Raw genomic sequence first — 105,626 nt, 5'->3', positions numbered from 1 at the left:
AAATTTTGCATCTTATTTGCTGCTTATTCTGCAAGATAACTAATTAATTAGCATTCTAAGTGGGAGTAATGAATGGTTACTATGATCTTTGGGGTTTTTTGATTATTCAAATCAGAGATTACTCCCACTTGGAATACTAATAATTGATAGACATGGTATAAGAAACAATTAATAATAATACATCTAGTGCAGCAGTAGAAAGTGGCACATGACCTGGGAGTAATTTTTTAGAAATACTATTAATTTTGTAATATATTTGTGTTTGTTACCCCCGGGAAGCATGCCATTTTCTACTGCTGCTATTTACATTTTAAATAGCAAACACACAAAAAAAACCCTACACAAGCCCAAACACCAAGACTGATGTGCACAAAAAAACCCACAACCCCTAAAGACCAATATCAACATGCATTAAAAAAACCACCACACAACCACCAAAGACCAAGACTGATGCACACAATAAAACCAAAACCCCCAAAGACCAAGACCAACACTAATGCATGCAAAAAAAAGAAACCACAACCCCTAAAGACCAATACAGATAACTCCCTCCTCTAACCACACATGAAACAAAAAAAAACCACACAAAGACAAAAAGAGAGACACAACAAAATCAAAGACAAAACTACATCAATGACAAAAACCAGAGAGACAACCAAATCATGAGACATCGGACAGACACACAAAAAAACCCTACAGACAGAAAAAAAACCAAAAACACAGACACAAAAAAACCACAGGAGACACAAAACAGATCAAAGAAAACTTTATTTAAACTTTATTGCAATCACTTTCTTTTAAGATACCTTAGAACCCTATTAAGGAGTTGTTTAACTAGTATAATTAGCTCTTGCTGCAATTAAGGTAATTAAACACAGCCATATTAGCATTCCATCTTTACTGCCTAGTTTGATATTTTCCTTATGATACTACTCAGACACAATTCATGCCTGCTAGTGTCCCATTAACATCAGTGGTTCAATTGGACATCATTTATGCCCAAGTAGTATTCTACATTTCTTCAAAACTACTCAAAGTAATTACAAAAACTATTTGTAATTGTGTAAAGGTTAAATATACTTAGGAGCCAGTAATGCACATGCTTTCTTTTAACCTGTCAAGAGCTACGTTTATCTATAGGTATTGACAACTCTCCCTCTAATGACTAATTCTCACTTAAATTATCACATACAAACATCATTGCCACAATAGTCCTCAAGCAAGAGCTGTCAATGCCTGTAGCAATTCCCCACCACAGCACCCTCCAATTGGCAATCTTTAACCATAGGTATTAACAACACCCACTTAGTTTTGTACTTTCATTTGTTATTTCAGTTTTTACTGTGATTCCAATAGGGATACATTACTGCCTGTAATTTTTTTTTACTAATTTTTATGTTTAAATTGGTCTATTGCTATTTCCAGTAAGTTTTCCCATATCATTTTTTACATTTTAATTCTACAATATACTTTTACTAGAGACAAAAATTACTCTCAAGTTGATCAAATACTTCCTACAAATTACATTTAATCACTTCTCACTCATTATTTTTGAAAATGCATTTGACCTCAAAAATTCATCATTACCTTTAGAGTCAGCGCAAGTATTTAGTACCTATGATTCTCTAGCTAGTAGTCTTTTCCACGTTTCTCCCTCCCACTACATTCTCAGTCTATTGCTTTATATTTCTAAGTTTGCCTCTTCGAGGTGACATCATCTCCACAATTTGTATTCCTAGGCAGAAAGTGACCGAGCTCCACTCGTCTCAATGGGCCCCCTACTTCCATGCCTGCACACAAAAACAAAAAAAAATCATAAAGCATCATTACATTAGAAACTACAAAGCCCCTCAAAAGAATTTACAATCGTAACACTAAACAATAAAGTTTAGCCCACCTGCTTCACAAGCTGGTCCTCTTCAACACTGATTCCCCACACCCTTCAACTGCATGATCATCAATCATCTTCCCTTGACCATTCACTACACAACATACAATGACAGGCAAATGCCACATTCCAGGACAGCGCTCCCCAGGACCGGTGTTCCCAGAGGCCTAGAAAAACCATCCTCCTTGCAAAAACTTCAGCCCAAGCCCAACCTCCACCCAAACATTGGCAATGAACTCCCTTACAGTGTTTCTGGGACCAGGGTGGGGGGAGAATACAGCACACACACCCAACACACACACCCCCAGCCGGGAGGGGGAAATCCCCTGTCTAGGTTTTATTATATTTTTTTGTAACTCTCTGAACAAAAAAAAAATCTCAACTCCACACACAACCTGCAGAGAAACATAAAAAAACACCACATAATCAAACAAGGTTTATACATTCAAAACACACCACTCATTCAGCTACCACACAAGCTACCCCTCACTCTCGCTGATCCATTCTGCGACCAGCCTGCCACAACGGGACATCACCCCATGTCTGCACCGCTCCCCGGGAACAGCATTCCCAGAGGCCTCAAAAATCACCCTGCCTGCAAAAACCCCGGCCCAAGCCTGACCTCTGCCCAAACATTGGCGATAAACATCAACTCGCAGAGCGGCTGGGACCAAGGGAAAAAAAAAAACTCAGCCAGGGGAAAAAAAAGAAATCCCCCGGCTGGGTTTTTTTTAATTATAGTTAGAAAAAAAGTTACTCTCAACATTAAATACAACCTGCAATAAAAAGCTTCACACATACAAGGTTAGGCACATTCAAAAACTAACACTCATTCAACAACCACTTGCTCCACCCCTCACTCAAAACACCATTGTTTCACCACCCACCTGCCATGATGTCATATTGCTCCCATTCTAGACCCATCCCCATAACTGTCTCGCCACACACCTCAAAGCAACATTGCCATTCCGTACAACTCCAAAGTTTCAGCCTTCTTAAGAGCAAGCCAGGGAAGATGCTTCACTACATTCACCGGGCCTGCTCCTTCTTCACTTTGATTTTTCTTCACTTCGATTTGGACACTCTGGCAAGACACGCTTGAGAATTTTCTCCAGGGATCCGAATCACCCTGGGGCACCTGCAAAAAACTACAAAAGGGACTGTACACCCTGGTTAGCAATACCTACTGGCTATACAAAAAACCAGCCCAGACAACCTCCACCCAAACAGACTGTGCTAATCAAACCATGTAAAGCAAGTCACCTGGATGCTGACCAATAGCTTGAGAGGACTAAAAGCCTGTCTTGTTTTTGCATATGCCTTCTAACTGCAGATAGAAAAAAAACACATCAGCTATTAAGCCCCACATAGACAAGTTAAGGCAAATTCAAGATTCAAGCCGCTCGACTACCTTGCAAACTGCCACTCCCAAAAGGCCAGAGCGCAGCCTCTAGCACCCACAAAACACAATGAAAGTAACTGTGGCAGCTGATCATGAAGAGCTATGGAGACCTCAAGACCTGAGAAAGCTATTGTAGAAGACACAGAAGAGAGTCTACAGAAACTACACAACACCACAGACACAGGCTGGAACTGCCGAGCCCGGCACACGCTAGCATCATGCTAAAGAATAACCCGCTCCCTTTACACCTTCCCAAAAGGGACTGTTCCTGGACAGTCCTCTCCCCTACACTAACTTCATAACCCCTTCCTGCAATTCCCAACCTTGTTCCCTCCCCAGTCCTGGTCCCTCAACTTAGTTTTCAGAAGGCCAGGGATCTGAATCCATCCTAAAAACAAAAAACCACAAAACTCAAAACACTAACTGGGATGTTGCTGCACTCACCCGGTTCCTCTTTATCTGCCAAAAAAAAAAAAAAACACTACACCCACACCAAAAAAAAACCAAACCACAAAACAGTGCTGGTATTCAGCATCACACTAGCCTCCTCCTCAAAAGCGCCATAGTGCTCTGCTCACCTGCTCCACCCTGATTCCAAAGTCAGATGCTGCAACTGTCACTCGTGGCACCCAAGATGTCAAGAGACACAAAGTTACCATTGCGCTTGGGAGAAATCACCAGCCCCATGCTCCTCTTCTCTACTACCCCAGCTCACCTCAAATGCTCATCCAATTCCAAAGGCAGCCAGCACAGCTCCCGCAAAACCAAAAGGTAAATGGTTAACCAAGATGCCATTTAATACTTAGCTATTAAATGGAGACCCAGCCAACAACCTCCTCACCTTCCCGGACCACTCCTCAATGGGCAGCTACACCCCTCTGAGGCTACCTGCAGCGTGTGGAAAAACCCAAGCTAAAAGCACAGCCTGCCTGCAGCAATTCTCATCTCCCCCTCTTTTACCTTGGCCTTGACCTGCGCACCCAGCCTCCGTCATTTGGGGCTGCTGCGTTGAAGCTTGTGTACCACTTGGGAAGCCCAAACAACAGGTAATGCTTATAACTTCACTGACAATACACCACCTGAAAAATAACTGCTACTTCAGCCCACTAGTCATTGCTCACCTTGCCCAAGTCAACTCCGGTGCCCATATCCCACTTGGCTCATTGCTTTACATCTTTGGGAAAAAAAAACCCAGAACATTATGCAGTCATATAGCCGACAAGACTCACCTTCCCTCCGACACCACAGGCTGACCCACTTTAATCACAGAATACCAAGTTGCAAGGAACCTCAAGGATTATCTGCTCCAACCTTTCTTGGCAAAAGCACGGTCTAGACAAGATGGCCCAGCACCCTGTCTGGCCAAATCTTACAAGTGTCCGATGTTGAGGAATCTGCCGCTTCCCTGGGGATATCATCCCAATGGCTGATTCTTCTTATTGTGAAAAGTTTTCCTCTTGTGTCCAATCAGAATCTCCCCAAGAGTAACTTGTACCCATTACCCCTCATCTTTTTTATGTGACTCCTTGTAAAAGGGGAGTCTCCATCATCTTTGTAACCACAATTTACCTACTGGAACATGGTGATGAGGTCTCCCCTAAGTCTTCTTTTCTCAAGGGTACACAAACACAGTTCTCTCAACCTTTCCTCATGCGTCAGGGTTCCCAGTCTTTTGATCATCTTTGTGGCCCTTCTCTGGGCCCTCTCCAGCCTGTTCACATCTTTTTTTGTATAGTGGGGAACAACACCTAACACAGTATTCTAGGTGTGACCTGGCAAGCGCCGAGTAGAGTGGGATGACAACTTCTATATCTCTGCTGGCGATACCCTTGTTGATTCAATCCAGCATGATGTTGGCTGCCTTTGCTGCAGCAGCATGCTGTTTGCTCAGATTGAACTTGTTCTCCACCAGGACCCCCCGGTCCCTTTCCACAGCTGCTCCCCAGCTGGATACATCCCAGCCTGTACTGCACTCCTGGATATGTTTTCCCAGGTGCAAGACCTAACTTTTGACTTTGTTGAACTTCATAAGGTTCTCATTAGCCCTTTCTTCCAGCCTATCCAGCAGGTCTTCCTGCAGAGTGGCTCTCTCCTCCAAAGTGTCCGCTTCCCCACTCAGTTTGGTATCACATCAAGCTTCATCAGGGTACACTCGATCCCATTATCGGAGCAGCTGAGGGAACTGGGGTTGTTTAGCCTGGAGAAGAGGAGGCTGAGGGGAGACCTCATCGCGCTCTACCGCTACCTGAAAGGAGGTTGTAGCGAGGTGGGTGTTGGTCTCTTCTGCCAAGTAACTAGCGATAGGACAAGAGGAAATGGCCTCAAGTTGTGCCAAGGGAGATTTAGATTGGACATTAGGAGAAATTTCTTTACTGAAAGAGTGATCAGGCCTTGGAACAGGCTGCCCAGGGAAGTGGTGGAGTCACCATCCCTGGAAGTATTTAAAAGACGTGTAGATGAGGCACTTAGGGACATGGTTTAGTGGACATGGTGTGTTGGGTTGATGGTTGGACACGATGATCTTAGAGATCTTTTCCAACCTGTATGATTCTATGATTACTTATGAAGATATTTAACAGTGCTGGGCCCAATATCAATCCCTGGGGGGACCCCACTTGCAACAGGTTGCCTGTTTGAAAAGGAGCTATTAACTACCACCCTCTGGGGGTAGCTTGTCAGCAAGTTCTCCACCCACCAAACAGACTGCTTCTCTACACTAACGCATCAGTTTCTCTAGGAGGGGGCTGTGGGAAATCATATCAAAAGCCTTGGAGAAATCCAGGTAGACCATGTCCACCGCTCGCCCCACATCAACCAAGCAGGTTACTTTGTCATAGAAGGCGATCAGGTTTGTCAAGCATGATTTACCCTTGGTGAGTCCATGCTGGCTCTTCCCAATCGTGTGCTTCATGTGACTTGTGATATCACACAGGAATATTCATTGCACAGCTTTCCCAGGGACTTAAGTATGACTGATGGGCCTACAATTTCCTGGATGCTCCTTTATGCCCTTCTTGTAGATGGGGTGACATTAGCCTTCTTCTAGTCTTCTGGGACATCACCCAATCTCCACAACTTCTCAAACATTATGGAAAGCAACCTTACCACAACCTTCTTACGGTGCTACACTTGCATCCTCGGTCATTCTTTGGTGCACAGCTCATTCCTATGCATCTGCAAAAACAATAATATCAAACAAGTCACTCAGTTGCAGAGCAATAGCTTAACAATTCCAGAAGTCTTCTTTCCATTTAAGAATCAATCTGCTTCAATAGACCTGACCAGTCCCTCCCACACGGCTCTGCTCCTCCCCATAAAACACCATTGAAAGAGCTGTCCACGCAACCTGCTGATGGCTACTCAATCTGAGATGACTGTACAACCGTTGCCTCAACGGTCTAGGCATATCAACGTATTAACCATAGACTCTTATGGCTATTCCACCTCCCCCTGACTCTACACCTCCAGGCAGGGCAGCTCCAAGCCAAACACACACATGCACAGACCAACGCTATACAGAACCCTACAAACAACGCGCCTCAAAGAGGAGAGAAAACTCTCGGCAAGAATGATGACACTCAAACGGAAGACACCGTTCAGGCAAGGAGACGCATGGGACCATGATGGTGATGCGAGGAGGCTCTGTGGCAACCCCAGAAAAAGAGAAGAACATCATGGCCCGTGACAAGAAGATACTCTCAAAACTGAGAGGATTTACACACAAGAAGCCTGGCCTCAAGACCTAAGAACATAAGGACGCAGGGAAACAATCCCAGTCCGTGAAAATGGACGGCTAGAGAGCAGAGCTGCTCCTGCAGCCAAGAAGGATGCCGCAAGAGATGACCATCCGGAGTTCTGAGACGCAGGACCAATCCACACTTTAAGCTTGTAACACAAAAAAAGCAGCGTCCGATGGGTGCTACACCGATGAGTACAGACAGTCGAGATCCTAGGGATGGCACCCGAGGTGCTTGCTGTGCTCCTCGAGCACAAAGAGGACATCGAGACCTGAGGAAGGCCTAAGACACAGAAGACAGACCACACAAACTACACAACAGACACAGACTTGAATTGCCCGGCACACGCTAGCATCATCCTGAATAGTAACCCGCTCCCTTTAACTGCCCAAGGGGTACTGTTCCTGGACAGCCCTTTGCCCTAAGTAACTTTAAATGCACCTTCCTGCCGTTGCCAATCTTGTCTCCTTGCCCCTCCCCAGTCATCGTCCCTCAACTTAGCTTTCAGAGGGCTGGGGGTCTGAATAAATCCTTGGCAAAAAACACATTGAGTAGCTGATATTTTCCTGCAGTCACCAGGTTCCTCTTCAGTATCTGAAAAAAAAAAAAACCACACACACCAGCAGTAAGCATCATGACAGTAGACACCGCTCTCTTCCACAACACCCTCATCCTCACAAGAGCCATGGCATTGCACTTGCCTGCTCCACGCCAATTCCAGAGTCAGATGCTGCGTCCACCATTACTTGTGGCACCTAAGATACCAAGACACACAAAGTTAACATTGCATTTGTGGAAATCACCAGTCCCATGCTCCTCCTCTCTACTACCCAGCTCACCTCAAAGGCTCATCCAATTCCAAAGGCAGCCCACTCGGCACCTGCAAGATCACAGAGAAACACTTCACTGAGTTGCCATGTAATATTTTGCTATTAGACACCAACCCGGCCCACAACCACCTCACCTTCTCGGACCCCTTCGTCAGCATGTGGCAGCGTCGCCCCTTCGAGCCTGCGTGCGGCACCTGCAGAAACCCAAGCAAAAAGGCACATGCTGAGATATTGCCCAAAAATGCAGCCTGCCCACAGTGACTCCTATCTCCCTCTCCTTTACCTTTGCTGCTCAGCTATCCCACCTCCAACATTTTGGTTTGCCACATTGAAGCTTGCGCACCACCTGTAAAACACAAACAAGGGATGCTTATAACTTCACCAGCAATACAACACCTGAAGCATAACCGCTACTTAAGCCCACCAATCACCGCTCACCTTGGCCGAGTCAGCTCCGGTGCCCATATCCCACATGGCTCATCGCTTTCCACCTTCAAATTAAAAAATAGAAATACCATAACGAAGTCATATAGCCACCCATCACATCTTCCCCTCTAATATCGCCCACCAACCCTCCTTCTTCTAGTGCTCCACTTGTCCCTCTGCATCTGCAAAAAACAATATTGAATGAGTCACAATATTGGATGCAGAGCGATAGCTTAATAATTGCAGAGGACTTGTTTCCATATAGGAATACCATCTAGAATCCAACTATACTTCCTGCCATTAAACAAGTTTTATAAATCAAACATTAAGCCATACACATACAAGCCTTATTGCCTTTGAGATTCAATTTCCTTCACTACCCCTGCACAGCATCTCCCACATGGCTCAGCTCATCCCCATAAAACATCATCAAAAGAGCTGTCCACACAGCCTGCCAACAGCTACTGAGTCTGAAATGACTGTACAACCGTTGCCTCAACAGTCTAGGCATATCAATGTATTAACCATAGACTCTTATGGCTAATCCACCTCCCCCTGACTCTCCACTCCCAGGCAGGGCAGCTCCAAGCCAAACACACACACACACAGACCAACACTACATGGAACCCTACAAAAAATGCACCTCAAAGAGAAGGGAAAACTCTCAGCAAGAAGAATGACACCCAGACAGAAGACGCTGTCAGGCAAGACAACCTATGGGACCATAACGGTGACATGAGGAGGCTCTGTGGCAACCCCAGAAAAAGGATTTGAACCTCATGGCCCGTGACAAGAAGATACTCTCAAAACTGAGAGGATGTACAAGCAAGAAGACTAGCCTCAAGACCTAAGAGCCTAAGGATGCAGGGAAGAATTCCCAGTCCGTGAAAACGGACAGCTAGAGAGCAGAGCTGCTCATGCAGCCAAGAAGGATGCCGCAAAAGATGACTGTCTGGAAACTTCGAGACACGAGACCGATCCATGCTTTCAGCTTGTAATGCAAGAGAAGTGCCTCTGGGATGCTATGCTGATGAGTGCAGGCATTCGAGACCTTAGGGATGGCACCCATGCCCCTCAAGCGCAAAGAGCAATGAGGACATCGAGACCTGTGGAAGGCCTAAGACACAGAAGACAGACCACACAAACTACACAACAACAGACACAGGCTGGAACTGCCCTGCCCAGCATCATGGTGAAGAGTAACCCGCTCCCTTTAACTGCCCAAAGCAGACTGTTCCTGGACAGCCCCCTGCCCTACGCTATCTTTAAAACCCCTTCATGCAATTGTCAACCTTGTCCACTAAGCCTTATCCACTAGCTCCCCCTGATCCCTCTCCAGTGCCAGTACCTCAACTTAGCTTTCAGATGGCCAGGAGTATGAATCCGTCCTCAACATAAAAAACCAGTCAGCCCACTGCATTAATCCTGCAGTCGCCAGGTTCCTCTTCATCATCTGCAAAACACAAACACCAATGCATGCACAACAATGCCGTCTGTCAGCATCACATCGCTCAACGTGGACCTTTCCCCCAACATCCCTCACCTCAGACATGCTGTGGCATTCCGCTCACCTGCTCCACGCCGATTCTAGTATCAGATGCTGCGGCTGTCATTGCTTGTGGCACATATGATACCAAGAGACACGAAATCACCAGTCCCATGCTCCTCCTCTCTACTACCCAGCTCACCTCAAACGCTCGTCCAATTCCAAAGGTGGCCCGCACAGCACCTGCAAGATCACGGAGAAGCTTCACGGAGTTGCTATGTAATACTTTGCTATGAGACGCCAACCCCAGAAACAACTGCCTCACCTTCTCAGGCCCCTTGTCAGCACACAGCAGTGGTGCCTCTACAAGCCTGCATGAAGCACCTGCAAAAACCCAAGCAGAGGCACATGCTGAGATACTGCCCAAAACAGCAGCCTGCCCACACCGATTCGTGTCTCACACTCCTTTGCCTTGACAGCTCACCCACCCAGCCTCTGTCAGCTTTGGTTGCTGTGTTAACATTTGTGCACCACCTGTAAGATCCAAACAACATGGGTTGCTTATAACTTCACCAGCAATACGACACCTGAAAAATGACCGCTACTTCAGCCCACCAATCACTGCTCACCTTGCCTGAGTCAGCTCCACTGCCCATATCCCACATTGCTCCTCCCTTTGCACCTTCAAAAAAAAAAGACCCATGTCGTCATATCACCACCAGTCACATAGTCTCTCTAATACCATGCAACAACCCACCTTCTTATGGCGCTCCACTCGCCTCTCCTACGTCACCCTTTGGTGTGTGGCTTGTCCCTCTGCATCTGAAAAAGCAATAATATCAAATGAGTCACCCAGTTACAGAGCAATAGCTTACCAATTACAGAAGTCTTGTCTCCATTTAGGAATATCATTAAGAATCCAACAATATATCCTGCCGTTAAAAAAACCAACAACACCCAAACAACCCACAACCTTTAAGCCACAAACATATAAGCATTAACACCTTTGAGATTCAATGTGCTTTACTACCTGACCAGCCCCTCCCACATGGCTCAGCTCTTCCCCATAAAACACCATTGAAAGAGCTGTCCACACAACCTGCTGATGGCTACTTGATCTGAGATGACTGTACAACTGTGCCTCAGACTACCCATAGACTCTTATGGCTATTCCACCTACCCCTGACTCTACACTCCCAGGCAGGGCAGCTCCAAGCCACACGCACAGACCGACACTACATGGAACCCTACAAAAAACACGCCTTAAAGAGGAGAGAAAACTCTTGGCAAGAAGAATGACACCCAGATAGAAGACGCTGTTGGGAAGATGACCTGTGGGACCATAATGGTGACATGAGGAGGCTCTGTGGCAATCCCAGAAAAAGGAGTATAACCTTATGGCCCGTGACAAGACGATACTCTCAAAACTGAGAGGATGTACAAGCAAGAAGCCTGGCCTCAAGACCTAAGAGCCTAAGGATGCAGGGAAGAATTCCCAGTCCGTGAAAACGGACAGCTAGAGAGCAGAGCTGCTCATGCAGCCAAGAAGGATGCCGCAAAAGATGACTGTCTGGAAACTTCGAGACACGAGACCGATCCACGCTTTCAGCCTGTAATGCAAGAAAAGAAGTGCCTCTGGGGTGCTATGCTGATGAGTGCAGGCATTCGAGACCTTAGGGATGGCACCCGTGCCCCTCAAGCGCAAAGAGCAATGAGCACATCGAGACCTGTGGAAGGCCTAAGACACAGAAGACAGACCACACAAACTACACAACAACAGACACAGGCTGGAACTGCCCTGTCCTAGCCTCATGCTGAAGAGTAACCTGCTCCCTTTAACTGCCCAAAGCAGACTGTTCCTGGACAGCCCTTTGCCCTAAGTAACTTTAAATGCACCTTCCTGCAGTTGCCAACCTTGTCACCTTGCCCCCTCCCCAGCCATCATACCTCAACTTAGCTTTCAGAGGGCCAGGGGTGTGAATAAATCCTTGACAAAAAACACATTGGCTAGCTGATATTTTCCTGCAGTCACCAGGTTCCTCTTCAGTATCTGGAAAAAAAAAAACCAACACACACACCAGCAGTAATCATCATGACAGTAGACACCGCTCTCTTCCACAACACCCTCATCCTCACAAGAGCCGTGGCATTGCGCTTGCCTGCTCCATGCCAATTCCAGAGTCGGGCACCATTACTTGTGGCACCTAAGATACCAAGACACACAAAGTTAACATTGCATTTGTGAGAAATCACCAGTCCCATGCTCCTCCTCTCTACTACCCAGCTCACCTCAAACTCTCATCTCATTCCAAAGGTAGCCCGCATAGCACCTGCAAGATCACAGAGAAACACTTCACTGAGTTGCCATGTAATAATTTGCTATTAGATGCCAACCCGGCCCACAACCGCCTCACCTTCTCAGGCCCCTCACCAGCATGTGGCAGCATCGCCCCTTCGAGCCTGCGTGCAGCACCTGCAGAAACCCAAGCGAAAAGGTATGTGCGAGATACTGCCCAAAACTGCACTCTGCCCACACCGATTCATGTCTCACACTCCTTTACCTCGACAGCTCACCCACCTGGCCTCCGTCAGCTTGGGTTGCCACGTTAAGGTTTGCGCACCACCTGTAAGACCCAAACAATAAGGCTTGCTTACAACTTCACCAGCAATACAACACCTGAAACATAACCGCTACTTAAGCCCACCAATCACAGCTCACCTTGCCCGAGTCAGCTCCAGTGCCCATATCCCACGTTGCTCCTCCCTTTGCACCTTCAAATTAAAAGAAAAATAGAAATACCATAATGTAGTCATATAGCCACCAGTCACATCTTCCCTCTAATACCACCCACCAACCCACCTTCTTCTAGTGCTCCGCTCGCCTCTTGACCATCGCCCTGCACAGCTCGTCCTTCTGCATCTGCAAAAACAATATTGAATGAGTCACCTGGATGCAGAGCAATAGTTTAACAATTCCAGAGGACTTGTTTCAATGTAGGAATGCTATCTAGAATCCAACTATACATACTGTCATTAAACAAAATTTAGAAGTCAAACATTTACCCCTACACATACAAGCCTTAACACTTTTGAGACTCAATCTGCTTCACTATCCCTGAACAGCCCTTCCCACATGGCTCAGCTCATCCCCATAAAACATCATTAAAAGAGCTGTCCACACAGCCTGCCAACAGCCACTGAGTCCTAGATGACTGTACAACCGTTGCCTCAACGGTCTAGGCGCATCAACGTATTAACTATAGACTCTTATGGCTATTCCACCTATCCCTGACTCTACAACCCCGGGCAGGGCTGCTCCAAGCCACACACGTGCACAGACCAACACTACACAACACTAAACTGCATGCCTCAAAGATGAGAGAAAAATTGCGGCAAGAAGAATGCGACCCAGACGGAAGACGTCATCAGGCAAGACGACCTGCGGGACTGTGACGGTGACGTGAAGAGGCTCTGTGGCAACCGCAGAGAGAGTAGAGCGTCATGACCCGTGACAAGGAGTTGCTCTCAAAACTGAGAGGATGTACACACAAGAAGCCTGGCCTCAAGACCTGAGAACGTAAGGATGCAGGGAAACAATCCCAGTCCATGAAAACATATGGCTATAGAGCAGAGCTGCTCACACAGCCGGGAAGGATGCTGCAAAAGATGACTGTCCGGAAACTTTGAGACACAAGACCGATCCACACTTTCAGCTTGTAATGCAAGGAAAAATCACCCTATTGGTGCTACACCAATGAGTACAGGCATTCAAGATCCTAGGGATGGCGCTTGAGGCGTGTGCTGTGCTCCTCGAGCACAAAGAGGACAGAGACCTGCAGAAGGCCTAAGACACAGAAGACAGACCACACAAACTACACAACAACAGACACAGGCTGGAACTGCCCTGCCCGGCACACGCTAACATCATGCTGATAAGTAACCCGCTCCCTTTATCTGCCCAAAAGTGGCTGTTCCTGGACAGCCCTTTGCTCTAAGTAACTTTAAATGCACCTTCCTGCAGTTGCCAACCTTGTCTCCTTGCCCCCTTCCGAGCCATCGTCCCTCAACTCAGCTTTCAGAGGGGCGGGGGTCTGAATCCATCCTTGACAAAACACACATTGGCTAGCTGATATTTTCCTGCAGTCACCAGGTTCCTCTTCAGTATCTGGAAAAAAAAAAACTACAAAAGACCATACCAGCAGTAAGCATCATGACAGCAGACACCGCTCTCTTTCACAACACCCTCATCCTCACAAGAGCCATGGCATTGCGCTTGCCTGCTCCACGCCGATTCCAGAGTTGGATGCTGCGTCCACCATTACTTGTGGCACCTAAGATACCAAGACACACAAAGTTAACATTGCGTTTGTAAGAAATCACCAGTCCCATGCTCCTCCTCTCTACTACCCAAGCTCACCTCAAAGGCTCATCCAATTCCAAAGGCAGCCCACTCGGCACCTGCAAGATCACAGAGAAACACTTCACTGAGTTGCCATGTAATATTTTGCTATTAGACACCAACCCGGCCCACAACCACCTCACCTTCTCAGGCCCCTTTGTCAGCATGTGGCAGCATCGCCCCTTCGAGCCTGCGTGCGGGAGCTGCAGAAACCCAAGCAAAAAGGCACATGCTGAGATACTGCCTGAAACTGCAGCCTGCCCGCAGTGTTTCCTATCACCCTCTCATTGACCTCAGCCGCTCAGCTGTCCAGCCTCCATCATTTTGGTTTGCCCCATTGAAGCTTGTGCACCACCTGTAAAACACAAACAAGGCTTAATTACAACTTCACCAGCAATATGACACCTGAACAATAACTTCAGCCCACCAATCACCATCCACCTTGGCCACATCAGCTCGGCCCATATCCCACATGGCTCATCGCTTTGCCCCTTCAAATTAAAAAATAAATACCATAATGTAGTCATATAGCCACCAGTCACATCTTCTCTCTAATACCACCCACCAACCCTCCTTCTTTAGTGCTCCGCTCGTCCCTCTGCAAAAACAATATTGAATGAGTCACCTGGATGCAAAGAGATAGCTTAACAATTGCAGAGGACTTGTTTCCACGTAGGAATACCATCTAGAATCCAACTATACTTCCTGCCATTAAACAAGTTTTATAAGTCAAACATTAAGCCATACACATACAAGCCTTAATGCCTTTGAGATTCAATTTCCTTCACCAACTCTGCACAGCACCTCCCACATGGCTCAGCTCATCCCCATAAAACATCATCAAAAGAGCTGTCCACACAGCCTGCCAACAGCCACTGAGTCCTAGATGACTGTACAACCGTTGCCTCAACAGTCTAGGCATATCAACATATTAACCATAGACTCTTATGGCTATTCCACCTCCCCGTGACTCTACACCCCCAGGCAGGGCAGCTCCAAGCCACACACACACACATGCACAGACCAATGCTACATGGAACCCTACAAAAAATGCACCTCAAAGAGAAGGGAAAACTCTCGGCAAGAAGAATGACACCCAAACGGAATACGCCATTTGGCAAGAAAATGCATGGGACCATGACAGTGATGTGAAGAGGCTCTGTGGCAACCCCAAAAAGAGTAGAACATCATGGCCCATGACAAGAAGTTATTCTTAAAACAGAGAGGATGTACACAGAAGAAGCCTGGCTTCAAGACCTAAAAACCTAAGGATGCAGGGAAGAAATCCTAGTCCGTGAAAACAGACAGCTAGAGAGCAGAACTGCTCACACAGCTGGGAAAGATGCCGCAAGAGATGACCATCCGGAAACTTCCAAGACACAAGACCAATCCACACTTTAAGCTTGTAACACAAGGAAAAAGCACCTGATTGGCGCTATGCCAACGAGTACAGGCATTCAAGATCCTAGAGACGGCGCCGGAGGCATGTGCTGTGCTCCTCGAGCACAAAGAGGACATCGAGACCTGCGGAAGGCCTAAGACACAAAAGACAGACCACACAAACTACACAACAACAGACACAGGCTGGAACTGCCCTGCACTAGCCTCATGCTGAAGAGTAACCCGCTCCCTTTAACTGCCCAAAGGAGACCTGTTCCTGGACAGCCCTCTGCCCTAAGTAACTTTAAATGCACCTTCCTGCAATTGCCAACCTTATCTCCTTGCCCCCTCCCCAGCCATCGTCCCTCAACTTAGCTTTCAGAGGGCCAGGGGTCTGAATCCATCCTTGACAAAAAACACATTGGCTAGCTGATATTTTCCTGCAGTCACCAGGTTCCTCTTCAGTATCTGGAAAAAAAAAAACCCAACACACACCAGCAGTAAGCATCGTGACAGTAGACGCCGCTCTCTTCTGCAACACCCTCATCCTCACAAGAGCCGTGGCATTGCGCTTGCCTGCCCCATGCCGATTCCAGAGGCGGACGCTGCGGCTGCCGTTACTTCTGGCACCTAAGATACCAAGACAGACAAAGTTACCACTGCGTTTGTGAGAAATCACCGGTCCCGTGCTCCTCCTCTCTACTACCCAGCTCAACTCAAACGCTGATCCAACTCCAAAGGCGGCCCGCACGGCACCTGCAAAACCCCAGAAAAATGCTTCACTGAGTTGCCACGTAATACTTTGCTATTAGACGCCAATCCGGCCCACAACCGCCTCACCTTCTCGGACCCCTCGTCAGCATGCGGCGGCGTTGCCCCTCCGAGCCTGTGTGCGGCACCTGCAAAAACCCAAGCGAAAAGGCACGTGCTGAGATACTGCCCAAAACTGCAGCCTGCCCACACCGATTCGTGTCTCACACTCCTTTACCTCAACTGCTCACCCACCTGGCCTCCGTCACCTTGGGTTGCCACGTTAAGGTTTGCGCACCACCTGTAAGACCCAAACAACAAGGGTTGCTTATAACTTCACCAGCAATACAACACCTGAAAAATAACCGATTCTTCAGCCCACCAATCACCGCTTACCTTGCCCGAGTCAGCTCCGGTGCCCATATTCCATGTCACTCCTCCCTTCGCACTTTCAAATAAAAAAAAAAAACAACCATAACGTAATCATATAGCCACCAGTCACATCATCTCTCTAATACCATGCAACAACCCACCTTCTTACGGCACTCCGCATGCCTCTCCTACATCACCCTTTGGTGCGGGGCTTGTCCCTCCGCATCTGAAAAAGCAATAACATCAAACAAGTCACCCAGTTGCAGAGCAATAGCTTAACTATTCCAGAAGTCTTGTTTCCATTTAGGAATATCATTAACAATCCAACAATACATCCTGCCGTTAATAAAAAAACTACACAAACAACCCACAACCTTTAAGCCCCAAACATATAAGCGTTAACACCTTTGAGATTCAATCTGCTTTATGACGCCTGACCAGCCCCTCCCACACAGCTCTGCTCCTCCCCATAAAACACCATTGAAAGAGCTGTCCACACCACCTGCCAATGGCTTCTCAATCTGAGATGACTGTACAACCTTTGCCTCAACGGTCTAGGCATATCAACCATAGACTCTTATGGCTATTCCACCTACCCCTGACTCTACACCTCCAGGCAGGGCCGCTCCAAGCCAAACACACACACGTGCACAGACCGACGCTATACGGAACCCTATAAACAACGCGCCTCAAAGAGGAGAAAAAAAGCTCGGCGAGAAAAATGACACCTAAACGGAAGATGCCGTCAGGCAAGAAGACCTGCAGGGCTGTGACGTGAGGAGGCTCTATGGCAACACCAGAGAAAGAGTAGAAAGTCACAGCCTGTGACAAGAAGTTGCTCTCAAAACTGAGAGGATGGATGCGCAAGAAGCTTGGCCTCAAGACCTAAGAACGTAAGGATGCAGGGAAACAATCCCAGTCTGCAAAAATGGACGGCTAGAGAGCTGAACTGCTCACGCAGCCGGGAAGGATGCCGCAAAAGACGACCGTCCGGCAACTTCAAGACACGAGACCAATCCACGCTTTCAGCTTGTAACGCAAGGAAAAAGCGCCCTATTGGCGCTATGCCGACGAGTACAGGCATTCGAGATCCTAGGGATGGTGCCCGAGGCGCATGCCGCGCTCCTCGAGCGCAAAGACGACATCGAGACCTGCGGAAGGCCTAGGACACAGAAGACAGACCACACAAACTACACAACAACAGACACAGGCTGGAACCGCCCTGCCCGGCTCATGCTAACATCACGCTGATAAGTAACCTGCTCCCTTTAACCGCCCAAGGGGAACTGTCCCTGGACAGTCCCCTGCCCTACACTGTCTTTAAAACCCCTTCGTGCAATCGCCAACCCAGTCCCCTCCCTCCCTCGATCCATCTCCAGCACCAGTGCCTCAACTTAGCTTTCAGAGGGCCGGGAGTCTGAATCCATCCTCTACAGCAAAAGCCACAGTCAGCCCACTGGGTTAATCCTGCAATCGCCAGGTTCCTCTTCACCATCTGCAAAAAAAACAAACGACGCGTGCACAACGGTGCCGCCAGGCAGCGTCACATCGGTCAAAATGGACCTTTCCCACAACATCCCCCACCTCAGACGCACCGTTGCATTCCACTCACCCGCTCCACGCCGATTCCAGAGCCGGACGCAGCGGCTGTCATCGCTTCTGATGCCTAGGATACCAAGAGACACAAAATTACCATTGCACTTGCCAGAAACCACCAGCCCCATGCTCCTCCTCTCTACTACCCAGCTCACCTCAAACGCTGATCCAATTCCAAAGGCGGCCCACATGGCACCTGCAAAACCACAGAGAAATGCTTCAGTTGCATGTAATACTTTGCTATTAGATGCCAATCCGGCCCACAAGCACCTCACCTTCTCGGACCTCTTCGTCAGCATGTGGCGGCGTCGCCCCTTCGAGCCTGCGTGCGGCACCTGCAGAAACCCAAGCGAAAAGGTATGTGCGAGATACTGCCCGAAACTGCAGCCTGCCCACAGTGTTTCCTATCATCCTCTCCTTTACCTTGGCCGGTAAGCTGTCCAGCTTCCATCAGCTTGGGTTGCCACACTGAAGCTTGCGCACCACCTGTAAAACACAACCAACAAGGCTTGCTTATAACTTTACCAGCAATACAACACCTGAAAAATAACCGCTACTTCAGCCCATCAATCACCGGTCACCTTGCCAGAGTCAGCTCCGGTGCCCATAGCCCACGTTGCTCCTCCCTTTGCACCTTCAAATAAAGAGAAAAATAGAAATACCATAATGTAGTCACATAGCCACCAGTCACATCTTCCCCCTAATACCACCCACCAACCCACCTTCTTCCAGTGCTCCGCTCGCCTCTTGACGATCGCCCTGAACAGCTCGTCCCTCTGCATCTGCAAAAACAATATTGAATGAGCCACCCAGAGGCAGAGCAATAATTTAACAATTCCAGAGGACTTGTTTCCATGTAGGAATACTATCTAGAATCCAAGTATACATCCTATCATTAGACAAAATTTAGAAGTCAAGCATTTAGCCTTACACATACAAGCCTTAATACCTTTGGGACTCAATTTCCTTCACTACCCCTGAACAGCCCCTCCCACATGGCTCAGCTCACCCCCATAAAACATCATTGAAAGAGCTGTCCACACAGTTTGCCAACAGCTACTGAGTCCAAGATGACCGTACAACCGTTGCCCCAATGGTCTAGGCATATCAACATATTAAACATAGACTCTTATAGCTATTCCAACTACCCCTGACTCTACACCCCCCGGTAGGGCTTCTCCAAGCCACACATGTGCACGGACCAACGCTACACAGAACGCTAAACTGCATGCTGCAAAGAGGAGCATAAGTAAAATAAATAAAAAATAAATAAAAACCAAAACCATATTATTAACCAAAACCATACCTCTTGCCACCTCTGAACACCCAATACAAATTTACTGACCTGGGGGGAAAAAAAAAAAAGCTGCATACAAGTGTGCTTTCTTCTACACATGCAGCTGAACCTTGACTCGTCCTGAAGCCCTTACCTTAACCAGACACCTCTGCTTCTCTAAACATCAAAACAAGACTACCCAAAGAGCTTAGGCAGCTCAAAAGCTGCAGTCAGCTGCAGGAACAGCAGACCACCACCTCCAGAGAAGCCCAGCAGCAGAATGAGCTGCCTGAGGAGAGGTTGTAGCTCATATAGCCCGGGCCCCACCCACCACCCTTCCCACAATCCCCTGGCAAAGGGGAGAGGAGCAAACCACCAGAAGGAATAAAGGCAGCCAGAGGAGCAGCAGGGAGTTTTCTCACCTGCCTTAAGTTTACAGCATGCAAAGCACCAAACAGAGGAAGCCCCCCTTACAGCAAACGACCATGCCTGCTCTTTTACTACAACTGCATCTATTGCATCAGCAATGTGACCAGGTAGGGACTTAGACTTAATTTTTCTGGGGCGTAGATAGAAAAAGATAGATGTCCTACTAAGCTGCACGGGAAGGTAGACCATTCGATGCAATAAAAATATCTTTCTTAAAAATTACGTGCCTTGGTTTCCTCTCAAAAACCCAAAATGCTGTGGGGTTAGACTTCATTTCTAGCAACCCCACGCATGCTACCTAACTTCTAACACAACTCTGTTCCAGATAGGACTGAACGACAAAGCAGAATTAGATCCTGTAAGACTCCCTTCTCAAAGATATCTCTGGGTGCAAAGCAAATTATTTGATGTAAATCACCGACGATTCAGAGACCCCCAGGAGCACCCCAGGACCCCCAGCAACACCCCATGGACACCTAGAGACCCCCAGGAGCACCCCACGGGCCCCCAGAGATCCCCAAGAGCACCCCAAAGGCACTCAGGAGACACAAGGACTCCCCAAGACCCTCTAGGAGCACCCCAGGGGAACCCCAAGGGTACCCAGAGACACCTAGAACACCGCAAGACCCCCAGGAACATCCCATGGGCACCCAGAGACCCCCAGGAGCAACCAAAGACTCACCCCCAGGAGCACCCCACGGGCACCCAGGAGACACAAGGACTCCCCAACACCCTCTAGGAGCACCCCAGGGGAGCCCCAAGGATACCCAGAGACACCTAGAACACCCCAAGACCCCCAGGAGCACAACAAGAATGCCCAGAAGCACCACAAGTTCTCCCGGAGCATCCTGTGGGCACCCAGAAACCCCCAGGTGCCCCCTAAAATGCCCAGGAGCACCCCAAGACCCCCAGGAGCATCCTGTGAGCACCCAGAGTCCCCCAGGAGCCCTCCAAGACCCCCAGGAGCACCTAGGAACCCTAGCAGCACCCTGTGGACATCCAGAGTCCCCCAGGAGCACCCCAAGCCCCCTAGGAGCACTCCAAGGGCACCCAGAAACGCCCACGAGCACCCAGACAGCACCCCGGAGACCCTCAGGAGACCCCAGGGGCAACCCAAGGCTACTCAGAGACACCTAGAACACCCCAAGACTCCCAGCAACACCCCATGGGCACCCAGACACCTCCAGGAGCACAACAAGAACTTCCAGCAGCACCCCAAGATCCCCAGGAGCATCCTGTGAGCACCCAGAGAAACCCAAGAGCACCCCAAGACCCCCAGGCACACCCCGTGGGCACCTAGAGACTCCCAGGAGCACCAAGAACTCCCCGAAGCACCCCAAGACCCTCAGGAGCATCCTGTGGGCACCCAGAACCCACAGGGAGCCCCCCAAGAGCAACCCAAGAGGAATGCAAGAACACCAGGAGCATCCTGTGGGCACCCAGAGACAGCCAGGAGCACCCCAAGAATCCCAGAGGATCCTATAAGCACGCAGAGACCCTCAGGAACACCCCAGGAGCACTCTAAGGGTACTCGCAGACACCTAGAACAAACCCAGACCAAAAGCAATGACCCGTGGGCACCGAGAGACGCCAGGACCAAAACAAGTAACCCCAGAAGCTCACAGAGACAACGAGGAGTGCCCCAGAAGAAAAGGGGCCCGCGGGAACGGAACCGGGGCCCGCGGGAACGGAACCGGGGCCCGCGGGAACGGAACCGGGGCCCGCGGGAACACTAGCCGGGCCCGAGGCGCGTCGCCCGAGCTCCGAACAGCGGAAGTGGCGCCCCATGAGCAGCAGAACCGGCACCTAGAGCCGGCACCTAGAGCCGGCACCTAGAGCCGGCACCTAGAGCCGGCACCTAGAGCCGGCACCTAGAGCCGGCACCTAGAGCCGGCACCTAGAGCCGGCACCTAGAGCCGGCACCTAGAGCCGGCACCTAGAGCCGGCACCTAGAGCCGGCACCTAGAGCCGGCACCTAGAGCCGGCACCTAGAGCCGGCACCTAGAGCCGGCACCTAGAGCCGGCACCTAGAGCCGGCACCTAGAGCCCGCACCTAGAGCCCGCACCTAGAGCCCGCACCTAGAGCCCGCACCTAGAGCCCGCACCTAGAGCCCCCAGGACCATGCTCTGGGCACACCGGGACCCCCAGCAGCAACGCAAGAAGGCCCAGAAGCACCCCAAGACACCCAGAAGCATCCTCTGGCCACCCCGACAACCCCAGGAGCACCCCGTGGGCACACAGGGACTCCCACAGCATCCAGAGCCCCCACAAGCACCCCAAGACCCCCACGAGCACCCCGTGGGCATCCAGAGACCCCCCCGGAGCACAACAAGAACCCCCAGAAGCACCCCAAGACCCTCAGGACCATCCTCTGGGCACCCAGACACCCACGGGACCACCCCAAGAACCCCCGGCAGCACCCCAAAGGCAGCCGGTACAGACCTCAGAGTTCTGCAACATCTATTTGGATCGACCTTAACAGACCTCATGCTTTCCCACAGGAGACTTCTCTCACCTTCAGCCCTCTATCTTGTGATGCGCAGGCCCGGGCCGCTTACTCTGCGTCTCCCGTCACTTTGGGGTTCCTTTAGACTGGCTTTCGAGGATTCCTTTACAAGGGGAGCACACGTAGGCTACGCAGACTATAAGCAAGGGGGAAAGCAAGCACTTCAGTCACTACAATCATGCCTTACGCTAAGGGTATTTTGCAAAGCCAGTGTCTTACCAACCCGACGACCAGCAGAAAGACGAACCGTCCCTACATTCTCGCATCGTCTCGCGCCGCAAACTCAGCCCCAGCAGTCGGTAGGTGCCAGCTTTACGTGGGCGTCCCCACGGAGGCAACGGTGACCTCGCTGTACACCGGCCCACTGTTCTTCGGGAAAATCCCGGTATTTATACATTTGCCAAGGAAACGGGTTTCGACACACGTGGCCAGCGGGTGCCGAAACACGCCTCAATTGGCAACTCTCCACATAGGGAGCCTACGGCGCATGCGCTCGCCCATCGGGCGCGCTGCACGAGCCACAGCCACCCCGTCTATTGGTTCGTAGGCCTTGTTCAGGCGACATGTTACCATAGTCCAGCATTTACGTATTAACCTATACTCAAGCCAACAGCAAAAGGTAACAAAGCAAGCAAAATTATACCTTGTACTTTATATTTCTTCGTTATGGCACGTCTTCCACGTCCCTCACGTCCTCCCCTAACATTTTCTCAACCTTCCTTCTCCTTCTGTATTCAGCATTTTCACACAATAGACCATAAACCGTCTGTTTTCTATGCTGACTGCCGTTTTCTTAGCTATCTATTTCTCACCCAGCGTCCAGCCACGGACCAAAAGCCCATCTTTTAACCCTTCCGTATGCGTGTGTATCTCCCGTCAGCTGCGGACAGACTAAAACAGAACAGACCTCATCGACACCCAAATCCAACTGCAAAACCCACCTCAGTAAGGCTCGTGAACACACCTCCCTTTCCCAACCAAAAGGTCCCCTGGTCCCAAAAGTTTAGAAACCCCTTCTCTTCTCCTCAACCGTCAGGGAAGGAACCCCGCTCCTTCCTGACAGCTCCTGCCCTGGATTTGCACCCCTGAACCCCCTGTGTCGCCCGCTCCCCGGGAGCTGCTCTTCCCAGCTATGCCCAGTCTTCTGCGAGCACCTCCTATCTTCCACCTTCCCACACACTCTCACCTCTGCTACAGCCCCACAAAATAAGCAAAGTCCTGACGCTTATCATCTACGAGGGGCTGGCCGCAAGCTGCATCCGTTCTAGGGACAACATGATACTCTGTGGGCGAACGGGAAAGGCCATGAGCCGTTCCATACGCTGAAAGGTACTATGCCTTATGTCCCTGCTACTTTCTTGAACAATGCTAGAACTCCGTATACAGATGCATACAAGATGCTCTCCTCAACCCCTGCTAAATACTCTCACCATTGCTCCTATCCAGAGACGATGTCAACAGCTTCTGCAATACACAGCAAGCCTGGTGGGAAAAAAAAACAAACCAACAAGGTTCCATCTTCAATAAAGTCAGGAACTCCAAAACGATACAATGCACCTGGAATAAAATAAAAACCAAAACCATATTATTAAACCATCTTTCCACCTCTGAACACCAAATACAAACCTACTGACCTGGAAAAAAAACCCCAACACATACAAGTGTACTTTCTTCTACACATGTAGCTGAACCTTGACTTGTCCTGAAGCCCTTACCTTAACCAGACACCTCTGCTTCTCTAAACATCAAAACAAGACTGCCCAAAGAGCTTAGACAGCTCAAAAGCTACCTCAAAAGCGGCAGTCAGCTGCAGGAACAACAGACCACCACCTCCAGAGAAGCCCAGCAGCAGAATGAGCTGCCTGAGGAGAGGCTGTACCTCATATACCCCGGGCCCCACCCACCACCCTTCCCACAATCACCTGGCAAGGGGGAGGAGCGAACCACCAGAAGGGATAAAGGCAGCCAGAGGAGCAGCAGGGAGTTTTCTCACCTGCCTTAAGTTTACAGCATGCAAAGCACCAAACAGAGGAAGCCCCCCTTACAGCAAACGACCATGCCTGCTCTTTTACTACAACTGCATCTATTGCATCAGCAATGTGACCAGGTAGGGACTTAGACTTAATTTTTCTGGGGCGTAGATAGAAAAAGATAGATGTCCTACTAAACTATGCAGGAAAGTAGATCATTCAATGCAATAAAAATATCATTATTAAGAAGTATGTGCTTTGGTTTCCTCTGAAAAACCCAAAATGCTATGGGGTTAGACTTAATTTCTAGCAACACCATGCATGCTACCTAACTTTCAACATACCTGTATTCTGGATAGGACTGAACGACAAAGCAGAATTAGATCCTGTAAGAACCCCTTCTCAAAAATATCTCTAGATGCAAAGCAAATTATTTGATGTAAATCACCAACAATTCAGAGACCCCCCAGGGGCACCTAGAGATGCCCTGGAGCAAACCAAGAACCCCCAGAAGCACCCCAAGACCCTCAGGAGCATCCTGTGGGCACCCAGGACACCCAGGAGCACCCCAAAAACACCAGAAGCACCCCATGAGCACCCAGAGATCCCCAGGGGATCCACGAGGGCACTCAAGAGACACAAGGACTCCCCAAAGACCCCCCAGGAGCACCCCATGGGCACCCAGAGACCCCCAGGAGCAACCAAAGACCCTAGAAGCATCCCACAGGCACTCAGAGACCACCAGGACTGCCCCAAGGGCACCCAGAGATCCCCAGGAGCAGCCCAAGGGCACTCAGGAGACACAAGGACTCCCCAAAGACACCCCAGAGGAACCCTAAGGATACCCAGAGACACCTAGAACACCCCAAGACCCCCAGGAGCACCACAAGATCTCCAGGAGCATCCTGTGGGCACTCAGAGACCCCAGGTACCCCTAAAATGCCCAGGAGCACCCCAAGACCCCCTGGAGCATCCTGTGGGCACCCAGAGACCTCCAGGAGCACCCTAGGAACCCTAGAAGCATCCTGTGGGCACCCAGAGACGCCCAGGAGCACCCCAAGCCGCCTAGGAGCACTCCAGGGGCACCCAGAAATCCCCAGAAACACCCAGATGGCACGCAGGAGCACCCCAAACCCCCCCCAGGAGCATCCCAGGGGCAACCCAAGGCTACCCAGAGCCACGTAGAACGACCCAAGACCCCCAGGAACACCCCATGAGCACCCAGAGACCCCCAGGAGCACAACAGGAATGCCCAGAAGCACCCCAAGACCCTCGGAAACACCCCATGGCACCTAAAGAACCCCAGGAGTACCCCAAGACCCCCCGGAAACACCCCAAGAGCACCTACAGACTCCGAGGAGCACGAAGAACTCCCAGAAGCACCCCAAGACCCCCGGAAACACCCCATGGGCACCTGGAGAACCCCAGGAGTACCCCAAGACCCCCCAGAACACCCCATGAGCACCTAGACACTCCCAGAAGCACCCCAAGACCCTCAGGAGCATCCTGTGGGCATCCAGAACCCCCAGGAGTCCCCCAAGAGCACCCTAAGAGCAACACAAGAACACGAGGAACATCTTGTGGGCACTCAGAGACACCCAGGAGCACCCCAAGTCTCCCAAAGGACCGTATGGGCACACAGAGACCTCCAGGAACACCTTAGGAGCATTCTAAGGGTACCCAGAAACACCTAGAACGCCCCAAGACCCCAAGGAACAACCCATGGGCACCCAGAGACCCCCAGAAGCACAATAAGAACCCCAAGAAGCACACCAAGACCACCAGGAGTGCCCCCGGCGCGCAACCAGAGCGCCCCATGAGCACCCCAAGGACAGCCAGGAGCCCCTTAGGAGACCCGAAGACACCCCAAAGGCCCCCCAGCAGCACCCCAAGACCTCCCAGGAGCATCCCAGGGGCACCCCAAGGCTACCTAGACATGCCTAGAACAACCAAAGACCCCCAGGAACACCCCATGGGCACGCAGAAACCACCAGGAGCACAACAAGAACATCCAGCAGCATCCCAAGACCCCCAGGAGCATCCTGTGGGCACCCAGAGACCCCCAGGAGCATCCCAAGAGCCCCAGGAGCACCCCATGGTTGCCTAAAGACTCCCAGGACCACACCAAGACCCACAGAGCATCCTATGGGCACCCAGAGACCCCCACGATCACCCCAGGAGCAGTCCAAGGGTAGCCGGAGACACCTAGAAGACCCCAAGAAACAACCCATGGGAACCCAAAGACCCCCAGGAGTACAAGAAGAACACCGAGAAGCACACCAAGACCACCAGGAGTGCCACAGGAGCAGAATCAGAGCCCGAGGAGTGGAACCAGAGCCCAAGAAGCAAAACCAGAGCCCCAGGAGCGGAATTAGCGTCCCAGGAGTGGAACCAGAGCTCGAGGATTAAAACCAGAGCCCGAGAAGCAGAACTCGAGCCCGAGGGATGGAACCAGAGCCCGAGCAGTGCAATCAGAGACCCAGGAGCGGGACCAGAGCCCAAGGATCAAAACCAGAGCCCCAGGAGCGGAACCAGAGACCCAGGAGTGGAACTAGAACCCAGGCAAAAAAACAGAGCCCAAGCAGCGGAACCAGAGCGCTAGAAGTGGAACCAGAGGCCTAAGAGCGGAAACATAGCCTCAGGAGCAGAACCATAGCCTGAAGAGCACAACCAGAGCCCAGGCAGTGCAACCAGAGCCCGAGCAGCGGAAATAGAGCCCCAGGAGCGCAACCAGAGCCTGACCAGCGCAACCAGAGGCCAAGCAGCGGAATCAGAGCCCGAGCACTGCAACCAGAGCCCCAGGAGTGCAACCAGAGCCCGAGATGCAGAGCCAGAGCCCCAGCAGCGGAGCCAAAGCCCCAGCAGTGGAAATAGACACCCAGGAGCAGAACAAGAGCCCGAGCAGAGCAACCAGAGCCCGAGCAGGGCAACCAGACCTCGACAAGTGCAACAGAGGCCCAGCAGTTGAACCACAGTCCAAGGAACAAATCCAGAGCACGTGGAACAAAACCAGGGACAGATGAAAAAAAACAGGGCCTGAGCAACAAAACCAGGGCCCGAGGAACAAAACCAGGGCCCGAGGAACAAAACCAGGGCCCGAGGAACAAAACCAGGGCCCGAGGAACAAAACCAGGGCCCGCGGGACAAAACCAGGGCCCGCGGGACAAAACCAGGGCCCGCGGGACAAAACCAGGGCCCGCGGGACAAAACCAGGGCCCGCGGGAGAAAACCAGGGCCCGCGGGAGAAAACCAGGGCCAGAGGAACAAAGCCAGAGCGCGTGGAACAAAACCAGGGCCCGCAGCAGAAAACCAGAGCCTGCAGGAGAAAACCAGAGCCCGCAGGAGAAAACCAGGGCCCCAGGAACAAAACCAGGCTTCCGTGGAACAGAACCAGGCTTCCGTGGAACAGAACCAGGGCCCGCGGAAGAAAAGCAGGGCCCGTGGGAGAAAAGCAGGGCCCCAGGAACAAAACCAGGCTTCCGTGGAACAAAACCAGGCTTCCGTGGAACAGAACCAGGGCCCGCGGGAGACAACCGGAGCCCGCGGGAGACAACCAGAGCCCGCGGGAGAAAACACAGAGCCCGCGGGAGAAAACACAGAGCCCGAGGAACAAAACCAGGACCCTCGGGAGAAAAACAGGGCCCGCGGGAGAAAAACAGGGCCCGTGGGAGAAAAACGATTTGACGTGCTTGACCTTGACGGCACATTTGTGCAAGACAGGGTCAAGGAATGGGGCATCCTCGGGGTCGCTGAGCCATAACTGTGCTGGGGACATGCCAAAAACACGCCTCAGCACCAGAAAAACACACTTCAACACACAAAAACACACCTCAATGCGCTTAAAACACACATTTCTGCATCTCAATGCACTTGAAGTATGTCTTTACAGGCCAAAACATGCCTTGATATGCTTAAAATGTGTCTACACATTAAAAACATGCCTTGACACACTTACAACATGCCTTCACTTGTTAAAACATGAATCAATGCACTTAAAACATGCCTTTACATGCTACAAACATGCCTCAACATACTTAAGACATCTTTACATGCTAAAACATGCCTCGGTGCACTGTAAAAATGCTTTTACATGCTGAGACACGCCTCAATGTGCCTAAAACACGTTTACAAACTAAAAACATAGCCTGACATGCTTAAAATAGGCCTTTACATGTTAAATACATGCCTTGATACACTTAAAACATGCCTTTACATGCTAAAGCATGCCTCCACATGCTAAAAACATGCATTTACATGCTAAAAGTATGCTTTGATGTGTTTAAAACATCTTTACATGCTAAAACATGCTTCAATGAGCTTAAAACACACCTTTTCAAGCTAAAAACATGCCTCTGCACAAAAACATGCCTTGACATGCAAAAATGTGCTTTGACATAATTAAAACACGACTCTGACACACTAAAAACACGCCTTGACATGGTTAACGTATGCCCCAACATGATAAAACCAGCCTCAAAACACCCTAACATCCAGAAAACATGCCTCAACACCAAAACCACAGCCCAACATGCTATAATCACACCTTGACACACTAATAACACACCAGTAGGCACCATGTTGTGACATGGGGATATTGCAGGGTGACCTGGGGGCCCTGGACCAGGATTTGGGGCATTTTAGGGTAATTCGGGGGGGGGCTTAGGGGTCCCAAGGCAAATTTCAAGGAGCAGCTGGAAGCCCGCAGGAAAACACACGAAACCGGCAACAAAACTATACCACGTGCCGTGCCGCGGGGGCCGCGGCGGTAGTAAGGACTACACCTCGTCGCACACGCCTAAGAGCAGCCCGGCAGCCGAGTCCGCAAAAACTGCACCTGCCGGCACGCACTGGCAAACACGGCGCAGCCCCCTCCGCGCGGCTCCCGGCGGCGCCGGCTCCGACGCGGCGCGGCCCGTCCGCGCGGCTCCCGGCGGCGCCGGCTCCGACGCGGCGCGGCCCGTCCGCGCGGCTCCCGGCGGCGCCGGCTCCGGCGCGGCGCGGCCCCTCCGCGCGGCTCCCGGCGGCGCCGGCTCCGGCGCGGCGCGGCCCGTCCGCGCGGCTCCCGGCGGCGCCGGCTCCGGCGCGGCGCGGCCCGTCCGCGCGGCTCCCGGCGGCGCCGGCTCCGACGCGGCGCGGCCCCTCCGCGCGGCTCCGGGCAGCCCGCCGCTCACCTGTGCGGTGCCGACGCTGCAGTACCTGGCTTCGGCTACGAGACGACAGCAGCAGCGAGCACCCGCCGGACAGCACTTGCCCAGGGGCGGCAGTGGCGCTGCAGTGCTGCACTTTGCACGCCGAGCGCCCGCCGACACCGCATACGTCTGGCGACAGCGGTATTTCCTTACCGGGGAGCAGCAACGAGCGCGTGGGAAAACACCCCGCAGACACCGCAGCAGGGCATTGCTGTTACGGGTAGAGGCTAGCGTGCATTACAGGGACGCTACCGCGCATGCGCGGCTCCCGAGCTGCAGTACCGAATTTTGTTCGCTCGGTGGCAGCAGGGAGCGCAGGAAAGCGCGCCACTGCGCATGCGCGGCACCCGCGCCGCAGTACCGAATTTTGGTCGCACGGTGGCAGCAGGGAGGGCGGCAAAGCGCGCCACCGCGCACGCGCGAATCCCGAGCTGCAGTACCGAATTTCGGTCGCACGGTGGCAGCAAGGAGGGCGGAAATGCGCGCCACCGCGCATGCGCGGCGGCCGAGCTGCAGTACCGAATTTTGGTCGCATGGTGGCAGCAGCGAGTACCGCAAAGCGCGCCACCGCGCATGTCCGAATCCCGAGCTGCAGTACCGAATTTTGGTCGCACGGTGGCAGCAGGGAGCGCGGCAAAGCGCGCCACCGCGCATGCGCGGCGGCCGAGCTGCAGTACCGAATTTTGGTCGCACGGTGGCAACAGCGAGTGCCGCAAAGAGCGCCACCGCGCATGCGCGAATCCCGAGCTGCAGTACAGAATTTTGGTCGCACGGTGGCAGCAAGGAGCGCGGCAAAGCGCGCCACCGCGCATGCCCGAATCCGGAGCTGCAGTACCGAATTTTGGTCGCACGGTGGCAGCCGGGAGCGCGGCAAAGAGCGCACCACCGCGCATGCGCAGGTCCAAAGCTGCAGTACCGAACTGTGGTCGCATGGTGGCAGCAGTGAGCGCCGCAAAGCGCGCCACCGCGCATGCCCAAATACCGAGCTGCAGTACCGAATTTTGGTCGCACGGTGGCAGCAAGGAGCGCAGCAAAGCGCACCACCGCGCATGTGCGGCGCCCTGGTTGCAGTACCGAATTTTGGTCGCACGGTGGCAGCCGGGAGCGTGGCAAAGCATGCCACCGCGCATGCCCGAATCCCGAGCGGCAGTACCGAATTTCGGTCGCATGGTGGCAGCAGGGAGCGCCACAGAGAGTGCCACCGCGCATGCGCGGCGCCCGAGCTGCAGTACCGAATTTTGGTCGCACGGTGGCAGCCGGGAGCGCAGCTAAGGGCGCCATCGCGCATGCGCGGATCCAGAGCTGCAGTACCGAATTTTGGTCGCATGGTGGCAACAGCTAGTGCCGCAATCCGCGCCACTGCGCATGCGCGAAGCCCGAGCTGCAGTACCGAATTTTGGTCGCACGGTGGCAGCCGGGAGCACGGCAAAGCGCGCCACCGCGCATGCGCGGCGCCCGAGCTGCAGTACCGAATTTTGGTCGCACGGTGGCAGCAAGGAGCGCGGCAAAGCGCACCACTGCGCATGCCCGAATCCCGAGCTGCAGTACCGAATTTTGGTCGCACGGTGGCAGCAGGGAGCGCGGCAAACAGCGCACCACCGCGCATGCGCGGCTCCAGAGCTGCAGTACCGAACTGTGGTCGCATGGTGGCAGCAGCGAGCGCCCCAAAGCGCGCCAGCGCGCATGCCCAAATCCCGAGCTGCAGTACCGAATTTTGGTCGCACGGTGGCAGCAGGGAGCGCAGCAAAGCGCGCCACCGCGCATGCCCGAATCTCGAGCTGCAGTACCGAATTTTGGTCGCACGGTGGCAGCAAGGAGCGCGGCAAAGCGCGCCACTGCGCATGCCCGAATCCCGAGCTGCAGTACCGAATTTCGGTCGCACGGTGGCAGCCGGGAGCGTGTCAAACAGCGCACCACCGCGCATGCGCGGCTACAGAGCTGCAGTACCGAACTGTGGTCGCATGGTGGCAGCAGCGAGCGCCGCAAAGCGCGCCAGCGTGCATGCCCAAATCCCGAGCTGCAGTACCGAATTTTGGTCGCACGGTGGCAGCCGGGAGCGCGGCAAAGCGCGCCACCGCGCATGGGCGGTGCCCGAGTTGCAGTACCGAATTTTGGTCGCACGGTGGCAGCCGGGAGCGTGGCAAAGCATGCCACCGCGCATGCCCGAATCCCGAGCGGCAGTACCGAATTTTGGTCGCACGGTGGCAGCCGGGAGCGCGGCAAAGAGCGCACCACCGCGCATGCGCAGGTCCAGAGCTGCAGTACCGAACTGTGGTCGCATGGTGGCAGCAGCGAGATCCGCAAAGCGCGCCACCGCGCATGCGCGGCGCCCTAGCTGCAGTACCGAATTTTGATCGTCGGGTGGCAGCAGGGAGCGCAGCAAAGAGCGCCACGGAGCTGCAGTACCGCATTTTGGTCGCACGGTGGCAGCAGGGAGCGCGGCAAAGCGAGCTGCAGTACCGCTCTGGGCGTGCAGGCGGCAGTATCACCTCACCGACCCTTTCCTCATCATTCCGCCGGACAGGCCATGACCAGTTTGTACCATCCAAACCCATCTCATCCCAATTTGTACCATCCAACGACGGTAACGAGCTCCTGGTGGTACAGGGCTAACATTTCTATGCCCTTTTCCCAGTCGCAGCCCAGGCAGTAATATTCATTGCCTCTTTGATATGATAATGTTCATTGACTGCTTTAAAAGTCTAGTGGTTGTTTCTGTCCAAGCCCCCCACACCATTCCCTGGGGAGAAGAAGCAGCATGGGGATCCTGTGGAACAGGTTTCTTTTTTCCCCCCTAGAGTAAGGCCCAGGGATAGTAAATACAGGTTTTTATTTTGAAATCCTTCTATATAAATAAATGAATATTATTTTTCAATATATACAAAAATGAGAGATTTTTCTCTATTTCAACACCTCATACTCATATTTACTGTTTTTAATATTTTTTCATCTCCCTCCCCTGAATTTTCAGGCATTTTTAGGCTGTAGCCCCTCTTTTCGGGTCCCCTCGCTCGTTACTTTAATAATGCCATTTACATACACACACCCACCCCACCCCAAAAAGGAGAGCTCCACTAGAAAAATAAGGAGGGCAGCCCCCCCAGCCCCTGTCCCACATGCTGGCAGCTACCCCACGGCATAGGGGGAGTGGGCCAGAGGATGGTGCCACTGATCTCGTTCAGGCTCTGCAGTGTTCCCCCTCCATTCCCCCGCTGGGATGGGCTCCTCACAGCCACAAACATCCCTGGTCCCTGTTGGCCCCGGACTCCCCCACCAGGCAGCCCTCACTGCCGCGCCTGAGGGGCACCCACTGGAGACAGAGCCAGGAGCCTCCAAACACGGGGCTGGCCCCTTACCATCAGCATGCTTAACGACCAGCAGGCAAACCTGGGCTGGGGGTATCTATTGAGCACCACAAGACTCTTACAACGAGACATCTGAAAAACTAAAACACCGTATTATATTTCAGCATATTAAAAACAACAGCACAGAAGAAAGTAGAGTAATTCAGTCAGAATAAGGGATAGGATATAACAGTTGAGCTAAAGGAGGATTCCAGGTAAACAGGTCAGCTCAAAATACAACACACCCTTTATAAGCTAGAGTGATTTGAACACTTAAAATCAGTATTAAGACTAATTGACATGATTTTGAACACATTCTTAGCATAAAAGGAAACACTCTTGCTGGTGCTGGAAAACCTCTCGTTCCTTCTTTACAGCACTGCTGCAGGGAGATAACCCCCCTGTGAGGCTGCAGGTGTACCGTAATCAGAATCTACGCTTAGAGCTCCACATCTGCGCTGCTCCTCATCTTTCTTGCTTGGTCAATAAAGCTGAAAGTGAAGTGTAAAACTTTAAAGAGTAAAATGAAAAATAAAGAACAAATATCAGTCATTCACTTTACACTAAAAAGGTGTGTGTATGTTTATATACATGCAATAAAAATACTCATACTATAAAAGTATTTTATTTTCCTTTTGCATTAATTTAATTTGTATAGCTGTGAATTGATACCAATAAATTATCTCCATCTATACATCTCCAATATACACAGTTATAATTTGACCTTCAGAGCTCATCCCTGTCCCAGCATATTGTCTTGTTAGAGCATGAAGTGCAGATGATCTGTATCCCAATAACATTTGCATGTGATGAATACATGTTCAGAAATAGTCCAGATCTGTAAAATTGGTGTTATTTTTATGGTTTTAATAATCATAACTCAGTTTTATTGACTGATACATTTGTGAGGAAACTAATTAACTTTTAAATGTAGTGTCTCCTTGGGGGGGAAAAAAAAATGCGTTAGAGACCAAAAAAAATAATGACTCAGAGCTCCCAACTATGATGGAGCAGTGAGGAAATGAATGAAAGTGAAGACAAACAGCAGCAACATTAAGTGAAACTTGGCTTTAATTCTGATCATGTACTTAAGAGACTCTCCAAGTCTACACATCAATCCCATGAATGACTAGTCCTTTTTTTAGAAGGACAAACTTTTTTTACATAAGAGTCCTAGACTGAAGGCCCCACAGGACAGAATGTATATTGAGCCACAGAACAACATGCCATCAACACTCTAATAAAAAAAATGAATAAAAATCAAGTTGAAACATCAGTTTCCATTCACTACATTTCTACTGGCATCTAGGTGCTCAAAAATTAACTATACTGACACCACAGATTACGAAAAATTTAGTTATACATATAAAAATAAAAGGCTATTTCCAACTCGCCCATAAAATTTGTATGAACAAACAGAAGAGAAACACTTGATCCTAAAGAAGTTAACAGACAGCTCTTAATTTATCATAGATGAAAGTTTGTTCTTTCACCTGAAAGCAAAACATTTGTAACTACCAAGGGACCAATTCAGGAACGAGGCATGCTCTGTGAACTGCAATTTTTCATCAGCTTTTCTGCACTGGCAGCAAATTTACCTTTTCTCTGGGTTTGATATGGAGTATCTGTAGTGTCCTTGAACTCGCAAATGTTTCCCCCCCGCTCCCCCAGCCCCATACATGTGATTACCTGAGCAGCAAGTGGAATCAACCATGCAGGATTTTCTTCACGTGACACAGAAGGTGACACTGCAAAAAGAGGAGGCAAAAAATGAACCTGTTTGTCACACTCAGCCAACGGTGAAAAGACACGGGAGGGTTCTGCCAGAGGGGCCATGCGGGGCTGGGCTGTACACCCCAGGAGCTCTGACCAGCCGGTTTCTCTCCCCTTTGCCAGGTACCAGGGAGACACCACCACCTCATGCTGCCGCCTCGCCCACACCCCCTCCCACCTGCCCCAGGAGAGCCAGAGGATCCCCACCTCACTTCTGCCCTCGGGAACAGGACCAGGAGAGACCCCCCCATGCAGAGAAAGGCATGTGGCACGGATTCAGTCCTCGAGGGAAGAGGCTGGTCCCCCCGCTGGCAAAAGGATGACTTGCCTCCCTGCTGCTCGGAGCTCCTTGCTGGGGATAGCACTGGCTGCTCTTCAGCTGTGCTGGGAGTGCAGTCCAGCCAACGGATGCTCCAGTGAATAGACACTCCAGCTAATTGCAGCTCCTGCTCATTACAGCTGCAGGTAATTTTGCCTCTGGCTAATGAATGCTCCAGACAGTGGACACTCGCTCTCATTCCAGCTCCTGCTTGCTACAGTTCTGGCTAACTGAAGCTCCAGCTCTGCGCTGAAGCTCCTCCTCCTTACAAGCTCCAGCTATTTGCAACAGTCCGGGCTTTTGACAAGGTCGTAAATCAATTGCTGTCATAACTTGAATATTACTATTAAACCTCATAGCTGTACATTGTATAAATATTAATTAGTTTGTATGATTAATTACTTAATAACTATTCTAAGCAGTATACAAAGAAGACCTGGACTCAAAGAGGGCTTGCAGGAAAAGCACCTTTTCCCCCCCCAAGTCCACCTCAGTGATTGAGTTTGGCCTGGTGCATGCTGGCCTGCTGAACTTCAGAGTCCGACAGGACAAGACCCCCACCTCCGGGAGGGTCCACACACTCTGCCCACCCCCTGCTTTTCCCTGCAGCCCCCAATGCCCTCCCACCCCCCTGCACAAATAACTGAACTGGTTTCTGCTTTTGGCCCCCAAACCAGCTCACTTAGTGCCCGTTTCTGAGCCCAAAAATCCAGCTGCTGAGCCTGTTCTCAAGTCCCAAAAATGCAGCACTTGACCTCTGTTCCTGGGCCCAAAACCGCAAGACTCAGTCCCCTCTGTCAGGTCCTGACAACGCATAACTCAATCTGTTTCTGAGCCCCAAAACCAGCCACACCCAGGAGCAGAAGACCCAGTCTCCATTTTCAGGCCCTAAACCAGCTGACCCTGTCTGCTTTCTGACCCCCTTTGCAGTCCCCATGTGTGATGCTGAGGGGTGGGGGTAGCGAAGCCACCCCACAGTCCTGCAGCCCCAGGACCCACATCCAGTTCTGGGGAGTGCTTGGGAACTGCAGAGGGCCTGGCCCCACACCTCTCAGCACGAGCACAGGCCAGGCATGGTTTTATTATTGCTGTCTCAGGCTTTATTTCTCCAGCATCACCAGCCCCGCGCCCCAAACCCCGCAGGCTGAAACACCCCCATGAGGGGCCAGGCCCAGCCACCCTGGGGAGCGCAGCCCAGCCCACCTCCAGGAACCTCCAGCAGCAGCAGCAGGGGCCCTTCCCCGCCTGTGCAGGCACTGGGACCTGCCCAGCGCTGCAGAAGTCCCCTGGGCCACCACTGCCTGATCTGCACCAGGAGCAGCAGAGGCTGCCCAGCCCCAACAAAGGAGCATCTGAGAGCCAGATGGGGCTGCCCCTGCTCCCCCCCAGCCAGGCACAGGTTTGGCCCCAAAACCCCCTGACAAACCCCAGGACAGCGCTCAGCCTAGGGCCGCTTCTGTCCCCACCAGCACCAAGAGAACAGAGCCCGCATCCTCCCCCTGCATAGGCTCCAACCAGGGGATCCCACATCCAAGACCCACCGCACCGACCACGCACCCAGTCCCACAACCCCTCAACTGTCCTGGTGCAGCTCCAGCTGACCCACAGCCCCGGTGGAATGAAACTCAGTGACCAGACCGGCCTCCACTGTTCTCCTGCGCCCTTGCAGGCACCACACCACACCCCTGCCCTGCCCCCTCAGGGACCTGCCCCCACCCTGCTCACACCCCGGTCCTGGCCCAGTACTCTGTGGGTGATCGGGAAAGGCAATGAGCCATTCCATACCCTAAAAGACACTATGCTTTGTGTCCCTGCTGCTTTCTTGGGAAATGCTAAAACTCCATATACAGATGCATACAAGATGCTCACCTTAACCCCTGCTAGATAATCTCACTATCAGTCCTATTAAGAGATGATGTCAACAACTTGGGACAGTATACAGCAAAACTGGTGAAAAAAACAAGGTTTTATCTTCAAGAAATCAGGGCTTCCGGAAAAATACAATGCGCTTAGAATTAAAAAAAAAAACAAACAAAAAAAAAACCACAAAAACCCACAACAAAAAAACCCCAACTATTATTAAACCACCTTGCCACCCCAATACAGATTGATCACCCAATACAGAGTTACTAACCTAGGAAAAAAAAAAAAAAGCTGCACACAAGTGTACTTTCTACCATATATGCTGCTGAACCTTGACTGGTCCTGAAGGCCTTACCTCAAACAGACACTTCTGCTTCTCTAAATATCAACCCACACCTACCCAAAGAGCTCAGACAGCACAAAAGCTGCCATCAACTGAAGAAACAGCAGCCCACTACCTCCAGAGAACCCCAGCAGCAGAATGAGCTGCCTGAGGAGAGGTTGTAGCTCATATACCCCGGGCCCCGCCCACCACCCTTCCCACAATCCCCTGGCAAAGGGGAGAGGAGCGAACCACCAGAAGGAATAAAGGCAGCCAGAGGAGCAGCAGGGAGTTTTCTCACCTGCCTGAAGTTTACAGCATGCAAAGCACCAAACAGAGGAAGCCCCCCTTACAGCAAACGACCATGCCTGCTCTTTTACTACAACTGCATCTATTGCATCAGCAATGTGACCACAAGAAGTCTCAGGGATACAATGAGCTCTAAAGGGAATTGAACGAAGTACAGATGTCCTCGGGTGATTGGGGACTGAACAGACATGCACCGACCAACCAGGGTAACAGATGCGGACTCAGGAAGGGTTCTGTGGGGAAAAGAGGGGTGCAAAGTGCCCTCCAGAGCTAAAATAGGGCTCTAGGCCATAGGGAATGTCTTGTGAGAGCTTGGTAAAGGGAGCGGAGGAGTCCTGAGGGGGCCTGAGAGACCAAAGAAGCCTCAGAGGTAACAATGAGGAACTCTCAAGGGGATTTCAACAAAGTACAGATGTTGTCAGGGGGCCAGGGGCTGAATGAAGGCATCCTAAAAGCAAAGAATAAGATAAGAGCGCTCTGAGACACAACGAAAGCCTGACAGGGGGTTCTGAGGGGAAAATATGGGTACGAAGTGTGCTACAGAACTAAAAAAGTTGCGGCACAAGGAAATTTTCAGGAGGGACCATGATGGGAGTAGAGGGGTCCTGCAGGGGCCAGAGAGGCAAAGAAGGATACAATAAGGAATTCAGAAGGGGACCTGAGCAGATTACAGAGATGTCCTTGAGATACCCAGGCCTGCTCACGTTCTCCACGGGTGCAGCTGCAGCTTTGGTCCCAGATAGCCCCAGCACAGGCACCCCAGGCAGCACAACTACTGCTGCTGCTGCTGTCCCCACAGCCTCCAGCCACCCTGGTAGCACAGCCCCTTTTCACAGAGAGGCTGTTGCAATCAGCCTCACTTGGGGCTCATCCTGCCCCAGCCCACAGCTGAAGCTGATTAGGAACACGAGGCCCTGGCCAGCAGTCTCTTCAGGGACAGCTGGGGCAGCAGGAGTGCCCTGGCTCCTGAGAGCAGTTTGGTGAAAGCTACTGGGAGGGCCCTTTTGTGAACAGAAAGGAGAAAGAGAAGTATTGTCACAGGGACAAAAGAACAAATGGAGAGCTCTGGGGTGCAATAAAAGGAAAAAGAACACCAGGGGATGACAATGCAAACAGAAGACTCCTTGGGGCATACAGAAAGGAAAACAGAGAGCCCTGGAGCACGCCAAAAATCACCAGGGAAACTCTGGGACAGGAGAAAACCACACGGAAAACTTGGTGGCATGCTGCAAGATGCACGCAGGACCTGGGAGCACACAGAAAGGCACACAGAGAGCTTGGGGGCACACCCAAACACAAATGAAGGATCTTGCTGCCCACCAAAGGGGCCGAAATGCATGCCGTGGGGCTCAGGGTAGCTTACAGGATGTCTGCAGGCAGCCCCTCTGTGCAAAGCCCGCCTCCCAGCACTGCTTCTGCTGGCCCAGCCCTTCACCCCAGACATGCCTGGGACATCTGGGAGTGCAGAGAGCAAACCCAGGAGTGGCCAGGGGACCTCTCACGGTCCTGGAGGGGCACTGGCTGCCCACCAGGTGATGGAAAATGCCACCAACAGCCCAGAGCATCCATGGCAATGCAACAGAAATTCCCTGCAGCCCTGTGAACAGCACTGGAGTGCTCCAGAAACCCCCAGGGATCCCAAAGAGGTCTGAGAGGTCTTGGGACCGGCTGCTCAATCCCCAACACACAATGCATAATCTCCTCACTGGACATTGTCACGGGCACTTCGAAGTGCAAAGGGACTGCAGCACAGCCAAAAGTGTGAAAAATAAAGCTATAGTTTATTAATTAATGCACATAACTCCTGGGAGTGAGTCTGCCTTGGGGCCCACTGCCCACACATTCCCCCTTCCCCTGTGACACCTAAAGACTTATCACTGGAGCGGTGAGAAACACTCAGCTCCTGTTGCTGCTGCCCTTGACGTGGTAAGTCAGTGAGCAGTGCTCCCCTCCCCTGCCTCCATTTTTTGCTTCCGGGATACAATTCAGTTCCAGTATCTGAGAGGAAAACCCCACAGCCCCAGCCCTTTTCCCAGAAAATACAGGCACACACCACCAATGGCACACCAAGTTTTCAGTCATCTCCAGACCGCTCAGAAAGCGGCATCCAGCAAAACCAGGAAAAAACCCACAGCCTCTAAAAACTCCGAATGCTGGAGAGATTGAGCTAATGCAAGAGAGACTCCAGCCAGAACAGTGACAGAAGCAGGGGTTCGCTTCACTCCCTTAAGCTGCCTCTCGGACCAAGTCAAACAGACCCTGTCGGAAAATCTTGTTTACGCAACAGCGTGCCAGAAAGCAGAGTTAAGTGCAGGCAGAGGAGACGTCGTATCGGCAGACCGTGCTGATGCGGAGGACAGATGACAACAGCAGCTCCAGACTGCCCTACACCTGCGCACTCAGCGCATCTGCTGATCTCCATCACGCCTTCCCCAGCAGCCTCTTCGCCGTCCACCGCAGCATCTCCATCTCCCCAGCGTTCCTGCACGGCGCACCCACAGCCCCGGCCCCCCCGCAGAGGCCCGAGCGCCGGAGGGCGCGCGCCGCGCAGGCGTACTGAGGCCGGCCGTGCTCTGTGACGTCACGGCCGGAAGCGCCTCTCTGCGATCTCTGGGCTGGAGTTCCGCTGTCTCTCGGCGCCGCTGGCGGCCATGAGCAAGCGGAAGGCCCCCCAGGAAAGCCCCAACGAGGGCATCACCGACTTCCTTACCGGTAGGTGCGTGCGGTCGGTGGGCGGGTGGGGTCGCGGGCCGGCTGCTCTCACCGTGGTTCTCCCCATAGAGCTGGCCAATTACGAGCGCAACGTGAACCGGGCCATTCACAAGTACAACGCATACAGGTACCGCCTCCCTCTTCCCCGGCGCCTCCGTCTTGGGGCCCAGCCCGCCGCCGCGCGAGCCGGGCTGGCAGCGCCTTCCGCGTTCGGGTGCTGACTGGTACTGTTCCGCAGGAAAGCAGCTTCGGTAATTTCCCGGTATCCTAGCAAGATACGGAGCGGGGCCGAAGCCAAGAAGCTAGTAGGTGCTCGTGGCCGGGTTGCTGGCGGGAGGTCCTTGGGGCGGCTGGAGCGGGGGCGCGGTGCCCGGGGCTCCCGGCAAGCGTGGGGGCAGCGCGGGGCTGACCCCGCCTGTGCTAGCTCCTCTTCCCGGTGTCCGAGTCAGGGCTCGGGGACGGGGATGCGGTGTGGCTGCTGAGGGGTTTTCATAGCTGGAACTGTGGGCTCCAGCTGAGTCTCTGCCTGTAAAAGGATTCTGTTGTGGCAGGTTTCCCCGTCGCTCTGTTACTGCTTCACTAAATTCGGGGAACTTGAGCAGTAATAATCAAAGCCTTGTTCAAAATTATTGCTTTGGGGGAGCTTTTAATATAGCCCTTGAATTACAGTGTTTATGCTGCTTGTGTTGTACCCTTGAATTCTTGTGCTGCCTTACAGTCCAGTATTTTATCATGGTCTCGGTGGCCTCATAGTTCTTTCTGGACTCTAAATTCTGGGGAGCTTTCTTCTTTTTCTGGATATAATGGCTTTAAGTGATCTTGAAGTTAACTTGTGTCCTGTCCCCGCCACCCCCCTCCCAAACATTTAGGATGGAGTAGGTGCTAAAATAGCTGACAAGATAGATGAGTTCTTATCCACTGGAAAACTACGCAAACTGGAAAAGGTGGGTTTCTTTCCCTTATGCTCTATTTCTCAGTAGTTGCTTTTTTTTTGTAACATGCAAAGTAGCCTGCTTGCTTTGTGCAATTTCTGTTGTTGTCTCTGGAGAGACTGATGTCGAGCTTAAGAATGGTGGACATGGAGTCTATGGCGAGTAGAAAGAACGAGAAGCTCAGCCAAGGCCTCCAAACTGTCTATTTATGAAAATATTTTAGGTTATATAATCAGCATGTGAATGTCTTCTATGAGAAGTGGAATTCTGCCTCTGGAAGGCTCTGGAGTTTTGTGGTTTAACCATGCTGTGCACTTTAGCATGGGTAGTTAGGCAGTTTTCAGGCTTTTTTCAGTACATATGGCATTACTGTGATACACAGTACTATCCTTGGTACTGTTTTGCATTGATTTATAGCGAACCTCCAAAGCAGAGTCTGGCTAAGCTGTTTTATTTTCTCAAGAATTCTTTGTTTATTGCAAAGGGAGTAAAAAAGGGTTTGTTTTGTGTTGTTTTGTTTCTGCAGATTCGACAAGATGATACAAGTGCATCTATCAATTTCCTGACACGAGTTACTGGCATTGGGTAAAGTTTGTTTGTTTTTTGGTTTTGGGGTTTTTTTTTTTCCTTCTCCTGTTTATTTGGTGGAGTTATGAACAGAATTTTGGTGATCGCAAATAACAAAGAGAATGAGTTTGAGCTGGTGCTGTAGTGCCCACGCTGAGACACCATAGTTGTGATGACATGATTGGCTGAGAAGAAGGGGTGTAGAATCGTCAATTACAGACTTTGCAGTAGAGGAGTGGAAGCGGGAAGCTCCTGTGTGCAAGCTGAGAGGGGAAGAAGAGAGGAGCTGATCAAGAAAGGAACCATGAAAGACTGAAAAGAGTGGAAGTGAGAAGTCCCTTTGGGACTTTTGGTGGGAAGTTGGGCCCAGGGACAATGGTGCTCTGTCGTGTGTTTGTAAAAGGAGCAGTAGAGCCCTGAAACAGGCAACAAAAAAAACCAAAAGCAAACAAACAAACAAAAACAATCCAAAAAAACCATCAGGGCTCCTGTGCAACGTTTGAAACCCTTGAGATTGAGGATAGGGAATACAATTGTTTTCAAGTAATTCTGAGGCAAAATGTGCTCAAAGTTTGTGGATATACTGGGATTTGAGAATGCCTTTGAGAAATTGGGATGGGATGTAGAAGGAGAAGCTTGGGTGCTGTCTTGTCTCAGAACAGCGGAAGTTGCCTCTCTTGGTCTGGAATCCAGCAAGAGATGCAGGGAAGGGTAAGAAAGGAAGTAAATGGCAGGTCAGTATCTGACAATCCTATTGTAATGTAAGAGTTTTATTGAGGAAGTGGATTCAAAGTCTTTAAGAGTGGTGGAGCTGTAACTATGGGATTTTAGAGTAGTTGGAGAGTAGTTCCCCAGGAAGGGACTATGCTTCCAGGCTGGTGGTTCTCAGCATTTTGAGATACTGGATAGGTATCTGGGTATAACATTACTTGAATGCCTGCCTCACAGTTGAAACGTTGTTCTTTCCCCCCAGAATCATGCAGATTAATCTGATGTTGTGCTTAAGGCAAACTCTCCAGTGAAACTGGAGCTGGGACTGCTTTGCTGTACTGTAGATTGCAAACTGGAGCCTTGCTGGGTTTCTTGAAGTGCTAGTCTAAAGACACTTTTATGTTGCTGTTGTCTTAAGCTGGTTCAGAGACTGATTGTGGTTAATGTAGTTCTTATCATGCATTCAGTATTGTTGTCTAAAGCAATATTGCCTATTTGGTGAGATTTTGTTTGTTTATTTTTTACAATTATACATCACTATATAGTTATGTGAATGCTAAAAAATGTGCAGGCCAAGCCTTGGATAGCCATTTCTTCTGACTGAAAGTACAAACTGAAAATGTGTATGCTGAAAGAGGGTAAGCGTCAGAAGCGACTTCAGTCTTGGCCTTGAAGAACCTAGGCAGTTATAGTGAATTCTAATGTCCTTCTCAATGTTGTAAGGTTTTTGCTGTTCCTGATGGCAGATTGCCTTGTCTCTTTGCAGTCCTGCTGCTGCTAGGAAGTTTGTCGAGGAAGGAATTAAGACTTTAGAAGGTAAGTGTAACTTGGGTCCTCAGTCCACACTCCAATAATGTTTTTTTTCCTGTCCAGCTGCCTGTTCCACAGTGGTACTGTGATAGCAGATATGCCCTAGGCTTTGAGGAAAGTGTATAAGGTGCTAAAGTTACGTGCACAGGCTAAAGGCATTACATACATATCCAAAGTAAAGTACTTACAGATTACATGGAAAATAACAAGGATTTTGGCTTTGAGGTGAATGGTCTGTTGAAGTCTTTATTGGGAAGTGCTCTATGCATTCGTACTCATCCTATCACTGTTGAGTAGTCAGTTTAAAATCTCTTCCTTTGTGTTTGAGTTTGCTGTTTTCTTGTTACGTATTCTTTGCGTGCATCATCTTTGCATTGGTGGAAACTTACTGTAAGATTTTTAGTTCTCAAGTAACTTTTATTTTTGTTTTTCTCAATTCTTCTAGATCTAAGAAAAAATGAGCACAAGCTGACCCATCACCAGCGGATTGGGTTGAAGTAAGCTTTCTTGGGTCCAAGTGCTTGGCTTTTCTAATGACTCCTTCAGACACCAGGATGTAATGTAAGGTTGCACAGGCCGAGTAAGGTTCCATTCTCTCTGTGCTCTATGTGCTTTTCAGCAGTTATTCAGAGCTTTTGTTTCATAGAATCACTAAGGTTGGAAAAGACCTCTAAGATCATTGAGTCCCTCTAAGATCATCATCATCATCATCCCGCAGTTTCATTTGGGTTGAAATTCGGTAGGCCTAGTCTCCATCCAGACGGAAATTAATTTCAAATGACTTTTTCAGTTAGCTCGTGGAGCTGCAACTTCAGCAAGGTTGCAATGATGTTTCTTGGGAGTCTGCATAAAAGTGGCCCAGGCTATTTTTTGTTATGTGCTGTGAGCAAGATAAGACCTTTGCATGACTGAACTTGAGAATGCCATGCAGAATGTGTGTCTGTCCCTCAGTACTTACCAGCTTGAATGCTGCTTGCTGAGTGGCTGTTCCATTATGCTAGTTCTGGAAGAACTAGAGCTGTGTTTGCAAGAAGCTGCAAGTGAACCAAATAAAGCCCTATATCTGAATTAGTTCTGTGTGAGGCCCGCTCTAGCGTTTCCACATCAGTGGCAGAGATGCGGAATATGTGATCTGGACAAACTGCTTGCCAGTGAGTGAGAAGGGTTACACAATGATTATTGCCTTCCCACTGCTCATCTGAGCCCCATACCCAGTGTGCGTCCCTGCCTTTATACGTGTGAGCATTCAAGGGAAAACCTTTCACTGTTAAGTGAGTATAAGAAAACTCACCTGACCTATCCATGTTGCTAGTGCACACATTGCCCTTGGGTCTTTTTCCAGCATTGTGCTCAGATGTTGTTTCAGAACAACATCTGTTGTTTCAGCTGAGCTGAAAGAATGGTTTCAGTGCTCTATGGTGGTCTTTTTGTCCCTAGTTCCACTGCAGGTCTCAGGGGTGGGGGGGAGTCCCATATCCAGAGGTTCTGTCTGCAGAGCTTGGGATTGGGATGGTTGGGTAATGAGTGTTGGTGAACATGTGGCTCCGAGCCTGCAGTATGGCTGCCAGTGCCTGCTGTCAATGGTTCTGGTGCTGGAGGGGTGAAGAATGTGCCTGCTGGTCAGGTGCATCATTGTTTCACCTGGCCTCTTTTTCTCCACAGTCAAGCAGCATGCTGGCAGTCTGGTTTTTTACAGCTGCATGCAAAGATATCAGGAGCTTATTTGACTTGTGAGCTTCCATTTTGCTCTTTCTAACATAGATCACCTCTGACCATGGGTGAAGGACCTGTTCCTCCTGCTTGCTGGTGGACTGAGTTTTGTCAGGAACCTTTTGTATTTTCAGAGGGCTATGTAAATATAAACCAATTGGTTATATGGTGATATTACTCCCCCCTCATAGCAGCTTTTCATATACAGTGGAAATAATATGCAATGAAACCATCTTCTAAGCATTGTCAAACTTGCAGTTGTGAGTTTTTACTATCGCTTGGCAAGATGTTTTCTAAGACGTTTGGTGAGAATGGGAGTTTTTTGTGATGTGACAGTAACATAAGTTGTATTCTTTCCTCCGATACACATTTAATTGACTAAAATTTTAAGATGCTACCCTTGCCACTCTTTCACTTTTATTTTTATTTATGTAGATATTTTGAAGATTTTGAGAAAAGAATCCCGAGGGAAGAAATGCTGCAAATGCAGGTAAGAATATCTTTATCGAGGATGTGAGGCACTGACTGACACCTCTAAACACACATCTTTCCTTTTTACATAGGAAATTGTGCTGAAAGAGGTAAAGAAGCTGGACCCAAACTATATTGCTACGGTCTGTGGCAGTTTTAGACGAGGTTGGTACTCTGTGATCTTGTTATGTTTATTTTGGATTAATAAGCAAGACTCATTACTATATATGTTGTTCTTCTGGAGAGAAAGTCTATGCTGGAACCTGGCTTTCTCCTGTTAGTATTGTCTTGACTGGTTTAGTTCAGTGACAAAACACCCGCATAAATTCTTGCTTCTCCACCCTGCCCCCATAAAGAGTCGTATATTGTAACATGTGAATTGTTTGCTTTGTTTTTACATTAACAACATTTGTGCTTCGTTGCTATAGAGTACAGCAAGAAATTCTTGGGTATTTTCTGAGATATGTGGGGATATAAACTTTCTGATGGAAAAACAAGGTTCTCTTGCTTTAAGATCGTTTTTTTGCAAATATCTTGAATAGTGACTGACTATTTTCTACCAGAAAAACATGTTTATAGGAAGAGGTTAGAAGGATGTTCACCAATGTTAGTATACTTTGTCATACGCAGAGGGATTTTTCTTTGCTTCTTACTTGCCTAGGCGCAGAGTCAAGCGGCGATATGGATGTTCTCCTAACCCATCCAAGTTTCACATCTGAATCATCCAAACAGGTGTGTTTTTCTGCTACTGTGGATCAGTACTGTGCATTACTTCCACAAGGGTATGTTTAAATTCAGAAGATACGTAGTCTCAGACTTGTATTGCAGCTTCTTGCATCTTTTTGTTACTGTAATAGTAAACTGTTCTCTTGGATCACTGTGTTCATTTTGAGGAGTTATAATCACTTCTCAGGTCCATGTATTATGTTGTGTTCCTCTTGCAGAACTATTCAGTGTGTTTACCCTTATCCTTCTGTCCCTCCTCTTCCCTTCACATACACTCCCCCCACCCCCACCGCCTCGCATTTATGTGCTTTTACAAGGTAGAACTGTAACAGCTAGCTGAATAAAGCAGGGATTAAAGGTAGAGTAAGTATCTCTTTATGTAGCCATAATCTTTTGGATGAGAAGCAAATGTCCTACTGCCCTTGTAATCTTTTGGGACTAACTCTGGAGAAGTCTTAATGACAGTTTGTATTTCTTGTGTTGCTTCTATAGATTCATTGCTTAAAAGTTGAAAACTCAAACCAAGAAAGGAGTTTTGTCACTTCCAAAGAAAGCAATCTGACATGGGGATTTTGGTGGAAATTTTTTTTTACATGGCACAACTGTAATTTTATTAGCTTTTTCTCAGTATTATTGTTATCTTTTTTCCCCTCTGGGTCAAATTTCACGTACAATAATACATATAATTATAGTGATGTCCTGCACTTATGTGGGCTATTGTCTGGTAAATGAGTAAGATACTCTTGTTATTTGTGAAATAATTTCTTCTTCTGCGTTGTCACTGTTCCTAGTCAAAACTTTTGCGTCAAGTTGTAGAACAACTGGAAAAAGTCCACTTTGTCACGGATATGCTGTCTAAAGGTGACACCAAATTCATGGTAAGGCTTTTTTGGTGGTGAGGGATGTTGGGGGAGGGGGAGGGGATTATCTTTCCTGACAGAAGCTAGGATATATACAAGATACGTTGTTTGGACTGCTGGAGTTGTGATTTTTTTTTTTTTTTTTTTTTTTTTTTAATTCTCCCGTTCTCCTCCTAAAAACTTTCTGCAGTCAACTCTTAGTGATTCTCTCATGGTAAGATTTCAATATTAGAAAATCTACAGGTATTTATGTAGTTCTGAACCCCACTGACATAACCTTCATCACACAATGCCAATTGTGTCTCTATTTTGCTTGATGTTTCTCCAGAACCTTAGCACAACCTCACTTCTTCAGTTGCACCAGTGACCACTTTTGTAACTGTTCTCAAGGTCTTGGAAACACTATCTTTGACCTCAGGCCTATGTTTACCTTGTTTTGTCTAATACATAATATACTTTTGTCTCCTTTTTTGTCAATTTTGTTGCAGAGCAGATTTAAGGGATAAGCTGCTAGACTCAGGATATAATAGGGAATATATGGGATGCCTAAAGAAAATAATGAATTACAGGAACATTCATTCTGTTAGGCCCCTTGCTCACAGCAAAAAAACTTCTTTTTTTTCTTAAACATGTGGATTGGGTATTATCGTGCTTCACTTAATTTTCTTTACAGGCCCCAGGTATCCTGGTCTTACAGGCTGGTTAAAAGTTAATTCTAACAGAGAAGTGTAGAACCATAAGCAATACTGAGTGGAAATGAGGACTGGTTAGTTCTTGTCACTCATACTGGCTTTGTGGAATTCCTTGGAAGCTCAGAGGAGTGGTCCTGCAGGAGGGTTCACCAAAGGTCCATGACTTACGAATTTCTATTCGAGAATCAAGATACCGTTATATTCAGCTAATCTTTTAGAAGGCATAAATACTTAAATATATAATACTGCAGTTAAAGATACTTGCTTTCCCAAGATTAAAGGGGCTGTTGGAGCACTTGATTATTTTATTTTTTGTTTGTTGGTTTGGTTTTGCTTAAAATAAGAGCTAAAAGAACTCTGAGAACTTGTCTTCAGTTTAGTTTGTGTTGCATTCTGAGAGGGAATGAAACTCGATGGCTTTTTTTTGGCATGTTCTTTAGGAGGAATAAGTGAAAGTCGCTCTCATTCTTGCCAAATGGTTTAAGTGTGAATACCGTATAGGTTTCAAGCTAAATGTATATCTTGAGCCAAAAGCAGAGACACTGCATTCCCAGTTTGCATTCACAGTTCGACAAGCTTGTTATAGTTTGACCAATTGCTGTGTATAATCCTGTGTCGTGGTTTAACCTGGCAGGCAGCCAAATACCACGCAGCCACTCGCTCACTCCTCCCCCCCTCCCCGGTGGGACGGGGAGAGAATTGGAAGGGTAAGAGTGAGGAAAAACTCGTGGACTGAGGTAAAGACAGTTTAATAGAACAGAAAAGGGAAAATAATAATAATAATAATAGAATATACAAAATGAATGATGCACAATGCAATTGCTCACTACCCACGCTGACCGATAACCAAGTAGCGATTGCTACTTCCTGGATTATGCCTACCATTCATATACTGAGCATGACGTCACATGGTATGGAATATCCCATTGGCTAGCTGGGCTAGCTGTCCTGGCTGTGCTCCCTCCTCCCAGTCTAGCTTGGTAGCAAAGGATAGTTGTCCTTGACAAGGTACTTAGCAACAACTGAAAACATCAGTGTGTTATCAACATTCTTCTCATACTAAATCCAAAACACAGCACTAGAAAGAAATTTAACTCTATCCCAGCCAAAACCAGGACATCCTGTCAGTCTTAAATAGTTGTGGAATAGCTCTTCAAAGTGGAAGCTAAGAAAGGAATGTTGTAAAAAGGGAATATGACTAGCTTGGAATCTGAGAAAAGCAAGTCTCGGTAAGGAGAAAGACAACATAACTTCAAAAGCATAAGCAGAGTTAAGCTTTCAAAACAAAGCTAAGAACAGAAGGAGAAGTCTCGGCATGAAGCTGCAATTGGTGAAACGGTTTAGTATGTAAACATTTCTCATCATTCCTTATGGTTCATGTCCGTCCCCCCTACTGCATTGTCATTTAAGGTGATCATAGACTAGGGAAAAAAAGAAAAGGCTGATATGTGAATTGCATGAAGATCACAAAGCAGTGTGAAATGAAAAGTTGCAGAGGATTTCTCAAGAAAAAACTTTTTTTTTTAATTTCTGTTAGCTTGAGCTTCGTCTGCATTTTCCTTAACCTGCTGATGTTTGTGCATACTGAAGAGCCTGATAATAATTAGGGCAGAGGAATGGGAAATGAGAAGTCCTGTGATCCCTCCTGCTGTAATAAAAACTTAAGAAGCAGATATATGCTACATTGAACTACGGTCCTCTTAGCATTGTAAAATAGTGATTCACAGTACTATGACATCCAGCTATTCTAGTAAAATATTTAATATTTGCTCTCCAGGATGACTGAGGATTGTTTAGAGGTTGTTTAGGGGTGGGGAGGTGAAGATTGATCTGAAATCTGTTTTAATTTTATTTTTAATTTCTTGCTTTCCTTCCTTTCTCACAGGGTGTCTGTCAGCTGCCAGATAAAGAAGATGGAACAGCCTATCCACATAGGAGAATTGATATCCGGTACACACACAAAAAATAAAAACAAAAAAAACCCAACAAAACAAACAAAAAATCCCCTACTTTAGCTGTCTGCTACATAGTAGGCATTTGCATCAAGTTCTGCATCAAATCTCTACTTCCACATTCAGAACATAGCATTTACTAGGTTTCTAATTCCTTTGCAGTATGGAAGCCACTGTAAACTGCCAGTATCTTCAACAGGTTCTTAGGAAGAATGCTCTATTTTAAATCATGACTTTGTATCCAGTTTCAGAATTGTGACCTACTTTATCATGCTACTTTGGCATTGATTCTTGGCAGGAGTGCAAGCACCATAACCACGTAGTGGCTGAACACCAGTAATTTCTGGGTCAGGGTAGATGTGCTGAACCTTTCTTTGATACGCAATTCATTTCATTCTTGCATCTGGCTTGTGGGAAAATCAAATGTGCAGAATGTGTGCACGTAAACAGGAAGCAAACCTAAAACAGTGTCTGAATAGCTGAATTCCAAATGGCTTGTAATGTTTTTGTTATGTATTTGTTCTAAATCTGTACTTTTTTTTCACTTTTATTCTAGGCTTATCCCCAAAGATCAGTATTACTGTGGTGTACTGTATTTCACAGGAAGTGATATATTCAATAAGAACATGAGAACTCATGCTCTGGAAATGGGCTTCACGATCAATGAGTATACAATCCGTCCCTTGGGTGTCACTGGTCAGTCTGGGCCTTTGCACAGAGTATTCTTTCTAGTTTACATGCTTTATGTGATCTTCTCCTTAAATTGGTTTCTTAGTGTACTGGAAATACTTCTGATAAATACTGTAGTTCATAAAATTTTTCAGTGTTCTTTCCGGTACCGGGCACCATTATAGCAGGAAGAGGCAGCCTACTTACATATAGGCAGCGCTGTGGCACAAAGTTACCCCTTTGGGCCACCTAATCTACTTAAAGTCTTACTGACCTAAAGATTGTTTTTTCAGTGTCATGCACAGCACATATGTGGTTTCCCACTCTTTTAACAAGATATGTCACGTCCTTCAGTTGTGTTGTTTTGGAGGGGGGCTGACTATATATATATACACACACACACACACACTCCCCCGTGAATATAAATATATTTAACTGCATAACCACATGGCCCCAAAGTTAATTCATTACCTTATTTCCATTGACACTAATGAGATCGGTACCTAAACACTGTATGAAGAGGTCCGTGGGGGGTGTTTTGTTTTGGTTTTTTAAGTCTGTTTTACTTACAGCAGTTTTGTCTTAATCTTGCAATGCATTTGGCATTTCAGGATTGTACAGACCTTCCACCTTTCAAATAGCATCTGTAATTTGCTTGCAGGAGTTGCTGGGGAGGCCCTACCAGTAGAATGTGAAAAAGACATCTTTGACTACATCCAGTGGAAATACCGAGAGCCAAAGGATCGGAGTGAATAACTGCTTGTCTAGGTTTGTAACCTAGAGAGGTGTTTTCGTACCTTCTTATGAACATACAAAGTGCATATTCTTTCTTTGGATGTTACTGCAAAAAGTGTACGTTACTGATGTTTAAAGCAAGTCCGTGGCACTAGCACAAAATGTCTAGTGAAGATTACATCTTGTAAGATCTCATTTTGATCTCTCTCCCTCCTCCCCCCCCCCCCCCCCCCCCCCCCCCCCCCCCGCTGTTAAAGCTGATTAAAACACTGTGTTTAACTGAATGGGCTGCAATATTAGAAAAACCTGTGGGGAAGGTGGTGTGGCAGTCAGACCCCTTAGAGAATGCATATTGTCTTTTGCTTTGGGATTTAGTAAAAAACTCAGATGATAAATCACAGGTTTCTGTTTAACCCCTGAAGAGCAGAAAATCCTGACGTAAAGGCAAAATGTTTCACCTTATTAAATTTCTGGCGGTTTGGTTTGAAGATGGTGGCTGTCAATCAAAATTAATGGTGGTTCTTTGGAGTTGCTGGAAAGTCTTAGAAAACAATATTAACCTTTTATAAAAGGCTATGTGCTTTGGTTTGATAAGACCTGTGATGATCAAGCTATTAGGGTTTTTTCTAATAATTTTAGTAGCCCTTAGGCTGTGATCATTGTTAGAAAAGTCTGGATATTTCAAACTGAACAAGCCTTCTTAGATTGTTTCTTGTAGTTTTGCAAAAGACGATCAGAGTTCTGATGCTTCCATATTTTAATGTCATATACACAGACATACTCTGTGCAAATATCACTAACTGTTTAGTATCTATAAACTGGGCAGTTCTTGGAGGAAATAACTTTCTGGTTTTTTGCTATTTACTTTGAGGCTGAAAGACTTTTACTTTGAAAAGTAAAACCATTGCTTTTGTGTAGTTGTTGCAAATTGTCTCATTAAGTAATATGTATGGGGTTTTTATTATTATTTTTTAATGCATTTTGAGTAATTATGTCTATAAAGCATCTTGGAATGCTCAAATGAATGTTTTGCTACTACAAGCTGCTGGCATAAATTGCTTGAGCATATAATCTACAGCATCTGTGTGTAGCAGCAGGCACTTTATAAATAACCATAGATCAGATTTGGCCATGGCAGTGAATTAGTACTGTTATTGCACAATTAAGAACAGTTAAATAGTTCTGAAACTTCAGTATGAGACCAGTTTGTTTCATATATATTGGGAGACTAGAAGGATTGTATTAGGAGAGCATTATTCTTACAGCACTTAAATTAAGTGCTGTAATTATTATAAGATTATTCTTACAGCACTTAGATCTCGGACTCTCTATGTTTATGTCTCTCTTTTCAAATATGTATTTGAAGGGGTGTGGGTGGAAAAAAGCACCTAAAAGTCTATTTCCCACCCCCACTGAGTAGATGGAAGTATAAAAAACTTTTAATATTAGTTACACAAAACAATGTATTGTAACTCCTTACTAGCCAGCAAATGTGTTGAAGCAGGCTTTTTGGAACATATAAATCAGGCCAAAAAAAGACTGCCGATGTGCTTAGTTGCACAGCTAACTGCTCCAATATTTTTTGCTTAAAAATGTATCATTGGAACACCTAAGACTAGCGAGAAACAGGAAAGGCAGAAATGTCTGAAATTCCAGTGCTGAAGTTGCACCTTGGCACATAGTTATAGTATGCAAAGTCATTATTGCTGGTGCTATTGAAATACTACAATTCTGTGACTATAGAAGAATGAATGTAACACACAAGCCAGATATAACTAATGATTTTCCATACGATTTCAAGTTCAAAATCAGACAAGGATGTTATATTCAAGCTCTGCAATAACTGGAGCAAATGGGAAAAGGAAATGGGGTACATGTCTTTGGAAGACTCTTCCCCGTCTTGAAGTGGAATTTTTAAACCGTTATTCATGACTCTGTTGGCTGTTGTCAAAAACCTCCAATAATGGAGAACTTGAAATCTGCTGGGCCAGTTGCTTTCTTTGCAGCATTGTTAAACTTTACAGGTCATTCTGACACCAGGTGGAAATGTTTGAGGCATCTAGACTTTAAAATATTCTTTTGAGCTTTTAAGGAAACTAATCTTCACTTAACTTGCTTGCATAGGGAGAAGGGAAAGGAATCTCCTAGCACCGGGTCAGCCTATTGGATGCACTATTGCTTATCATTCAGGGTTATAGACTGAAATAAATGTAAGATGTTTCGGTGCTTATCTGTTGCAGGCTGATGTTTCCTTAGTTGCTGCTGTTAGCTCGTGGAAGAGGAGACCTGAGTTTGTGGCACAGTGCACAAATAACTCTAGATTAAAATGCACATCCCTTTATACTGCGTTACATTACTAATATCTCTTAGTCTTTTGGCAGGTGCTCAGGTGTGATCATTGTGCTGCTCTGCTGACTAGTCTTTTGACAAGACGAACTGAAGCCACGGTCACAGTGCTGAAAAAATTCTGCATGTTGAGCAATGTCACTGAGAACTAACTGGCTTGGAGATTTTGGTCCGGAAATGATGTGCGCAGTAAAGCCCAGAAGCGCACCCTGAAGTGCAAAGGCAGCTTTCTCCCTCTTGACAGATATGATAAGCAGAATGTGATCTGCCTTTCTGTCCTTTCTTCAGGCACTCTATCTTGTCCACAGATTCCTCCTAGCTGCTCTCCCTGTGACAAATCAATGTTCAACATGCCCTGGCCGGCCATGGATTAGTGACCTTCTTCCCCAGCTTCATTCTGGCTTTCTGCTTTTATTCAGCCCCAAATGTCGTACTGAAATGATTTAATAGATCCAGAGCAAATCCTAATGTTTCCATGTTTTTCTGTGTAAGGAACATGGCACGTTACACTGTCATGCATGCTGAAGTGTGGTTTCTTTTAGACAAGAGCCCTCTCTTGCCAGTTCTGAACAAATTTGTATCTCCTTTGTGGATGTTCCTCTTATCCAGAAACTAATCTTTGTTTACTGGCTAAGCGTCTATTACAGGTTTGGCAAGGTATGCAGAGATTTTATAAACATGGAAATTCTTGATGTACATAAAAGGATTATTTTCTGCGTTCTCTGCACTAGCTCTGCTGCCAACTTTGCTGTTTTAAAAGTGGTGTGCTTTTCTTTTAGTAAATAATGTATCTGCTAATGTCTTCCCTATAGAGTTTGTCCAACTGAAACTGGCTGCAAGAACTGCTGTTGTGGCTGTGTAGAGATTGTTCTTATACAATTGCCTCTGTCTTTGTTCTCTATGTCTGCATGTTCTCTATGCAGTTGCATATTCTGGAGAACTCCTCGGAAGGTCTCCGGAATAGTTTTTCTATGTATCCATTTCTCCAGTTGGGTAAGCAGGTGCGTGCATGCTTGCAGTTCTTATTTTATGTGCTTAGCTCTTAGTGTAATGGGCTTTGAGTGGTACAGCAATGCAGACGACCATTTGCAATTGTTGGGAGCTCCCAAGAGCTTTGTGTTGCCCAAAGACAGCGATAATGGAAAGCATACCATTTCTTTCTTTTCATCTAAGAACATCACTATGCACATTAACTAGATTATTGTTATAAGAATTGTGCAGTTATCCCAGTCCTCATAACTGAGTCTAAAACAAAAGAATATTGTCATTGAATGTGACAAAATGTGGAGGTTATGTTTGTAGACATAGGCTTTTGCCAGGATGGACCTTGCTTTTATTTACAAAGTAAAGGAAACACCAATACAGAACAGCACTGTGGGTGTACCTCTGATGCTAATTTAGTGTCAGAGAAGGCAGCTGAGAGCAAATAGCCACATGTTTCAGATATGCTGTGAAAGGAAGCGGAGAAATGGCACTGAGTTTCCCTAGAGAGTAGAGAAAGGGGGTAAGAATTCTAATGAGAGACTGTACAGTCTCTGAATAGTGTTGATACTTCACCTTGTGGTGCATGTGTCCTGGTACCTTGAGAGAAAAATTAACCTATCCTTTTTTTTCTCCTGATATTCTTAAACATTCAGAGATTTATACTCGCATAAATTTTTAAAGACAGAAAGATCCGTTCTCGATGAAGGTCACAGATCCTGTTTTTTACGTAAATGTTACTTTTGTCTTTTTGACATCAAACCTTGATCCAGAAATGTCAAGTGATGAAGAATAAGCGAAGCTTCTGGGTTTTAGCAGGTTTTTTTTTCCCCAAAAAAAAACCCCAGCCACCCAATTTAAATAACATATAAAATTATCTAACATAGGCTTTAACAAACAACTGTTTAATCTAGCAGCAACAATCCTGCTTCTGAAGACAGAGTGCACCTCTTCTCTTGGTTAACCAGCCTTCTCCTGGTTAAGAGATTGAAATTTTGAACTGATGTAGGCATTTGCCCACTCAGAACTGCATATTGGTGTGCTAGATCTTTCTTCTGATCTGTTTCTAGTTCTTTGTATCTTATGTGTGTGTAGACACCAGAATAAGAAAGCTGGATGTGTCATGAAGTACTCCTAAGGAACACCATTTTCAAGTACTATCTGTATCTCCTCATCTCTGTGTTAAGAGTCCTGGTGCAGTGCTGAGGCTCATGCTAAGCTTTTTCCATGTCCTTACTTCTAAAACCTTTCAATATGGCCATATGCTAATGTGACTCGTGTTCTTTGTTCCTAGCTATGTTGTAGTACTATCGGTTGCAGTATTCTATATTTTGTTCAACTTGCCATTACCCAGAAGGCTGGTCTGATTAATTGATGCATTTCTACCACTCCTATAGAGTCAATCTGCCCTTTTTATATCCAAACCTGTTAGCTCTGATTTTATAGCTCCGCTTAAATCATTGTGAAAGGTAATGACTATTTTGGATGTGAGAGGAGGTCCTGTCAAGATTGCATTACTAGTTGTATTTGGGACAGGGATTCTGCTGGTTAACTTAAAACTTTAAGTAGTAAACTACTAACTTTGATGTATTATAGAGCATCAGCATGGAATGTATTGCTGCAACTGTATTTGAATACCTTGTAGGAGTATAGGACAAATGTATGACAGAATTGCAAGCTTGGAAAGGCAAAGACTATTTTATACATAGTCAAATTGACTATTGCTAATTATATAACACTTTTCTTTATTTGTTAATGATTAGGTCCTCTATCTGCCTTTATGGGACAGAGAGGAGTTTGCATCTGTATTGTCAGACTACTTAACCTGACTTGAATCATAAAACAAAGATGGATGTTGTACTCTGTCTTACTTTTATCTGACTTAAGCCTACACAACAACTACGTTTTTACTTGTTCTTATATAATTAGTGTCGATCAGTCTTAGTAATGGAGATTATAGACTGATACCCTTGCTTATCCCTTTATTTTCTTCTGTTTTTCCTATTGGGAGTTTAATTATTTTCTGGGAATGTTCCCCAGCCCTAATGCATGCAGTGGTATGTAAGATGACCAGAAGTTAACTTGGTACTATGTGAAGTCTTCTCATGCTTCATAGTAAAAATATATATAGCTGATGTATTTCAGTAATCAGTGGGAATAAACAAAGTGAGAATTCCATCATGAATGTGCATTCCTGTTTGCTTTTTTTTTTAGCTGTGATTTTAAGAGCATCAAAAAGCAGTAACACAAGCTTACCATGTTTACAAGTGTTTCCTAGGCAGCATACAGCATTATACTGATGCATTCTCCATCATCCTCAACAGGTAGCCCAGAAGACTACTTTGACTTGGGACCTGAGGCAGAATTTGCTGGCCTTGCAGTCTCTCTCCGTAACACTTATTTTAGGTGGAAGAAAAGTGGCTTGGTCAGAGTGTGTTTGTTTTTCTTGAACTATATAAATAGTCTTTCTTTTCCCTCTCTTCCTCCCCACCCCACACCCCTCCCTCCGCCCCTCCCCCCCGCCCCAGTTAACTGGCCCCTATTCTGAGCTGTTTTGGGTTACTTAGTTCTTTCCCTCCTCCTCCTGCAGAACTGGTAGTCACGGGAGGCAACAGCTGCAAACCTTGTGCTTATCATAGGGAATCTGTGTAAATGGGCATATAGTATTGTTTGTGCATACATAACCTTATGCATATGCAGACCAGCATTTGAGGTTTGCCAATGATAGTGGCTGCACCGTTCTGTGTTTGCTCTTGTACCAGTTGCAAGGTCTTACGTCAAGAGTGGGTGTGCCTATGTCCTTCCTTAGCCTCAGGGCTATAGTGGCCCCTACCAAGGGATTTGTCTGAGCAGTAGTTCAAAAGAGGGATCGCAATGAGTACGGAGATTGTTGTTAAGGTAGCTGAAGGGTTTGGGAGGAGCACCGACTCTGTGACAGGCTGGGTGAGTGGAGCTGCCCTGCAGCTCCGCGGGCATGGGGGCCGGGGCAGTTAATACTGGTGATCGGTCTTCTCCCTCCCCACGCGCACCTCGGGCGAGTGTTACAACGTTCTGCTGGCCGCCGAAATCGGAGTCGGCTCCGGCCGCTTCGCCGCCGTTTCTCGCAGCAGCAGGGCGGCCTGGCGCTGAGAAGCCCTCCTGCAGGCGGGTACGGCGTCCTGGCCTACTCTCGCTGGGGCAAAGAGCCCTTTCTCTAGCGGCCCCCGCCAGCCCTGACAGGAGGAGCCAGACAACGGTAGGCGTGCCGGTGCGCATGCGCGGCGGCGGCGCGGCGCCACGCACGCGGGCTTGGGGGCGCCGAGTCCTCTACCCGGAGGCAGCGCGGCCGGCAGGTAGCGGCGGGGGCCCGGGCCGCGGCGGGGCGGGGCGCGCGGCGCTGTCCGGGGGCGTCGTCGGGGCCGAGCCGGGCGTCCCTCGAGTCACCTTGCCGCGGCGGGGCTGGGCCAGAGCCCCGAGGGGGCGCCGGGCGCTCGCTGCGACCGGCGCTTCCGCGTCCTCCGGCCCGGCGACGCGGCTGCGGGCTGCCGAGACGATGGCCCCGGGGCGCGGGGGTCTTCTGGGGTCGGCAGCGACCGAGCGTTCCCACGGCGCCGCCGTTTCGCTGGGAGAGGAGGCGGCGGCGGGGCGCGCCGCCGGCTCGGAGAGGTCCGGCAGGCCGCGCTCCGTTATCCGTTGCGTAATGCGCGTCAGGGAGGAGGCCGCGCTGCGCTGCTCGTGAGCGCGCTCGTGTGCCCGCGGCGCGGCCTTGCTGGGCTCCTCTCGCGGCCGGGCAGCCGGCACCGCCGCTTCTCGGCTCCGCCGCCGAAAGGTGCGTGACGGCTGTCGCCCGTCAGTGGAAACGCAGCTGGCACCGCAGAGTGCGGTTGTTCTCATTTTTCTTTCTTGTGATTTTTTGGTTTTTGTTGGATTTTTTTCCTCAGTTATTCCATAGACCGATTTGGGTATTCTTATGTTTGTTTATTCATTGAAATTTCCAATTTGGTGTTTTCTTTTTGCAGTTTATATACAGACGTTAGCTAATGGTGTGCTGTATCTGAAGACGGCAACGTTAAGCATCAGTTGCCCCCAGCCTCTAATTCCGTGATATATTTTCTCCTGTGGTTGTTGTACTAGTTTTATTGTGGGAGGGGAAATCAAAGCACAAGATTAAGGAGGCTTTGTTTAAAAACAGGGTGCTTAAAATGAGTGTGGCTTAGTTCTAGATCTCTGACTTAATGTTTCTTTTCCTGCTTTACATAGTGTTTTGTTGGTTGTTGTCATCGCATCTGGTTGATGGAGACCAATTCAAATTTAGTATTAATAGTTGTGAACTGTGAGTTCAGTTCTTCTAAACAATTCTGGCTTGCAAGTAGAGCTGCCTGTTATTAGCAAAGAATTTATGTATTTCAGCATGAGCTAATCTGAAGAATCTTTTTTCTTTTTTTTTTTTTAAATACTGTTTATATACTTGCATAATATTTAACATATATATTAAAACACGTAGAATACAGAAAATATAGCGGTATAATGTAAAGAGAGGAGACATGTTAGGAGAGTGAACAAGCTCCCAGTGTTCAAGATGTCTCAGTAGCTTTATGAAAATGAGGTGTAAACAGAACAGGATGTCAGCTAAAAGGGTGAGATTTAGCTTGAAAAGGTGCTGAACAGGATGGTAAAGTCCTCCTTTACTTGAAATGTTTTCAGTGAAGCTGGTGAGGAGACCCTCAAGACTATTTGGTGATCAACTCTGTTGTCATTTGTCTTTCTAAAGCCCATGCCCCTCTGTGCAGGGAGGTAGAAGGATTTGAGAGACAGACGGCAAAGCATGAAAGAGGTAGGGGTGTGGCATATTTTCAGAAACTGGAGGGGGGGGTTGTTACCTAAGCTCTTGCTTTTGTTCAATGTAACATCTCCATGTAATTTGAAAGTTAGAGTAGACTGATGTCTTCTAAACTCTGAATAGGTCAGTCCCAACTCCCAAAATGTGTTGTGGCTCATTGTTGATCATTGTCAAACTTCAAATTGAAAATAGGTTATGTGATTTGGAGGCCAGCTACAAATCCATATGATTATGGAGTGTTGCTGTCATGTTTTCAACAGCTGGAGAGTCCCCTGAAAGCCAGCTGTAACTAAAGAGCATTTAAAAAAAAAAAAAAAATCTGCTTGTGTGTTGTATAAATTCTTAGGCAGGGAATTATCTTTCATACTGGTTTTTGCTGGAAAAAAATGTTTGAGGTTCAAGAGTATGTTAGGCAGTTACTGCACATGTAGAATATCACCATGTTAAAATGTCCAAGCATCAGCCTTGCTCCAAAAACTTGAGTTACTAAGCTTTTGAAATCAGTGCGTTGAACTGTTCTGACAAATCGATTAAAAAAAAAACCAAACAAAAAAAAACCACCACAAACAAAAACAAAACCCCAACCCAACCAACCAAAAAAAATCAAACCCCAACCCAAAAAACCCCCAAAAAACCCAAACCCCCAAAACCTCAAACCTCAAATTTAAAGTATGAGTTGAAACTTCTGAATTGAGAGATTTGTGTGAAAAAATATTCTAGAAGAAAGATATGCTCTGCACCATAGCTGTGTTGCTAAAACTATTGTAATAATTTAAACTATGCTGTCATAAAAGTACACATTCTATTTCTCTTTCATCAATTTAATGATTCACTGATTGTAATTTTTCCTTCCATGTTTGACAGGTAAAAAGGCCTTTTTACATAGTAATTTTGAGAAGTACCTGTTTTATGTAGTAATCTTCAGATAAGGAACCTGCAGTCATGTCCAACTATTTTAGATCCTCTAAACCCACAGGTATATATATTCATAGAATCATAGAATACGTCAAGTTGGAAGGGACCCATAAGGATCATCGAGTCCACGTATCGATGGATACATAGTGCAGGTTAGTTATTAAGTCACTGAACATAGAGCGTTTGTCTACTATGGGATGTAAATTGCCCGAGTGCTTCATTTTAGGAAAGGGCTAGCTATCTGAAAACAGGACTTAATTGCTTAATACAGATACCGTTGCATTTGTGACAGAGGGACCGAGTACACCGGTAAGCAACTAAAATGGTGGACTAGGAAGTGATGACTTTAGGGATTTTACATGTTTTGCTTGCATTATTACTTTTTAGATTAATCTTTCAGTATGATATAAGTAACAAATGGGGGATCGGGGATTTCTGGTATCGGGTGTTGCAAAGAAGAACATCAACAAATGCATCAGCTGTAGGAAGGATTAAGTGGCAAAGAGTTACCCCTAAAATCAAACAAAAGCATCATCTTTGATGGGTTTTCTTTTCTGGAGCAGGTGTGCCTTTACATTTATGCAAATTTATTCTAGAAGCGGAAGACTAATTTCCCACTAGGGAGGAGTTTTCCTACTTCTTTTAATGTGGATTTTCTGATGCAAAATTCCTAAATTGTGGTAACTAACATTAAATATGTCATGTAAGCGGTAATATCACGTGCCCGTCCTTTTGAGTTTTGTCCTTTAAAGAAGTTGTAACAGTTACCTGTATTAGAAAATGTAGGTTTTGCTGCTGTGTATACACAGTGCAGAAATACTCACTGGTGGCTACTGGACAGCGTACAGAGACCTCTTTTTATAGTTTACAAATCTCTGAAAAAACTTTCTAAGAAGTCACAAATGCACATGGAAGTCATATATCTTTTCCTTTAGAATTCTTCAGTGCTGACGTGGCTTTGCCACTTGGGGTCCCTTTCAGAAAGGGTTCTGTCACGAAAGCAATGTTTGCTCATTATCAGAACAGCGATAAGGCTCCCGTGAGCTCTTTTTGCAGTGTAAGAATGTGAGGCCTACGTATGTACTTGAATGTAATACTGTTCCTGGGGTTTAGTGATTCCAAATAACGGATTGGCTTTCATAACTTCTTTGAATTGAAGTTTGTTTCTGACAAAGCAACGATGATGCAAGGATGACTTTCATGAACGTTCCTCAAATGTCTTGCAGTTCCGTATCAGTGAAGTACGCAGAGGGTACTAGTCATAGACATTTACAAATGCTGTGGATATAGTTTAGGTTTTATGCTGTTAAACCTAGGATTCTTACAGCTTCCAATACGTTTCAGGTCCAATGGCTGTCCCACCATCGTACAGTGACTTGGGAAAGTCTGCCAGGGATGTATTCAACAAGGGATATGGTAAGTAACGTGAATGTGGTTTGATAACCTTTCATGTTTTTTCTTAGGTGTCTTGAAAATGACAATAAAAACATTAGTACCCCAGAGATCCCCTATATACCTTGTGGTAGGAATTCAGCAGAGGCCCAGAGCATCTAGCCCCTTCTGAATTTGAACTTTAGACATGTATCATGAAAATGCTGCAGTAGGCAAAGTGTTAGAGGGGAAAGCTATGAGTTTGACCCTAAGATGCACTCCAGAACAGCCTTTGAAGAATGCTGCATTTTTTACCTTCCAATTTTTGTATTTAGAGGCATTAAATCAGTCAACTCACGTAGATTGCCATAGGAGACCATATGTGGCAACAGACAGGTTCCTGAGGTAGAATAATCTTTATGTTAATCAGAATAGACTATTGTCATAGCTATAGTGGAAATAATTTCACAATATTTGCATTCCTTTTCAAATAATTTAAATGGAGAAATTCTAATATTAGTCCCTTTTCTGAGAGCGGTACTGAAAGTGTTGACGTTTTTAATCTGGTTTTGTGAGTATGTAATAAAGATTGCATTTGTATCCCAAATCCATATGCTACATAAAATTAAAAAGCACTCTGGTCTGGTCTCTGCCACCCTGGAGTTCAGGCTTTGCTAAAATACAACTCAAGTTCCCTGCTTTAGTGTCAGTTGTTTTAGGCTTTTCTACCCTGTGCAAGGACCAGGCATTTCCCTAGATGCATAGCAAATTATAAAGAAAAGGAAGAAAGCAGTGGTATCTCTGTATACAGCACTGACTGAAGTAAGTTGAAACATACTTTTCTTGGAGAAGGGGAAGAGGAAAATTCCTGCCTCGCAATCAGAAATATAAAAGTAAATTGAGTATATCAGAAGAAACAGTAACTGTATTGATTGGTCCCAGACTGCAGGTAGCTACGTAAGGTGGAGATACTTGGTGATGGGTGACTGTTAGAACTATAAATTATGAGGCCACCCACTCTGAATTGTCAAAATTCCTTCAATCATTCCTCAGTAAGATCAACAACTGTTGAAATATGAAAATAGGTTGTTTCAGGTCAGTATACCCTACCTGCTGTACTTTGGTTGTGTTGGAAATAAGCCTTGCTTGTATGTTGAGGTGAAACGGTACTCTTCTATTTTCAGGATTTGGAATGGTCAAGTTAGAGTTGAAGACAAAGTCTTCCAGTGGGGTGGTAAGTATTGGGGGCTTTCAACATCACCAGCATTGCAAGAGAAGAACAAATTCCTGAACTGGTTGTGGTAGCAGGTGCTGCTTCTGTCTTTCAGTTCTCATTTTAAAACCTATAGCTGACCGAGGTATTTCTGTAATGATGTGCGAAACTGACATAGCGGTACTTCTTTTCCTGCAGCGTGCAAGAATTTTCACACATTTTGTTGTGGACATGTGGCTTTCCTCCCTGTTCCCATTGCCACATCCCAAACATAAGAGCTTCTTCACCCTAAATAACTCTAATTTCTGCTTATGAATGCAATTTCTCTGGTGTTGGTTTTTATAGGATATTGAGTCCAGACTGACTTTTTATCCAAAAGGCCAAGGGGCAAATAAAAGCCACAGTTTAACCTAACTTCATTTTCACTCCTCTCCACTGTGCTTGCAAATGCAAGACACAATTAAAACTAAATAGTCCTCCTGCAGTACCCTTTATGTAGAATTTGAGAGCATTTTATAGACATTAATTAAGCTTCAGCACTTCAGGTAATTAAAGTTATCCCCACTTTAATGATGGAGAAGTAGAGCTTCCTCATGATTTCACAGGACGGCTGGCAAAACCAGGAATAGATTTCATAATTTTGGTCTTTAACCACAGGCATATATTGTTTACGAGATAAGCTTATTCTTACACTGAGTCTTAGTTCTGTGTGTGCTACCACTTGATAAGCTGTTCTGGTTGATAAGCTGTGCTGCTTCTCAGCCTACTTCATAACCATATTTGTCTTAGCTCCCTCCTTCTCTTGCATTCTTATCATGCAAATGGTGCAAGTAATTCCTTTTGTATTTACTGTATTCTGTCTCAGCTGAGCTTTTGATGGATTACTTGCATTGTGCACCAGGAACGTGTAGGCACGAGGAACTATGTGGTCTCTATACTATGACTGCTACCAGTTACTGACATCTCATGATATAGTTTTCCTGGCTGGAAGTTTTGATTCTCAAGTAATATGCTAATGGTTAATTATGTTGTCTTCTGAATGTGTGAACAACTGTATTAAGTTCTAAAATGGGCTTTTTCTTTTCCATGCAACTTTTGTGTTGGATGTTTATCCAGCTGGTAAGAATAGTGACTGATTTGTCATGTTGGCTCTTTATTGCTTTGTCTAGCAACGTTTTCTGTGGTGCATACTGTCATTCATAAACTGTTGCATTGTTTTTAGTCATGTTATCATCCATGTCATGAAGTTTGACTGTGTCCATAGCTCTTAATCTGCTATATGATCCATGTATGTAAAGCCATTTGCAATCTTCGTCCAACAATCCACAATAAGAACACTGTAAAAAGAGCAGGAGGGAAATCAAGATAGATACGGTATTGATACAGTTGTCTGTTGCTTCAGGTTTTGTGCTTGTTAGTGTTTCTAATGGGCATTCTGCTGCAACAAAATGGGGTTTTGGGGATGAAGATGAGGTTAGGAACAAAGCGTGAGGTCTAATTTGTACTTGGGTACTAATAATACCTCTGATTGTTATGATACAGAAATGTTTTGGTTGTTTTTCTTATGGACTTAGAAAACAACAATGGTAGTGTCTATTGGTTATAATTGTTTCATAGATTGCAAGTGGTTTGGCCTAGTAAGTGCGTGGCATTCCTGAAGATGCCAGCCACCATAAACTAGCAAATCAATGAGAAGCTGAGCTTGACTGCTGATTCAGACTGGAGTGTGACATGGAGCCAGAACGAGTTTGATTTCTCAGCTACAAAAAATTCAAGAAATGCTTCTACACGAGGTGGTTTGATGAGCTGTCGCTAGTTTAGATAGTTAAAAATTGATGGCAGCAGATGCTGACTGTGTGCCTTCTGCTTCCAGAAGCAGATCCAGTTCTGACACCTGGCAAAATCCTTTGGCTTTTGATCATATGACAGCACAGGGTTTTTTTGCTTTGGCTGTGAGAAAAGCATTTTACAATCTTTCCTCTGCTTGGTCTGAGACACAAATCATAGAATCATAGAATCATACAGGTTGGAAAAGACCTCTAAGATCATCGTGTCCAACCGTCAACCCAACACCACCATGCCCACTACACCATGTCCCTAAGGGCCTCATCTACACGTCTTTTAAATACCTCCAGGGATGGTGACTCAACCACTTCCCTGGGCAGCCTGTTCCAAGGCCTGACCACTCTTTCAGTAAAGAAATTTCTCCTAATGTTCAATCTAAACCTCCCTTGGCGCAACTTGAGGCCATTTCCTCTTGTCCTATCGCTAGTTACTTGGCAGAAGAGACCAACGCCCACCTCACTACAACCTCCTTTCAGGTAGTTGTAGAGCGCGATGAGGTCTCCCCTCAGCCTCCTCTTCTCCAGACTAAACAACCCCAGTTCCCTCAGCCGCTCCTCATAAGACTTGTGCTCCAGGCCCTTCACCAGCTTCGTTGCCCTCCTCTGGACACGCTCCAGCACCTCCATGTCCTTCTTGTAGTGAGGGGCCCAAAACTGAACACAGTATTCGAGGTGCGGCCTCACCAGGGCCGAGTACAGGGGCACGATCACCTCCCTGCTCCTGCTGGCCACACTATTTCTGATACAGGCCAGGATGCCGTTGGCCTTCTTGGCCACCTGAGCACACTGCCGGCTCATGTTCAGCCGGCTGTCAACCAGTACCCCCAGGTCCTTTTCCTCTGGGCAGCTTTCCAGCCACTCTTCCCCAAGCCTGTAGCGTTGCCTGGGGTTGTTGTGGCCGAAGTGCAGGACCCGGCACTTGGCCTTGTTGAACCTCATACAGTTGGCCTCGGCCCATCGATCCAGCCTGTCCAGGTCCCTCTGCAGAGCCTTCCTACCCTCCAGCAGATCAACACTCCCGCCCAGCTTGGTGTCGTCTGCAAACTTACTGAGGGAGCACTCGATCCCCTCGTCCAGATCATTGATGAAGATATTGAACAGGACCGGCCCCAGTACTGAGCCCTGGGGAACACCGCTCGTGACCGGCCGCCAACTGGATTTAACTCCGTTCACCACAACTCTCTGGGCTCGGCCGTCCAGCCAGTTTTTTACCCAAAAATCAAGCCTTTTTAATTAGTTACCTGCCCTAAGATCAGAAGAAGGTTACTTCTGAATTCTGATACAGGTTTGAGATGTCTTTACACTGACTTTGTGGAAGTGACATCAGAGCAGTGTGTAGCAATTATGTCTTAAAGGATAGTTTAACGCATCCTAACTTACTTCACATATTTTTGTTAGCTGGCTAGATGTGTTATAAAACTGCTGTGCTGTTGTAGTAGTGCGTTAGCTCAAGTAAGTGTCGTCTTCCCCTCGCCCCACGGTGTGTAAGGAATGTTACCTGGGTGTACTTCCCTGGCACTTCAAAACCATTTAAAGACAGTCTTTGTACACTCTGCAAAGTTCAGAATTGTGAAAGTAATGTACGCAGCATCCAGGAATACTGTCCTGGAATGAGATGGATCTGGAAAGTCAGGGTTCCAAAGCTTGGATGTGTTGGTAATGGATACTGTCATGTCTTAAGCACCGTATCTTTCAGTTTTTAAACTTCAAAAGAGGCATAACTTGGAAATGTAATGGCAAATCAATTACCTTTGTTCAAGGAAAATATTTGAGAGATGAGGACAACTGAAATGAGATCAGTTCTCAGATGCTTCTTAAAACCTAGCTCGTACACCTTGAGCTTACTAGTGCAAAAATATGCCTACTCATTGCTTTATGCTCTGTGGTGCATGAAACACTGAGTAGGCTACCTCTGAGTTATTCCAGGAGGAGAGATGTTTACTGAGACTTCAAGTCCCCTAAATAACAGGAAGCTCTGATATGTGGGGGACTGGCCGGACAGCATGTTATAAAATACATATTATACAAAATTCGAAGTTGTTGGTTCAATTACACTAGTCAGTGAAGGACCAGCCTGATGGAGAGATGTCAGGGTGCCACTGGGGTCAGGTTATTTTCTGATACGGTGAAGGAGAAAAGGTCTGTAATTTTAAGGTGCCTTACAAAGGGGTGACCTAGCTTCTAAAGTGTAGTTGCTGGCTGAGGCAATGAGAGAGAAGTTAGGTTGAGAGAGAAGGTACTAAAGTCATCAACATGGTATATGAAGAGTCTTAAGTGACAACAGTATAAAGGGTAGGGAGAACACAACGTTAGGGTGCGGCAGTCGGCGTGAAAAGCATCAATGACCATTCTCCAGAAGACTTTCACTGCTGAAAGGTGGAAAAAGAAAAAAAGAACGAAAAGGAAGAAACATGAGCTGTTTGGAGAAATGAGAGAAAAATCAATCTTTTTTTTTTTGCTATTCTTCTAGCAGCTTAAGTTGGATGTCGGACTGCTTTTCTTATCCGAGAGTGGATTTCCAGGAGGACTATAACGGGTGCTATTTCATGCACAATTGGGACAGTACTGATAAGATGATAAAGGGAATTAGAGAAGATTATGAGGAAAAATCCAAGGATAAAAGCAGCTTTGTATCCTAAGCGAGTATCTTTTTGTATCTGGGTATGGATCCATGGGAAGGTACAGAGCAAGTTGTGGAATGTTGAAATAACAATTGCCACTTTGGAACGGAAAAAAAAGGAGAGCGGAAGAGGGTTTTTTTGGTGCGGGGAGGTTGGTGGATAAGTTAGGAAAAAAGTGTGGTAAAAATTAGAGGGGGGGAGCAGGTAATCAAACCATGATGCAGATGAAAAGTAAGTGAAGATGTCAGGTCTTTGTGTAATAGTGCTTTTTCCAACCTAAGCACGTTCCAGGGCTCTACCAGCACACCTCAATAAAAGAAATATCCAGAACAGAGATGCCAAAAGGAGTAGCATTTTTTTGATGCAAAAATAATTATTTTTGCTGGGGATAGGGAAGAGGAGAGGAAGATTTTGAGGGTTCTGTCAAAAGGCCTAAGGGTAGCAAGTGTGAGTGCTGGCACTTTACAAGTGGAAAAACTGAATGTAATTAAATATCAGAGTGCTGAAACTCGTATTATGCTCTTGGCAGGAATTCACTGCAACTGGTTCTTCTAACACAGACACAGGCAAGGCTTCAGGCAATCTAGAGACCAAATATAAGATCAAAGACTATGGACTTACATTCACCCAGAAATGGAACACAGACAACACATTGGGAACAGAAGTTTCCATGGAGGATGAGGTAAGAGGAAGTAGATACTCTGAAAATGTTTCTGCAACTGGTATGAGAAAGTTTTGAGTTGAGCAGAAAACGTTGAAGAGTGAAAGTTGCATAAAACTATCTGGAGTACTAACAAGAAAGAAGTTATTTATATTTGCAGAATGCACAGACTGAGAAGAGCATCATGAATTTTAGGGGTGGGGGTGCAAGCATTCCCACAGCAATGTGCTGCTACGTAATGATCCAAAGGTACAGAGTTACTGCTAGCGAAATTAGCTAGCTGGTTGAATGAATATCATTATTATCCACTCCAAATAGGAGTTTTTGTTTAAAGATGCACTCTAGCTCTGTAGAACTGTCACTGCTGCAGTCATGCAGGGAAAACAAAAGAGGGGTCTCGGTTTAGAGTTTTAGATGCTCTAATACATAAGTACTTAAGTACTCAAGGCTGCCTTGAGATTGAATGTATTTTGTAAGGTTGAAGAGAAAGATTAGTGTTTGCAGCTTGGCACTGCTTACACAAAGGGTTGCTAGCATACAGCACTCTCAAAACACACAGTTCTTTTTCAAAGTAATAGCTTTATGCTTTTCACTTAATGCCTGAAGAGTAAGGTAATGGTGCCAAAGGTAGTAAAAGTTCTGTGGTGCCCTCCGCCATTTATGGCCATCAATTTTTGTAGTCATGGTTTTGCACTTTTACTTGTGCTTTAAAATGGAAAATGCTGTCCAGCTCAAAACGGGTGGGAAAGCTGAGGCAGGTACATGGTTTGGCCTGTGAAGTAGTACTGTGTCTTAAAAGAATACCTAGATTCTGAGAGAGATTCTTGAGCTACCGTATGGATTGTTGGCACTATAGGGAATAAGCAAACATGAACTGAAGAGTTTTCTTTCTTTAACATAGTTTCTCAATTTTCTTGTCAACACAAGATTTGAAATCTTCCTGTAATAACATATCTACAAAGCGTGCACTGTTATAGGGCCTCATTGTGGGGAGAAAGAGTCCAAATTTTAATCCCTCATCATACAGCATCTTCAGATTTTGTTGTAAAACATGTGGCAGACATTATGGTCGTGTTTTGGCTTGTCTTCTGACAGGAAGTAGAGCTATAGTAGTGGAATATAACAAATCACGTTTCAGCAGAACTCTGAGCAGACGTCTCTGTTTTTCTTTGTAGTTGGCTGAAGGATTGAAGGTGGCTCTTGACACTACATTTGTACCAAACACAGGGTAAATATTTTCTGTTACCTTTATCTAAGGAGTGCTAGAATTTCCCATAACTTTTAATTAGAAATGCTTATTCTGGTCATTGTGTAAATGCTCAAAATTTACTGTACAATATTCTGCAGGCACTGTAGAGTATTTTGAAGGCAATGGATAATACTGGGCTCAGAAGGACAAGGTCTGCTAAAAATGTTTCTTCAGCTTTTTGGCCATTGGCAATTTGTTGTTTTGCAGTAGGTATATTTTTGTAACTACCCCCTTAAACAGCTAGGTCTTATGTGGACCACTTGTACCATCTTTGTCATGGTGTTGACAGTCCTACTGCTGTCAACTCGGTGCCTTAAGAACACAAAGCAAAATTTTTTTTTTTTCTGATGCTTTTGGGCAGACGTCTGTGCACAACTAAATGAGGAGGTAGAACCACATAGGTATTATGATAGGCAGTGGAATAGCACTTTTTTTGTCCTTCGCAATTATCATGTATTTATTTTTGGTAGGCAGTAGAGCAAAGGAGGGGTGTTCATGTCTGGGTATTTGTAAATAATTACTGGTATTTCTTTATTGTTGGGGAGAGCCTATCAGAAAAATCAGAGTTTGAAATACTGGTTGAATGTAAGGAATTAGAAGCTAAGTAAAAAATGAGACCGTGGGCCTGGGTATGAGTGACAGGCTGTTCTGCTATATCTTCAGTGGGAGAGAAAGGAGGTTGGGAAGAGGATTAAGGAGGTGTTAAAGTTTTGTCTCAGTTATGTTAAGTTTGAATTGATAGCAAAAAGAGCACAAAGACACATTGGAGAGAGAGGAAGAAGCGTCTCCCGAGGGACAGAAGAAGGCTAAGTGGATGATGTCTGGAGGACAAGAAAATTCGTTTTCGATAGAGGAGACTGGTATCCAGCAGTGAAGAAGGAAGGAGAGCAAGCACTGCACATGAAGGAACGGTGGAGAGAACCGAGCAGACAAAAAGTCACTGAAGGACAGAAAGGCCAGCAATCAGTGCGGGATGTCATGGATGCTCCTGAAAGAAACTGATGATGCCATAATGCATTGCACTTACTTGTGGAGAACAAAATTTGAAACCTGATGGGGTTTAGAGCATTAAACAGAAACGTTTTTGTCTTTTTTGCTTCTTGAGGATTTTAAGGAGTTTGAGATGGTGGAGGAAAAAGTGGCACCACGTAAATATACGTAATACCAATATTACCCTTGTCCCATGCCCTCTTCAGCAGCTGTTAAGTTTTGAGTAGGCGTTACAGTCATATAATTAACTGGCCTTAAGGGACATACATATGTGAATAAAACTACATATAATACATACTTGTGTCCTACCAGGGATAAAATGGCATGTTTCTCTCTGCAGGAAGAAGAGTGGAAAGTTGAAGACCTCCTACAAAAGAGAATATGTAAATCTAGGCTGCAACATAGACATAGATCTCTCTGGACCAACCATCTATGGCTGGGCAGTGTTGGGCTATGAAGGCTGGCTTGCTGGCTACCAGATGGCTTTTGATACAGCCAAGTCTAAGTTTTCGCAAAATAACTTTGCCTTGGGATATAAGGCAGGAGACTTTCAGCTGCACACTAATGTGTAAGTATTATCTGAGCCTAGAAAAACATTATCAGAGGAGCCAAACTAGATGAATAGTGAGAATTAACAGAGTTAAGTGGAAGGGGATGCTGATTTGTTTTGAAACAATATATATTTGTTGTTTTCATCTTCAGTGTAACTAAAGCAGGGGCAACTTTCCAACTCTTGGCTGTCTTTTGAGATGTTGTTTCAGGGTAATTTTGTTTTTTATGTATATAAGATAGTGGCGTAAAGGCACTTTATAATGTTAATTTGGAATTAAAATCCCTAAACTTTAATTTCTATTTTGGCGCTAGATAAAAGAGCCTTCAATTAAGCTACTGTACCTTCCCTCCCTCCCTCCCCACCAGACAGAAAGCTTCTGGCTCAGAAATGCCCAAGGTGAAGGAGGGAACTGTGTGTTGCATTGTGCTTGAGTGTCATTGCAGTGTCGCTCTAGTCTTGGCATTCAGATGCTCTGAGTCTTTGAAGATGGTGTATTTAAACAACTGCAATGCAATCACATTTTTTTCAGTCTCATCATTCGCATAACTGACTTAAGTCTTTTTCTGGGTTTGTCCCTTTATGCATCATCGCAGGCTTGCTTTCTTAACTTAAGACAAGCAAGCAAGTTACCTGTTTTGTTGGGGTTTTTTTTTGTCAGAATCTCAAACCGTAGGTCTTAGCTGTTGGAAAGTCGTGTTCCATTTTGCAAGCAAAACTTGTTTTGGGTAAAAAACATGAGCAGGAGTCTGCCAGCTCCAGCTAGGAAGTAGACGAGCATGGGTCTAGGGAAATATCAGAGCTCTTGGTTCATTTTAAGAGATAATGATCAAATGATTGCAGGGAAGGGTTAAGCTAAAGAGTTACTATTTACTAAACAAGGCAAGGCTTGACACACTTCCATCTATTACAAACAGGAATGATGGCACTGAGTTTGGTGGGTCCATTTATCAGAAGGTTAATAATAAGGTTGAGACATCAGTCAATCTTGCATGGACTGCTGGCAGTAACAACACACGTTTTGGTATTGCTGCCAAGTACCAACTGGATGAGAAGACTTCTGTTGTGGTAAGAATTTTGTTACAGGAGCGAGTATTTCAAACTCCCTTAAACACTGAAAATTTGTGGTATGAAGTAGTTGCTTTAAATAGTTACTGAGAAAGTATGGTAGATGGCAAACTGTGGCTTCTGTTGTGGTTCAAATTTAAATTCGGACCTCACAGGTCATATTTGTGAAATGAAAAAAAAAATGTAAAGCACTGTTTTGTCTATGGTGAAATAGTCTCTAGTCTGACTAGTGTGCTTGGAGCCTATGCAAAATGTGTTTTCAAAAGGTAATGAGAGGATGCAGTATCCTTTTAATTCTCTAATTCTTATCTAATACATAATGTAAAACTGTACTATCGTAAAATGATGGAAGTTCAGCTGAGCTTACAGCCTTCTCCTAACAATGAGTTAACCCTTGAAAGTCAGCTGAGGTCCTGAGATAAGTGTTGTTACTGACACTTGCAGATTCTTGCAGAAATGTTAGGGCCAAAAAAAAAGGGGGGGGGGGCTCAGGAGACAAAACATGTCCACAGGGAAGTGACAGTGAATAAAAGTCACTCTGTACATTCTAACACTAAGAACTGAAGTAGCAAGCATTTGTTATGCTTCAAAACAAGAATTAGTTCCAGGACAATTCAGCCAAAATTAAAGATGGGAAATACTATACTAAACAGCTCAAAACTTAGTAATGCAAAAATGGGTTTGCATATTCATATATTTAGTGCTCATTTAAAAAAAAAATAATCACTACTAAGCAATTTGTGAATAGGGGTCTGTGAACAAGACAGACTTCATTGGCTACCAAGGGACTGTAGAACAAGCCCTTTAAAAGAATATAAAGAGACAGTGCTGGGGACAGTGAAGGTACAAGGTGGCATTTTATGTAGGCATAATGGGTCACAATTTGAGGGAAGATTGGAACTATTACAGCTTAAGCTGGAAACTCTTGAGGAGAAAAGGAAAAGATTGGAATACGCCTCTGCTAGAGGTTAAGTCTATAAGTTGCTGAAAGAGTTAATGCATAAGCCACCTTCTAAGGGCACTGGGACAATTCTGTCTGAGTATAAACATTGTGATTTCTTTTTTCCTGTAGGCTAAAGTGAATAATGCCAGCCTGATTGGAATTGGTTACAGTCATGCCCTTCGACCTGGTATGTAAGTCCAACTGGTAGCAGTAAATAGTATTAATACTACACTATGGGTTATTTTACTGTCATCTCTAGAACAGAATAAACAAACAAATGAGCTAGAAATCTTACATAGGCTCAGAGAAGTAAAGGATGTGTACATACAGAAGTTCCTATAGCAACTAAGACACATTAGTGAGGCTCAAGTACTTGAGGGGGGCGCATTGCACAGGGATATCAGTGTATGAGGGGTCTCATTACTTGCTCTTCTAGGTGTAAAGCTGACCGTCTCAGGCTTGATTGATGGCAAGAATTTCAGTGCTGGAGGTCACAAAGTTGGGCTGGGATTTGAGCTGGAAGCTTAATGCAGCTTTAAGTAAAACAACAGGTGGTGCTCTGGAAGATGAAGGAACAGTGTACCCGGTGTGTTTCGGCCTTAAAATTACTCTGAAATTTCAAGAAGCGTGAACTTTCTACTCTTCCAAAGAATCATTTTAACCCAACACTGAAATCCAGAGAGTGCCAGCACATCAAAAGAAGATACTTGAAGGCATGCATGGAAGTTGTGATGTTTGTGCTACATTTCACTTCAGTTTCCCGTATTTTAAATCTGTTCCTAAAAAAAATCTGTTCCTAAAAACAGAGGAAGATCCCACCTCTCCCCATTATTGTATTGCATCCTGCATGTCCTGTACCTCACAACCTTTTAGAAAAGGTGGTCTCTCTGCTGTAGTGGAAATTTGGGTTTACATCAGAATGAAATAAATTGGTCACAGTTGGAACATAATGTTGGTGTGTCTTGTATCTCGGCAAAGTTCAGAAAAGCTATGCTCCATGCAGCTGTGCCTTTTTTGTTTTGGTGCAAGCTTAAGCATGGTTAATAGATAATCTGCAAATGCTTTGTTCAACTATACGTGTACACTGAAGATTTCCTTCTCTGTGGTCTCTAGGATAACATCCTTACATCTCTCATGTTTTAGAGACCTGCACAGTGAAAGCAGCTTTTTCATTAAAATGTTATTAAGGGTATCAAAAAGAGCAAACCAAAAGTTTACATGTTTTAGACAATTTCGTTCCCATATAGGAAACAAGTATTAGGTAAGTACAACCATTACACTTAAGAAAAAAAGTGCAAATCAGCAAAGTTAAGAAATTAAGTTCACAGTTCAAGTATATTAGGAAGGTGACATCTACCACTGACTGCGCAAGCTGATTGCATGCGTTGTCCATTGTTCATTAGAAAGCCTAAAAGGCAGCAAAACAACCACATGTGTTGCCTAAGGGAAGATACATCAGGACAGAGAATAAGAATATCTGCTGTCTTAAGGCACAATTAAGAACTTTTTCCAAGCAGTTAGAACAGGCATTTCCTACTGTATCTTTGTGAAAAAAGTGTCTGAGAGGTGGTTACATAAAGCAGTAAGTGACAATAGAAGGAGGCACTTGAATTTCCCTTCTCAGAGGCAGCAGCTTTTCACAGTTGGCTTCCTGAAGTAGCATGTCTTCAGAGGCAACCGAAGTGATTTTACATCTGGGTTTGTTCTGGACTGTTTGTTTCTTCTACCTGAAGCTGCAGCCAGCTCCAATCTAGAGCCTAAAGAATAAACAGTTAGAACTACAAAGTTCAACACTAGCTTACAGTTGAGATTTCTCCAGAATAAAGAGGAAGCAATTTAAAAGATTTTAAAATTTTACTGTGAACAAGTTGGTCAATATAGGTTTGTGATGAACCACGCGACTGCTGTAAAAGAAACCCTTAAGCTATTTATTTTTTCTAATATTTTACTTTCTTTTCAATATTCTGCCTTGTTAAATAAGCATCCCTGCCCACCAATGTATTGCCACAAGACCATCCCAATTTTAAGAGTGCAATTTTGCAGTATTTTTGTACAACAGCCAAGTGTTTTCCCCCATCCTTCATTGTTTGGCACAACTCAAGTCCCCAGCGCATGGCTCCCGTTCTCAGCAAGCAGGGAATATGTCAGTCAGCAGTTCAAGTGGGGAAGTGGGTGCTTTCTATCTCCCACAACTCCTACTCTCCTTGTCCAAAAAAGTAATATGCAGATTGCTGTTAGCCATATTACTTATTGCTGGCAAAGTTACACAAGCAGAAGTCTGAAGCCATGAGCTTCCCCAGTCCATTTATAGAACAATATCAAATATGTTACCATGAAGCTCTGCTCCTGGTCCTTCATTGTGTCATGCATCACATTTTCTAGTTGGCTACAGAGTTTCTGTGATTCCAGCAGTAGCTCCTCACTGAAAGGGACAATTATTACACAATTATTTTCCATGGCAGTTTTGTTTAGAGATGCTGCCTCCACCTTCAAAAAATATTTATGGCAGGTATGCTGCAGAGCACTGAAGAATATTAACCTTTACCAGTCAGCTCGTAAGCTAGCAATTCATATTGCAACTGGGAAAGTTGGTGGCATTCGCAGATTTACTGGGACAGGGGAAAGGAAGCATGTTCCAAGTTGGAGTTGTGTTCTTACTATGTGGAGTCACTGTTGCTTAGAGAAAAAGTTGCAGAACAGCCTATAAACTAAAGGATTAAGCAACATACAAATAAACAAACCAAGGTCTGTCATTCCAACTGGTGACCTGGTTCATTTAAGCAAGCCAGAACTACAGGTGCTTGGTTATAGCAGTCTCTCCTTTACCATATAGCTCAGCTACTATGATCTTACATGACAATGCTCCAACAATTCCTGTTGGCAGTGTACTTCAAGTGAGCCCAACCATTCCACAAACCAACCCTTTATTACTGAGGCAGGGGGAAGTGAAGCTATACATTATTCCCCGTTTTTCATAAGGAAGATTCACAAGCCCCAGGAAGTCCAGCTACTAGGTAGAAAAGACTGCTGACAATGGAAGCTGAACACAATGTGTTATAAAGACAATGTGAGAAAGCCTGTGTGTCATTATTTCACAATGCCAGCTTCGTAGTGCTGGCATTAGCAGCTACAGAACTCCAGACTTTGCCTCACCTTTTCCTGACAGATTCTGATAAATTGTAGGTTCCAGAAGGGACCTGCAGCAGCAGCTGACCAGGGCTACCAAGACGTGATGTGTTCATGCTCTCTGGACTGCCAGTAACAGGACCACGTACTTTACTCTGAAGAATACACAGAAGATTCAGATTGCAACTATTTACACTAATTTCCAGCAGCCAGGAGTATAAGAGAGCCTGGAACTTGGCTTTAATACTAATTCAAAAGAACAGAGGAAAGAATCATAGGACATACTAAATTTACTATTAATTATTTCAGTAACCTGTGTTACAAGCCATATACTTGGGTTAAACTGGAGTTTTTATTTTACTTACACAAGCGATTTTCAGCAAGTTCCACAGTTCTTTCTGCCGTTTCTCCTGAAGCCTAACAACTGTTTCCTCATCTTCATTCATCAGATTCATCACTTTCTCCACTCTGGGGAACAATTCCAATGCCTTCTGCTTGCAAACTACAGTTTTACTATTTTTTTTAAAAAAAAAAAAAAAAAAATCAGATCACACATGGGCAACTGCAGTAGGGGAATATTTCTGAAGTTTCTTATTTCCTGTAACACTCTGAGATCTCATTAGCTGAACACTCTGGGGTTTAAACCTCTAGAACAAAACCTCTTGCTAAAGGAGAAAATGCTTTCTTTCAACCCTCAATAAAAGCTGACTCTACAAAGCTCACCTGAGCTGAGCATAAATGACTCGGACTTTTTTTTCAAAGGTCTGGATTGCCTGTAGGAGCAGTCGTACTATTTCTTGGCTATCACCGCTTGTCCTCTGATCTGGAATGAGAGAGGGTATTACACAAAAAGGTAGGCTTATAGGACAGAGATTCTTAATGGCTTATTTCCACTGCTGCTTCAATCCTGAAACATCCCAAGTTCAGGGCGTGCAAGTTGGAGTGGGATGAATTGCACTGGATTTTAGCCACCTTCTTCAAAATGAAAAGAATTGCAAAGCAGAGTTGGTAGGGTGGGTCTAATGCCTTGGGGCTGTATAGCTGCTCAAAGAAACAGCTATGTCTTTCATCCTTTCTATACAGAAGCAGCAGCATATGCTTGCAGCAACAGAGCTCCAGAGGAGTTTCAAGAAGAGCTCAGAAGGCACCAAGAAAGCGAGGCTGGCCTAGTTTAAAATTGACTCCTTGACTCCCCTCTCCAAAAAAAAGCGAGTCCAGTAGAGTCCATGTGCAGCTAGCGTATGGGCAGGCCTAGGATGCAGAGAAAGTTTTCTCAGTGCTCATTATCACATCTCCAAAGTTACTATCCACACAAAGCAAGCGGACCTTGAGCTAAAATGTCTTTTACCTCTTGGCTTCTCTCTCAATCTCCGGTACAGCTCTCTGGCTTGTTCTTCTCTAGAAGAAAAAGGCACACAACACAAAAGACTTCTCTAGAACCTAAATTACGAACAAGTAGTTCAAGAACTTAAATCTTTTATATACCAGTCTGCCATTTCAGACCGATGACAGGTAAAGAGTCAAAAACTGTCTTTTAATGTCAAAGTCCTCCCAGTTCCCCATAATTTGGGCTGAAGAGATAGCAGTTTCATTGTCCGGCAATGAATAAGCTTAGCTAGCAATACTCCTGCATCTGAAGTTCAAGGTAGTTCAACTCACAAATCCTCCAGTGTTCCTCCTTGTTTACGACCTAGTGGACTTCTCTGCAGGTCCACAATGTCTGTTTGCAGGGCCATCATCCTCTTCACTAGCTGATCCACATCATCCTCCTGAAAGCAGGGCAGAACATAAGCAATGGGACCATCTCACACCGTCATAGAGACGCTACCACTCACTGGCTCTTCTTATTCACATTTCTCAACACTCACGTTGGCAAGATGCAAATAGCAGCCTTGGACAAAGACATGAGAATATAAGTAATTTCAATTCAAGGAAATTAGTTCAGTGCTCTGGGATAAAACAACTTCCAAGAATTTTTTGATAAAAAATTCGGCCTGCTACGAAGAGCCATTGAAGGGTCAGACTTTGTAGTAAATGTACTGCTAGTTCCCAGGCCATCATGCTTCCTTTTCCTTGGCTATTCCAGATCTCTTCTCTCATCCTATCCATCACCGCTTTTCCCCCTTTTCCCTCAGCACACAACCACATCCACTCCTGGCACCCCAAATTCTGCTTTTCACTTGAACTCGTTCACATGCAGAAGCTGCTGCTTGTTAGACAGTCATTTCTGCCCTTTGCCTCCCCCCAATAGAAGAGGACCAAGTGTTGGAAAAGAGTAAGATACCAATGAGTCACCTTTTGCTCCTCATCTGGGAGTGATAGTTGTTGGCCTTACTTACAGGGGTTACACTGTTTTGTATCAAAAGGCTGAATGCCTTACTGGGAGCAGGCGTGGAACATGCACCAACAACGGGAAATTGCTGCCTTTTCAAAATTCAAGACGGATGCTTAAAATTCTTGTGTTTCGTTCACTTTCCCATTCAGTTTAACCTATGTTCCATATCCTCTTTTCAGCTATCCTGGCTCCAGGACTGGGTGCAACGGCTGCAAAATCTTCTCTCACATTTCCCAAGATCTCCCTTTTTCCCCTAAGCCTTACAAACACAGTGAGCTTCATGAAGTACTGCCAATGGACAAAAATGGTGCCACCCAAACCAAGGCAATGCAACATCTGGAATCAGCCCAGACACAAGAAGTTTCTATTTAAGGGAGGACAATGAAGAAAAAAGGGGGAAAAAAAAAAAAAGGAAAGAAAAACAAGCCTCTTTTTCTTTAGGATAAGCAGTTAGATTTAGAAACATACCCGTCCACAAAGTTCCACAGCTTGCTCCATCTCTTTCCAGGCAAACAGCAGCTTCTCAGAAGCTACAAGAATGAAAGAAGAGTGATTGCTTTTCTCAGGTTCATACAGGAAAAGGTAGATACTTTGTGGGGATAAGAGGCATAACAAGACCTCTGTTTGCCAGATGCTATACTCACTAATTCCAAATTCAATCTGTTCTTTATACTTCTCCAGATCGATTTGGATGCTTGTTTTAAAGAAGTCCAGCTTTGCTTTCAGCTGCTGGGAAAGGGAGGCCATAGAATTCTTCATCTTTGAGAGGGTACTATTGTAACGCAACAGATTCATCCTGCATGGACAAGAAGAAGGTCCTATTACCCTCCCAAAGTAAAAATGCAGACTTCCACTTACATCAAAAGTAGATACTTCAGAGTGTAGCAGTGAACACAAAAGCAGTTGTGTCAGAGGATGGAACTCTCAGCTTTTCATTAATCGTTAATGACTCCACTCATGGGCTTCCCCATTCCAACAGGGTCCCATTCCTGTCCTTTCTCTTTCACCAGGGAGCAAAGGCAGAGGTAAGTATTCTAGAGAAACTGCCACCGTACATGGCCGCTCGCTGCCCCTGCTGAAGCCGGTTACAGTCCTCTTTCAGCATCCGGATTGTGTGCCAGATCTGACCCCACACTTTCCGCAACTGGAAAAAGTGGAGATTCTTCTTTGGATCCTGAACTGGAAACAGAGCGGGGGGTGGGGGGGAGGGGGGAGGGAAACGTACATATCAGCATGAAGCCTGAAAGTAGTGTTATCACATGACAAAACAGACCAAAGCATCACTCCTTTGAGGAGCATGTTACCTCTTGCAAAACCTATAGTTGGCTAACCCTTATGCAGCTTCCCCAGTATATCAAAATCAAACACTTCCTTTCCTCAGTTATTTTGACAAATTGAATGAATGCTATGCCAGTCCATTTTACTGTTTCTTCAGTCCTGATATGCAAAAGCTCTCTCTACTCTTTGTACATGATACAGACCAGAGAATACAGGCAGCCCTCTCAACGCGGACAACCTCTCACATTCATGCTAGAGAAAGTCCTTACGGATGCAGTCAACACTTTCCGGATGAGGACGCAAGGCAACCTGAGCCTCATAGGCAACCTTCTGGTTATCGAAGAGGAACAGGAGGTCTGTGTCTGCAGCTGCAGTATCATTCATCTGCAGAAAACAAAAGACCCAACCAGGTTCTCTCAGAAAAAGCAAGCCTTAGTAATACCATAAAAAGAACGTTCCTCCTCAGCCAAAGACTGAACACCAAAGGCAACAGAGTGCCTATTCTGCAAGGGCTGTTAGGTCTATGTGGTTACTATGACAAAAGCCTGCTGATTCACTCAACAGGAAGGGAGTATCCAGACTCACCTTGCTATCAGCTATATGTTTAGTGGCCAACTTCTGAGAAAACAATGCCAGTCCAGCTTCCTGCAGTAGCTCCTGGTCCTGTTCTGGGATTCCTGTATCTGACTGGATCCTGGCCTTCACAGTCTGCAGAGTCTCCTCCTCTGTCACAGGGTAGGTGTGTACAGTTCCCGTAACCATGTTCAAAACATGAAGCAACTACAAGAAGAGCAGTGTGACATGAGAAGGGCTGAAGATATATTGGTCATGTTTGAGCAGAGATCCCAGGACTGAAACACTGGCCACTGATAAACTGTTCAAAGCACTTCCAGGGCTCAAGAAGTCACTTTGCAGTGACTTCATAACGTTATGCCAAAGTCCTTGTCCTCCATCAACTGGAAGAGAGGCCACATGGCAATTAAACAGCTTCAGCCACAGAATCCTCTTACCAGAATATGGAACCAAGCACACGCAGAAGCTATTTGCTACTCCCAACAAGCTCAGGGAGTATTTGTCCTCAAATAAACAAGAGGAAAGCACCCGTCACTAACTGTCAGAAGACAGCTAAATGAGATTCTGTGCTGCTCCTACTCCTAGGTCTATGACTCAAGCCTCTTCTCTCATGGGCTACTGGCAACTGCTCTCTGGAAAATTTTTCAGGGTAATACAGACCCATTGCTCACCTTCAAGTTCAAAATGTCATCCAAAGCTTTGAAACACCCATTGGGTCCATATGTAGGATCTGTACCTCTCTGCCGTGGGTGCCACATTAACATGAGTTGCAGCCATTTCTCCAGTCTCCCAGCCAAAACACTGAAGGACCAAAACAAGAAGGGGATCAGAAGAGGTAAAAGTGCATTTGTAGTCACCATATGGCCTGGTCTCTGCAGGAGGACTGACATTCCCCCCCACCTCCCACCCCGATCACAAATGCAGTGTTTAGAAGGCAGAAACAGACTCACAACTACACAAGTCTGACAAGGGACGCAAGCATTGTTTGTCTCATGCACTCAATTTATTCACAGATTAACACAGTAAGACATATAATATAAACCTGGTCCTTTTGCGGAAGAAACAGTTTATCCCAGCATGGCATAACAGATTTCTAGTCCTTACCTGTTTAGATTGTTCGGGCAGGGTAAACTGCTAGAAAATTTGACTTCTCCAGATAAGTCTTCTGAAACAACAATATCCAGCTCGCTCTTCTGTCGCACTTTTGTATGCCTAATGAATTCAAGCAAGTACAATGGTGAAATAATCACCTGCCCTTCCCAGCCTGCATGTTAGTAGGCTCTTAAAGCTACTCTTGACAGATGTAATACAGATGCTGCTTTGGTTTCTGCTACCTGCCCTGCAGGAGTCAGTCCTGATCCCAAAAAGCAAGTATCAGGAATGCTGAACTCGCTCAGGTAGGTCAAACTCCTGTGAAGGGAGTCAGTCTCCATAAGGGCAAGGAACAGGGATATTATCCTAAGAATCAAGGGACCACACTTCTACTTCCTGTAAACAGGACAGTCGCATTGCACGCACTCTTCTTATCACCTGGCCCCAGCTCACTCACCATTGCACTGGCTGCCAGTTGGGTAGGAACGGTCGGAAGCCTGTAATGCACTCAAAGGCCAGCGTGCCAAAGCTCCAGTAATCCACTGTCACAGTATACTTCTGCTGTTCCAGCAGCTCTGGAGCCTGGGAGTTTACACATACATGACACAAAGCCACCCATCTCTTAGCTCTCTCTATCCCTTAAGAGCTCATTAACATTTGTGAAACAGATTAAAGACAGTGCTAAACGCTCTGCCTCTCACTAGCTTCCAGATCCTCTCAGAGTGAACAGCAGACATTATTGGCACTCCTGCTTCTTATTTATAACAGACATAGCTAGCCGACACTGTGAAAACCCAGTGTCAGCAAAAAACAGTCACCTCTGCTAGCTGCAGCGCCCCAAACGCACCCCATACCAGGACAAGTACTTCATCCCAGCCCAAAGCCTGATAACAGTTAACTCTATCCCACTGCAAAGTGGTAGCTGCTCTTCTAGCTGAATTCCTTCCTTACCAAGTACTGTAGAGTCCCAACAAAGGATGTGCATAGGCTACCCTGATCCAACTCCTTAGCGTAACCAAGGTCAATGATTTTGTGTATTAACTGAAACACACAACAGAGAATAAGAAAACTAAAGAGAAGTCCTGTTAAAAGCACACCATACAGCAGAGAAAGAAAAGCTCTTCAAAGGTATGCAGGAAAGGTGCCAACGAAGAGGCTCCTGTAGATTCCTAAAACCACAAAGTATGTAAAGTTGTCATTGGCTTGATACACACAGAGCTGGACACATGACTGCTAATTCAGATCTTTGATCAATCAGTACAGTCTGGTTCCTTCCTAAATAGTTGAAAGTCAAAATGTCAGGTGTTACCAGACGTCTAATACAACCTTTCATCTCAGCTGCATGCAGAATACTGTTTATCTGACACACAGATCTGAGCTAGCTGTTATCCCGGGTTGAGTGCTCTTGCAGAGGGACCATTGTAACTGCATGAAGCACACGCATGTTCCTCTTACACTTACTTGTCCGTGCAGGCAGAGACACCTGGTTCCTGCTTACCCTTTGCTCTCCTTGCTGCAGCACAATGTTCTCTGGTTTCAAATCTCTGTGGATGATCCTGTTCTCATGAAGGTACCTGAGAGCAGAAGCTGAGACACAGAAAAAGCCACTTGTAAGAGTGTAACTAACAGTACCTAGCATGAGCTCAGTAAGGATTCATTTCTACCTAGTATAAGCATGGCTTTTGGGTCAAATCTTGTACAATCAAACATACAATGAAACACCAACTGCAAGATGAAAAGTCGGCGTCAAACATTTCTGGACACAGAGTTTCCTCTTTGGGTCTTCCCTCATGCCCTTTCTATAAATTGGAATAACATTGCCTAGCTTCCAGACAGCGGGGACCTCCCCAGACTCCCAAGACCTTTGGCAGATGATCAAGAGGGGTCCTGCCATAACATCTGCCAGCTCCTTCAGTACTTTGGGGTGAATCCCATCAGCTCTGAAATCTTCCTGCAAAGCCTGACTTTGCTTCCAGAGATCATACAGTTTCTTTTTCCTCTTGAGCTCAGCAAGGAGTTCCCTGTTCAGCCAAGCTGGTCTTCTGCCCCGCTTGCTTGACACACTGGAATTGCCTGCTCCTATGCTTCTAAAAGGTGGTTCTTAAAAACTGACCAGCACTCATGGACTCCTAAGCTCTCAAAAGCAGATTCCCAGGGTACTCTGCTAAATAGCTCCCTCAATAGCTTGAAGTTTGCTCTCTTGAAGTCTAGGGTAGCAACTCTGCTGTCCTTTTTTCTTATTATACTGAAAATTTTAAACTCATTGCATGATCATTGTGGCCAAGACAGCCACCTACCATCACATCTTCCACAAATTCTTCTCTATTCACAAATAGCAAGTCTAGGAGAGCATCTTTCCTAGTTGGCTGAGTACTTGTGACAAGAAGTTATCTCCCACAAACCTCAAAAATTTTCAAGACCTGCTCATCACAGCAGTACGGTATTTCCAGTTGATATCTGGGAAGTTTAAATCTCCCATAAGGACAAGGGCTACCAATCCAGAAATTTCTCCTAATTGCTTATAGAATAACTCATCAGTGCTAACATCCTGGCTAGGCAATCAAGTGGCTATACTCAGCTTTTCTTTACCTATGTGTTTCTTCAACAGTCTTAACCTTGAATCCAAAAGCTGCTCTGCCAAACACTTTGTTCTCTCCTGTCCACAAGGTGTTCTTCTCCCTATTTCACCTGCAAAATTCTTCATAGCAAATTTCTATGCAACATACTTTCTCTGCTCAGAACCACTCAGACTCCACAACGGGCAGACTGATGAATTCCATCTATACTAGAAAGACAAAAATCTCATCTTAAGAATACACAAAGGCTGAATAAATGCCCTCTATTTTCTCACACTTGCTCAAGATAATACCTTAATATATCTCCCCTCCTGTGGATAAAAAGAAAAATCGTGGTGCTAGGAAAAGCAAAACTTGGCAGCATTTCCAGTTTGGGCTTTTCGGCCATGACTCAGGCCTGAGCCAAAGGGACTAATTTTTCTGTTCCCTGAGACTGTGTGTCCCTTCTGACAGTGTTGCGTTCCCAGATAGAGCTCTCTTGTTCAGTGCGAAATGATCCAGCTAGACTTTTAGGAGCTATCAATAATATAACTGTCCTTCTTCTGAAGGACAGTAACCCTAGAAAGACCAATTAGGCATGCACTGTAAGTGATCAGGAGAACAAGTTATATCAATAGTCAAAAACATTTCTTATCAGCTACAGTTCAGATCATACAATTGAAAATTTGGGTCCGTCCCTCTTCCGATACACACCCACAAGCATGTGAACACAAACTTTACTCTAAACATGATCTGCCATAGTCTCTGGTCAGCACTTGGTATAATTTCCTGGTCACTAAGGACTACAAGGATGAGGCAGCAGAATACAAATGCTATGGGAACACAAAGGATGAGAGATAATGCCTAACAGCTACACCTGCAGTAAAAGTAATGACAAATGTACATTTATTCTCTTGCCACAGCTCACTTTCTAAGCATACATCTGCCCCAAATGCACTTCTTAAATATCTTCTCTCTAAAACCTTAGCACCTGTCCAGTTTTGCCTCAGCTGCAACTTAGTAAGATCACAACATAGCTTGAGCAAAAAACTCCATCCCAAAAGTCTCTAGGCAGCACTTGGCAATCCTTGCACCAGAACTGTCTAAAATTCCACATAGTGGTTGCCCAAATGCTAATGGAAACCCACGGATCACTCACACGCTGAAGTTCTGATGATCAGCTGTTAAGCTGAGGGTGGAGACTGATGTGCAACATAAACTAGAGTCACTTGGCAAGTGTTCAGCTATCCAGAACCTTCCAAGAAATCCTGAGTGGCATTTTTGCTGGGCAAGAAAATCCATCTCTACATTTTCAAGAACAAAAATCAAAGATTGGCTCTCCCACAGGGAGGGTTGGCAGGGCAAGACAGGAAACAAGTATACTCTTCAAAGGTCAGTCTAAGATGGAGTCATTAAGGTCACTGCTGCATATCCTTAGAGTGGATTCGGCACTGAAAGGGCTTCTATAGTTCAGACAACTGAAGGTACTGCTACCACTTACCAATATCAGATAACAAGATGAGAATGGCTTCTTCCCGCAAGCCACAGCAATTCTCTAGCTGATTCAGGTACTGCAAGAAAACAACATAGAATATAGTCTTTCCCTCCTGTATCCTGAGTGAGGCTCGCAGTCCCACAAACTTGCATGGATGCAAGAAGTTCCAGTAACAGCAATGAAGTTCTCTAGAGGGACAAAACTCTATGGGATTGTGACCTCCAATAGCAGCAATTACAGTTTCAGGCCTTGGTCTAACCACATGGGAGGAGAAACAAGTGGATGAAAGAAGTCAGTATCATCCCCATTCTCTTCCTTCTACTTGCTCCATCCTTCATAGCCATTTCCCCTATGCCTGGCAGTATCAGCTCAAATCTCAGCTCTAAGCTCTGGGTTTTATCTATGGGCAGATTATAGCAAAAGTCAGAAAAACAGTAAGATTAGAATTAAAGTGTTATTTTTTCCTATGACAGATAGGAGTTAATCACTTTCAGGAAGGGTATAGCCCACAGATGTACCCTGCCCTACGATGGTCTTGGCCATACTCACATCCTGTTGCATACCCCTCACACATGCCCTCATCCTCTACATGCAAACTCCTCACAGTGTCACTTGCAGCCAAACAAATACAAAAAGTTTCAGAAAGCACTTAAGTTTTCAAAAGCTTATATCAAGGACCAACCCACCAAAACCTGTTGGTGCCATGACAAGAATTAGGAAGCATCAGGATGTGAAAACAGAGGCTTTACAGGGAAACTTCAATAGAAACCCTAGGATAAGCTAAGAAGCTGATCCCCCCGCCATCCCAGGGACCTCACCTTGCGGAGGTCTCCGCCTTGGCAGTACTCCATGGCCAGCAATGGCAAGTCATTTGGTGCAAGCTTCTGCATCCCTTCAGGGACGTCACGGGCTGCCACCACATTGGGATGGTTCAGCCTGAGGAGTGGAAATGAGGCAAGTACACATGATGAGTAGAACTAGGGTAACACCTGAAAGACGATTGTTCTGCAACAGCTATGCAGTTTCACATGCTCATGGTCACCACGCAAAGTCCTACAAGGACGTTAATCCTTTTAGAAACTGAACTAGTGAATTCTAAAGGTCTGCAATTCATCCATCCTTCACGGACCTAGCCTCATCCCAACTCCTTCCATTTCATGTGCAGTCAGTGCATTCCTTCAATGCACATGCGCAACAGAACTGCCCAGGAGCTACAGGAACGTGCCTTTCGAAGGAGTGTGACGCAGTCTGTTGCCACCTTCCAGAAAAGACCCAAACCACGATCAGACCATTGCATCCTACAAAATCAATCCAGCGCCCCGAAGGACAACCCAGCACAGACATTAAGCTAGGCAAAAGAGCAGCTACATAGCAGAATTGTATGCCATTGAAGGCAGTGGCAGAAGCGCCGAAGAAGGAAGTCTAGGACCCAAGACTGACGAAACACAATGCGAGGTTTTCTTCAGCGTGTACTTCTACGCCCCCGCAGCGGCTCGGGCACCCTCCCGGAAGAGGCGGCAAGCGGCCGGCAGCCTCTCCCACCATTTACCTCAGCGCAGCCGTTAGAGCCGCGCTCGAAGGCCGCCCGCGCTCGCCCGCCCCGAGGGGCGCTGACGCAACCCCGCCTGGCGGCCACTCCGCCCGGCCCGCCCCGACGGCGAGCGGGCGCTGGGCTCCGCCCGGCCCGGCCCGGCCCGGCGCGCCAGGCCGAGGGCCGGCAGCGCCCCCGCCCGCTGTCGGGCCGGCCCGCCTCACCTCTTCATGATCTGTATCTCCAGCGCCCAGCGGTCGCGGTTGCGCGGGCTCAGCTCCTGCCGGCACTGCTTGATGGCCACCTGCTCGCCGGTCTCCTGCGGACACAGCGCGGGCTCGGCTGAGCGCGGGCTCCGGGCCGGGCCGGGCCGGGCCGGGCCGGGGCGGCCGGCCGCCGCCTACCTTGTTGTGCCAGCGAATGACGTTGCCGAAGCCGCCAGTGCCGAGGCGCTCCTTCATCTCCCAGGGGCCGCAGGTCTGCGCCTGCAGGGCCGGCGGCCGGCTCATGGCGGGGCCACAGCGCTCCGACTCCTCAGGCTCTGGGCCGCGTCCGCCGACGTTTCCGGCTCCGGGGCGAGCGGCATCTGGCGCGGGTGCCCGCCCGCCCTTAAAGGAGCCGTGCTGCCCGGGCGCTCCCGGCCCTCTCGCCAAGCCCGCTTCGCCGAGGAGCAGCGTCGTCGCGGGCGTCACGGCCGCCGTCCTTTCTGGAGTCAGGGACTCGGGACATTTAGATATCGCATCCTCCTGGGTTGGCTGACGCTAAGCACTTTAATGCCACTGCAAAGACACCCGACGGCACAGGGAGGGAGGTGCACAGCTAAACCTGCAGCACGGCCAGTCGCATGCGCTGAACCTGCAAAGGCCACCAGGCACAGAGGTGTCCCCTTAGGGGGATGTGGGCCTGCTGTAGGATGTCACGATGACACACTTCATCACTGACATTAAACAGCCCTGCCGAAAATCCATCCTAAGACAGGATCAGCTTAGAGGTAAGCCGGTAGATGGTGCTTCAGAGAGGAGACACTATTATTGCTGGCTTTCCTAAAATATGTTAAGCACTAGAAATGGCACCCACACCACACTCTCTAGACAGCTATAGTTGTCCTTAAGGTGTGAAAAGCCAGGAAATAACAACTTCTGAAATCTTCCCCCATGACCATTACTTTGTCAGCATCTTTAATCTAGAAGTCCAGTAGCAAAGAGCTGTTATTTTTAAAAATAATATAAATTAGCCCCTGCTCACTCAGCAGTGTCCAATCATCTTTTTCTCAACAACTGGGAGTCCCTTCTGGAAACAGTCAAACGCAGCTGCCCTTAAATCAGATTTATGGCAGTAATGTTACCACCAGCACTGTGACTCTCAGAGAAATAAGTGTGATAATCTTGACATAGATTTCCATACAGAGAAGAGCTAAACATTCAGAGTAACCAGTGTTTCATCTTTGCCAATATGCAAAATAACCGTTGCCGTGCTTCCCAACTGAGGACTCTATGCAGCTACTTCCTGAAGATGGAGGTCCGCCACACACCATTTCTTATGTCTGTACTTATACTAAATTGTATCAGGAACCTGATTTCTAGTGAATCAGTTCCTAAAAGTTAGGACACATCCATTACTGTAACAATTGCATCACCAACAGTTTTCATAACCCAGCCCTAAGGTCAGCTCTAAAACTGATCATTCAGATTTGTCTGCCACACTTTGGTAACCTAGTACCTCGTGACCGCACCCTGGTGAGTAGGTCTTCATTTTCTAGGATGGACAGTATCAGCAAACATTTAACTCTTTGGTCCTCAACGTGTTATTCCTTATTTCTGTCTAAGGATCCTTAGAAGTTTTGCTCGTTGTCCCCACGTAACTTGAGAGCTCCTCTGACCATTTCTTCTCCCAGTGGCACTGTTCATGGCATGCTTTGCTCCACATGCAGGACAAAGATTCCCAATGGATGCCATGCAGAGCACAGCACACTGCTCTTGCTTGAAACAGGAGTTTCTCAGTACTAGGGCTAAGTCTACAGATTGCAGACCTCTGGTCATGTTCAAAAAAATACTCCTGTAAATTCACTCGTGACAGTGCCCCCTCACATTCCCAGAAGCATGATAGGACAGTTCGTCATAGGGGGTACACACAATTCTCACTGTCACTGAAGCTTAAGGTGTTCACCCGGGAAAAATTGTTTTGAAGACTGAATCCGCTCTCTGACTGAAGAGAGAAAGAATAGAATTAAGTGGCTGTAAAATCCAGCATGCCTCACTCACTTCAGCAGGCAAGCTTTCCTCCTGTCCCGCACAGACTCACTCCCTGATGCCCCGGACACAAGCCACCCTGTCCCAGATCCCCCCCAGATCCTCGGAGGGGTGGGAGTGGGGGAAAGCACGCCCTGCTGCCCGCTGGAGTCTCCACCCCCTCGAGTGCAGTTTTAAGTAGGACAGGAGCTGTTCAGAGAGATCAGAGCAGAGACGCAGAAAACACAAAACCAGACTGGCCTGGAAAGGAAATCATCAGCAGAATACAGAAGAGAAAAAGCAAAAAGGTAGGTACTACTCTGCACCTGTTTCAAAAAGTGCATTTCCCGTTCTCAACATCAATGGCATTGTCATTAAATACTATTAAATATTATTATTTAATAAATCCCACTGAAGCACCATGGTAGTTAACTAACTGAGCTATTGCCTTTCAGCTTTTGAAGAGATTCATAATGCTGGGTAAAGCTACTAGCTTTCAGTTGTTTCAAGAAAGCTTCAGCTATTCCAGGGAAAGGGCTGACAGCCTCAGGCGCTGACCAGTTAGCAGGGAGGAGTCTCCGGCACAAAGAACATTAGCAAGTGAACTTAAAACAAAGTAAGAGTTACGGACAAATATCTTGATGGTAAGGAGAGACCCAGTGAGCTAGCTGTGAACGGATAATTTATCGTCTTCCTGAGAGGAGATCAGACTATGCCTTTCACCTCAGGCTCCCAACCAGGATAATGGAGGGACAAAGAGGAGGAGGGCGGGTCTTCTTCAGTCTAAACACGCTTCTTTTCAAATGCGGCCAAAACCACAGGAAATATCGAGAATGATTCCCAAAACGAACCCAGAGTTTGAAATACCCATTTCCTCCGATGCCTTCGAAGACTACAGAATCTTATTTTTTTGTTTTGTTTTTTTAATTCTTTTCCCCCAAAGCGGAGGTCTGTCCATTGTTATATTTTAGAGAGAAATAGTAGAAGTCTGATACTCACCCGCTCAGTTTAGAAAAGGGATACAGAAGCACTTTCTCCAGGAGGCAGGAAAAGGCAGCAAGGATCTGCAGTCTTCTGCTTGAACTAGATCAAGATAGCTGTTCATCAGCAAGAGAGCTATTAGTACTACAGATTCAAAATCAAAGTATTCTGGAATGGACATACTAGGTTTTTGGGAGGCATACAAGGGGGGAGAGCTACTTTTAATTTCTATTAATGACTTTTTGTTCGAGCTTGATAAGATACATCCCTTTTTTAGGTCTTATTCCACATTGGTATAATACTCACACTCTTACTGCTTAGAAGGGCTGTTATTAATAATAAATTAATATGTGGGATTCAAAGTGTTCCTGCTGCTGATGCTTCAGCAAAGAGAGATAAATTTAGGGTATTGTGTATCTTTATGTCCTAATGTACCTGGAAGTGTAGAATCAAAATGTCAGAACACCACATCTAGGCCTCTGGCTTATTGCTAGAGTATTTTTGATGAGAGAGGAAGCAAAGGGTGAGAGCAGAAGGCACAAACTGTTTAAGAGAGCCCTACCAGAAAGCACATTGCTTGCAAGTTTCTGCTTGGAGTCTTGTAAGCATGGTATTTTTCAAACAGCCATATGGTTTCAGTTTGATAGGGCTTATCATTCAGAACATTCCAATTCACTGGCCTAAGTTGTACCTTTCCCAAAACTGAAAATAAACATCTGGCAACATCTGTTACCAGTTTTCCATGGCTAGTGAGACAGCAGCCAGGCTGCTGGATGGACAGGCGTCTCCCCATGGAGAGGGGGAAAGGAGGGGAGAAGGGCTGCAGCATTATAAGATAAGCTAGCCTGAACAGGAGCAGCAGAAGTAAGTGGAAGCAAGGATGTGGCATCTGATGCAAGACAACTTTAGGGAGACTATCAGTCACATTCTGCAGTATAAGCATGTGCTGTGTAAGACTAGAATCCGCTTGTATAGCGGACTAGATGGGATAAACTTGATTATAGACATAAACTTGATTAAACCATGCAGATGCTTTTTAAATAGGGACTCCTCCTTTCATGTCAGTCTCCAAGACTGAAATGCTTTTTTTTTTTTTAATTTAAAAGATGTTTCCCCCTCCCCCCTGAAAACTAGTATAATTTCCTGCTGGTTTCAGGCAGCTAGGACTTCCTCCAAGATATTAGTTAGGCCAGGTTTGCCACTCTGTCCTCCCACAAAAAAAAAAAAAAAATCCGATTTCACCAGTGTTGCCTTGTTTTTGGGGCATCTTAGCAGGTACCTCAGAAATGAGGTCTCAACAGTTCTTTACGGTGCTTCCCAGAGAGAAATTCTAAGAAAGCAGCTCAACTCAGATAGGTAGTTTCACTGAATGAACCTTTCCTTAACAAGGTCTTAGCTAGCACAATCTCATTTCTTAAAGCTGTCAGTAAAAACTTCAAGCTTCTCCACAGAGAGCAAAAAAGATGACCAGTGGTACTAACAATTAGAAAGTTAAAACTTTGCTGCTGTGGGATTCAGAACACAAACCTGCATCACTCCAATAATGAGCTACAGCTGCAGGGAGTAAGGATAATATAACACAGAGTTACAGCAGCAACTAAACGACTCTGGGTAGCAGTTCAGATCATCCACATCCACTTTGGGAACACTGCTGATCTAGTTCAGATTCAATTGAAGTCAATGCCTATTTGGAAATCACTCTTACAACTTTTAAAAAGGCTTGCTATACAATGCAAAATGCTTCCTCAGACGTGAGAAAGGGCTTGAAAGTATATAAAAAGTATACTACAAAATCTGCATACTAATACAAATCCCCGAGAGATGTTTTGAATTACAAGGATCTCATCATCAAGATGTGACCTAAAGACAAGACTTGGGAGTCACTAAGGTTCTTGGAAGCTGTTCCTGTGAATCTTTTCAGTCTGACTTGCAAATTAAGTCTCCTCTTTGTGCTGTCTAGATGAGAAACCACAGCCTAAACTATCCTGCTGTACTCCCAGTTCTGCTTCAGAGACTGGAAAATTTGTGCCTTTTGCTTTTTCTTTGAACAAATCTTTAAAAAAAAGCAAACCCACAAACAAACTCTCCCCCTTTTTTAGCCTTGAATCCCAATTTATGACTCATTCATCTGTCATACTACAATTTCACCAGCCATTATCCAGCTGCCTTCTCTGGCTTTATATAAACAGAGTCTGAGCTCCTAATTTCTGGAAGTAGTAGTTTTCTCAGATAATTGGGTTAGCTTTCTACTTGCTCAGGGATCATATAATGGAGATAATAAAAAGCTGATAGTATGGGAGACAGTGCCTGAATATTATTTTAAAGATTTGGAACTGCAGAGCAATCCTAGAGATTGGGAATGAAATTATATCTTCTTGCCTGCTACTCTACCTCACTTCCAGCTCTTGGTTTGTTAGGAGGCATTATATTTTCAAAGGAAGAGGGAAAATGGACCTCTGGTGCTGGACTCATTCAAAGCAGGGGAGTTCCCATCTACATTACGCTCTCGTGATTCATCATCTCGGCCATCTAGACTGACTGCTATAGCAGTCTTGGTTAGTACAGAGGATCAAGCTAAATCTGTTCACACTGGTGATTAGTTATGTCTCACTCAATTGTAAAAAAGAGCTACTGTTACTGCATGCAGGACTAACTATTACTTTTAGGAAGAAAATTATGAGTTCAAGTCAGGGAAGCTGTGATAAAGTTATTTGTTGTATTGTAAGAGTTCAGATTATGTAATAATGACAACTCCAGTCCTTAAAAGCTATTACTCAACTGTGAAAATCGATAATACCTTCCCAGTTTTTAATAGACGTATTGGCCCTTGCTATTTAATGCCATGTTTCCAAAAAGTCCCATAGGCAGAAGTTTCTAAACTTCTGACACTGTATAATCATTTATATCCATCTTACTAATTTAAGTTTTGCCATGAACAACCACCTCCTTCCCCCTCAAAAGAGAGTCCTGTTGGTGTACCAATAAATCCTCATTTAAAGTCCTCAAGTTCAGCAGCATTTATAAATATAAAATAGAACTTCACTAGCTACCAAACTCATGCTGCTAACGTCAGGCTTTACTGGAGTTCTTTTACATACATACATTTGCCTGATCTTTTACAGTTATTACAAGGTCGCCAAGATAAAAGAATAGGCAAAATACATGTCGGGGATTTTTCCTACAGGGATTAATAGAGGAGCCAGAAGCCCACAGCAAAGCACATTGCCTCCATAGGCAACAGACCACCTCGGAAAGCCCTTCACTGCCTTTGTCTGTCACATCCAGTGCATTTTTCTGCTATGAGGATGAGATTAGAAATGGCGTTTAGTACAGCAAGGGACAAAACCTGTGTTGCTTAGTTTCAGCAGTAAAATTTTGTATACACTTGAGACCACGCCGTGCTATGAGCGTGCCCCCTGCTGCTCAGAATTTTCTTTCCACCCAGTGGCTGCCCTAAACCCGTCAGCGCTTACACAAGGCGCCTGACTTCGGTGAGAGAAATAATTTTTCCTTCTTTATCAGAAAACAAACTGGGGGAGGGGAAACCAGGGCACAAGATGGTAGCATATCTCGCTGCAGTCACTGGCTACAGAAATCTGAATTCATGCTTCTGGCAAGAAACTTGCCTGCTCAAGGCCAGACAGAAATAAATTTTGCTATAGTAGGAAGAAATACAGCTGATTCATGGTACCCCAATGTCTCTCCTATGGCTATGTGTGGCCAGGTCAGAGCAGCAATTTCACCAGGTAGGAAATTAACTTCTGATGAGTGAAGAGAGAAGTAGATTTTCAAAGCAAATGAGATGAATGGAGGCAGAAATCCAGATTCATCCTTAACCCCAGCCACACCATACCAATTGGCAATCTCCCATAGGAGGTCATTGGAGGTTCTCTCCCAAGACTACTGCTGTAGGAGACAGACTATGCAAATCAGTCTGGAGGAAGAAGCAACTCTTCATGTGGGATGGAAGAGGGCTTTGTCTGAAGCGTAAAGCTGCCAAAGGGATTAGAGGGAATAAGACGTAGTTGTGACTGCATAGAAGTGACACAAGGAAAGAAACGCTGCAACGAATAAATGAGAACACCAGACCAAAAGCTAGCCTGCCAGCCAATTGCCATACTCCCCCTTTTTAGCAAAAGCATATGACAACAGTAGAAACTAAAAGCTCTAAAAGCTCAGCTGGGGAGAAGCTGTAGAAATATTGAAAATAACAGACATAGCAGTGCTGTCCCCACCTACCATCAACCAAAGTCTCCTTGCTGACGCATCCTCTACACAAGAGAGAAGCCCTCACTCTCACCCAAAGAGGCACTGCTGAAAATGCAAATCCTCTCAAACCACTATTATCACAGACTGATCCTTCAGCTGATTTTTGTGCCCCTGCAAGAGATCTCTTAGGTAGGCCTCAGCGACCTGAATCTCCATTAACACTTTCCAACCAGCATTACACTCCTTCATTAGACAAGTCCATCTCTCTAATAATGCACATGGTACTGTTGGCTTCCAGCAACCTTGGGAAAAAAAACTTGAAATTTACTTCTACCAATGTTAGTCCCCAGGAAACACTCTCCGAGTTTCCTCCAGACCTAAAAGGGTGTGCTTTAGCTTGTCGGGTTTCTAAGTTTGTCAAGTAAAAGCACATCTGGGTCCAGCCTGACAGTTTCCCCTGTTCAGGGACACCAGGACAGCTACACCAGATGGCTGAGAACTGCGGAGTAGAAAGTGTGTTTTAATGTAAAAAGAATTTTCATAATTTAAAACCTTTATTTAAACTTACAACGTTAACTCCATTCACACTGTAAAATGCCTTTGTTCAACATCTTATTTTTTCTTTTGTCTCTATAGATAACTTGAGATTTGGAGGTGATGTGGAAAACACTCAGAATGGAAGGCAAACTCCTGTGTCTCCTCCTGCTGGTGGGAGCAATCATAACTGCTCAATGCCAGGTAAGAGGCTAATGCATCAAATAATGCTCTTGCCATCCTCCTGCGTTTTTAGCAGCACTTCCTTACCATCGACTCCACCTGTCTGCATCAGACAGAAGGAGAATCTGGTTATATCACTAGAAATCAGAGGAAGGAAAACCTTACAAGTCGTCTACCTCTACGCTGGGATTTCCAGTAACGTGTTATCCTGGCTGGTTTTCATTTCAGTAAGCAAGTCTTCTCCAAATCTTCTTGGTGTATCTCTTCACTGTCACCTTTCACTGTTAGTAAGAATTCCATTGTGATCACCCTTTAATTTTCTTTCTATTGTCATCACCTTCATCATTATTCTCACTTACAACTGGACATCGATGGTTCCCATGTCCCCTCACTTTAAGCCTCACATTGCACAGCTGGAGTAAACCCTACACAATTTTAAAATCTTTAGTCTCTTTCTCAAAAAATTGCTATCCCAGCCTTCCTCTTTCTTTTTATGTTATTCTTTCTCTTGTGGCCTGATCAAAGAAGCTTTCTAAATTGGTTTCTTCCTTAAAACTTTATCCAAAATATTTTATTTAATTGGCTGCAGGAGACATATCTCTCAAAGGTAATCAAGCTACGAAGGCTTATGGGGAAATTGCATGTCAATGAGCAAAAATAACTGCTTGTTCACATTTACTTCTTTGGAAATTATTTGCTTGAACCTCCTTCAAATAGCAGAAAGCTGACAAGCTTTAGTTAGCACTTGCAATGCCCCAAGAGCACATAATCACTTCATGCATGATGTGAGTACAGCACATCGCAAGTTCACGTCACTCAGATGACGAGCAATTGCCTGGTGATCTGTGGCAACTCAATGATTTACAATTCTCGGTACCCATGCTGAGGAATTAAAGGCACTTTTCACTGTACTGTCTGACAAGGAGGGGAGACAGTTGCTCCGAGCTCCCCTAATTTACAAGGCCTCAAGAAGAGGACTGGCTCTTCGGAGGCACTTGTTCTCTCAGTTTTCTTAAGAGAGCAGTTACTCACAGAATTAACCTTCTTTGCTTGCAGGGCTTACGCATGCGTTTCAAACGGGGAAGCAGAGCTAGAGGTAAGCCAGGCAAACTACAACTGTGTTACCTGGAGCTTTGTGAACACAGAGGGGAAAGCAGATGATGCTGAGGGAATGGAGCCTGAAAGCTGTTTGTCATGGTTGTCTGGATGAGAGATTCAGAAGGCAAAATATCAGACCATTAATAACATCCACAACTCAAAGTACAAAGTTTTCCCCTCCCTCTGCTCTTCTTCAAAGAAAAAGAGGCTGGTCAATAGTGGAACAGAACAGTACATCCAGCAACACAGCAGTGAAAAAGATGGGACAATTGTGGTCTGAGAAGGAAAAAGGGCAGCCCGTTAAACAGATGCTCCCGTCACGGATACTTTTCTCCTGGAAAGAGAAGGGAGTTCTTTTGCTCAGCCAGGTCTTTTCCCTGAATCTCTCTAAAAGAGGATTTCCTTTCTCCAATTACAGCCATTTGCACAGACAATTCATCTGGAGAAATTTACCAGCACAGGGCGACCTGGCTGAGGCTCTCAGGGAGCAGGATAGAATACTGTAGGTGCGACAGTGGTCGGAGTCGCTGCCACACTGTGCCTGTCAGAGGTGAGTATGAAGAAGAAAAAGAGAAAGGAAGTGTGGGGTGGGGGTGAGAGATTGTCCATCTAATCATCCTATAGAACAACTCCACTGTCAGGGAAGGAGTTATCACACAAAAAACCTGGCTTAAAATAGAATAGGATAGAAATGAAAATACTAATATATACCGACTCAGGCAGGACTAAGCAGGAGTGGGGACTAAGGGTCTGAGAAAGGCTCCTAATAGTGTATGTGGAAAGACTGGTGCAAAGGCAGAATGTGAGCACTACACAAAAAGACTGTAAGCACATGACAATAACAGGTAGGCAGAGAAAAATAGAACAGGCTAAAGGAGACTGACGGGAGAGGAGAAATGGGTATACATTGCGAGCTTCTTACTTCTGTGAAATCTAACAGTATTTCCTGGCTTTTGCTTATTCCGCAGCCTGCGCTAGAACTAAATGCTACAACGGGGGCCAGTGTTCACAGGCATATTATTCCCCACAGCTCTTCATCTGCCAGTGCCACCAAGGTTTCTCTGGGAAGCAGTGTGAAATAGGCAAGTATACCATGTCAATTACTGTGGACAGTGCTAGTGGTTTTAACTATGCAGTCCAGAAGGATGAGGTACCCAGAAGCTGCTGCTCTATACTAGGCTTTCTGTTAGGTTGCCTCTTTTTATTCTAAAGCTAATACTACAAAGAACTTTTAAGAAGGACACCTGGGCTGTTCTCAGTGTCTTTTAATAAAACTCTAAATTTTGGAGCTGAAGACCTCCATGTATACTTACAGTCTGCCTGGCAAGGCATTTTCACCAACTTACTAGAGAAGACATCTGGGAGCCAAGTTTGAACAGAACACAGACTGGGGAAGCAGAGTTTGGGATGCTGTCCTTATAGTAACATTTTGTTTTCTTTTGTTCAGATACTGAAGTTAAATGCTACAAAGATGCTGGAGTAACATACAGGGGTACATGGAGCATGACAGAGAGCGGAACTGAATGTTTAAATTGGAATAGCAATGGCTTGATGGACAGGACGTACAGCAGCCGAAGAGAGGATGCTGCTGAGCTGGGATTGGGCAATCACAACTATTGCAGGTGAGGAGCTGATGGCACACAGGAGCCACAGGAATCAGCCCATTGTAAGAGCTTGGAGCAAAGGAACGGCTGTTTGCATCAGTCTAATACCAAGCAGAGAACACTCCGCACAGGTGCAAATATGGCACAGCCCACAAGCAGCAATTGCAACTTCTGTAGACATATCTGAACTTCAGATCTATCTAGACTGGACGCTTATGACAGACTACAAAATACATACATCTCTTACCCCATAGTCTTTCCCTTGTCCCTTCTCAGTGCCTAGAACTCCCTTTGTAAGCCAGTTTCCTGCAGCTCCAGATCCTGCTCAAAACTCTAAAATATAGTGCTTCCTGCACATGAACTAAACTGCACAAACAAGCTGTCCACTCCTGCTAGCTACTGACTATCTCATCCTCACCTCCATGTATGCCACAATTTTATAATTAAAATAGGAATCCAAACAACTAATGGTGGTTCAGTCCACATCTTCACTGCAGAGCAGGATTAAGTTACCGAACTAGATGGCAGACATGGGACTAATAACAATAGCTTTATAATAATGCATAATATCATAACTCTTTCAGAAACCCAGATCAGGATTCCAGACCTTGGTGCTATATCTATAAAGGCGGAAAGTACATCTGGGAACACTGCAGTGTGCCCTCCTGTTCAAAAGGTACGTGCACGGGGACAGGGAATGGACTTCAGAGCTTCCATGATTCACTGCACACATAGGGTTCTCTGTGGACTTGTGCTATTTCTGTAGCCTGAAAAGTTGAGACTCTTTAATCACGTTAAATCATGTTTCAGCTTTTAATATTTATGACACTGAGTGACTGAGATAAGTATAGCTAATATATAGATGCTTTGACAGAAATCACAGTTAGGAACAGTTGACGGGTTCACATCCATCGGTTAACGTGCAGCTTTCTTATTGAAGTTGGGAACATCAACTGCAAATCTGGAAGAGGCACAGATTACCGAGGCAGCCACAGTGTTACCAGGTCTGGAGCTACCTGTTTGAGGTGGAATTCTCGAATCCTTGTCCACAAGTTATATACTGCTTGGAGAAGAGATGCTTACCAGCTGGGCCTCGGTAGTCACAATTTCTGCCGGTATGTAGTCAGTTATAGAATTAAAAAAATCCCACCAAACTTTCTTGTGGTACTCTTGAGGCAGGGCTCTAGTCTTTTATGTGGGTTATTAAAGCACAGGAAATACATTACTGCTGGGAACGAAGCTTACTGATAATAGTCATTTTATTCCACCTGACCTATCTATGCTTCTTTAACATCAGACTCCATAAATGCAAATTCCGTGTGCCCCTAGGGCCCTCTGTATCTCTAAAAAAATCAAAAAGAGTACACTCAGGTCACAGTCTGCCACCTTTAGGTCTCCCCAAACTCCCTGCAGATCTGATAATACAAATAGCTTGTTTCTTTCCTGTGCTGCAGGAATCCTGACAATGACAGCAAGCCCTGGTGCCATGTACTGAAAGGAAATCAGCTCACATGGGAGTACTGCAACGTGCCTACTTGCTGTAAGGATCCTAGCACTCCTGATTCTTCTCCTTCTTTGAGGCATTACTGTTCTGCATGCCATTTGTATTAAACTCAAGCCTCTTACAGTACAATAAGAGCTGGAGAAAAAAAAACCCCAAAGCTTTTTGGAGTAGAAAGAGATTCTGTGGTTCCACTCTCACAGAAGTGCCTTTTTCTCTGCCAGAAAGGAAGATTGCAGAAATGGAGGACAGAAAAGGCAGGGTTTCCTTACTGTATTTTTCAAATCAGAATACAAGTTTCCTAGGAAACAGGAATGAGTCAGATACTAAACAGTTCATGCCAGGCTGCCTCAACATGCACTGACAACTAACAGGCTCTTAACCCAAACTCAAAGCAAGAGTGCCTGAACAAAAAACCTGTTTCTGGGTTTGTCATCCACAGCCACCTGTGGCTTACGGCAGCGCAGAGTACACCAGTATAGGATTAAAGGTGGCTCCTACGCAGACATTGCAGCTCACCCATGGCAAGCTGCCATCTTTGTGAAGTATCGCCGAGCACCTGGAGAGCACTTCCTCTGTGGAGGAATTCTGATCAGTTCCTGCTGGGTTTTGTCAGCTGCTCACTGTTTTGAGGAAGGGTAAGTTGAGGATTCAGTACTGTCTGGGGGAAAAATATCTGGAAAATGGAAGCATCCAGTATAGCCTTACTAGAAGGGTAAAAGTCTTGAAAAAAGCTCTTTATCCCAGTAAGTCATTTTACACTAAAGATTGTAGAGTTAGTTGTGCTGAGCATTACAGACAGGCATTTATTGGGCAAACTAGCAGCATGGCATTAAGGTACCACAGCAGAATATCGAATAGCTGAAGAACAAAGTTGTCAATACAGATGCAGAGCCATCTGAAACTTGAGAACAGCAAGGGGCTGGCAGAGGAGCTTTGGCATGATGGCTGTAAGCAATTAGCGCAAAACCAAAGGCAAATAGGACACATGAGGTCAAACTGCCTGGGTAATGAAGTAGTAATACTGCTAAAACAAGAAAAGCAGAAGCTCCAACAGCACATCTTCAAAGTGCAGGGAAGAAAGTAAGATACTCTTGTTCTTCAGCTTTAGTACAAATCAGCTGAAGATCGTGCTGGGTAGGACTTCCCGAGCAACTCCTGAGGAAAATGAACAAAAGTTTCAAGTGAAGAACTACACTGTGCATCAGAGATTTGACTCAGAAAATTTCAACAATGATATTGGTAAGAACTTTTCTGACCTCGTGACTGGAAAGTTGGCTCAAGTTTGTGGTTAATGAAGTGGGGATTTTTTTCCCTCTTCAGCTCTGTTGCAGTTGAACTCGGATGCAGAAGACTGCGCTATTGAAACAGACACTGTCCGTGCTGCCTGCCTCCCAACAGCAGAACTGCAGCTGCCTGACTGGACTGAATGCGAGATCTCTGGTTATGGCAGAAATGAAGAATGTAAGTAGAAGATACATGTCTACATGTACATAGAAGATACCGTGTCCAAAGTTTGGGTCCCCTGCCCTCAAAGAATTCAACTCTTTAGCATTGCTTAATGTGCAACCCCCTGAATTATTATATGGGCTTATATCAGCACTACAAAATGTATGCGTAAATGGGAGATACACAAAAACAAGCTTTGCTGTAAGTTATTTTATTCATCTGAGTTCTGTCAGCTGCATGGGCTACTAGAGTCTTCCTTGATACTCTCCAACAGTAGAAACTCAAAAAATGACACAATGGATAAGGTAGGAAAGACAGAAAATTTGCAATCAGGGCTGCCACATTTCTGCTATACTGAGTACATTTAGATATTGTCATTCTGACAGAAATCCATTTCTGTCAAGATTTAATATACTATGCACTTGCAAGTAGTTGCATTATTCTAAAAGATAGATTGGCTGTGCAATGATTAGCAAAAAAAAAAAAGCTGAAGAAATAACAATCCCAGATATATATTAAAAGGCTGGCGAAATGGTTTTTAAAGTGAACTACGACAAACAGGAATAAAACCTGTCTGAAAGTATACACAGGCTGACCTATATTTAAAACAAACAAAAAACCCCAGCTCTTATTTTACTGGCACTTTCTGTTAATTTATTTTTATTCTCTAACTTGTAAACTCTTTGAGACAGAGGCCGTGAAGCATCATACATAATAAGACCTAATGATGATTTGAACCCATAGGCTTTTTGGAACAGACTTGAAGATTTAAGTGTGGCATAAAGTGTTTTTAAAGTCCTTTTAAAGCTAGTCCTCAGCATTGCTTACAGAGAGTACAGGATAAACTCTTTGAGAGGGAAAGGATGCTGCAACTGTAATTCAAAACTAGACTGAAAAACAACAATCCTGCCAACTTTCAGCTTTGTGCAATTGCAGCTATGCAGGAGAATAAAACCAGCACCCAAAACAAACAAACAAATCCCTCCATTCCAACACAAGTGTACTAGTCCAGTTACTCAGTATTGTGCATGACAAGGCATCTGATTTTTGTTAGCACAAGTCTAATACTAAAAAGTCAGGATCCTCAGGATCCTGTTTCATACAGTTAGTGATTTTCATAGGCACTTCCTGTGACTTCATTTTGATTGATGTAATTGCGGAAAGACGACTTACCCATTCAAGAAACCCATCAGTCTTTAATTTGGAGCCTACAAAATCCTCTTTAGCATTTAAGCTTGCTAAAGAAGCAATATTCTCTCTCAACTAGATTTAAGCTGTTCTCACTAGCAAAGCAGAACCCCCAAGAATTAAAAAAGACCCTTTGGCAAGGAAATATTAGTTTAGCCACCCCCTCACCCCCAGCTACTTCTATTTACTCTCCCCTAAAATACAGAAACTGAACTGCAATTTTTTAAAAAAATATATATACACATACACATATATACACAGACATATGTATGTATTTATATTGTAATTTTTCTTCCAGTTTCTCCATTCTATTCAGAGCACCTGAAGGAAGGCCATGTCAGACTGTTTCCAGCCAGTCGGTGCACAACACAGCATCTAGACAACCGGACAGTTACAGACAATATGTTATGTGCAGGAGACACAAGGCACCTTGATGACGCCTGCAAGGTAAACCCAATTCTGTTCCTCTTTTCTTTTTAGGTCTGTCCTTGATAGTCTGAGCTAACCAAACAAAAAGCTTCAGAAAATAGTTTAAAGAAGTTCTGCATTTGGCTACATGGAAGTTCTAGTAGACTTTTGTTGAATAGAACAGAACAGCTGGCTCCACTTTCTTATTTCTTCCCCTGCCCCTCTTAGCTGGGAAAGCAGGCCACACTTAACCAAGCAAACCAGAACAATACAGACTGAAAATCCCAAATGTAGGAAATACCACAAAACTGAGCAGGAAACTCCACCTCAGCAGCATTTCCTAGTATTTTCTCTTATGCAAGTATGCAAAACACACAGCGGGAGGTTCTGTAAAAGGAAGGGGGTGCCACTCTACTGATAAGTGGAGAAAAGCAGCATAAAGGCCAAAAGATGGTGGAGAACAAGCAGCTGTAACATGAGGAAAAAGGAGGGCACACATTCAATCCACATCCTTTTGTTTGAACAGCTCTTTAATAATTTTGCTTTACTGTTACACACAGCAGTATAAAACACCCTGGATCTTTACAGCTTGAATAAGAGCACTCCTCTTTTTGTTCGTATCAACATCTCACCTACATGTCATAAATGAGCACCATACAAAGTTAGATGCTTTAGTGTTAGATTTTTTTGGGTCTCTCCCCATGAGAGGAGCATTGAGGGAGTCTGAAACACAAAAGTGGCTTATGTTGAAAGTGCTGTTACTAAGAGCTCTTGATTCATAAGCATACTACATAGGGTATTTCCATAGACACTAGTGCACCACTAAAGCCACTGGGGGGAAAAACAACACAAAAACAAACAAACAAAAAAGGAGATTGTAACTAACCTGCTACTTCTCTGTAGGGTGACTCTGGAGGGCCTCTGGTCTGTATGAAGGATGATCGTATGTATCTAATTGGAATCATCAGCTGGGGAATAGGCTGCGGCCGCAAAGACATACCTGGCGTTTATACAAATGTGAATCGTTATCTTGACTGGATTCACGACAACATGAAACCCTGAGAAAGAAAAATGAACTACCCAGTCTTGTGGCCATGCCCTCACAGCTTCCTTCTGGGTCCTTTAAGGATGCTGACAGGGCTTCCTGTTTGTCCAGATGCTTATGACTTTCAGTACAAGAGGAAGACAAACTGCAGTGTGTGGGAAGGGCACATTCTCAAATTACTCACCTTTCCTTATTACAGGTTATCGGAAGTTAACACTCCTTTCCCCCCACATCCCCAAGCTTTCTCCTTGCATCAAATCACATGAGTACAATTAAAAATAAATTTTGGCCTGAGAGAATAAACCAAGAGAGAACATCATGCATGCCATGAGCAGCTATGTTGTTTTGGGAATGGGTGTGAACTGAAGGCAAAGGGGACAGATGTAATTTCCTGAAAACTTCATCTCCCTCCTTCTTATTTGGCTAAATTTGGAAGACATTCCAGTCACGCTTAAGCTCTGTCCTTATATCATTTTGCTTCGATTATTTAAGCTGGTTTCAGCTTGACTCCAATAGAAACAGCAAAGCTGTAGGCAAGGGGTGCTTATTTCCATATCAATGTACTACTTGCTTTTTCAGTTTGGAACTGATTCATTACCAGAGTCTGAGCTTAAACTCTGAGCAAATCCAGGATGGCATGCATGTTAGGACATTCTATTCTTCCACTTGCTTTTCCCCCTGGTAGGAACTAAATATTTAAATATATATGGAATAGGTAAGAATCTTAACACCAGCCTTATCTGTCACGGAATCAACACATTACTTTTTGACTATTAAATCTATATGCATTGTCATCTGATATGAAAGCAGAAGCTCTTTCTTTAGCGCAGCAGGGCAGAACAAAAGTTTAATGCTAGCAGTTTTAGATGCCTGCTAGATTTACATCTACAAGTAAAGATCAAGTCAAATGTCACAAGGCTGCATTTGTCCTTTAACAGAAGACACGACAGGTATAACCAAGTCACTGTGAACTAGAATCTCTGTAATCAAGCATTACTTACTTGCATTGCAGTTGCCATGTGACACTAAGTGGTATCTATGCACGTCCTAAGAGCTAAGCCTCTTTGAGAGATTCTCTCTTGTCCAATTGTTTTATAAAGTAAGAGAAAGCAGGTGTGACTACAATTTTACTAAAGGAAAAAATTGTATTGAGGCTACAAAAGGAGTTTAGCTTTCGTATCCATCAGGCATTGTAGCTAGAAGACTAGTCTGTGGTATTTGGGAAATTCAAAACATTATAACTCGAAGTGTTTACTCTCACAGTTTTAAGGTGCTCTCTGATGATCTACTAGTACAGCCTTTAGTCAAATAGAGAAGCTTATATAATAAGTAAGTACAGAAGAGAGATTTGGTAAGGACGTCCATTACTTCCTCAAATGGGTTTTGTAAATGGCAACTTTACAAATGCTCCATGTCTTTCTAGCTACCAGCTTAGAAACTGACCTCAAAGAGACGTTCTTTAATGTCCTCAGAGAAACGATGGTGTAAGTCCAGTTAGTTTCAGCAATGAGTCCCATATTCCAGCCAGTGGAAGGGGAAAAAAAAAACCCAAGATGTTTATTAAAAGAGAGTCACACTTCAGGTTTTTTGGTGTGATTTTTTGTTGTTGTTAATTGTATTTTATTAAGTATTAACCTTGAGAAAAAAAATTAATTTCCATTCCTCTCCCCTGAACCCATTTCCAAGTGCTGCTGTGCCTTGCTATCCTGGCATTCACAAGCCTGCCAAATATTTGCAGCCTGTAAAGACCCAAAACTGTTCCAATGAGTAATACAGGTAAGTGTCCTCAGGAATGCAGCTTTTGTTCCACAATTAAAAGGCTATTACGTATATTATTTGAGCTTGATGTGATCTAACAGCCACCAATAAAATGTAACTGAACCACACCTGACACTGGTATCTTTTAGAAAAATACATCCTACAAAAATACAAGTTGCAGAGAACAGACACTACCTGCTCCTTGAAAATAGACTTACATGAAATATCCAAGGTGACAAGAGAGCTACACAAGCCTTAGCTGCCATCTCTGCATTGGTTGCTTCCTTCCATCCTGGTCTGTCTTCTTTGACATCTTCTCTGCAGCTGACTTAAAAAAGGGCCCAGAATCAACTCAAAACTTTTCCAAATGCTTCTTTATCCCTCATTTAGTAATAGATCCTTAATCTGGGAGATTTACCAAATCCCAGTCCAATAACTAGAACTTATGTTCTCTAGCCTTACTTTAACTTCTTGCGTTTTCATTTCTCTAAAGTTGTTGCCACCTAGCTCAGTGCATTTAACTGCATTTCTCTGGCTTGTTTACCCATTACATCCCTCCTTGATAAAAATCCCCAAGATGGTTTCCATCTCGATGACCATCAGCTTTTCCTCCTCTTACCCTGTTTTTTCCCCCCTACTTGTTCTCTTCCAGCACACAGTAGCACCATCTTGAGACAAGATCTACGACAATAATGACTGCCATCTGCTTGCCTCATCTTTCCCTTCACTTTGCAGTTGATATTGTCATATTCAAGTTCTTTCAGAACTTG

The 105,626-nt window shown here is 45.9% G+C and overlaps 4 protein-coding genes and 2 long non-coding RNA genes across 12 annotated transcripts; 3 read left to right on the top strand and 3 right to left on the bottom strand.

The window, feature by feature from the left end:
• Positions 1-750: 750 nt before the first annotated feature.
• LOC142093493 (uncharacterized) lies at positions 751-3,206 on the bottom strand. The gene is made up of 2 exons (XR_012677437.1): positions 2,837-3,206; positions 751-1,790 (listed from the first exon to the last, which is right to left on the bottom strand). It is a non-coding gene; the product is annotated as an uncharacterized LOC142093493 (long non-coding RNA).
• A 29,869-nt stretch (positions 3,207-33,075) lies between these two features.
• On the bottom strand, positions 33,076-40,105 carry LOC142093614 (uncharacterized). Its single transcript, XR_012677484.1, has 2 exons — positions 39,621-40,105; positions 33,076-33,472 (listed from the first exon to the last, which is right to left on the bottom strand). It is a non-coding gene; the product is annotated as an uncharacterized LOC142093614 (long non-coding RNA).
• A 50-nt stretch (positions 40,106-40,155) lies between these two features.
• POLB (DNA polymerase beta) lies at positions 40,156-56,868 on the top strand. 3 transcript variants are annotated; one of them, XM_075174939.1, is made up of 15 exons: positions 40,156-40,279; positions 40,349-40,406; positions 40,518-40,584; positions 41,149-41,223; positions 41,738-41,796; positions 43,256-43,305; positions 43,745-43,796; positions 45,445-45,499; positions 45,573-45,645; positions 46,142-46,212; positions 46,998-47,084; positions 49,644-49,708; positions 50,267-50,406; positions 51,041-51,147; positions 56,766-56,868. In XM_075174939.1, the coding sequence occupies exons 1-14, from the start codon at positions 40,219-40,221 to the stop codon at positions 51,133-51,135; spliced, it is 1,008 nt and encodes a 335-aa protein (XP_075031040.1). In that variant the 5' UTR covers positions 40,156-40,218; the 3' UTR covers positions 51,136-51,147; positions 56,766-56,868. The 3 variants fall into 3 exon arrangements, with proteins under 3 accessions (XP_075031040.1, XP_075031038.1, XP_075031039.1); XM_075174937.1 differs by lacking the exon at positions 56,766-56,868 and adding an exon at positions 53,496-56,626; XM_075174938.1 differs by lacking the exon at positions 56,766-56,868 and adding an exon at positions 53,485-56,626.
• An 802-nt stretch (positions 56,869-57,670) lies between these two features.
• On the top strand, positions 57,671-73,635 carry VDAC3 (voltage dependent anion channel 3). Of its 2 annotated transcripts, none has more exons than XM_075174940.1 (9): positions 57,671-57,773; positions 61,520-61,591; positions 62,731-62,780; positions 67,754-67,906; positions 69,061-69,113; positions 70,465-70,692; positions 71,592-71,742; positions 72,815-72,872; positions 73,122-73,635. In XM_075174940.1, exons 1-9 carry the CDS (start codon positions 57,695-57,697, stop codon positions 73,211-73,213), a joined length of 936 nt encoding a protein of 311 aa, XP_075031041.1. In that variant the 5' UTR covers positions 57,671-57,694; the 3' UTR covers positions 73,214-73,635. The 2 variants fall into 2 exon arrangements, with proteins under 2 accessions (XP_075031041.1, XP_075031042.1); XM_075174941.1 differs by lacking the exon at positions 57,671-57,773 and adding an exon at positions 60,147-60,236.
• On the bottom strand, positions 73,472-87,402 carry IKBKB (inhibitor of nuclear factor kappa B kinase subunit beta). 2 transcript variants are annotated; one of them, XM_075174923.1, is made up of 21 exons: positions 87,075-87,402; positions 86,895-86,989; positions 85,958-86,075; positions 85,146-85,215; positions 82,588-82,676; positions 82,041-82,130; positions 81,547-81,671; positions 81,102-81,209; positions 80,669-80,798; positions 80,010-80,204; positions 79,694-79,808; positions 79,202-79,325; positions 78,791-78,942; positions 78,615-78,676; positions 77,471-77,580; positions 77,160-77,209; positions 76,535-76,634; positions 76,177-76,324; positions 75,839-75,966; positions 75,017-75,107; positions 73,472-74,442 (listed from the first exon to the last, which is right to left on the bottom strand). In XM_075174923.1, exons 1-21 carry the CDS (start codon positions 87,177-87,179, stop codon positions 74,374-74,376), a joined length of 2,274 nt encoding a protein of 757 aa, XP_075031024.1. In that variant the 5' UTR covers positions 87,180-87,402; the 3' UTR covers positions 73,472-74,373. The 2 variants fall into 2 exon arrangements, with proteins under 2 accessions (XP_075031024.1, XP_075031027.1); XM_075174926.1 differs by lacking the exons at positions 86,895-86,989; positions 87,075-87,402 and adding an exon at positions 86,689-86,770.
• A 1,668-nt stretch (positions 87,403-89,070) lies between these two features.
• Positions 89,071-104,984, top strand: PLAT (plasminogen activator, tissue type). 3 transcript variants are annotated; one of them, XM_075174928.1, is made up of 14 exons: positions 89,071-89,206; positions 94,725-94,826; positions 95,862-95,901; positions 96,322-96,453; positions 96,872-96,985; positions 97,351-97,525; positions 98,092-98,183; positions 98,448-98,622; positions 98,962-99,047; positions 99,451-99,646; positions 100,114-100,250; positions 100,332-100,472; positions 101,944-102,092; positions 104,785-104,984. In XM_075174928.1, the coding sequence occupies exons 2-14, from the start codon at positions 94,746-94,748 to the stop codon at positions 104,863-104,865; spliced, it is 1,599 nt and encodes a 532-aa protein (XP_075031029.1). In that variant the 5' UTR covers positions 89,071-89,206; positions 94,725-94,745; the 3' UTR covers positions 104,866-104,984. The 3 variants fall into 3 exon arrangements, with proteins under 3 accessions (XP_075031029.1, XP_075031028.1, XP_075031030.1); XM_075174927.1 differs by having other exon boundaries at positions 89,073-89,206; positions 102,957-104,984; XM_075174929.1 differs by lacking the exon at positions 95,862-95,901 and having other exon boundaries at positions 89,075-89,206; positions 102,957-104,984.
• Positions 104,985-105,626: the final 642 nt, after the last annotated feature.

The sequence above is a fragment of the Calonectris borealis genome, chromosome 27 (assembly GCF_964195595.1).
Source record: "Calonectris borealis chromosome 27, bCalBor7.hap1.2, whole genome shotgun sequence".
Taxonomy (NCBI): domain Eukaryota; kingdom Metazoa; phylum Chordata; class Aves; order Procellariiformes; family Procellariidae; genus Calonectris; species Calonectris borealis.
This window is presented reverse-complemented; position numbering and strand designations above follow the sequence as displayed.

Coding starts and splice junctions, on each gene's coding strand:
- POLB (XM_075174939.1), top strand. CDS start 40,219: ATGAGCAAGCGGAAGGCCCCCCAGGAAAGCCCCAACGAGGGCATCACC. Junction 41,224..41,737: donor AACTACGCAAACTGGAAAAG/GTGGGTTTCTTT, acceptor TTGTTTCTGCAG/ATTCGACAAGATGATACAAG. Junction 49,709..50,266: donor CATAGGAGAATTGATATCCG/GTACACACACAA, acceptor CTTTTATTCTAG/GCTTATCCCCAAAGATCAGT.
- VDAC3 (XM_075174940.1), top strand. CDS start 57,695: ATGCGCGGCGGCGGCGCGGCGCCACGCACGCGGGCTTGGGGGCGCCGA. Junction 62,781..67,753: donor CAAAGTCTTCCAGTGGGGTG/GTAAGTATTGGG, acceptor TGCTCTTGGCAG/GAATTCACTGCAACTGGTTC. Junction 67,907..69,060: donor AAGTTTCCATGGAGGATGAG/GTAAGAGGAAGT, acceptor TTTTCTTTGTAG/TTGGCTGAAGGATTGAAGGT.
- IKBKB (XM_075174923.1), bottom strand. CDS start 87,179: ATGAGCCGGCCGCCGGCCCTGCAGGCGCAGACCTGCGGCCCCTGGGAG. Junction 86,990..87,074: donor TCATTCGCTGGCACAACAAG/GTAGGCGGCGGC, acceptor CTGTGTCCGCAG/GAGACCGGCGAGCAGGTGGC. Junction 86,076..86,894: donor GAGATACAGATCATGAAGAG/GTGAGGCGGGCC, acceptor TCCACTCCTCAG/GCTGAACCATCCCAATGTGG.
- PLAT (XM_075174927.1), top strand. CDS start 94,746: ATGTGGAAAACACTCAGAATGGAAGGCAAACTCCTGTGTCTCCTCCTG. Junction 99,048..99,450: donor CTGCAACGTGCCTACTTGCT/GTAAGGATCCTA, acceptor TGTCATCCACAG/CCACCTGTGGCTTACGGCAG. Junction 99,647..100,113: donor GCTCACTGTTTTGAGGAAGG/GTAAGTTGAGGA, acceptor CTTGTTCTTCAG/CTTTAGTACAAATCAGCTGA.